Raw genomic sequence first — 126,847 nt, 5'->3', positions numbered from 1 at the left:
GCATTGCATTCTTTTGCAGATCTTTCTCTAACTATAGCAATTATGGATATGAAACTTACATCAATGGATCGATGATCTTGTGCCCTTTCAGATGAGACCAAGATTGCCAGATATGGAGAATATTGAGCTCTTTTACTCCCCAAAGCAAGGAGTCAAGTATGGGCGGGAAGACGTGGTAGCACAGGAAGAATTGCATTAAACTAGCCAGCAGTTGGAAAAGAACTCCTGCCTTCTTTTGCACATCTTTCCCCTTACTGTAGTATATATGGATTTGAAACTTACATCAATGGATCGATGATCTTGTGCTCTTTCAGATGAGCCCAAGATTGCCAGATATGGAGAATATTGAGCTCTTTTATGCCCCAAAGCAAGGAGTCAAGTATAGGCGGGAAGACGAGCTGAAACGTGTAAACAAAGAAAGAATTACACACAACTAGCAAGCAGTAACACAGGAACTCTTGCATTCTTTTGCAGATCTTTCTCTAACTATAGCAAATATGGATATGAAACTTATATAAATGGACCGAGGATCTTGTGCCCTTTCAGATGAGACCAAGATTGCCAAATAAGGCCAATTTTGAGCTCTTTTCTGCCCCGAAGCAAGGAGTCAAGTATGGGCGGAAAAAGGCGAACTGAAACGTGTAGACAAAGGCAGAATTACGCAAAACTAGCAAGCAGTAACACAGGAACTCTTGCATTCTTTTGCAGATCTTTCTCTAACTATAGCAAATATGGATATGAAACTCACATAAATGGACCGAGGATCTTGTGCCCTTTCAGATGAGACCAAGATTGCCAGATATGGACAATTTGGAGCTCTTTTATACCCCAATACAAGGAGTCAAGTATGCTCGGGAAGACGAAATGTAACGTGCTAACACAGGAAGAATTGCATTAAACTAGCCAGTACTTGGAAAAGAACTCCTGCATTCTTTTGCAGATCTCTCCCTCACTATAGTAAATATGGTAATGAAACTTACGTCAATGGATCGAGGATCTTGTGCCCTTTCAGATGAGCCCAAGATTGCCAGATATGGAGAATACTGAGCTATTTTATGCCCCAAAGCAAGGAGTCCAGTATGTGCGGAAAAAGGCGAACTGAAACGTGTCGACAAAGGCAGAATTACGCAAAACTAGCAAGCAGTAACACAGGAACTCTTGCATTCTTTTGCAGATCTTTCTCTAACTATAGCAAATATGGATATGAAACTCACATAAATGGACCGAGGATCTTGTGCCCTTTCAGATGAGACCAAGATTGCCAGATATGGACAATTTGGAGCTCTTTTATGCCCCAATACAAGGAGTCAAGTATGCGCGGGAAGACGAAATGTAACGTGCTAACACAGGAAGAATTGCATTAAACTAGCCAGCAGTTGGAAAAGAACTCCTGCATTCTTTTGCAGATCTCTCCCTAACTGTAGTAAATATGGTAATGAAACTTACGTCAATGGATCGAGGATCTTGTGCCCTTTCAGATGAGCCCAAGATTGCCAGATATGGAGAATATTGAGCTCTTTTATGCCTTAAAGCAAGGAGTCAAGTATGGGCGGGAAGACGAGCTGAAACGTGTAAACAAAGGCAGAATTACGCAAAACTAGCAAGCAGTAACACAGGAACTCTTGCATTCTTTTGCAGATCTTTCTCTAACTATAGCAAATATGGTAATGAAACTTACATAAATGGACCGGGGATCTTGTGCTCATTCAGATGAGACCTCTTGCATTCTTTTGCAGATCCTTCTCTAACTATAGCAAATATGGTAATGAAATTTACATCAATGGATTGAGGATCTTTTGCCCTTTCAGATGAGCCCAAGATTGCCAGATATGGAGAATATTGAGCTCTTTTATGCCAGAAAGCAAGGAGTCAAGTGTTGGCAGAAAGACGGCATGTACGTGCTAACACAGGACGAATTGCCTTAAACTAGCAAGCAGTTGCAAAAGGACTTCTGCCTTCTTTTGCAGGTCTCTCCCTAACTGTAGTAAATATGGATATGAAACTTACATAAATGGATCGAGGATCTTGTGCCCTTTCAGATGAGCCCAAGATTGCCAGATATGGAGAATATTGAGATCTTTTATGCCCCAAAGCAAGGAGTCAAGTATGGGCGGGAAGACGAAATGTAACGTGCTAACACAGGAAGAATTGCATTAAACTAGCCAGCAGTTGGAAAAGAACTCCTGCATTCTTTTGCAGATCTCTCCCTAACTGTAGTAAATATGGATATGAAACTTACATCAATTGATCGAGGATCTTGTGCCCTTTCAGATGAGCCCAAGATTGCCAGCTATGGAGAATATTGACCTCTTTTACGCCCCAACGCAAGGAGTCAAGTGTGGGCGGGAAGACGTGGTGGCACAGGAAGAATTGCATTAAACTAGCAAGCAGTTGCAAAAGAACTCCTGCCTTCTTTTGCACATCGTTCCCCTTACTGTAGTATATATGGATTTGAAACTTACATCAATGGATTGATGATCTTGTGCTCTTTCAGATGAGCCCATGATTGCCAAATATGGAGAATATTGAGCTCTTTTATGCCCCAAAGCAAGGAGTCAAGTGTGGGCGGAAAAAGGCGAACTGAAACGTGTAACAAAGAAAGAATTACACACAACTAGCAAGCAGTAACACAGGAACTCTAGCATTCTTTTGCATATCTTTCTCTAACTATAGCAAATATGGATATGAAACTTATATAAATGGACCGAGGATCTTGTGCCCTTTCAGATGACACGAAGATTCCCAGATAAGGCCAATTTTGAGCTCTTTTATGCCCCAAAGCAAGGAGTCAAGTATGGGCGGAAAAAGGCGAACTGAAACGTGTAGACAAAGGCAGAATTACGCAAAACTAGCAAGCAGTAACACAGGAACTCTTGCATTCTTTTGCAGATCTTTCTCTAACTATAGCAAATATGGATATGAAACTTACATCAATTGATCGAGGATCTTGTGCCCTTTCAGATGAGCCCAAGATTGCCAGATATGGAGAATATTGAGCTCTTTTATGCCCCAAAACAAGGAGTCAAGTGCTGGCGGGAAGACGAGCTGTAACGTTGTAAAACAGGAAGAATTGCATTAAACTAGTAAGCAGTTGCAAAAGAAATCCTGCCTTCTTTTGCAGATCTCTCCCTAACTGTAGTACATACGGATATGAAACTTCCATCAATTGATCGAGGATCTTGTGCCCTTTTAGATGAGCCCAAGATTGCCAGATATGGAGAATATTGAGCTCTTTTATGCCCTAATACAAGGGGTGAAGTGTTGGTGGGAAGACGAAATGTAACGTGCTAACACAGGAAGAATTGCATTAAACTAGCCAGCTCTTGGAAAAGAACTCCTGCATTGCATTCTTTTGCAAATCTTTCTCTAACTATAGTAAATAGGGTAATAGAACTTACATCAATGGATCGAGGATCTTTAGCCCTTTCAGATGAGCCCAAGATTGCCAGATATGGAGAATATTGAGCTCTTTTACTCCCCAAAGCAAGGAGTCAAGTATGGGCGGGAAGACGTGGTAGCACAGGAAGAATTGTATTAAACTAGCAAGCAGTTGCAAATGAACTCCTGCCTTCTTTTGCACATCATTCCCCTTACTGTAGTATATATGGATTTGAAACTTACATCAATGGATCGATGATCTTGTGCTCTTTCAGATGAGCCCAAGATTGCCAGATATGGAGAATATTGAGCTCTTTTATGCCCCAAAGCATGGAGTCAAGTGTAGGCGGGAAGACTAGCTGAAACGTGTAAACAAAGAAAGAATTACACACAACTAGCAAGCAGTAACACAGGAACTCTAGCATTCTTTTGCAGATCTTTCTCTAACTATAGCAAATATGGATATGAAACTTATATAAATGGACCGAGGATCTTGTGCCCTTTCAGATGACACCAAGATTCCCAGATAAGGCCAATTTGGAGCTCTTTTATGCCCCAAAGCAAGGAGTCAAGTATGGGCGGAAAAAGGCGAACTGAAACGTGTAGACAAAGGCAGAATTACGCAAAACTAGCAAGCAGTAACACAGGAACTCTTGCATTCTTTTGCAGATCTTTTTTTAACTATAGCAAATATGGATATGAAACTCACATAAATGGACCGAGGATCTTGTGCCCTTTCAGATGAGACCAAGATTGCCAGATATGGACAATTTGGAGCTCTTTTATACCCCAATACAAGGAGTCAAGTATGCTCGGGAAGACGAAATGTAACGTGCTAACACAGGAAGAATTGCATTAAACTAGCCAGTACTTGGAAAAGAACTCCTGCATTCTTTTGCAGATCTCTCCCTCACTATAGTAAATATGGTAATGAAACTTACGTCAATGGATCGAGGATCTTGTGCCCTTTCAGATGAGCCCAAGATTGCCAGATATGGAGAATACTGAGCTATTTTATGCCCCAAAGCAAGGAGTCCAGTATGTGCGGAAAAAGGCGAACTGAAACGTGTCGACAAAGGCAGAATTACGCAAAAACTAGCAAGCAGTAAACACAGGAACTCTTGCATTCTTTTGCAGATCTTTTTCTAACTATAGCAAATATGGGATATGAAACTCACATAAATTGACCGAGGATCTTGTGCCCTTTCAGATGAGACCAAGATTGCCAGATATGGGCAGTAACACAGGAACTCTTGCATTCTTTTGCAGATCTTTCTCTAACTATAGCAAATATGGATATGAAACTCACATAAATGGACCGAGGATCTTGTGCCCTTTCAGATGAGACCAAGATTGCCAGATATGGACAATTTGGAGCTCTTTTATACCCCAATACAAGGAGTCAAGTATGCTCGGGAAGACGAAATGTAACGTGCTAACACAGGAAGAATTGCATTAAACTAGCCAGCACTTGGAAAAGAACTCCTGCATTCTTTTGCAGATCTCTCCGTAACTATAGTAAATATGGATATGAAACTTACATAAATGGACCGAGGATCTTGTGCCCTTTCAGATGAGCCCAAGATTGCCAGATATGGAGAATATTGAGCTCTTTTATGCCCCAAAGCAAGGAGTCAAGTATAGGCGGGAAGACGAGCTGAAACGTGTAAACAAAGGCAGAATTACGCAAAACTAGCAAGCAGTAACACAGGAACTCTTGCCTTCTTTTGCAGATCTTTCTCTAACTATAGCAAATATGGTAATGAAACTTACATAAATGGACCGGGGATCTTGTGCTCATTCAGATGAGACCAAGATTGCCAGATATGGAGAATATTGAGCTCTTTTATGCCCCAAAGCAAGGAGTCAAGTGTGGGCGGCAAGACGTGGTAGCACAGGAAGAATTGCACTAAACTAGCAAGCAGTTTCAAAAGAACTCCTGCCTTCTTTTGCAGGTCTCTCCCTAACTGTAGTAAATATGGATATGAAACTTACATCAATGGATCGAGGATCTTGTGCCCTTTCAGATGAGCCCAAGATTGCCAGATATGGAGAATATTGAGCTCTTTTATGCCCCAAAGCAAGGAGTCAAGTGCTGGCGGGAAGACGAGCTGTAACGTTGTAAAACAGGAAGAATTGCATTAAACTAGTAAGCAGTTGCAAAAGAAATCCTGCCTTCTTTTGCAGATCTCTCCCTAACTGTAGTACATACGGATATGAAACTTCCATCAATTGATCGAGGATCTTGTGCCCTTTTAGATGAGCCCAAGATTGCCAGATATGGAGAATATTGAGCTCTTTTATGCCCTAATACAAGGGGTGAAGTGTTGGTGGGAAGACGAAATGTAACGTGCTAACACAGGAAGAATTGCATTAAACTAGCCAGCTCTTGGAAAAGAACTCCTGCATTGCATTCTTTTGCAGATCTTTCTCTAACTATAGTAAATATGGTAATAGAACTTACATCAATGGATCGAGGATCTTTAGCCCTTTCAGATGAGCCCAAGATTGCCAGATATGGAGAATATTGAGCTCTTTTACTCCCCAAAGCAAGGAGTCAAGTATGGGCGGGAAGACGTGGTAGCACAGGAAGAATTGCATTAAACTAGCAAGCAGTTGCAAAAGAACTCCTGCCTTCTTTTGCACATCTTTCCCCTTACTGTAGTATATATGGATTTGAAACTTACATCAATGGATCGATGATCTTGTGCTCTTTCAGATGAGCCCAAGATTGCCAGATATGGAGAATATTGAGCTCTTTTATGCCCCAAAGCATGGAGTCAAGTGTAGGCGGGAAGACTAGCTGAAACGAGTAAACAAAGAAAGAATTACACACAACTAGCAAGCAGAAACACAGGAACTATTGCATTCTTTTGCATATCTTTCTCTAACTATAGCAAATATGGATATGAAACTTATATAAATGGACCGATGATCTTGTGCCCTTTCAGATGACACGAAGATTCCCAGATAAGGCCAATTTTGAGCTCTTTTATGCCCCAAAGCAAGGAGTCAAGTATGGGCGGAAAAAGGCGAACTGAAACGTGTAGACAAAGGCAGAATTACGCAAAACTAGCAAGCAGTAACACAGGAACTCTTGCATTCTTTTGCAGATCTTTCTCTAACTATAGCAAATATGGATATGAAACTTACATCAATGCATCGAGGATCTTGTCCCCTTTCAGATGAGCCCAAGATTGCCAGATATGGAGAATATTGAGCTCTTTTATGCCCCAAAACAAGGAGTCAAGTGCTGGCGGGAAGACGAGCTGTAACGTTGTAAAACAGGAAGAATTGCATTAAACTAGTAAGCAGTTGCAAAAGAAATCCTGCCTTCTTTTGCAGATCTCTCCCTAACTGTAGTACATACGGATATGAAACTTCCATCAATTGATCGAGGATCTTGTGCCCTTTTAGATGAGCCCAAGATTGCCAGATATGGAGAATATTGAGCTCTTTTATGCCCTAATACAAGGGGTGAAGTGTTGGTGGGAAGACGAAATGTAACGTGCTAACACAGGAAGAATTGCATTAAACTAGCCAGCTCTTGGAAAAGAACTCCTGCATTCTTTTGCAGATCTTTCTCTAACTATAGTAAATATGGTAATGAAACTTACATCAATGGATCGAGGATCTTTAGCCCTTTCAGATGAGCCCAAGATTGCCAGATATGGAGAATATTGAGCTCTTTTACTCCCCAAAGCAAGGAGTCAAGTATGGGCGGGAAGACGTGGTAGCACAGGAAGAATTGCATTAAACTAGCAAGCAGTTGCAAAAGAACTCCTGCCTTCTTTTGCACATCTTTCCCCTTACTGTAGTATATATGGATTTGAAACTTACATCAATGGATCGATGATCTTGTGCTCTTTCAGATGAGCCCAAGATTGCCAGATATGGAGAATATTGAGCTCTTTTATGCCCCAAAGCAAGGAGTCAAGTATAGGCGGGAAGACGAGCTGAAACGTGTAAACAAAGAAAGAATTACACACAACTAGCAAGCAGTAACACAGGAACTCTAGCATTCTTTTGCAGATCTTTCTCTAACTATAGCAAATATGGATATGAAACTTATATAAATGGACCGAGGATCTTGTGCCCTTTCAGATGACACCAAGATTCCCAGATAAGGCCAATTTGGAGCTCTTTTATGCCCCAAAGCAAGGAGTCAAGTATGGGCGGAAAAAGGCGAACTGAAACGTGTAGACAAAGGCAGAATTACGCAAAACTAGCAAGCGGTAACACAGGAACTCTTGCATTCTTTTGCAGATCTTTTTCTAACTATAGCAAATATGGATATGAAACTCACATAAATGGACCGAGGATCTTGTGCCGTTTCAGATGAGACCAAGATTGCCAGATATGGACAATTTGGAGCTCTTTTATACCCCAATACAAGGAGTCAAGTATGCTCGGGAAGACGAAATGTAACGTGCTAACACAGGAAGAATTGCATTAAACTAGCCAGCACTTGGAAAAGAACTCCTGCATTCTTTTGCAGATCTCTCCCTCACTATAGTAAATATGGTAATGAAACTTACGTCAATGGATCGAGGATCTTGTGCCCTTTCAGATGAGCCCAAGATTGCCAGATATGGAGAATATTGAGCTCTTTTATGCCCCAAAGCAAGGAGTCAAGTATAGGCGGGAAGACGAGCTGAAACGTGTAAACAAAGGCAGAATTACGCAAAACTAGCAAACAGTAACACAGGAACTCTTGCCTTCTTTTGCAGATCTTTCTCTAACTATAGCAAATATGGTAATGAAACTTACATAAATGGACCGGGGATCTTGTGCTCATTCAGATGAGACCAAGATTGCCAGATATGGAGAATATTGAGCTCTTTTATGCCCCAAAGCAAGGAGTCAAGTGTGGGCGGCAAGACGTGGTAGCACAGGAAGAATTGCATTATACTAGCAAGCAGTTGCACAAGAACTCCTGCCTTCTTTTGCAGATCTTTCTCTAACTATAGCAAATATGGATATGAAACTTACATCAATGGATCGAGGATCTTGTCCCCTTTCAGATGAGCCCAAGATTGCCAGATATGGAGAATATTGAGCTCTTTTATGCCCCAAAACAAGGAGTCAAGTGCTGGCGGGAAGACGAGCTGTAACGTGGTAAAACAGGAAGAATTGCATTAAACTAGTAAGCAGTTGCAAAAGAAATCCTGCCTTCTTTTGCAGATCTCTCCCTAACTGTAGTACATACGGATATGAAACTTCCATCAATTGATCGAGGATCTTGTGCCCTTTCAGATGAGCCCAAGATTGCCAGATATGGAGAATATTGAGCCCTTTTATGCCCTAATACAAGGGGTGAAGTGTTGGTGGGAAGACGAAATGTAACGTGGTAGCACAGGAAGAATTGCATTAAACTAGCAAGCAGTTGCAAAAAAATCCTGCCTATTTTTGCAAATCTCTCCCTAACTGTAGTATATACGGATGTGAAACTTACATCAATGGATTGAGAATCTTGTCTCCTTTCAGATGAGCCCAATATTGCCAGATATGGAGAATATTGAGCTTTTTTATGCCCCAAAACAAGGAGTCAAGTGCTGGCGGGAAGACGAAATGTAACGTGTAAACAAAGGCAGAATTACGCTAAAATAACAAGCAGGTAACACAGGAATTCTTGCCTTCTTTTGCAGATCTTTCTCTAACTATAGCAAATATGGATATGAAACTTACATAAATGGATCGAGGATCTTATGCCCTTTCAGATGAGACCAAGATTGCCAGATGTGGAGAATACTGAGTTCAATTATGCCCCAAAGCAAGGAGAAAACTATGCACGGGAAGACGAAATGTAACGTGGTAGCACAGGAGGAATTGCATTAAACTAGCAAGCAGTTGCAAAAATACTCCTGCCTTCTTTTGCAAATCTCTCCCTAACTGTAGTATATATGCATATGAAACTTACATCAATGGATCGAGGACCTTGTGCCCTTTCAGATGCCCCAAAGCAAGGAGTCAGGTATGGGCGGGAAGACGAGCTGAAACGTGTAACAAAGGCAGAATTACGCAAAACTAGCAAGAAGTAACAGAGGAACTCTTACCTTCTTTTGCAGATCTTTCTCTTACTATAGCAAATATGGATGTGAAACTTACATAAATGGATCGAGGATCTTGTGCCCTTTCAGATGAGCGTAAGATTGCCAGGTATGGACAATTTTGAGCTCTTTTATGCCCCAATACAAGGAGTCAATATGCGCGGGAGGACAAAATGTAATGTGGTAAAATAGGATGACTTGCATAAAACTAACAAGCAGTTGCAAAAGAACTCATGCCTTCTTTTAAAGATGTATCCCTACCTACAGCAAATATGGATATTAAACATTCCTTAAAGAAAGGAGGATCTTGTGCCCTTTCAGTTGAGACCAAGATTGCCAGATATGGACAATTTTGAGCTCTTTTATGCCCCAATACAAGGAGTCAAGTATGGGCGGGAAGACGAGCTGAAACGTGTAACAAAGGCAGAATTACGCACAACTAGCAAGCAGTAACACAGGAACTCTTACCTTCTTCCGCAGATCTTTCTCTCACTATAGCAAATATGGATATGAAACTTACATAAATGGACCGAGGATCTTGTGCCCTTTCAGATGAGACCAAGATTGCCAGATAAGGCCCATTTTGAGCTATTTTATGCACCAAAGCAAGGAATCAAATAGGGTCTGGAAGAGGAGCTAAAACGTGTAAACAAAGGCAGAATTACGCAAAACTAGCAAGCAGTAACACAGGAACTGTTCTTGTGCAGATCTTTCTCTCACTATAGCAAATATGGATATGAAACTAACATAAATGGATCGAGGATCTTGTGCCCTCTCAGGTGAGAGACCAAGATTGCCAGATATGGAGAATATTGAGCTCTTTTAAGCCCCAAAGCAAGGAGTCAAGTGTGGGCGGGAAGACGAAATGTAACGTGGTAACACAGGAGGAATTGCATTAAACTAGCAAGCAGTTGCAAAAGAACTCCTGCCTTCTTTTGCAGGTCTTCCCCTAAATATAGCAAATAAGGATATGAAACTTACATCAATGGATCGAGGATCTTGTGCCCTTTCAGATGAGCCCAAGATTGCCAGGTATGGAGAATATTGAGCTCTTTTATGCCCCAAAGCAAGGAGTCAACTATGCAAGCGAAGACGACCTGAAACGTGTAAACAAAGGCAGAATTACAAAAAAACTAGCAAGCAGTAGCACAAGAACTCCTACGTTCTTTTAACGATGTACCCCTAAGGAGTCATCTCAAATCTTGTCCGGGATAAGTTGTGGGAAAATTGTGGGGAAACTGAATCCTTTCCCCACAATTTCCCCGCAAGTAGCTGTGCATTTATTGTGGGGAACTTGTGGAGGAATTTTGCATTAGTAGGTCACTTACTGTGAAGGACTGTTTACATTACCAGTGGGCTTGTAACAGGTGGTCAGTAGTTAAGTGGTTTGCGGTTTCTAGAAACTGACCTTGGATCACTGAACACACTGACTTTCTCTGCAGTCATGTCTTCAGTGTTGAAGACTGAGTCAGATAGTTTTTTGGGGAAAATTACAGACTTTGATATTTCCTATTATTATAATAATTTGTTACACTAACTCAGCAAATGAATAAGTGTGTTATCTCTGCCCCTTGTTATACCTCCGTGATTATACCCATTCAGTTCTGAAGTCATTTGTTGATCAAAAATGCAAGGTGTCAAAATTTGTGGGAACTTATATCACACAGTTGATTTAATTCACCAGCACAAAATAAATTGAGCATTAAAAGATGTGGTCAAGAAGTAACTAATATCTATTATCCTGAAGACGAAATCAAACCACGGTTGAGTGAATTCATGTTCTTTACAGATTTGAATTTATCGAACTGGCGTACATCATTTACACGTACTCAAACTTTCCTCGTTCTATGAATTAATTGCCTCATTTCATGAATCAAAAATTTAACTCAACAAGTAACATTGAAAAAAAGCACAGTTAAATTAACAGTGACCTGGACAAAATTATTTCGATTGTAAATCCAAGAAACAAATCAAATCAAAACATTCACTTCTTCATTAGACTGGTTGCAAATTGAAACTGTGCATTTCTCATTTTTGCTAATACATGATGTGACATTCTACTTTCAAAAGTGTACCACCAACAATTTTACTACACTGCTGAAAAGGTTAGGGCATGTCTCAGTTTTTTATACACTCTACTGGTCACTGAACTGGATCTTTTATTGCTGCTTTCCAATCTTGCACAAAGTTTAATTGAAATTAATAACATTCTCGTTGGACAATCATGGATCTATCGAGAAACAAGAGAGAGGAGTCAGGTATGTTCCTTTATGTTTGGCATTTTACGCAGTATCTGTTTATACCATAAAATTATCTGTGCTTATGCAATAAAAGTGAAACCTCGCGAAAGTATATTATACAATGTGTCAGTGTTTTGAAGAAAAATATTGGCTGAATATGTGTTCAATGTGCATGAATGCTTCGCCAGCAATTTGAGATAAATGTTTTGAAAATGAAGTATGGTATTTTTTATCATTATCACACAGACCAATCATGCAGTGATGATGAGAATCTCTCCACTGTGCAGCAAAGACTTCGAAAAAATGAAATTGAGCAACATTTACAAATTTCCCCTGATGATCTGTTACCATTACTTGGTGAGCCGATGTCTCAGGAGGAATCAGAATATGACCTTGTAAATAGTCCGCCATCTGCACAGTCGAGTCTAGAGACGCCATCACAGCCAAATTGGCATGCACCCACTCCCTCACTGATATCACATATGGAAGGATCTCCCTCTGCTGACAGCCACACAGACAGCAAAGGCCCAACCGTTCAACTCCTTAATGATGCATGCAAACACATTCGCCAGAAAATGACCAACACCACAAAATAATGGGCGAATGCATAAATTTACTGTACATTGACTGAAACACCATGGTATGAGATTTTGGAGTGTGCAAGTTACGCATTTTTGTGGTAATCTTTAATTTGTCACATTTATGTAATACTTAATAATTTTATGCTTCTAAAATCTCAGGAAACCTGAATATTTTAGAAGATTGTTAAAATCTTAGGTAACAATGTGAATTATTTAAACCAGTTATTTTCCTTGTCTAATACATGTACCTCTTTTATTAAGGTAGCATATTAAGCTTGACCTAACTGGTTTCCATAATTCTGTCCAAGATCATTATGCACTATTCACTTTAACTTTTTGAAAGGTTCCAGAATTGTCTGATCAGCATTTGACATCAACATTTTCTACCCAACCTTCCTTATATTATGCCAAGATTTCTTTTCCTAATAAAAAGATATCGAGATTGTTTGAGATACAAATTACAGGGCATATTGTTCATGGCCTTTTGTCCAGTAATATCGCCAGATTGAATGCATATAAAGTTATAAGAGCCTGAAGAAGTACCAAAGCTTTTCAGCCAGATAAAAAATTAAGCTTTGAATTCTTTAAAAGGGTCAAAATATATTTATTTCAAGTGATACAGATAGAGCAGTTTCATGAAACTGTGTAGGGAGGAAATTCTTAGACTTGCAGTCTTTGCCTGTGGCTCGTCCGTTAACAGAACCACAGGTGTCCTTGAGTGGCCTGCCTGGCCAAAACCGCAGAGGGGGGGGGGAGGAATGTGTATACAAATACTGATAGCTTCATTGCGGGGAGATTGTAGAGAAAATCTCTGCAGCCTTCAACATTCCACCGCAACACTCTACCGCAGTTTTCCCCCAACTTATCCCGGACGAGATTTGAGATGACTCCTAACTACAGCAAATATGGATTTTAAACTTTCTTTAAAGAAAAGCGGATTTGTGCCCTTTCAGATGAGACCAAGATTGCCAGATATGGAGAATACTGAGTTCCAATATGCCCCAAAGCAAGGAGTCAAGTGTGGGCGGCAAGACGTGGTAGCACAGGAAGAATTGCACTAAACTAGCAAGCAGTTGCAAAAGAACTCCTGTCTTCTTTTGCAGGTCTCTCCCTAACTGTAGTAAATGTGGATATGAAACTTACATAAATTGATCAATGATCTTGTGACCTTTCAGGTGAGACCAGGATTGCCAAATATGGACAATTTCGAGCTCTTTTATGCCCCAATACAAGGAGTCAATTATGTGCGGGAAGACGAAATTTAACTCGGTAACACAGGAAGAATTACATTAAATTAGTAAGCAGTTGCAAAAGAACTCATCCCTTCTCTTGCAGATCTTCCCCTAACTATAGTAAATATGGATATGAAACTTACATAAATGGACCAAGGATCTTGTGCCCTTTCAGATGAGACCACGATTGCCAGATAAGGACAATATTGAGCTCTTTTATGCACCAAAGCAAGGAATCAAGTAGGGTCTGGAAGAGGAGCTAAAACGTGTAAACAAAGGCAGAATTACGCAAAACTAGCAAGCAGTAACACAGGAACTGTTGCATTCTTTTGCAGATCTTTCTCTCACTATAGCAAATATATATAAAAATAACATAAATGGATTGAGGATCTTGTGCCCTTTCAGGTGAGACCAAGATTGCCAGATATGGACAATTTTGAGCTCTTTTTATGCCCCAATACAAGGAGCCAAGTATTTGCGGGAAGACGAAATGTAACGTGGTAGCACAGGAAAAATTGCACTAAACTAGCAAGCAGTTGCAAAAGAACTCTTGCCTTCTTTTAACGATGTATCCCTAACTACACCAAATATGGATATTAAACTTTCCTTAAAGAAAAGAGGATCTTGTGCCATTTCAGATGAGACCTAGATTGCCAGATATGGAGAATATTGAGCTCTTTTATGCCCCAAGACAATGAGTCAAGTGTGGGCGGGAAGACGAAATGTAACGTGGTAACACAGGAAGAATTGCATTAAACTAGCAAGCAGTTGCAAAAGAACTCTTGCCTTCTTTTGCAGATCTCTCCCTAACTGTAGCAAATATAGATATGAAACTTAAATCAATGGGTCGAGGATCTTTTGCCCTTTCCAATGAGCCCAAGATTGCCAGATATGGAGAATACTGAGCTCTTTTATGCCCCAAAGCAAGGAGTCACGTATGCGCAGGAAGACGAAATGTAACGTGTAAACAAAGGCAGAATTATACAAAACTAGCAAGCAGTAGCACAAGAACTCCTGCCTTCTTTTAACGATATATCCCTAACTACAGCAAATATGGATATTAAACTTTCCTTAAAGAAAATAGGATCTTCTGCCCTTTCAGATGAGACCAAGATTGCCAGATATGGAGAATATTGAGTTCAAATATGCCCCAAAGCAAGGAGTCAACTATGCACGGGAAGAAATGTAACGTGGTAACACAGGAAGAATTGCATTAAACTAGCAAGCAGTTGCAAAAGAACTCATGCCTTCTTTTGCAGATCTCTCCCTAACTGTTGTTTATATGCATATGAAACTTACATCAATGGATCGAGAATCTTGTGCCCTTTCCAATGAGCTCATAATTGCCAGATATGGAAAATATTGAACTCTTTTATGCCCCAAAACAAGGAGTCATTTATGCTTCGGAAGACGAAATGTAACGTGTAAACAAAGGCAGAATTACGCATAACTAGGAATTAGTAACACAAGAACTCTTGCCTTCTTTTGCAGATCTTTCTCTCACCATAGCAAATATGGATAACACACTTACATTAAAGGATCGAGGATCTTGTGCCCTTTAAGGTGAGACCATGATTGCCAGATATGGACAATTTTCAGCTCTTTTATGCCCCATTGCAAGAAGTCAAGTGTGGGCGGGAAGACGAAATGTAACGTGGTAACACAGGAAGAAATGCATTAAACTAGCAAGCAGTTGCCCTTTCCGGTGAGACCGAAATTGCCCGATATGGACAATTTTGAGCACTTTTTTGGCCCAATGCAAGGAGTTAGGTATGCGCGGGAAGACGAAATGTAACTTGGTGAATCAGGAAGATGTGCATTAAATTAGCCAGCAGTTGCAAAAGAACTCCTGCCTTCTTTTAACGATGTATCCCTAACTGTAGTAAATATGGATAAGAAACTTAAATCAATGGATCGAGGATTATTTGCCCTTTCAGATGAGCCCAAGATTGCCAGATATGGAAAATATTGAGCTCTTTTATGCCCCAATACAAGGAGTCAAGTGTGGGCGGGAAGACGAAATGTAACGTGGTAACACAGGAAGAATTGCATTAAACTAGCAAGCAGTTGCAAAAATACTCCTGCCTTCTTTTGCAGATCTCTCCCTAACTGTAGTATATACGGATATGAAACTTACATCAATGGATCGAGGATCTTATGTCCTTTCCGATGAGCCCAAGATTGCCAGATATGGAGAATATTGAGCTCTTTTATGCCCCATTTTAAGGAGTCAAGTGTGGGCGGGAAGACGAAATGTAACGTGTAAACAAAGGCAGAATTACGCTAAAATAGCAAGCAGTAACACAGGAACTCTAGCCATTTTTTGCAGATCTTTCTCTAACTATAGCAACTATGGATATGAAACTTACATAAATGGATCGAGGATCTTATGCCCTTTCAGATGAGACCAAGATTGCCAGATATGGACAATTTTCAGCTCTTTTATGCCCCAATGCAAGGAGTCAAGTGTGGGCGGAAAGACGAAATGTAACGTGGTAACACAGGAAGAATTGCATTAAATTAGCCAGCAGTTGCAAAAATACTCCTGCCTTCTTTTGCAGATCTCTCCCTAACTGTAGTATATATACATATGAAACTTACATCAATGGATCGACGATCTTGTGCCCTTTCAGATGAGCCCCAGATTGCCAGATATAGAGAAGATTGAGCTCTTTTATGCCCCAATACAAGGAGTCAAGTGTGGGCGGGAAGACGAAATGTAACGTGGTAACACAGGAAGAATTGCATTTAACTAGCAAGCAGTGGCAAAAGAACTCCTGCCTTCTTTTAACGATGTATCCGTAACTGTAGTAAATATGGATATGAAACTTAAATCAATGGATCAAGAATTATTTGCCTTTTCAGATGAGCCCAAGATTACCAGATATGGAGAATATTGAGCTCTTTTATGCCCCAAAGCAAGGAGTCAAGTGTGGGCGGGAAGACAAAATGTAACGTGGTAACACAGGAAGAATTGCCTTAAACTAGTAAGCAGTTGCAAAAAAAGTCCTGCCTTCTTTTGCAGATCTCTCCCTAACTATAGTATATAGGGATATGAAACTTACATCAATGGATCGAAGATCTTGTGCCCTTTCAGATGAGCCCATAATTGCCAGATATGGAGAATATTGAGCTCTTTTATGACCCAAAGCAAGAAGTCAAGTATGGGTGGGAAGACGAGCTGAAACGTGTAAACAAAGGCAGAATTACGCAAAACTGGCAAGCAGTAGGACAGGAACTCTTGCATTCTTTTGCAGATCTTACTCTAACTATAGCAAATATGGATATGAAACTTACATGAATGGATCGAGGATCTTGTGACCTTTCAGGTGAGACCATGATTGCCAGACATGGGCAATTCTGAGCTCTTTTATGCCCCAATACAAGGAGTCAAGTATGGGCGGGAATACGAAATGTTATGTGGTAAGACAGGAAGAATTGCCTTAAACTAGAAAACAGTTGCAAAAGAACTCTTGCCTTCTTTTTCAGATCTTCCGCTAACTATAGCAAATGTGGATATGAAACTTACATCAATGGATCGAGGATCTTGTGCCCTTTCAGATGAGCCCATAATTGCCAGATATAGACAATTTTGAGCACTTTTATGCCCCAATACAAGGAGTCAGGTATGCCCAGGAAGACGAAATGAAACGTGGTAACACAGGAAGAATTGCATTAAATTAGCCAGCAGTTGCAAAAGAACTCCTGCCTTCTTTTTAACGATGTATCCCTAACTACACAAAATATGGATATTAAACTTTCCTTGAAGAAAAGAAGATCTTGTGCCCTTTCAGATGAGACCTAGATTGCCATATATGGAGAATATTGAGCTCTTTTATGCCCCAAGACAATGAGTCAAGTGTGGGCGGGAAGACGAAATGTAACGTGGTAACACAGGAAGAATTGCATTAAACTAGCAAGCAGTTGCAAAAGAACTACTGCCTTCTTTTGCAGATCTCTCCCTAACTGTAGCAAATATGGATATGAAACTTAAATCAATGGATCGAGGATCTTGTGCCCTTTCAGATGAGCCAAAGATTGCAAGATATGGAGAATATTGAGCTCTTTTATGCCCCAATACAAGAAGTCAAGTATGAAGGGGAAGACGAAATGTAACTAGTAAAAAAAGGCAGAATTACACAAAAATAGCAAGCAGTAACACACGAACTCTTGCCTTCCTTTGCAGATCTTTCTCTCACTATAGCAAATATGGATATGAAACTTACATAAATGGATCGAGGATCTTTAGCCCTTTTAGGTGAGACCAAGATTGCCAGATATGGACAATTTTGAGCTCTTTTATGCCAAAAAAGCAAGGAGTAAAGTGTGAGCGGGAAGACGAAATGTAAGTAACGTGGTAACACAGGAAGAATTGCATTAAACTAGCAAGCGGTTGCAAAAGAACTCCTGCTTTCTTTTCTTTTGCATGTCTCTCCCTAACTGTAGTATATATGCATATGACTTACATCAATGGATCCAGGATCTTGTGCCCTTTCAGATGAGCCCAAGTTTGCCAGATATGGAGAATATTGAGCTCTTTTATGCCCCAATAAAAGGAGTCAAGTATGCGCGGGAAGACAAAAGGTAAAGTGTAACAAAGGCAGAATTACACAAAACTAGCAAGCAGTAGCACAAGAACTCATGCCTTCTTTTAACGATGTATCCCTAACTACGGAAAATATGGATATTAAACATTCCTTAAAGAAAAGAGGATCTTGTGCCCTTTCAGGTGAGACCAAGATTGCCAGATATGGACAATTTTGAGCTCTTTTGTGCCCCAATACAAGGAGTCAAGTAGGGTCTGGAAGAGGAACTAAAACGTGTAAACAAAGGCAGAATTACGCAAAACTAGCAAGCAGTAACACAGGAACTCTTGCATTCTTTTGCAGATCTTTCTCTCACTATAGCAAATATGGATATGAAACTAACATAAATGGATCGAGGATCTTGTGCCCTTTCAGGTGAGAGACCAAGATTGCCATATATGGACAATTATGAGCTCTTTTATGCCCCAATACAAGGAGTCAAGTATGGGTGGGAAGACGAAATGTAACGTGGTAGCACAGGAAGAATTGCATTAAACTAGCAAGCAGTTGCAAAAGAACTCTTGCCTTCTTTTAACGATATATCCCTAACTACACCAAATTTGGATATTAAACATTCCTTAAAGAAAAGAAGATCTTGTGCCCTTTCAGATGAGACCACAATTGCCAGATATGGAGAATAGTGAGTTCAAATATGCCCCAAAGCAAGGAGTCAACTATGGACGGGAAGAAGAAATGTAACGTGGTAACACAGGAAGAATTGCATTAAACTAGCAAGCAGTTGCAAAAGAACTCCTGCTTTCTTTTGCAGGTCTTCCCCTAACTATAGCAAATATGGATATGAAACTTACATCAATGGATCGAGGATCTTGTGCCCTTTCAGATGAGCCCAAGATTGCCAAATGTAAGGAATATTGAGCTCTTTTATGCCAGAAAGCAAGGAGTCAAGTGGGGCCGGAAGACGAAATGTAACGTGCTAACAGAGGAAGAATTGCCTTAAACTAGTAAGCAGTTGCAAAAGAACTCCTGCCTTCTTTTGCAGATTTCTCGCTTACTTTAGTAAATATGGAAATAAAATTTACCTCAATGGATTGACGTTCTTTTGCCCTTTCAGATGAGCCCAAGATTGCCAGATACGGAGAATATTGAGCTCTTTTATGCCCCAAAGCAAGGAGTCAACTAGGCGAACGAAGACGACCTAAGACGTGTAAACAAAGGCAGAATTACAAAAAACTAGCAAGCAGTAGCACAAGAACTCCTACCTTCTTTTAACGATGTATCCCTAACTACAGCAAATATGGATTTTAAACTTTCTTTAAAGAAAAGCGGATCTTGTGCCCTGTCAGATGAGACCAAGATTGTCAGATATGGAGAATACTGAGTTCCATTATGCCCCAAAGCAAGGCGTCAACTATGCACGGGAAGACGAAATGTAACGTGGTAACACAGGAAGAATTGCATTAAACTAGCAAGCAGTTGCAAAAGAACTCCTGCCTTCTTTTGCAGATCTTTCTCTAACAATAGCAAATATGGATATGAAACTTACATAAATGGATCAAAGATCTTGTGACCTTTCAGGTGAGCCCAGGATTGCCAAATATGGACAAGTTTGAGCTCTTTTATGCCCCAATACAAGGAGTCAAGTATGCGCGGGAAGACGAAATGTAACGTGGTAACACAGGAAGAATTGCATTAAACTAGCAAGCAGTAGCACAAGAACTCCTGCCTTCTCTTGCAGATCTTCCCCTAACTATAGCAAATATGGATATGAAACTTACATAAATGGACCGAGGATCTTGTGCCCTTTAAGATGAGACCACGATTGCCAGATAAGGAGAATTTTGAGCTCTTTTATGCCCAAAAGCAAGGAGTCAAGTATGTGCGGGAAGACAAGCTGAAACATGTAAACAAAGGCAGAATTACGCAAAACTACCAAGTAGTAACACAGGAACTCTTGCATTCTTTTGCAGATCTTTCTCTAACTATAGCAAATATGAATATCAATCTCACATCAATGGACCGAGGATCTTGTCCCCTTTCAGATGAGACCAAGATTGAAAGATACGGAGAACATTGAGCTCTTTTATGCCCCAAAGCAAGGAGTCAACTAGGCGAACGAAGACGACCTGAAACGTGTAAACAAAGGCAGAATTACAAAAAACTAGAAAGCAGTAGCACAAGAACTCCTACCTTCTTTTAACGATGTATCCCTAACTACAGCAAATATGGATTTTAAACTTTCTTTAAAGCAAAGAGGATCTTGTGCCCTTTCAGATGAGACCAAGATTGCCAGATATGGAGAATATTGAGTTCCATTATGCCCCAATACAAGGAGTCAAGTGTGGGCGGGAAGACGAAATGTAACGTGGTAACACGGTAAGAATTGCATTAAACTAGCCAGCAGTTGCAAAAGAACTCCTGCTTTCTTTTAACGATGTATCCCTAACTGTAGTAAAAATGACTATGAAACTTAAATCAATGGATGGAACATTATTTACCCGTTCAGATGAGCCCAAGATTGTCGGATATGGAGAATATTTAGCTGTTTTATGCCCCAATACAAGGAGTCAAGTGTGGGCGGGAAGACAAAATGTAACATGGTAACACAAGAAGAATTGCATTAAACTAGCAAGCAGTTGCAAAAAAAAGTCCTGCCTTCTTTTGCAGATCTCTCCCTAACTGTAATATATACGGATATGAAACTTACATCAATTGATCGAGGATCTTGTGCCCTTTCATATGAGCCCATAATTGCCAGATATGGAGAATATTGAGCTCTTTTATGACCCAAAGCAAGGAGTCAAGTATAGGCGGAAAGACGAGCTGAAACGTGTAAACAAAAGCAGAATTACGCAAAACTAGCAAGCAGTAGGACAGGAACTCTTGCATTCTTTTGCATATCTTACTCTAACTATAGCAAATATGGACATGAAACTTACATAAATGGATCGAGGATCTTGTGCCCTTTCAGGTGAGACCATGATTGCCAGACATGGCCAATTCTGAGCTCTTTTATGCCCCAATACAAGGAGTCAAGTATGGGCGGGAATACGAAATGTAATGTGGTAAGACAGGAAGAATTGCCTTAAACTAGCAAGCAGTTGCAAAAGAACTCCTGCCTTCTTTTTCAGATCTTCCGCTAACTATAGCAAATGTGGATATGAAACTTACATCAATGGATCGAGGATCTTGTGCCCTTTCAGATGAGCCCATAATTGCCAGATATAGACAATTTTGAGCACTTTTAAACCCCAATACAAGGAGGCAAGTATGCGCTGGAAGACGAAATGTAACGTCTAAACAAAGGCAGAATTACGCTAAAATAGCAAGCAGTTACACAGGAACTCTTGCCTTCTTTTGCAGATCTTTCTCTAACTATAGCAAATATGGATATGAAACTTACATAAATGGATCGAGGATCTTGTGCCCTTTCAGATGAGCCCAAGATTGCCAGATATGGAGAATATTGAGCTCTTTTATGCCCCAAAGCAAGGAGTCAAGTATAGGCGGGAAGACGAGCTGAAACGTGTAAACAAAGAAAGAATTACACACAACTAGCAAGCAGTAACACAGGAACTCTAGCATTCTTTTGCAGATCTTTCTCTAACTATAGCAAATATGGTAATGAAACTTACATCAATGGATCGAAGATATTGTGCCCATTCAGATGAGACCAAGATTGCCAGATATGGAGAATATTGAGCTCTTTTATGCCCCAAAGCAAGGAGTCAAGTGTGGGCGGGAAGACGAGCTGAAACGTGTAAACAAAGGCAGAATTACGCAAAATTAGCACGCAGTAGCACAAGAACTCCAGCCTTCTTTTAACGATGTATCCCTAATTGTAGCAGATATGGATATGAAACTTACATCAATGGATCGAGGATTTTGTGCCCTTTCAGATTAGCCCAAGATTGCCAGATATGGAGAATATTGAGCTCTTTTCTGCCCCTAAGCAAGGAGGCAAATATGGGCGGGAAGACGAGCTGAAACGTGTAAACAAAGGCAGAATTACGCAAAATTAGCAAGCAGTAGCAAAAGAACTCCAGCCTTCTTTTAACGATGTATCCCTAACTGTAGCAGATATGGATATGAAACTTACATCAATGGATCGAGGATTTTGTGCCCTTTCAGATGAGCCCAAGATTGCAAGATATGGAGAATATTGAGTTTTTTATGCCCCAAAGCAAGGAGTCAAGTATGGGCGGGAATACCAGCTAAAACGTGTAAACAAAGGCAGAATTACGCAAAACTAGCAAGCAGTAGCACAAGAACTCCTGCCTTCTTTTAACGATGTATCCCTAACTACAGCAAATATGGATATTAAACTTTCCTTAAAGAAAAGAGGATCTTGTGCCCTTTCAGATGAGACCATGATTGCCAGACATTGGCAATTCTGAGCTCTTTTATGCCCCAATACAAGGAGTCAAGTATGGGCGGGAATACGAAATGTAATGTGGTAAGACAGGAAGAATTGCCTTAAACTAGCAAGCAGTTGCAAAAGAACTCCTGCCTTCTTTTTCAGATCTTCCGCTAACTATAGCAAATGTGGATATGAAACTTACATCAATGGATCGAGGATCTTGTGCCCTTTCAGATGAGCCCATAATTGCCAGATATAGACAATTTTGAGCACTTTTAAACCCCAATACAAGGAGGCAAGTATGCGCTGGAAGACGAAATGTAACGTCTAAACAAATGCAGAATTACGCTAAACTAACAAGCAGTTACACAAGAACTCTTGCCTTCTTTTGCAGATCTTTCTCTCACTATAGCAAATATGGATATGAAAGTTACATAAATGGATCGAGGATCTTGTGCCCTTTGAGGTGAGACCAAGATTGCCAGATATGGACAATTTTGAGCTCGTTTATGCCCCAATACAAGGAGTCAGGTATGCGCGGGAAGACGAAATGTAACGTGGTAAGACAGGAAGAATTGCCTTAAACTAGCAAGCAGTTGCAAAAAACTCCTGCCTTCTTTTGCAGATCTCTCCCTAACTGTAGTGTATACGGATATGAAACTTACATCAACGAATCGAGGATCTTGTGCCCTTTCATATGAGCCCATAATTGCCAGATATGGAGAATATTGAGCTCTTTTATGCCACAAAGCAAGGAGTCAAGTATGCACGGGAAGACGAAATGTAACTTGTAAACAAAGGCAGAATTACGCAAAACTAGCAAGCAGTAGGAGAGGAACTCTGGCATTCTTTTTCAGATCTTTCTCTAACTATAGCAAATATGGATATGAAACTTACATAAATGGATCGAGGATCTTGTGCCCTTTCAGGTGAGACCATGATTGCCAGACATGGGCAATTCTGAGCTCTTTTATGCCCCAATACAAGGAGTCAGGTATGCGCGGGAAGACGAAATGTAACGTGGTAACACAGGAAGAATTGCATTAAATTAGCCAGCAGTTGCAAAAGAACTCCTACCTTCTTTTAACAATGTATCCCTAACTGTAGTAAATATGGATAAGAAACTTACATCAATGGATCGAGGATCGTATGCCCTTTCAGATGAGACCAAGATTGCCAGATATGGAGAATATAAAGTTCAATTATGCCCCAAAGCAAGGAGTCAACTATGCACGGGAAGACGAAATGTAACGTGGTAGCAAGGGAAGAATTGCATTAAACTAGCAAGCAGTTGCAAAAGAACTCCTGCTTTCTTTTAACGATGTATCCCTACCTGTAGTAAAAATGGATATGAAACTTAAATCAATGGATCGAAGATTATTTGCCCTTTCAGATGAGCCCAAGATTGCCAGATATTAAGAATATTGAGCTCTTTTATGCCCCAATACAAGGAGGCAAGTATGCGCTGGAAGACGAAATGTAACGTCTAAACAAAGGCAGAATTACGCTAAACTAGCAAGCAGTTACACAGGAACTCTTGCCTTCTTTTGCAGATCTTTCTCTCACTATAGCAAATATGGATATGAAACTTACATAAATGGATCGAGGATCTTGTGCCCTTTTAGGTGAGACCAAGATTGCCAGATATGGACAATTTTGAGCTCGTTTATGCCCCAATACAAGGAGTCAAGTATGCGCGGGAAGACGAAATGTAACGTGGTAAGACAGGAAGAATTGCCTAAAACTAGCAAGCAGTTGCAAAAAAGTCCTGTCTTCTTTTGCAGATCTCTCCCTAACTGTAGTGTATACGGATATGAAACTTACATCAACGAATCGAGGATCTTGTGCCCTTTCATATGAGCCCATAATTGCCAGATATGGAGAATATTGAGCTCTTTTATGCCCCACCACAAGGAGTCAAGTATGCACGGGAAGACGAAATGTAACTTGTAAACAAAGGCAGAATTACGCTAAACTAGCAACCAGTAACACAGGAACTCTTGCCTTCTTTTGCAGATCTTTCTCTAACTATAGCAAATATGGATATGAAACTTATATAAATGGATCGAGGATCTTGTGCCCTTTCAGGTGAGACCAAGATTGCGAGATGTGGACAATTTTGAGCTCTTTTATGCCCCAATACAAGGAGTCAGGTATGCGCAGAAAGACGAAATGTAACGTGGTAACACAGGAAGAATTGCATTAAACTAGCCAGCAGTTGCAAAAGAACTCCTGCTTTCTTTTAACGATGTATCCTTAACTGTAGTAAAAATGGATATGAAACTTAAATCAATGGATCGAAGATTATTTGCCCTTTCAGATGAGCCCAAGATTGCCACATATGGAGAATATTGAGCTCTTTTATGCCCGAATACAAGGAGTCAAGTGTGGGCGTAAAGACGAAATGTAACGTGGTAACGCAGGAAGAATTGCATTAAACTAGCAAGCAGTTGCAAAAAAAGTCCTGCCTTCTTTTGTAGATCTCTCCCTAACTATAGTATATACGGATATGAAATTTACATTAATGGATCAAGGATCTTGTGCCCTTTCAGATGAGCCCATAATTGCCAGATATGGAGAATATTGAGCTCTTTTATGCCCCAAAGCAAGGAGTCAAATATGGGCGGGAAGACGAGCTGAAACGTGTAAACAAAGGCAGAAATACGCAAAAACTAGCAAGCAGTAACACAGGAACTGTTGCCTTCTTTTGCAGATCTTTCTATACCTATAGCAAATATGGATATGAAACTTACATCAATGGATCCAGGATCTTGTGCCCTTTCAGATGAGCCCAAGATTGCCAGATATGGAGAATATTGAGCTCTTTTCTGCCCTTAAGCAAGGAGTTAAATATGGGCGGGAAGACAAGCTGAAACGTGTAAACAAAGGCAGAATTACGCAAAACTAGCAAGCAGTAGCAAAAGAACTCCTGCCTTCTTTTAACAATGTATCCCTAACTTTAGTAAATATGGATAAGAAACTTAAATCAATGGATCGATGATTATTTGCCCTTTCAGATGAGCCCATGATTGCCAGACATGGGCAATTCTGAGCTCTTTTATGCCCCAATACAAGGAGTCAGGTATGCGCGGGAAGACGAAATGTAACGTGGTAACACAGGAAGAATTGCATTAAATTAGCCAGCAGTTGCAAAAGAACTCCTGCCTTCTTTTAACGATGTATCCCTAACTGTAGTAAATATTCATATGAAACTTACATCAATGGATCGAGGATCTTATGCCCTTTCAGATGAGACCAAGATTGCCAGATATGGAGAATATTGATTTCTTTTATGCCCCAAAGCAAGGAGTCAAGTATGGGCGGGAATACCAGCTAAAACGTGTAAACAAAGGCAGAATTACGCAAAACTAGCAAGCAGTAACACACAAACTCTTGCCTTCTTTTGAAGATCTTTCTCTCACTATAGCAAATATGGATATGAAACTTACATAAATGGATCGAGGATCTTGTGCCCTTTCAGATGAGCCCAAGATTGCCAGATATGGAGAATATTGAGCTCTTTTATGCCCCAAAGCAAGGAGTCAAGTATAGGCGGGAAGACGAGCTGAAACGTGTAAACAAAGAAAGAATTACACACAACTAGCAAGCAGTAACACAGGAACTCTAGCATTCTTTTGCAGATCTTTCTCTAACTGTAGTTTACATGCATATGAAACTTACATCAATTGATCGAAGATCTTGTGCCCTTTGAGATGAGCCCAAGATTGCCAGATATGGAGAATATTGAGCTCTTTTCTGCCCCTAAGCAAGGAGTCAAAAATGGGCGGGAGGACGAGCTGAAACGTGTAAACAAAGGCAGAATTACGCAAAATTAGCACGCAGTAGCACAAGAACTCCAGCCTTCTTTTAACGATGTATCCCTAATTGTAGCAGATATGGATATGAAACTTACATCAATGGATCGAGGATTTTGTGCCCTTTCAGATGAGCCCAAGATTGCCAGATATGGAGAATATTGAGCTCTTTTCTGCCCCTAAGCAAGGAGTCAAATATGGGCGGGAAGACGAGCTGAAACGTGTAAACAAAGGCAGAATTACGCAAAATTAGCAAGCAGTAGCAAAAGAACTCCAGCCTTCTTTTAACGATGTATCCCTAACTGTAGCAGATATGGATATGAAACTTACATCAATGGATCGAGGATCTTTTTCCCTTTTCAGATGAGCCCAAGATTGCCAGATATGGAGATTATTGAGATCTTTTATGCCCCAAAGAGAGGAGTCAAGTATGGGCGGGAAGACAAGCTAAAACGTGTAAACAAAGGCAGAATTACGCAAAACTAGCAAGCAGTAGCACAAGAACTCCTGCCTTTTTTAACGATGTATCCCTAACTACAGCAAATATGGATATTAAACTTTCCTTAAAGAAAAGAGGATCTTGTGCCCTTTCAGATGAGACCAAGATTGCCAGATATGGAGAATATTCAGTTCAATTATGCCCCAAAGCAAGGAGTCAACTATGCACGGGAAGAAGAAATGTAACGTGGTAACACAGGAAGAATTGCATTAAACTAGCAAGCAGTTGCAAAAGAACTCCTGCCTTCTTTTGCAGATCTATCCCTAACTGTAGTTTATATGGATATGCAACTAACATCAATGGATCGAGGATCTTGTGCCCTTTCAGATGAGCCCAAGATTGCCAGATATGGAGAATATTGAGTTCTTTTATGCCCCAATACAAGGAGTCAAGTGTGCGCGGGAAGACAAAATGTAAAGGGTAACAAAGGCAGATTTACACAAAACTAGCAAGCAGTAGCACAAGAACTCCAGCCTTCTTTTAACGATGTATCCCTAACTACAGCAAATATGGATAATAAACTTTCCTTAAAGAAAAGAAGATCTTGTGCCCGTTCAGGTGAGACCACGATTGTAAGATATGGACAATTTTTAGCTCTTTTATGCCCCAATACAAGGAGTCAAGTATGCACGGGAAGACGAGCTGAAACGTGTAACAAAGGCAGAATTAAGCAAAACTAGCAAGCAGTAACACAGGAACTCTTGCCTTCTTTTGCAGATCTCTCCCTAACTGTAGTAAATATGGATATGAAACTTACATCAATGGATCGAGGATCTTGTGCCCTTTTAGGGGAGACCAAAATTGCCAAATATGGACAATTTTGAGCTCTTTTATGCCCCAAAGCAAGGAGTAAAGTGTGGGCAGGAAGACAAAATGTAACGTGGTAACACAGGAAGAATTGCATTAAATTAGCCAGCAGTTGCAAAAGAACTCCTACCTTCTTTTAACGATGTATCCCTAACTGTAGTAAATATGGATATGAACCTTACATCAATGGATCGAGGATCTTATGCCCTTTCAGATGAGACCAAGATTGCCAGATATGGAGAATATTGAGCTCTTTTATGCCCCAATACAAGGAGTCAAGTATGGGCGGGAATACCAGCTAAAACGTGTAAACAAAGGCAGAATTACGCAAAACTAGCAAGCAGTAACACACAAACTCTTGCCTTCTTTTGAAGATCTTTCTCTCACTATAGCAAATATGGATATGAAACTTACATAAATGGATCGAGGATCTTGTGCCCTTTTAGGGGAGACCAAGATTGCCAGATATGGACAATATTCAGCTCTTTTATGCCCCAAAGCAAGGAGTAAAGTGTGGGCGGGAAGACGAAATGTAATTTGGTAAGACAGGAAGAATTGCATTAAATTAGCCAGCAGTTGCAAAAGAACTCCTGCCTTCTTTTGCAGATCTCCTCCTAACTGTAGTTTATATGCATATGAAACTTACATCAATGGATCGACGATCTTGTGCCCTTTCAGATGAGCCCAAGATTGCCAGATATGGAGAATATTGAGCTCTTTTCTGCCCCTAAGCAAGGAGTCAAATATGGGCGGGAGGACGAGCTGAAACGTGTAAACAAAGGCAGAATTACGCAAAATTAGCACGCAGTAGCACAAGAACTCCAGCCTTCTTTTAACGATGTATCCCTAATTGTAGCAGATATGGATATGAAACTTACATCAATGGATCGAGGATTTTGTGCCCTTTCAGATGAGCCCAAGATTGCAAGATATGGAGAATATTGAGTTTTTTATGTCCCAAAGCAAGGAGTCAAGTATGGGCGGGAATACCAGCTAAAACGTGTAAACAAAGGCAGAATTACGCAAAACTAGCAAGCAGTAGGAGAGGAACTCTTGCCTTCTTTTGCAGATCTTTCTCTCACTATAGCAAATATGGATATGAAACTTACATAAATGGATCGAGGATCTTATGCCCTTTTGGATGAGACCGAGATTGCCAGATATGGATAATTTTGAGTACTTTTATGCCCCAATACAAGAAGTCAAGTATGCGCAGAAAGACAAAATGTAACGTGGTAGCACAGGAAGAAATGCATTAAACTAGCAAGCAGCTCCAAAAGAACTCCTGTCTTCTTTTGCAGATCTTCCCCTAACTATAGCAAATATGGATATGAAACTTACATAAATGGATCGAGGATCTTGTGCCCTTTCAGATGAGCCCAAGATTGCCAGATGTGGAGAATGTTGAACTCTTTTATGCCACAATACAAGGAGTCAAGTGTGCACAGGAAGACGAAATGCAACTTGTAAACAAAGGCAGAATTACGGTAAAATAGCAAGCAGTAACACAGGAACTCTTGCCTTCTTTTGCAGATCTCTCTCTAATTATAGCAAATATGGATATGAAACTTACATCAATGGATCGAGGATCTTGTGCCCTTTTAGGGGAGACCAAAATTGCCAAATATGGACAATTTTGAGCTCTTTTATGCCCCAAAGCAAGGAGTAAAGTGTGGGCAGGAAGACGAAATATAATTTGGTTACACAGGAAGAATTGCATTAAACTAGCAAGCAGTTGCAAAAGAACTCCTGCCTTCTTTTGCAGATCTCCCCCTAACTGTGGTTTATATGCATATGAAACTTACATCAATGGATTGAGGATCTTGTGCCCTTTCAGATGAGCCCAAGACTGCCAAATATGGAGAATATTGAGCTCTTTTATGCCCCAAAGCAAGGAGTCAAGTATGGGCGGGAAGACGAGCTGAAACGTGTAAACAAAGGCAGAATTACGCAAAACTAGCAAGCAGTAGCACAAGAACTCCTACCTTCTTTTAACAATGTATCCCTTACTACAGCAAATATGGATATTAAACTTTCCTTAAAGAAAAGAGGATCTTGTGCCCTTTCAGATGAGGCCAAGATTGCCAGATATTGAGAATATTCAGTTCAATTATGCCCCAAAGCAAGAAGTCAACTATGCACGGGAAGAAGAAATGTAACGTGGTAACACAGGAAGAATTGCATTAAACTAGCAAGCAGTTGCAAAAGAACTCTTGCCTTCTTTTGCAGATCTTCCCCTAACTGTAGTTTATATGGATATGAAACTTACATCAATGGATCGAGGATCTTGTGCCCTTTTAGGGGAGACCAAAATTGCCATATATGGACAATTTTGAGCTCTTTTATACCCCAAAGCAAGGAGTAAAGTGTGGGCAGGAAGACGAAATATAATTTGGTAACACAGGAAGAAATGCATTAAACTAGCAAGCAGTTGCGAAAGAACTCCTGCCTTCTTTTGCAGATCTATCCCTAACTGTAGTTTATATGGATATGAAACTTACATCAATGGATTGAGGATCTTGTGCCCTTTCAGATGAGCCCAAGATTGCCAGATATGGAGAATATTGAGCTCTCTTATCCCCAATACAAGGAGTCAAATATATGCGGGAAGACAAAATGTAAAGTGTAACAAAGGCAGAATTAAACAAAATTAGCAAGCAGTAGCACAAGAACTCCTACCTTCTTTTAACAATGTATCCCTTACTACAGCAAATATGGATATTAAACTTTCCTTAAAGAAAAGAGGATCTTGTGCCCTTTCAGATGAGGCCAAGATTGCCAGATATTGAGAATATTCAGTTCAATTATGCCCCAAAGCAAGAAGTCAACTATGCACGGGAAGAAGAAATGTAACGTGGTAACACAGGAAGAATTGCATTAAACTAGCAAGCAGTTGCAAAAGAACTCTTGCATTCTTTTGCAGATCTCTCCCTAACTGTAATATATACGGATATGAAACTTACATCAATTGATCGAGGATCTTGTGCCCTTTCAGATGAGCCCAAGATTGCCAGATATGGAGAATATTGAGCTCTTTTATGCCACAATACAAGGAGTCAAGTATGCACGGGAAGACGAAATGCAACTTGTAAACAAAGGCAGAATTACGCTAAAATAGCAAGCAGTAACACAGGAACTCTTGCCTTCTTTTGCAGATCTCTCTCTAATTATAGCAAATATGGATATGAAACTTACATAAATGGATCGAGGATCTTGCGCCCTTTCAGGTGAGACCAAGATTGCCAGATATGGAGAATATTGAGCTCTTTTATGCCACAAAGCAAGGAGTCAAGTATGGGCGGGAAGACAAGCTGAAACGTGTAAACAAAGGCAGAATTACGCAAAACTAGCAAGCAGTAGGAGAGGAACTCTGGCATTCTTTTGCAGATCTTTCTCTAACTATAGCAAATATGGATATGAAACTTACATAAATGGATCGAGGATCTTATGCCCTTTTGGATGAGACCGAGATTGCCAGATATGGACAATTTTGAGTACTTTTATGCCCCAATACAAGAAGTCAAGTATGCGCAGAAAGACGAAATGTAACGTGGTAGCACAGGAAGAAATGCATTAAACTAGCAAGCAGCTCCAAAAGAACTCCTGTCTTCTTTTGCAGATCTTCCCCTAACTATAGCAAATATGGATATGAAACTTACATAAATGGATCGAGGATCTTGTGCCTTTTCAGATCAGACCAAAGTTGCCAGATATGGAGAATATTGAGCTCTTTTATGCCCCACAGCAAGGAGTCAACTATCCACGGAAAGACGAAATGTAACGTGGTAACACAGGAAGAATTGCATTAAACTAGCAAGCAGTTGCAAAAAAGTCCTGCCTTCTTTTGCAGATCTCTCCCTAAATGTAGTAAAAATGGATATGTAACTTACATCAATGGATCGAGGATCTTGTACCTTTTCAAATCAGACCAAAGTTGCCAGATATGGAGAATATTGAGCTCTTTTATGCCCCAATACAAGGAGTCAAGTATGTGCGGGAAGACGAGCTGAAACGTGTAACAAAGGCAGAATTACGCAAAACTAGCAAGCAGTAGGACAGGAACTCTTGCATTCTTTTTCAGATCTTTCTCTAACTGTAGCAAATATGGATATGAAACTTACATAAATGGATCGAGGATCTTATGCCCTTTCAGATGAGACCATGATTGCCAGACACGTGTACACAAAGGCAGAATTACACAAAACTAGCAAGCAGTTACAAAAGAAATTCTGCCGTCTTTTGCAGATCTTCCCCTAACTATAGCAAATATGGACATGAAACTTACATAAATGGATCCACGATCTTGTGCCCTTTCAGATGAGCCCAAGATTGCCAGATGTGGAGAATGTTGAACTCTTTTATGCCACAATACAAGGAGTCAAGTATGCACGGGAAGACGAAATGCAACTTGTAAACAAAGGCAGAATTACGCAAAACTAGCAAGCAGTAACACAGGAACTCTTGCCTTCTTTTGCAGCTCTTTCTCTAACTATAGCAAATATCGATATGAAACTTACATCAATGGATCGAGGATCCTATGCCCTTTCAGATGAGACCAAGATTGCCAGATATTGAGAATATTGAGCTCTTTTATGCCGCAAAGCAAGGAGTCAACTATGCGTGGGAAGACAAGCTGAAACGTGTAAACAAAGGCAGAATTCAGCAAAACTAGCAAGCAGTAGCACAAGAACTCTTGCCTTTTTTTCCAGCTCTTTCTCTAAATATAGCAAATATGGATATGAAACTTACGTCAATGGATTGCGGATCTTGTGCCCTTTCAGATCAGACCAAGATTGCCAGATATGGACAATTTCCAGCTCTTTTATGCCCTAATACAAGAAGTCAAGTATGCGCAGAAAGACAAATGTAATGTGGTAGCACAGGAAGAAATGCATTAAACTAGCAAGCAGCTCCAAAAGAACTCCTGTCTTCTTTTGCAGATCTTCCCCTAACTATAGCAAATATGGATATGAAACTTACATAAATGGATCGAGGATCTTGTGCCTTTTCAGATCAGACCAAAGTTGCAAAATATATGGAGAATATTGAGCTCTTTTATGCCCAAAAGAAAGGAGTCACCTATCCACGGAAAGACGAAATGTAACGTGGTAACACAGGAAGAATTGCATTAAACTAGCAAGCAGTTGCAAAAAAGTCCTGCCTTCTTTTGCAGATCTCTCCCTAAATGTAGTAAAAATGGATATGTAACTTACATCAATGGATCGAGGATCTTGTGCCTTTTCAGATCAGACCAAAGTTGCCAGATATGGAGAATATTGAGCTCTTTTATGCCCCAATACAAGGAGTCAAGTATGTGCGGGAAGACGAGCTGAAACGTGTAACAAAGGCAGAATTACGCAAAACTAGCAAGCAGTAGGACAGGAACTCTTGCATTCTTTTGCAGATCTTTCTCTAACTATAGCAAATATGGATATGAAACTTACATAAATGGATCGAGGATTTTATGCCCTTTCAGATGAGACCATGATTTCCAGACATGGACAATTTTGAGCTCTTTTATGCCCCGATACAAGTAGTCAAGTATGGACGGGAAGTAAACCAGACACGTGTACACAAAGGCAGAATTACACAAAACTAGCAAGCAGTTACAAAAGAACTTCTGCAGTCTTTTGCAGATCTTCCCCTAACTATAGCAAATATGGACATGAAACTTACATAAATGGATCCAGGATCTTGTGCCCTTTCAGATGAGCCCAAGATTGCCAGATATGGAGAATATTGAGCTCTTTTATGCCCCAAAGCAAGGAGTCAACTATGCGTGAGAAGACAACCTGAAACGTGTAAACAAAGGCAGAATTCAGCAAAACTAGCAAGCAGTAGCACAAGAACTCTTGCCTTTTTTGCAGCTCTTTCTCTAAATATAGCAAATATGGATATGAAACTTACATCAATGGATCGTGGATCATGTGCCCTTTCAGATGAGACCAAGATTGCCAGATATGGAGAATATTGAGCTCTTTTATGCCCCAAAGCAAGGAGTCAACTATGCGTGGGAAGACAACCTGAAACGTGTAAACAAAGGCAGAATTCAGCAAAACTAGCAAGCAGTAGCACAAGAACTCTTGCCTTTTTTTGCAGCTCTTTCTCTAAATATAGCAAATATGGATATGAAACTTACATCAATGGATCGTGGATCATGTGCCCTTTCAGATGAAACCACGATTGCCAGATATGGACAATTTCGAGCTCTTTTACGCACCAATACAAGAAGTCAAGTATGCACGGGAAGACGAAATGTAACGTGGTAATACAGGAAGAATTGCTTTAAACTAGCAAGCAGTTGCAAAAGAACTCCTGCCTGCCTGCTCGGTCCACTTTCCCGCCCTATTCACCTAAAAATTTTCAGCTATGAACTGCTAATGTTCTTCAGGTTACACGCCCTAAATGAACTACATGTATGTGTATTCTGATTACGTAAATACCTTGATTGCCCATTCTTTCACATTATCCAGCCAACTCGGCAATAACCCTTTTAGTAGTCAAGGTACGCATGGCATGCCGGATACTATTACATGCATGTGGACGGTGGAAACACGAAAAAAAAAGACTAGCACTTTGCACACGATGCACGTGGCCACAGAATTATTCTTTATGTTGCTCCGGTGGCACCACGCTCACACGTGCGTTCCGTTGAGCTCTACGAGCACTTGCAAATTTTAGCTAGTTACAGCATCCTATTGGCCAAAAAGGCATGTGACGTGCTTGTATAGAGTACCGAAGCGACACAAAACGCTGCAAAATCAGACCGAAATAGCGCCGCCTGTTGACTCTTTTTTTTTATTGGAAATTCAAGATTATGGCCAGAAGATCACTTTTCGCTTGAATTTTACGGGGGGGGTAGCCACGTGGATTTCTTTTTATTCGCCTTTCCCCGGAGACACCACCCAAATATTAGCAAACCTATGTGCTCCGTTCTGAATGTAGCCTCCCGCCTTTATACAAATAGGCCTGCATTTTGGGGCTTTTTGTTGAAAGAAATACCCTGAGCTGGAAACTACCAGTCCCAAATTCGGGATTTATAGAAATATTTCTATAATGATCCGTCCTGATTATGGCATGCCTTATTATTAAAAAAAAAAACTGGGATAAAAATATCAATAAGCTCTCTACTTTCTGGTTCAAAATGATGTCACACTTCGGTACCGAAGTGAATACGTGTATACCATAACGCGCGATATAATGTATGCTATCGAGTTCTGCCGTCTTGGCCCACGGCTATAGAACGTATTGTACATAAACGTATGTTCACTCGATCACATGCCCTTGTGCATCGCTTAGTTGAGAGTCAGCGCATGCGTACTCGATCACTTTACTGTGGATTTCGAGGCAGGCAACGAACGTCGGACGTCGTTCCGACACTCCTTTCCACGGATGGAGACCATAATTTATTTTCAAAAAATATAAACAAATAAAGTTCACGGAGATAACCTGATAACTAAAAATTAATCAGACAGCATTAACCCACCGCATTATGCACAAAAAATAAAACAAATTCTAAAAGAGTGATTTTTACAAAAAAAATCAACACGATCAGATTTGAAAGAAAATACCTGCACAGTGACCTCAAAGTAATGGAGTAAACCAGAAAGTGCAGTGCAAACAAATGGAGTACGCGCGCGTTGTTCATGCGCTGGTTCTCGCCATAATGCCTTGAACACGCATAATTCTACAGTGTACAGTACCGTTACATAGGTCAGGTGTTGAAGGTCATCGATCCATATTCATCACATAGTGATTCAACAGGAATTTCCCAGACACTGATTGGTTCCTCCTGAAATCCGGAGGAAAACTAAAAAGAAAATTAAACAGTTTGTAGGAGATTCCTAAGGGTGCATTCCACCGAATGGTTGTATTTTTGCGCGCGAGCTCATTAATATTTTTTGATCCCACAGGATTTTTACAAAATCACAGACCATCAGGAGGCATCGTAGAAATATTTCTATAAATCCCGATTTGGGGACTGATAATCTCCAGTCTTGGGTATTTCTTTCACAAAAAGCCCCAAATAGCGGACCTATTTTGGATAGAGGCGGGCGACTATAAAAAAATTTCGTGGCTAACCCCCCCCAATGAAATTGAAACGAAAAATGATCTTCTGTCCATAATCTTGAATTTCCGGTGAAAAAAACAGAGGCCAACCTCTTCACAAGAGTCAACAGGCGGCGCTCGTTCCGTCCGATTTTGCACTGTTTTGTATGGGCGCGTTTTTGGTGTAGTGCAACCCTAAGACGGTAGAACGAGCCGTCGATTGTAGAAATGAAGTCACGAGATGGCGCAATAGAAATCTGTGCACGCGGCACGCGCATAATGGTCGATCGAGTCCGCTATAGGGTCCGAAGTGTGACGTCACTGTAAACCAGAAAGTGCAGTGCAAACGAATGGAGTACGCGCGCGTGTTGGTTCACACGCTGGTTCTCGCACTAATGCGTTTTACACACTAATTGTGCGCGTGACGTATTCACTGCGGTACTCTATAGAGGGTGCAGTGTCCACAGTTCAAGGAAAATTCTCCGCCAGGCGGAGGCGCACACAAAAAGTTTCCCTACAGATTCTTTCGAAAAGAGGGGTCGACATGTTTTGGCCAAGAAATACGTTGTGGGGTAGTGCCAGTATGGCCCGGGATCATCTCTGTAGAGTCAGGGGCACCCATCTGGGGGCAAAGCAGACAAAAATGTGATTGAAAATTTGTCAGAAGAGTCCGCGCAAGTGATGAGGGATGTCATTTGAGAAATGGCCGCTGAGAAGACTTGGGAACATTGACTTTTGGGGGGGGGTGTTTTTGCGGATAATTAAAAAATTCATTGGTTAACCAACTAAAAATTGAAAAGCAAAAGAAATCTGAAGGACCAAACAACACACTGTTTTTTTTTTTTAATCTGCGGGGGGGAGGGGTAAGTTGCCCTCCTGCCACCCGCTGGATTGTCACTTGGTGTATTGAAGTCATATTCGCAGCCCAAACGTTTTATAGAGATGACAGTAAATTAAAATATTTTTTAAGAGAGTAGAAAATCAATATACCTGAAACAACATCATTTAACACAGTTTAGGCCCTATTGATAAATTACGAAAAGAAAATGGACAATTATGATAACTTCAACGGTAAAAGTATTGAAGCTGCAAGAAGAAGAATTTTTTTTCAAATACAGTCATCACAGTGAATTTTAAAGAAATAAGGCTATGTGACTTTTGGGAAAGGACACGGGAGGGAATTCTCCCTCCTTTTTTATAGCTCCACGCTCCATCCAACGACGCGATTCGTGTATGGGTGTACCGACTGCCCACGGATGCCCACCCCTCTGGCGTAATGGTATGGTCCTAGTTGCCACTAGAGCTAGAGTAACATGGCTGCTGATTCCTGAGCCCGGAGCCGGTTTGAAGGAGGCGATTTCGGCAAAATTTAAACGGCGATTTTCCAAGAGTCTAACCTTTTGGGGTTTAGCCAAAATAACCTTTCGGCAAACGCTGTACGGTCAAGTACCGCTCTTTTTTTTTCTTTTTTTTTACGTTTGGAAGTGTTGACGCGCTACACTGTACAGATGTACATGTACATGTATGCCCAGACCGTGTGCAGTAATGTAACGCCCCAACTATAGCGTCTGTCCCAACTATAGTTGGGACAATCCCAACTGTAGCGCTGCAGTTGGGCTGGCCCAACTATTGTTGACCAATTTCTATAGAAAAATTCTCAACCTTATCCAGGTTTACAAATCTCGTGCTTGACACAGTTCATCTAAAATATGGCAATTCAGTGTGATATGACATTGTACATAATAATGATTTTGGAGCATGCTGGGCACATGCACAATGGACCTCTGTGCTGTAGTTGGGCCAGCCGAACTATACTCTAGTTGGGATAGGACTGATGCTATAGTTGGGGCGTAACGTATATAATACCACGAATGTTACTGTTGATCGTTGACGGTCCGTTGCATGTTGACACCAATGACGGTAGGCCTACGCCTCACTTGGCTACAGAGCTGAAGTTGTAAAATGTCACTCACTCACTGTCAGGCTATTCAAGTGTCATGCGCTTGTCAGTGTCATGTTTGTCGCCAGCTGTGAACCCGACTTGATTCTTGTTCTGACTATAAATTGGTATAATAAACTTGCACTGTGCAGTTCATCATCAGATCCTTCATGACTGATGTAGCTATGTGTAGGCCTTGGCCTAAAGTCTTAACACCATCACCTCCTCAGGCATGTCAAGTGGCACCTGATGAACCATCATGTCTGTAGCCAAGATGATCATGTTGGATAATAATATTGTCATGAATGAACATGATGAATGTTTAGGCCTAATTCTCCTTTCTTTAGATTGGATGCCAGTCTGCATTACATGTACATGTATGTATGTGTGTGTCTTGCTACATGGAGATGGTCTCTAATTTCTTGCAACATGTACATGATCTCTAATGTTAGGCCCTAACATCATATACATGTACAATTTGTGTAGTTGGTTTCTTTTTAATCAGTTAATGAACTTTAATTCTGTATCACAGGTATGGTTTCTAGCCCTGCTGTAACCTTGCGAATCCATACCGCTAGAGACGAGTGGTGCTGTGAGTGTGCCAGACAATGTCAATAAATAATCCTCCACCCATCTATGATGCACTTTGGGAAGATCGGGATGTCAGGTTTGACATCAGCACAGCGTAAGTTTATGCATGTCATGTGACCATGAAGTGACTGAGGCATACTTAAATACTGTGGTGGAAAGGAACACATGTAGGCCCACATGAATCTCAATGTGGCTTCGTAAAATCAGATGCTACACTACTTGATTAGCAATGGAGACAGTCAAAGACATTAGTTTAAGTTAAATTGGTTTCTATAGCAATAAAAATCTGGCATGTATTGTTATAAATCGTTGTGATAATGAACCATTGAAACTGAAAAACAGCAGCATTTGGCAGGGATGTGATTTCTCTGAATTTTTCTGCATTTCAGGGTTTTTACCCCAAAAGTGTAGGATTTTAGAGGTTTAGTCATCAGGGATTTGCTACTTTCAGGACTGAGTCCTTCCCCCCCCCCAAAAAAACACACGTGCAGGGTTTACATAGTCATAGCCATATGGCTATGACTTACAACAGAAGTCATCATGCTTTGGTTGCTGTGAAAATCCCTGAAAATTTGTCACAATATTTCACACTTTTAACAACCTCTCTACTTAGTACAAACATGTATATTGCAGTTTATTTTAGCCATGACCCAATTTCACCTGGAGTTTCACTGCAGAATTTCAGCAGCCATCTGTCTGTTCTATATTGATTCAATTGAAAAGAGTACAATTTTTAATTGGGGCAAGGTGTTTGCTGTGTTTGAAACCCGACAGCCAGATGAATATGCGGCCAGGAGAGAAGCTGATTGACCTGTTAGACTCTGTGGAAGACACCAAAGGAAATAACGGAGACAGAGGTATGTGCAGAATGTACTAATATTCAAAACGAGTATCTTGAAATGAGAGTACACACCCTTTTGTTCTAAGCACCCCCAAGTTTCCTGCAACAGGTTTATACACTTATTTTTTCAGATTTGCTCGAACAGAAATTAGAACAAAAGCCTAGTAAATGTCACTAGTGATATGTTATTGTAATTTCCATTTTGGAGGAGATTTATATGTAAATTTTGCTCTTGATTTTAAAAGTTTCCCCATGAAAATCAATTCAGCTTTCTCTCTGGTGCCAGGCTCACCGGCATTGTCGTAGGAACTGCGAAATCATGTTGGAGTCAACCCACCTCCAACATTGTCCAAAAAAAAATCTGACGTAAATTTTAGCAAACTGGAAATGGTCATAATACACCTCTGAAGGGTGGAGTAGATTCCATTGCTGAGTATGGAAACCATTCTGCTTACATGTAGTTCTGGTCCAGTTCGTCGAGCCTAAGTCCAACTTCGCATACTAGGTGTCCAGTGGTCTGACTTCATTTCAAATGCCACCATCTCTCATCGCCCAACCTCAGTAACATCGTTTCAGAGGTTGCAGGGAGGCGACACACTTTGTTTGGTCACGTCCGGTACCTCCAATCCCTGGTTCCTGCTCATCTTGCCCTCAACCCAGCTTTCCAATTCCATCTTGATCAGCGACCTGTCACCTGGAAGAGGCCCCACAGCCATCCCCATCTCACTTGGCTTAAGCAGGTTGCCAACACTGTGTAACTGTCTCCAAATGAGTGCTGGTCACTTGCTCTTTACTGGGGTGTCAGGAGGTCACTACAACCCTCTTGATGGTCATGTGCAGAATGATGATGGTGATTAAAGTCCAGCAGTTTATTACTTTTAATGGTCCATTTTTTTGTCATTACAGGTCGTTTGATTGTTACCAACTTGCGACTAATTTGGCATTCACACAGCTTGCCAAGGGTCAACTTATGTAAGTATTAAAACGGTGTGGATAAAATAACACAAAATGTTGTCGCAGTGAACATCTAGATAGTAAAGAGTTTGTGGTGGCACTGTAATTTTGTCCATTGTTTGGAACTAGGGCTGAGTCAGTTCAAATAATTCACTATTCGAATATTCAAACTTCAGTTTGATCAAATATCTGAATATTCAGTTGTACCGATCGGTAGATTGTTGATGAATAAATCACATATAAAATCAGTTGCGATAATACTCTCAATTGTACATTATAATCACTATAATAGCTTCTCATGTCTAGGAGTATCTCCAGCCATGATTCAGCAAGATTTAATAGATGAAGAATACTTCTTGCCCTGTTGAAAATTTTTTAATGAACAATTTACTTTTTGAATTGTTGTAAGATATATTGTTCTGTCACTTTTCCTTTGAATCTGCTTGGAACAAGCCTCCATAGTTTAATTTTCTCATTTAATTAAACAATAGAAAATTCTCCCTTCCTTTTCATGAATTTTGCATTTGAATATTTAAATTTAGAAAAAAATATTAGTATATTTGATAAGCAATCGAATATTTAGATACTTGGCACTGCCCTATTTGGAGCTTTATACCAGTAACAATGTTTTAAGCATTCAAAAGCTGGTTGGAAGGTTTATGGTCGAAAATGTCAATGAAAAACATGTAGTAGTTCTTTCTGATATAAGTGATGGGCCCCACAGTATGAGGTCCAGAGATGAAGGTTTACAAGCATGTTCGTTATTTTGTTATTTTGATTAACAGCTGTTGGCTATACTTGTATCATCAACATCACCGTGAGAACGGCTCACTCGGTATGTATTTTTTCCAAGTTTTAGTTCATCTGGTGAGAAGTACAAGATCCTGGCTTTCAATAAATTTGCGTCAGTTTAAAAATTGATCCTCGAAGTTGTTATAAGGGGTTGATAAATGAATATATTGCCAAATTTTCACATGCATTTTCTCTTGCTTTCTCTGTCAACAGAAACTGAGAGGTCAGACGGAAGCCCTGTACATCTTAACACGATGTAACAACACTCGCTTTGAGTTTATCTTCACTAGCCTGGTTCCTGGCTCGCCCAGGCTGTTCACCACTATCATCTCAGTTCACAGGTGAGTTTAGTCTGGTAGCTTTGATTTTTGTCATTGTAGGATTTCAACATGCTTTAGCAATGACAGATTCTACATGTATATTAACCACTACCAGCCGGGGACTCCGAAATCAGAGCCGTATGGTTTATATGTGTGGCCGGGGTCTCCGACCCCGGACAAAGGAAACAGGGCCCTGTAACAAAAGACCGTACTCCGAACAAAAGATCAGGCTGCTGGGCATTACCGGCATTTTTCACTCTCAAAAGTGGTGATAATCCAGCGTTATTTTGAAACCGTATACCAGGGTTTGGGGCATTTAGAGCAAGCGGATTACCACCGGGGACAAAAGCTCTCCACCACCGCAGGGATGAGCCACACAGCACCGCTGCATGCTAATCTGGCCCCTATTGAAAAGAGGTCAGCAGTGCACTGAGCCAGGTTTGTGAACAAAAGACAGTTGTATAACACCACACAATCTGGGCTCTGTTTACAAGGCTGCAGGCCTGGCTGAAATATTCGGGCGTCAATGAAGGTCACCTGTCAACTTAGAGTAGTGCCTAAAGATTACTCCGTGCGGCTATAAACGTCTGTTAAATGGAATGATGAATTGTTGAAGGATTTTGAAAACGGAAAAAATGATAGTCATGCCGGCCCAGCATCCCCAACGTTGAAAAATGCCCCAGCACGAAGTGGTTAAGAGTTTTATTGGGTGTGATCATTCGATCAGCACAATCGTGTGATCGCATTGTGCTTGAACCTGTATGAAATTGCTGACTTTTACTTTCCTCTTTCAAAACAGTCTTTCAAAGCTGTGAATTAGAATTGAAAGGCAACTGGCTGATGGTAGAAATATTGGCAAATCCTGCTTTAAGTCTGACAGCTCTTGCAAAGATGGAGCAATCATGCAGATTGACTGATCACGCCCAACATTTGCATTTCTGAATCAAAAAAGTTATCAGGTATTCAGCAGAAATTTGCAGCGTGCAAGGTTATTATCTACAAAACATGATCTGCAGATTTCAGTATTCTTTAAAAATATTTGTGTGGTCACACTGGCTCTAAAGGTTCCTTTTTTTTCAAACTGACTGAGAGACTGGTTAGAAATGACAGTAAGTTGGCATGAAAGTTCAGATGCATTCACCTATAATAGGTTTTTCGATATTTTGTATAGCAACCATTGGAAGTTACCAATTTTCATCCTATGCAAGTTCAGTTACGTTAAATGAAACTTAATGTCATCAACACCAGCGATAATATCGTGGATTTTTTGTCCTTCTCTGAAGAGCCTATGAGACATCCAAGCTGTATCGCGATCTGAAGTTGAGAGGTGCCATTGTTCACAACAAGAACCTCCGCTTACTGCCCCTGGAGCAAGTGTACGACAAAGTCAATGGCGTGTGGAATCTCTCCAGTGACCAGGTAGGCAGCAAGAGCTGCGCTGTATCATGTGCAGCGATGCAGCGATGTGTTGTGTGCCATTTTGGGGTCCTACGTAGCTGGAGGATGTAAGGGGATGCAGGAGTATTCCTAGCAAAAGTGCATCACAGAAGTGCAGCCCCTCACTGGCAAAGACGAGACAGGACGGTGGGAAATTTATCAACTGAGCTTGTGAATGCTCCCTGATCAATGTGCGAAGACCTGTATGTTCAAACAGAAATTGGTTGCATGTTCAGCATGGCCAGTGCCAACTGCCCATGAACCCATGTGCACACAAAGTGAGTTCACCCAATATTTTCATAAGTTACAACAACTTCAGTGTATATGTAAGTGAGTTTCCCGTTTCTCATTGAGAAAACCTTGGAATGAGTCGTACGCATTTTAAGATTTTGCTTCTTTTTTTTTTAAGGGTAACTTAGGCACATTCTACATCACCAATGTACGGTTAGTTTGGCATGCCAACATGAACGAGTCATTCAACGTCAGTGTGCCGTATCTTCAAATGGTGAGTCGGACATTAGGGTATGGTATTTGAAAGCAGAAATGAAATATTCAGTGTCAAAGTCTTTAACTTAATAATTTAAAAGTTGCAGATTACAAGTGTACATAATAAAGCACATCTATATTTATACCAAGTTTCAATAAAAATTGCTCTTGCAGTTCATTACATTTGACTTCCGATTGAATTATCACTTTTGTTGCAGAAAAGTGTGAAGATCCGAGATTCTAAGTTTGGGGTAGCGCTCGTTCTGGAATCTTCTGTGCAAGTAAGTTGGACGTCAGTCCCTGAGCAACCCCGAGAACCTTAAGGACACAGCGACAGTGTGGTAGAGCCAAAGGAATATGTAAAAGTGCCTTAGAGGCAGCTGCCAAACAAACCATATCTTAGCATGGAGTACTGGCAGAGATCAATAATGTTAGTTTTCTTTGGCCACCCTTGCCTCAATGTTGCTTTCATGTCCTAAATTCAGCAGAATCTAGCAATGCTTCATGTTTGTTTCACCGACAGAGCGGAAACTACGTGCTGGGTTTCCGCATCGATCCCCTGGAGAAGCTGCACGAGGTCGTCAAGGAGATCCAGAGCCTGCACCGTGTCTACAGCGCAAGCCCCATCTTTGGGGTGGAGTTCGAGACTGAGGACCGTCCTCAGTCCCTGGATGAGCTGACCATCGAGAACCAGACAGATGACGTGGACATTGTCACTGAGGATGAGCAGTCGGATGCGTTTGCAGTGAGTTTGACCAATGATGACCACTTTAGTAATCCCTGTTCCATTGCAACATAGCACATCACTGTGTTGTATATGTGCATTAGCCAAAGACAGGTTTTTTGTATCCAACCAGTGTCCCCCAAAGTAATTCATTTCGGGTGTCAATTCATAAACATTGACAGAGGGCCCAACATTTTTATCAATCTTTTGCCTTGGAGAAAGAGCTTACAATAATTGAAACTTTAGACCCTTTAACTTTCAAGCATATGAGTCAGGTCTCTCTAGTCCATTTACATTAGCTTTTTTGTTATCATTTTGAATCCATAGGCATACTTTGCCGATGGTAACAAGCAGAAGGACAGGCCACCAGTCTACTGTGAGGAACTTGGCCTAGCCATTGAGAAGCTCAAAGACGGATTCACGCTTTCTAACCTGTGGGAGGTCGTGGAACAAAAATAGCTAGGAAGTCTTTTCAAAGAAGACAGGGCACTTTTGGCTCCAGCATCTCGGTGTGCATTTAAATGTTCAAGGAGAAACCTTTTGAGTAGGTTTTTCAACTCCATGGAGTAGATGACTTTGAAAATGAGACTCTAATGAGTCTCTAGTCTGAGACACCACAGATATGGGGGGCTTGCGTCTGAACAAGCAAGGGCAGTGTTTTACCAAGCAGCGACCTTCCCTGGTGTGGCACATGACAGGAGCGTGTGCGTATTTGTGCATGTCTGGCACACTGAATGCTTCTCTATTTGTCACCGGTAACCGAAACCCTTGATGCAAGGCTTAGTCGAAAGTACACCCATACCTGCACTTCCTCTGTTGGTGTTTGTTTCATAGACAGGTTGCACTACATGTATTTAGCTGATTACTCTAAACTTGTGTTTTGAAGTATCTGAACATCACAAGGATGATGTTACAGCGGAAAGAATATATTTTTTATCAGTGTTTATATTAAAATGTATATATTTGAAGATTGGTTTGTAAAATGGTAGAGTGAGATGCCCTCAGAGTGTATTGTGGAACAGGCGTGAATGGCTTGTGTGTAGTTCATTGTTCGAGAGAAAAAGTTTTTTTTTGTTTCACCTTCCATTCCATGGTTTGCCACATGTAACCCAAACAAGTGTCATAGGTTGGTAGTTGCTGTACGTACATCTACCCGAGCTCCAGATCTTGAAATGGATTGATGCACAATATTGAGCAGGAATTTCTTTTCACACCTGTGAGCACAAACTCCTACTGAGTGAAGAAAGTGTAGCAGAGACTCACTTTCTCAGATTGAGTCATACATGTAGATACACTTTGCTAGCATTGTCTTGTGGGGAGTTGAGTCACAGTCTGCATGGTTTTTGAAGAAAAACATTTCGGCTTATACTGCCCAGAAGGTTTTTGTTTCAAAATCTAAGTGGGTCATTGCTAAAGTGGGAATGCTGGTGTGTTCTTAGAATTATTTTTCTTTTTGCATTATCGTATGTATTCCTTTGCACACTTGTCTTATTCGGCATAATCATAATCTACATGATTCAGTCAAAAAGGCAGCAATTTTAGATAATTTTTATCTTTTGTTTTTCTTTTGTTGTATCTCATGTAAAAGAGTCTTTCGCACAACACAGAAGAAGTCAAAAGCTGCATCATTAGCAAAGCTGTATATGTACTTAAAGCAAACTGTGAATTTACATGAAGTTCTGTAATAAACACTTTGCACTGAATATTTCAATCATGACTGTTCCCTTTGAGGTGTTTTATTACTCAATCACAAGGTTATTACAAGTACAATACAGAATGGCAGAATCTTGTACAAAAATACAACGTGTTATATCTGGATAATAGAAGCATATTCTGGATAATTTATCATGGCAAATTTTTTGAATGATTAAAAAATAAAGTACAAAAATACTCAATCATTCATGATTTACCGGTGATTGTCACACACTTTGAAGTGAATCTGACAAAGGCTTTGTTTCAACATGTTAGGAGTTACCTTTTCAAGGTACAAAAACATAAAAAGTCACATAGCTGAATAGAAATTTAGGAGAAATAATACCTGTTTGTTCCAGTTACCTGACACATTCGCATAAAAAAATAGAGCTCTGGAACACTTGACCAGAAGAATCGCCTTTGTACACACCCTGACATGCAAAACAAACCACTCTGAAAACAGCATATGTACATTGGGTGTGATCTGTGGTTTTAATACATCTGGAGGACTGTATCATGCCTTCAAAGGATTGATGCTTATGATAGGCACAAATACTGGTTGATCAGAAAAGCAGATCTCTATCATTAAATCAATCAAACGTAACGCAACTTGACTGATTTGTCAGTCTTACACAGCTTCAGTCAGCCATGCAGGAACAAGTCATTTTTCTCTGAAACCAAGTACTAAACATTTCTCTGATGGGGATGCGGCCTCAACATAATGGTTACAAACCTCTCTTGTTAAAAACATATCTACCAAAGCCCTGTGATTCTGAAAAAAAAAATTATGACACTGCACAGTTTCAACCGTCAATGAGCAAAGCATAATTGACCATGCGCAACTGGCCATTAATTTGACATCTATGACACATCATATGACGACCTCAAAAACCTCAAAACACAACCTCCTGAGAGCCATCAAATGCACCCAAGAAATGTACTTAAAAACTGGATGACATCTGAGCGAATTTCCTTTGTAAATAAAGTAAACCCCTTAATCCAATACACAGCATATGTACAAGCTGCATAATGTCCCGTAGACTTACTTCTGAAATAAAGGCTAAGAAAACTGAAGAATAGAAAATGGCAGATAGGAGCTGTTTCAATGTTGTAAATTTCAGTGTGATAAACTTCCACTTCAATAAAATACAAAAGGACTGATGCCACATCCGTTGAATACATGTACATGCTGTATGGTGTACGGGGAATGCAACTGGGTGTGTACACAAAATACGATGAATACTGCTTAGCTTTTTATGCAGGGGGGGGATGTTGAAAGATACAAGAAATCATATTTCTAAAACAAGCAATCAATCTTACACAATGAACTTAGTTCTCTTTTCACAATTCAAACATTTCGGAATTTCATTCCTGGCTCTTTTTTTTCATTGTAATTTTCAAAAATAATCTGATCTCACATTTCTAGAAGTATGGCAACGTTCAAGCAAGTATTGGCAGTGATGTGTCCACCAACGATATTGACAGCAATGTACAGTCTAAACCCACTCCATGAATAAATAACTTACACAGCGTTGAGCTCTCATTATCTCTAACGGCACGCCATCTTTCAGCATTCCTATCCCTGTTCTTCCTCATGGACAACTCTAGTCAGGGACACCACACTCTCAGATCTAACATACTCCTCTACCCTGAAATCCTCCCCTTTGCCAGTGAACCCCTGCGCCCGTTGCCGTGTAAGCCCCTCCCCTCTCTCATCTTCACCAGCACACTCCTTCTTGTTGGTGGCCCTGTCTCCGCCATATTTCTCGCTCTCTTTTCCTCCAGGAAGACCGCCGCTCTTTGTCTTACGACTGCCCCTCTTTTGCATCACTTTTGTTTCACTTGGGCCTTTCTGTCCATTTCCTTGCTGGCTTTTGTGACCGACACACTTGCTCTGTTCACTCACATAGGACTTCTCACATGGAGAAGAATCATTTGGAACTTTAATTTCCCTTTTGCTCTTTTCTCTCTTTTTCCTAACAGCATCATTTTCATTTTCAATACATGTATTTTCATCACCTTTTTTCTCTCCTACAAACTCCTTTTTAAGAGTTTCACTTTTTTCACTATCACTTATTCTTTCATCTCTGTCCGCTCCTTTCTGTACACTTTTGTCTTTGGATTTGCTCTTATCCATTTCATCATCATCCTTCCTTACATCCTTCCCCTTAGCAATGCTATCCCCGACCTTCCTTTCCTTCCAGGTCTCTTCTCCAGCCATTCCTTGATGGTCAGCCAACAAATTTTGGTCTTCAGTCTCTGCTCTTGCCTTCAATTTCCATGACGATTCCTCCATCTCTTGACTGACAGCCAACAAACTTTGGTCTTCACTCTCCTCTCCTGTCCTTGGTTTCCATGGCGACACCTCTTCCCTCCTCATCCCTGCATCCCCATCTTCTTGTGCTGTCTTGAGACATACATCCAATGTATGGTCGTCTTCAGTCTCCTCCCCGGTCTTTGCCTTGTGTGATGCTTCCCTCTCTAATTCTGCTTCTTTACGCACTCGTTCCATCTCTAATCTAAAATTTGGGACGCAAATTACACTAAGCATGTTACAGAAAAATTGGAAAGTATGTTTGGACTTGTTAACAGTCTTGTGTCTGAACTTATGACTGATGATGTTGTGTTCATCTGGTGTTTATCATACAGCCTCCATCCACAACACTACAATAGATACAATGATATGATAAAGCAGGCTTTACCTGAGCCATAGTGGTGTGTGTTTTCTCTTGCCTCCAGAATCCTCTGTAACATCTGGCTCCTTTCTACGAACACTCTCCTTTCTAATAGGTTGCTAGCATGAAGATGGGTGCAATGACAGTGATGATGATAGACATGAATATTTTTTATATGCATATATATGAATTGTTCAAGCAACCCTCTTATTGCTGGTAAATGTGCAATGAATAATTAGAACTGCATCGGAGGATACATGATGTGCAAGAGACCATGTGCCTTAACAAATGAAATGAGATGTTGAAGCCATGTATACTGTATGACCTTATTTTCTGATAGGAAAGAAAATTTGAGATTATTTTGTCAATCACACATGTAGGTAAATAACACAAAAGTTGTCTAAATTTGTGTCACAAAAGCAACCATCCAGGATTGTGGCTAAATTTTGATAATGCAAATCTGTTTCCACACTTCAGCAATGGCATCAATATTTCACATAAAAAAAAGCAGAAAGGTGTTTGACACGTTAAACTACACTGTATGTGTTATAGCCCAATGTCTCTCTCTTATTTTGTATAGCTCTATGATATGTGAATGGCATGAATAGTGAACACTCCACAAAAACTCACTTCATTTTTCTCTTCAACAAATTTTCTTGCTGCTTCACGATCATCTGCAAATTGAACACAAGACAGAGTGGGTTCCTATTATGTCTCTTTTAATACTTTTTTCTCATTATTAGTAGAGATATATTACATATGACTGGCCTCAACTATTTGAAGAGTGAGCATGTTCCTTTTAAGCAAGTTGATGTTCATGATATTTAATTTTTCTGAGGCGATTTTCTTACCATTTTCTTCAGCACAATCCCAGGCATGCTGTGTGTTCAATATGGCATCCACGTGGTGGGAAACATGGGCTACTTTGCTCTGCCGAATGAGGGTCAAAACGCAGAAACGTTAGATGGTGCAACTTTTGCATCAGTTTTGAGATAAATGGCTAAAGTGCTCACATAGGAGGATACATAAGCCGTATACTTCGCAATTCTCCAGCAGTCTTTCAAGTCAACATAATCCTCAATTACTTACATTGGGCAACTTGCTTTGAGAAAGATTCCGCTGTGTTCAAACCCTCATGCCTTCTGAATTTTAGAATTTTGTTTTTCCTTTTGTGATTTTGTTCATATTTGCTCAGTGCTCTGAAATGTATTCATGACACAAAGCTAAAATCAAAAGTGAAAATGTATGACTTACATGTAATTGTAATGACCCCAGAGTTGATGATACAGTATGGAAAACCCCAGTTATTCTTCACAAAATTCATTCGAAAAATTGAATAACAGTGCGTGTATATGAATTGCAGAAAACTTACTATGTCAAGGCGTTCACTTAGAATGAGATGTGGGCGGTAGCGATGCACACTGTGAATCTTGTCCACTGAAATTTGATTCTTAAATTATTGGCATGCAGCGGAGACAAAAATTGTTGAAAAATGTTACTATATGATGGCATACATATACATGTAGATATTCCAAAGCACACATTGGTGATGGTTAAAATAATAGCAGGCAAATGGGTTTTGCCGACAAGAACCTTGTGAAGTGATTTCACAATAATGAGAATCAGTCCTGTAGTTTCAGTCCATTTAATCCTCATAGAGTTAATTGTTTCCTGACCATCTCACAGTTGAGGGGGGCAGAAATTCTCGTGGCAAAATAGGTTGTGAGAGCAGCATATCTGATTTTCAAAGTTGATGTCATAATACTGGAAAAAATAGTAGGCTTGGATTGAAGAAAAAAATCACACTGTGATGATGTTGGAGAAAATATCTCAGGGAGTGACGCTCCTGTCTACCCTAGGTAAATTTGGGGTTATTAAACACATCACATATCAATAAGCCCCTCCCCTCCCATTACCCCACCAACAGCAGACCACACGATATACTGACCAGTGTTGTCTGAGCATTCTTTGTGATGCGATCAATCTCAGAGCCTTTGACCCTCGACTTGATCCGGCTGTTCCGGGTCACCCCTGGCGACACCTCAGGCGTCATTTCCTTGCTGTCACTGGGTGAGGCTCCTGGCCCCATCTGATCCTCTGTGCCCTCACCTGCTTGCTCGTCATCAACTGACTTCTGTTTGGCATTCTTCTTCTTCTTGTTTGCTTTCCACTGCTGTTCCGCTGCTTGAAGATAACTCAGTTCTAATTGCACCTTGATTTCAAATGGCAACATTTATATGAGAAAAGTGTGAAGTCAATCTGGCACAAACAAATGATCCACGCATCTACCTCTTCTCTCCAGTCATACACACACAACTATTTGCTGAAACCATTCAAGCTCACTTGCTGACGAAACTGACACAGTTTTCCAAAAGCTGATTTTGATCACACTGTAAAACATGCATTTTGAAAAAACAGTCTCATTAAAATAGAAAACCTATATTTATACACATCCCTTTCTACATGTGAATCTATCTGCAAGCTTTTCAACCCAATCGGACATATACTGTACATTTATTTCAAAGATATGGTGATTTAAAGGGTGGACCTATAAATATAGACGAAGACGCATTCTGTCCTTATTAAAAGCACGACGGTTTGCAAAGAGCTGTTGACAGTCCAAAACTGAGACACAAAGCTTGGAACCTTGAGAGTAAGTGGCTGACTTGATCACACTGGCAGGTTCTGTTTTTTCCAAAACAGATTTTCTTCAACCTTTCAATTCAAGGTACATGTAGATTTATAAATAAAAAAATGTTACCGTTAGTATTATTATTAGAAAAACAAACATCTTATACCAGTCTGTCAATTAACAAGCATCCTCACAAGCAAAGAAGAGACATGCTGCTACTGGGAAGTTGTCTAACCAAACTTGTACATGCATACATCAAACAGAAAGGCGTTGCACATTGTCAGTGTGTCATGCGGCAACTGCTCATGAACTTGCACCGGCACATGATGAGTTCCCACTAAACACTAGAGGCGCACATCACAACTGGGAGACTCTCCTTAAATTTGGAGAAGTCCCTTTATTTAGAGACAAAACCAGTTGATCCCCTAAAAGAGAGAATGTCTGAGGGGGCTTTTTTGAAATGGGATTGGAAACAAAAATGTACACGCTATTACCAATTTTTCTCCAATATTTCTGATCAAAAAAGGGGAAGAATTCCATACATGAAGTTCACTGTAATATCGCGTAATTACTACAAAAGTATCCTTACTTCGATCGCTGAATGAAGACGATTCCAATAGGCATTGAAGAGCTGAACATCATAGGACAGAAATGTGGAGTTTTGGGCACACTTTTGGAGCTACACATGGACCAGGTTTACATCGACAGGCGGCCATCTTTGCTTCTGAAGAACATGGCGAATGCGAATCATATCCGGAAAGAACCATTATGTAACAGGGGTTGGGCTGCCACAAGCATTGAGGTAATTTTATGCATGAATCCGCAACACGAGGAGTGCAGAGGGCCGTCATCTGTCTGGATGGATCTACACAGTTCACGAAATACTGCGCAATGTGCCCTACTGTACATGTACAATTTTTACTTGGGGGAAAATAGTGCGTGTTTTGCGACAATTTTTAAGTTGGAGGATTTGGTTAGAAGGAAAAAATGGTCCCTATTTCTTTTACAGACAGTTTGTAAGTCGGACAATTTGTTTAGAAGGAAAAAAAGGGCAAATTTCTTTTAGAGAGTGCTTGTCAGTTGGAGTTTTTTTTCTATATTTATACAGAGGGAGGGGGAAAAGGGAGCTGAAACCCGTCTTTAGATTATTGTGTGGCTATCTGCGCTCTAAAATGTGAGGGGAGGCTTGTACAGGAGAAGAACATCCTTAAGGATTTGATTGAAGTGGTCTACTCCTGCATGTCAGCAGCACCACATGTATTCGGCCAGGTAGAACCCAAACTGGTCGCTTCCACTGGTGTGGATAGTCACCTCTCTCACCAATTGCGCGTAAGACTCCAATTCTCGCTCATAGTGCATGTACATGTATTGCTAATGGATGAAGCAAGACTCCACCTGAGTTCTTATACAGCATTGGACTGAAATTCCTTCTTTCGTACGGCCGACTGCATTTCTACTTGTTCTTTCTCTCTTGGTTTACATAATACGATGGAGATAACTCACGTCATATAGTCAATTGTGCTCAGACATGTACCTTACCTAGTTGATTTCCTTTGGCACAACCTACTTATATTAACAACGGATAGCCACATTTATTTATATTTAAATATTCTAATTTATACAAATATTCGTGAATAATTACATATTCAGTTTCATAAATATTTAATTTTTTAAATATTCATCTTGACCTCATCGTGACCTCTCCTTAATTCAACCGTAACTTTATATGGAACATATCGACCTCCTCCGGCAACAAGCGCTCGTGTGGCATGGTCAGTTAGACTGCTGTATTTCTATACCTAACAGTTCTCTTCATTGCAGGTTTGATTCCCCTTTACGACAAAATTTGGATTAAATGTATTAAATGTGCATGTATACTAACTGTAATAATCCTCGTACTAATGACAGGAAAACTGTGGAGAAATAAAAGGACGGGATAGTGAAGGAAAAAGGAAACGGTAGAGGATAAAGTAGGGGAAAAAAAGAACGGCAAAAGGACTCACTTTTTTGCCGTTTTTATTGCGTGGGGCCCCTTCTTTTTAAACCTGTCCCCCTAAGTTACTGAACCCCCTTTCACATCTCTATCCCCCAAAAATAAATGTCGCCCCTTTTTAAATCTGTCCTGGAGCAAAAATTTCTCCTAAAAAGTGAACTTCATATATGGAATTCTTTCCCAAAAAAGTTTTTGAAGTTGTTTTCTGAACTTTGTATAATTTCACTAGATTTACATGTACATGCGAAGGATTGACATTCAGAAAAATACATGGTCTTTTTACCTTTTTTTATGTCCCATTGCAGACTCCAGTAATCCCAGAAGTAAAAAGGAATTTTTTTTAACAACAGCCTAGAGGAGTTTTCTTCCTCAGAGTCCAATTACATGTATGGCATAAGAAAATGGGCAAGAGTTCAATGGGATGCCAGTACTTATTCACTCCAGTGATCTATTTGCCATCAGAAAGCAAAACCATGTCCAGAAAAGTTCAATTTAGAAGGAAAATATCAAGTCGTTTACTGAGAAAACACTTAGAATTTTTTAAACCAGTCTCAGTGGATTTGTACACCTGGAACTCTTTCCAGAAAAGGATCGCCAGGGCAAAAGTAGGCTCCCCAAGCCCACTTAGAAAAAAAGTCTCTGCTTTAGGAGACATTCTCTCTTTTCAGGGACTGATTTTGTCCCGGCCTGAATAAAGAGAAATCCTGTCTCCAAGTTGTGATGTGGCACCCCTACTCAGGCTACTGCTAAAGGACGATTTTTATTGCAATGTAAACATATCCTCTCCTTTATACAGCTGAAGCCACTCCGAGCAGATTGAATTCCCACCAAGTACAGCAGCCTATATGCTAGCAAATTGGCCTCATTTGCTAAAGTTAGCATGGTTAAGGTCTGGCACTGACATTCACTGACCGTGCTGACATCACATCCTTACCACTGTTGGAGTTGTTGTGTGTATACCCTTGCCGGATGGATCAAATTCCCTCTCAACTCTCTGTCGATTGAAGTAGTCCTCTCTACAATTGTTGCAAAGGAAATGAATTACAAGTTTGATCAAAATTCTTGTCATTTGGTCACATGGTTGAAACTGTGCAAATTTAACGTTGGCTGCCAGAGTTAAATACTTAGGCCTAATAATAGGCCAACAACATGGTACACTACAAATTACAATTATAGGCCGAGGCCTGCGTAGCTCTGTTTTTTACTACAGCCTTACAGGTAGGACCTATATTTTGATCTTAAAACAGCTTGTCAAAACACGACTCACAATTTCAGTTGAACAAGTTTTGCGACTTTCGCAGTGCTATCGGCCATGTCGACGGTGAATTATTAAAAATTAAATTTAAAACCGGGCACAACTTTTAGTATTTTAATGCGCTTCCGCGTTCCATTGTCAAGTGTTGTCAAGTGGTAAATGTGTGCTGATGACCAACCGTCGCACGTGTTCACTTCAAGTGCGCAAGTGAAGAGCGGGTACCAGCTGCATTTAACCAATGACAAAACAAATTACAGGCAAAACAAATTACAGGCACGAAGTTTAAAAATGGCGACCTCGACGATGAGAGTAAGTCCTGATAATGATAGACCTAAATTGTGGAGATTTGAAACAAAAATTCTCCTAGATATACCATTTTAGTTAGGTTAGATCATAGTTGTTAAAGTTTGCTTATGGGTTCTACCACCCTGCGTAGACGTCCCAGTAAAATTCATGGAAAGAAATCCTGACCCTAGAGCAAGGCCTCGCCAATTAACAGTCCGCATTATCAGTCAGACTGGTGACCACGGTCAGACAGTTTGGACACAACATCTGAACATGGAGGAAGTTTGTGTCCTTCTTCCGTGATCTGAACATGCACCTGATGCAGAGCACTTCGCCCATGTGCCAATTCACTGTGTTCACCCACGCGCCACTTTAATTAAATAGGACTTAAATAGAGGAGCTAGAGCCTGCGGAAAAACACACTAGGCCAAGTTGAAGAACATGAGTTCCCAAATAAACAGTGCCCTGGCTCATTTGTGCACGTCCCTAGTATCAGCCATGGATGATGATGAAGGACAATATACATGTAGACCGCTGCCAGGTTGGAAACGGGTCAAGTCGTCCCCAGGTCAAATCGTCCCCGGGTCAAGTCGTCCCCCAAGTGTTATTTATGAATTTTCCTTTTCTTTTTAGGTACATCAACACGTAGAAGAGAAAGAAAACAAGACAGAAACTCATAGTTGTACATGTACTGTACATATATATGTACTCGTTCATTCATAATTTTCATTCGTTCTACGTAGCTAGCTTTTGAAATCTATGGTGGCAAAGACGTGCCACACAAGATATTTATTAAAACGGCAACTCCTGGTGTGTGCCAATGTAACAGTACATCCATAGGCCTATTCTTTGAATTGTCAAAGCAATTTGAACATCTTTTAATTTCAAATCTGCCAGTAGTCATTTCCAGTTTATTTTAATGACTTTCTGAAATTAGTAATGTGGAAATTTTGAATAACTAGGAAAATCAGGTTGTTTCAAGAGGTTTAAGTTGGTTTTGTTCATGTAGGGGAGACTTTTTCTGCTGTGGGAGCGCTACCAAGCAGGTGAGCTGAGCACGTCCAGTCTCCTTGCCAAATGCACTCATCTCACTGGATCATCACTGTAGACATGCTGTAGGCAAACCAGGCCTGAGTCGTCAAACCAACTAGCTGTTTCAGAAATTACTCAGTCTTGTCTGATATATTGATTATTAATATATGATTATTGAATGAAATAAAAATAAATAACTTCAAAAAAATATATAAAAAATATCCCAAGTAAAAACTTGAAAAAAATTTTTAATAAACTCCCCCCAAAAAATAATCTACCCCAGTGAAAACTTGATAAGTAAAAAACAAGATAAATAAATTATCCCCCCCAAAAAACAATTAATTACTGCAGTAAAATTACAATTATTATGTAATTATTTGAACGGGGGACGACTTGACTCAGGTCTGTACATGATTACATGTATACCTGTACATGTAAACATGTACTTGTACACATGTACATGTATGGTGTAAACCTTATTTGTAACGTGACATGCGTGAACATACATGTACCGTACATGAAATTGCAAATATTTTTCAGGGAAGTTTGCCTTTTACTTTAGGGGCCTAAGTTTATTTTTTGGGACTCAAGTCTTACACATGTACCTACATGCATGTACATGTACGAGCACATGTATGTAGCTTTTACTCGAGTTGAGTCTTCTGTCAAGGGACTCTCGGCGAGTTGAGTCATTTTCCTACAGTGTCTCAAGTCATTTCTCCACTTAGTCGAGTCACTGCAACTCTGACTTTTGCTACACGCATGTGCATTGTCAGTGATTGTGTATGTACATATACCAGTATTTTTAGCATCAAGGGCAATTACTGTACAAGGAAATTGTCCCTGTCATTATTGTACACTGTACATTTTCTTTTTTGTACCAGTGGCTAGCATACACGTAGCAACTGATAACCTGCAGTGACTTTTTAGGGGCATGTATCTGGTTCCATGCAAACATCAAACACATACACTGTACATGTATAGTAGGCCTACCGGTACATGTACATGTGCATTGTCAATGTGGACATGCAAAGTACATGTACATGTATTTGAACCAATGGAAATCAGAAGTGGTGCAATTTGGATCTTTCTTTGCACTTTAAGTCCTCTAGAGCCAAATATAATAAAAAAAGAAGACTTTGAAATATTCTGCACTTTAATGTTGTAGTATAATAAGATTTGATATAAATTTTTTTATCAAAGGATAATTGTGTCATTTTTGGTGGAAAACACTAAATCATTTCCAGACAGGGAGTTGAATCCAGCATGTCATATTGGGAGTCCTACATGTAGGTGTTACTGCGAGGCCTGCTACACAAAACATATACATTGGCATAATATGCAACATGTTGAAAAAACTGGCCCTACAGCATGGCTTGTTTATTTTGTGGGACGACTGAACTACCTCTGGTATCTTCTTTTTCTTTTCAAGGATGACAACTACAGAAAAGACAAGGACACGATGTCACAAAGCAAGGGCAATACCAGCTTTGAGCTCATCAAAGAGAAGATGAAGGAGAAGAGACGAAAGAAAGCTCTGAATGACGGCAACACCTCTTGGTCGAGGTCGTTTTCCAAAAAAAAAGGTACCGCAACGGGGACTAACTAAATCCTGTTTTCAGAGCAAGTCATAACTTTGTCGTTGTTCACCCTCTTTAAGCAGGTTCACCAACTGTTAGCAGGTGGGGAAAATACTTCAGCTGTGATAGTGTTTATGATGACTAATGGAAAATACTTGTGAAGTACAGTCAACTACATGTATCATTACAGTCATTTGCAAAAGTTTAAGACCACCTAGAATTTTATTGGTACTTCTGTCACTGGGCCTGCATTACATTGTCTCATTGAATGATTGTATGTACTTAACATGATTTTAAAGTGGTGCATAGTATCAATTTAGTGCTACATACCCATTTGAATGAAGTTTTTGCAAAGGCAGGTCTTTTATGACATTTTGTCTGTAAGGCAGCATACAGTAGGTGAAGAAAGCCAGTCTAAGTAATCAGAAATAAAGGAGGGCACTCTAAATATTAGACTGTTGACATTTCAAATCATGGAAATGTAGTCAAATAGACGTTTAACCAAGATGCTAAGGTTATACATTGAAAGAAAATATAAGTTGCTATGATTGATTGGTTTAAGCTTGGCTTTCTTCAGGTTAATGCATTTTGTATGGGTGGTCCCAAGTTTAATCTTGCAAATGAATGTAAACATTGTTCCTTTGTAATAACAGGTTTGGGTAAACAACATAAAAATTCATGAGACTTTGGACTTCATAATTTGCTCATAAGAGCAGTATTTTGTCAAAAGAGTAATCCTCACAACAACAGCAAGCTTCCCTTTTATCCATGACACCTCAGGGACATCGGCGTCATTTGTCCTTAAGGCCAGCCTACGCTCCAACAACCAGTCTCTGGCCAAAGCCCTGGCCGCCTCCAGGCACGAGGCACAGCAGGCCCACCACAGCGTCCTGGAGCTGCAGCGAGAAAGGCAGTATCTACTGCAGCAGGCCAACTCCACCAGGCAGGCTGAGAAGGAATGCATGGTGAGTACATTTAATCCATACTGCGATCGATCCCCCACCCCCATCCACCCCCTCGAACTGGCCAAGAAGGGTAAGTTTGAGTGGCAACTATTATTAACTATGGTTCGACAAAAGTTGCCCCTTAAAATGGATTGTCTGAACCCTAGTGGACCATTTGAAACCAGACCCAAGGGCTGGTGCAGACCACAATTAACCACTTGCTGCCAGGGAACCCCGTTTTGAACACCATGGGTTTATACGTAGAGTCGGGGTGCCCGAAATAGGACAAAAGAGCTGGTCTGTCTGGTGGCCATTCTAGTCTGACAGGCAAAATCTATTGATGCCCGACTATTTCAGCCGGGCCTGCAGCCTTGTAAAAAGAGCCCAGATTGTGTGGTGTTATGTAAGTTTCTTTTCACGAACCTGGCACAGTGCGCTGCTAACCTCTTTTCAATGGGGGCCAAATTAGCAAGCAGCAGTGCTGTGTGGCTCATCGCTGCGGTGGTGGAGCACTTTTGTCCCGAGTGGTAATCCGCTTGCACTAAATGCCCCAAACCGTGGTATACTGTTTCAAAACAAGGCTGGATTATCTCTACTATTGAGAGTGACAAAATGTCTGTAATGCCCAGCAACCTGGTCTTTTGTTCCAAAAACGGTCTTTTATTACAAGGCCCAGTTCCTTTGTCCGATTTCGGAGACCTCGGCCACGCATATAAACACACGGTGCCCGAAACCGGAGTCCCCTGCGGCAAGTGCTTAAAAGCACCTGCCAATAAGTGGTTAAGGCAACTTGGCAAAGCACATTGCAACCAATATGTGCAATACACGTATGATACTATTTTCGAATTCATAAACCATAAAATTACATTAAATTTGAGGTCAAGGATTAAACAAAGTGTGAAAAGTTTTTGCCTCTGTCTGCTTCATAGATTTGCCTTCCCATTTACATACATGTACAGGTACACTTTATCACCATGATCACTTAAGCTCAGCATGCACACAATGTAGCTTGGTGTCGGATATATTTATAATGGAAATTTGAGTTAAATTGAATTCTCATATCATTTCCTGGCAGCAACGCTTTGGCAACATCAAGCAAGTCCTGACCAAAGTCACCCACAGTCTGCTAGATGCTGTGAGCTCCCTGGGCCAGGCCCTGGACCTGTGCTCCTCCCTGCCCCTCAGAGACAGCAGCTTGGGGATCCTGCCTCGGGCGTCCATGACGTCCGACGACGACTCCTTCGGAATTGCACAGAAAGCCAGTCAAGGGTAAGCGTCAATCTGCTCCATGCAGGAGCAAGAGATGGTGCGTTTTGACATATTGTGACATGTGCAAACCGGTTTTGCACGGCCTGTGCTCAGCATGATGCCCAGGTGACACAATTACCATTATCCTGTATCTTCTTTACCAGGAAATGGTGAATCAAGTCAGGACAGGTGGGCACTTGTTTGAACATATCATTTCATTTTTATCATTTCATACTTTTATTTATTGTAGGCTCTCCACATATAGCAGACAAACTCGGCTTGTATCTAAAGCCATTGAGAGTGCAGCATCTAATATAATGGATGCCTCCAAGACCATGGCAACTGCTACCATCCACCAATCAGAGTCGCCTTCAAGAAACAGCCAATCAAAGCCAGCCCCTGGTTCCAGCCGGTCGGAAGGACCCACCAAAGTCAGCCAATCCGAATCCACAGTTAACACGGTCGACCAGTCAGAGCCAGTCCTTGAGGGAGTTGGCCAATCAAAGGAAATGAAGGATTTGGCTGATGAGGAGTTCGAGTTGGACTTCCCATCACTAGATGATGCTGACTTCCATCTGATGTTCACGGAAGAAACTCCTGACAATCAAGGTACAGTAGCAACTGCAATAGATGTGTATGTATGACCAAATCCTACAAAACGAGTCTTCAGGCTTTTACATGTACATGTAAATAAGTCTTACTTCTTGTTCCGGTACTTTCCTTTCAGTTTTGTTTTAGGAAGGGCAAAGTGAGGTTTCATGTTTGACACATTAGTCATTTTGGCTTTAATACTGATTGAGACACACTACATGGGTAAAGAGTGTTGAAGTTTCCTTTTGATTTCCAGTGTGCAAGATCCATTTAAAGGTCTGTTACTCGAGAGTGACCCTGCCAATTCACCAACTCTTTTTGTTCGGTTGGATCTCATATTAGGTCATCATTTACATGTACAATGGATCTCATTTGATACAGAGATGCATAGTGTAAACTGTTGCATTACTTTAAGTTAGAATGAATAACTGCTCATTTCATTTCAATATTCTTCTCAGGTGTTGGTAGTTGTGATTCCAGGCACCAGTCCCATTGCCTGGAAGCACCAGTGAAGCGTTCCCGCACAGCAACCATCTTGGATCCCATTGCCATCAAGAAGGCCCTGGCTGACGATGGAGACTACGCGACGCACACTAAGGATCCTGGTGAGGACGCCACAACCATCTTGAGCCCACATCCTGAACCACCATTCCAACAGCCCCCGGGTGAGAAGACCCAAGCCAGCAGCCCCTTGACCCACCAAAAAAAACACTTGATAAAAAGCCCGGACAAGCAACCTGCAATCACATCAAGACGCATGACCTACAATGTTACCCTGGACAATTCTGATTCAGCCAGCAACAAAACCTTTGAGGTACAAGCCTCTCCTTTCATCCCATTAGTCCCCAATCAGCAAGCAGGTGCAGTCAAGGAAAGATATGTCTTCGTCCATTCGCCACCGTGTAATGCTTCCAAGTACAAGTCCCTTGATACAGAACCAAGGGATGCCACAAGTCATTCGGTACCCACGCAAGATGAGCACAGCATAAGCCAGGCTGACAAGACCCGCTTCAATCATGACGAGCAGGTCATCCGACCATGGGGCAACATCCAGGTGGACAAACCTTGCAGCTCTTCCTCAGCCATCAAGCCCAAGCTGAAATCGAAGCCATCTGCGAACACCTCCAGGAGCCTGCTTCCAAAACCTCCCAAGAAGAAGACTTCCAAGGATCCTGCCAAAATTTGTCAGACAAAACACACCAAGACCGGTCTCAAGAAACTCAGCAAGAAGACTGCACTGATGTCAGAGTCCTTCAGGAACGACCTAGCCATCTTTGATCTCTCAGCGGGCGACAGCTTCTCCTTAGCTCCACCAGTTCTTAAACGAGTCAAACCAAAACCCACCAGTTCCCTGGCTGAGTTCTCCAAGACAAACAATGACCAAGATGGTGCTCCTTGCTTAAAGAAAGAGGTGCTTACATGTACAAACTTTAGTTCTTTCCCTGTACATTTTATCACTCGGTTGAATTCAGGTCAAAATGTTTTTGAGGAAAAAATTTGCCATTTAGCTTCCATTGAAAGCAACATTTTCTTCTCTGGGAAATTTATCGCTGCACAGATGAAAATTCACATTATTGTGTATCATTTGAACTGCAGCCTTGTACACATTTGCTGAGTAGTGATTTGTTTCATCCTGTTCACGATTACTTTTTATACTTGCAGAAACCAACAGAAGTGCACAGCCCCCATGATGGCAAACAAGGGCCTCCTGCTGATCTAGTTGTGCCAGGCAAGGCTCTAGAACCCGTGCACCAAGAGGAACTTCTAAACCCCATGCCCCAGAGAGAGGAATCACACGTTGCATACAATAAACATATTAAGCAGGCAGAGCCCACAAAACCAACAGAGGCTGTGAATTCGGAGAGAGGGGGCAAGATCAAGCGCAAAAGCAAGAAGGCCAAATCAGTGGTGTCTCCCACAATCAGTAAGATGGCTGCAACAGCCAACTGGAAGACAGAGCTGAACCTTGCCGCTGTCAAGTCTGAAAGCAAAGCCAGTGACATCTTTGATGGCATCTGCCTTGGAGAGCCATCCCGACAAACTGGCAAGGCTAAGCTGGCTCCCAGTTGGAAGCCTGCAGAAGATGTTGATGACGCCATCCTATCAGTGGCTTCTGCTCAACCTACCAAACACCACCCAACTAAGAGAGTCAAGGCCAAGGCTTTACATGTTCCCCAGACCGAGGGTATCATTGACAGTGCAGACACAGCATCTACCATGCTAGATAATGTTGGCAAATACTCTACACTGCATCGGGGTAAGACTTCCACGAACAAAGCTAAGCCATCCGTCACTTTTGAACAGACCGACCCAGTACAGGCAAACCACAGAGAAGCCAATGAGTTCCTGTTTGACATCAGCGACCCCCACGGCTTACAAAAAACTCCTCCCAGCAAGAAGTCAGCTTCGCCCCATTTAAGGAGCCCCTCCCCTTCAACAGTTGCTGAGCCCATCGCACCGTCAAAAGTGGGTTCGAATAGCGAACGTGGTCCTTCAGTTGTCGCCATGGAGACAAACTCTCAGACTGTCACCAACAACAGCCACCCCCATCAAGCCCAGCAGGGCAGGAAGAGAACAGCAGATGCCCTAGTGGGAGTGCAGCTGGCATCAGAGAGAGGAGAGGAGGAGAGCGAGGCACAGGAGACGGGTAGGCGGAGTCGGAGAGCTGTGCCCATCAGCTACAAGGAGCCATCATTGAGAGAGTAAGAAAATACCCATGTATCTGTTATAACAGATCCGTTGGTCACAGTAATTAAAGAAAGCAACAGTTGATAATCAGTAACCTAATTATTTCAGCTTTGCTCTCAGGAAACTGCTCGGTAGTCCTATGTACTGATGATGCAACTAGTGTTTACCACAATGAATTGGTGATAGAATGGGGGTCATCGTTGTATGTACATTTGTACACTACCATCTTTTGCCTACGAATACCATTTTCTCCATCTCCAAAAGGCAGTTGTGTTGTGTAACCATCATTTTGGATCTTTCACAGAAATTATCCCTCACGACCAGAAACAGTAAAGACTGCGCCTTTCACATGGTTGTGATCAAATGTAACTCGTACCATACGTGGACTACTTATCTTACGCTATACAATGACCCTCATTCTAACCCATCACACAATGCAGTAAACAAAGTGATAGGGCTGTTCCCACAACATCCACTGGGTATACCACATATTTTGACAAAGTACTTTCGTACCAAAACAAATTGAGAGGTCTCTGTCAGTCTGATTGATGGATTCTGGTTGTTGAGATCGTCTGTGAAATACTGTACACACTTTTCCATACAATTTGAAGCTTTGCATGATGGAGAACAGACTAAGGAAAGGGTTTGCGGTAACACCGTGTGGATAGATCGTTTTTAGAAGAGGTGTGGGTTCTGATAAGAACCGGTGTGTGTGTGTACTCGGCATTTTGACCAGTGTGCTCTGGTCATCCTCAGGAGTCGAGTGTCGGACATCATTGGAGCACTGGTACATGTACATGTATATCAAAACGTTGAGTGAACACTCACTCTGAACCACATCTCTTCTAAAGAGATCTGTCCACATGGTGTTACCGCAAGCCCCCTTCTTGGTTTACACTTTACCATATTTCATGTCAGTAGGTTTTAAATAGAAAGATTATCACATTTTTGTTCATCCACAAGGCATACACGGTGAAGTGAAATTTGTTGAAAGACAGTGTTTTTACCAAAATGCTGACTTTGTGCTCGTCTTTTCCACAGCAAATTGCGACGTGATCATTCCCCGACCAAGAAAAAAACCAAAACTAAAAAGGTGAGTGTCGTCACAAACTGAAACAGCCCCGAGACATGTAAGATTTTTCATGTAGGCAAACTGGACACCAAATTGGTATTGTAATATAAGTATTTTGAATGAACAAAGTTCTTCAGAAGTTGAGAACAGGGCAGTGGCTAAAAAAACCATTTTGAAAGGCATCATTGCAAGTCTTGAAACCCTTGACATGTTTTATGAGACCAGCACAAGTTCAAATTGAGGACACTCCCTGTTGTTACAAAGCAAGCTTTCCTCAAAAATTCTCTAAACCAAGGAGTACTCTTGTAAGAGAACAGAACTATTTGTAGCTTTTTTTTAGCTGCTACAGATAGCTCTCCCTGGACGCCATCTTCGTAGTCAGATTACAACTGCATATACAATGCGATCAGGTGTGTGCGCTGTGTGATGTTTTATACTGCGTGCATGTTAATCCAAATCCTTTGTAGAAAGGCACAGCCATTGTGCGTCATAAAATTTTGAAGTCCAACCTGCAGATGCACGTGGCAATCTGTGGCAAGTGACGTCAGTTGAGAGAGACCTATTACTTTATTCAAATGTTACTGATAAGTCATAAAAGCAACTTATCAGCTTTTTTGATACTATCAAGACATGTATTTTATGTGAAAGCTGATGTTGTGCTGTTCATGGATAGAAATACATGTTTCTGTACCGTGCCTTTCCTGTAGGTCAAGAGCAAACCTACAGCCCTTGCAACAGTTACCAACGTGTTGTAAGTGTGCTTGTCCACACAGCCAGCAAGGGATGAGGATTTGTCATGCATGTTGTGACTGCACCAGACTCTTCAGAATCACATCATAATTTTTCTGGCACCACGGCATTGTGTGATACACAAACGAAGCAAAACTTCACACTGACGGTAAGCCCGTTTCAAAGGGTTAGCAGGGATGGGCTCGTGCACATGCACACATCCTGTAAGCAGCGATTCTGGATTTCACTTGGTAAGCCCAAAATGTCTGCGCTAGTGCATTCAGCACAGCCTGGTCATCATAGAGAAGTCTGTGATTCACAGGCTGTTCCAATTTCTGTGTTCCCACACTGAAAAAGTGATACTTCCCGTAAATGTTGTAAACCAGTCAGAGTTTTAAAATGCTCATTAATTACCAAAAGTCAGTATTACTGTTGTTGCACTATAAGGTGTTTTGAAGCTTTTTTTTGGTAAGACACTAAATGATTTTCAGAATTTTCCATTCTATATTGTACCTTTAGACTTAAAAAGCAAACAGTTATTTGACTTAAGTTATTCGTAAAGCAAGCCAAGAATATTTCATTTGCAAATCAGAAGCGCTGCAGATGGCGTGGGAAACTATGGAAAAAAAATCTTTACAGGTTAGTTCGACGGTATGTCAAGATTTATGTTACTAAGTGTAAATAAGCGTTAATTTTATCTGCTTGGACTTTTTTATTTTATGTGTTAACACCTTATGTTTCTTTCATAACTTAAACAGAGAAAGTTCAATGTTTGTAGCATATCACAGATACAAGTGCAGGCAAGCATCTTTATGTTGAAGAGCATTTTGTTCGTGCTTCACTTTATAATACCAGTACCATGCCAATATTCTTTGTTAGGCTCTTGTTTTAGTTCCATAATTTGTACAGACATGCCTTTGACACCAAAGGTATTAAGTACATGTATTACAGCAAAAGGTTGTTTTTATTATTACCAAAGTGAAGACAAGACGTCCCAGTAGTAAAAAGTTAAGAAGAATGGACTTTTGTTTCGGCAAATTTCCATCAAGCAGAATCTAGTCACTTGCTAGTCACACTTCAATAGAGAAGTAGCGCAATGACGTTACGCTTTGTATACATGTGCACTTTCCAACTGCTGTGATAGTGAGTTACATGTAGGATGTGATCCATCAAGCTCCAATAGGCAAACATACATGTATGTAAACAAGCAGGATGCCGTTATGTTTTTAAGTCTAGCTTCATTTCCCACTTAGGGCAAAAAGTGTTTGAAAGCGGTCCAAACAGGGTGATATGTACATGTTGTACTTCTTTTAAATACATGTAGCTTGTCATTTCAGACTGGATGACTTGAGTTCTGCTTGCAATTTGGTTAAGTACAATGCATCAGCTACGGTACTGTGAGCATTCAGTGTATATGTACATTTGCATACATACATTTACATTATGCATAATGTACAGTCTTTTCCAGTTTTACATACTGTACGTGTAGCACTCATTTTGAGGACATAAAACATTGTGAGGCCATACATGTGCCACAGTTCTCGCAATTTGAGGGCACATTCTTGTTTCAAACATTTAGGGACAACTCATGATGCATGGCAGTTGTCGTGAGAACCTTAACACATTGTGGGGACATACATGACATACCTGTGTCAAAGTCCCCTCACTTTTGGCCACCAAAGGAAATCTTTCCCAACATGGTCGCAGGAGGGCACATTCTTGTTCCCTGCGTGTACATGTACCAGTACAAATGGGGACCACGTGTTGTACAGTAGATTTTGTGGGGATATACCAAAGTCCCCAATGTGGTCTAAACATTCCAACAAAACAAAAATTCTATCACTCAATGTAAGTTAAGTTTGAAGTTCTTACACCAAGAAAAGACAGGATTTGAAAGGTGCTTTGAGGTATATTAATTTAATATTTATTCACCGGAAAACAAATCAGTGGAAAAGTTGACATTAAATATCATTTGACTGTAATGTAGCTTTTAGAGTGCATAATCCTTTGAAATACAACATCTGCTCTCCAGCTGGGTCACTGCCCTAATACAATGTATGGATAGAGAGAGGGGGACTCAATTTGGAGTTAATCCATTTTGATGCCTACTACATGAACGTAAAAAACAAGGTTACAAAGAACCGAGATATACAGAAGAAGTGTAAGAAAACCGAAATCCATTCAAGGTGTTCCATTGGCCAGGGCCCCCACAAATAGATGAAACCTGGACTATATGAAGTACATGAAGTACTTGGCACTTCACTCTCTCCAAACATTCTGGCTTCTGTTACTTCTGTAGGTCGCACACACATTCACACGGACATCTGCAAACTGACAACCACGAGAGCATGTTAATGTCAAAAGAAAAAAATTGACAACAGTTTAAAAAACGCCCATAATTCCATAGCATTAGAGAAGTTATTTTGAACATGTAGCACCCTGGTACAGTCACAGAGGCCTAGACAGCTCTGGAAGCCCAAGCCCCAGTGACACACATTCAGAAGCGGCCAATCCTGTTGTAGCACAGTGCCTTAGCAGCAAGCCGTCTGGCTACGATACTGTCCACCCTGCCAACGGCTAGGGCTAGGTCCAATAGAAACTGTCCACTGGATGTGTTCAGCATCTGGGACATCTGCAACATGAAAACATCAGGGTCCATCAGAATACAAATGCATGTACTAGGAATTCTCATGAAAAGAGCTGGACAGCACACAAGTGGTGAAACGTTGCATTAGGCTCATAGCATTTTGTTACCCTTGACAACGGAAGTTGGTCCCATCAAACATGTTAAAGCTGTGTTTGCCACAGATTTCTGGCACTCAGTAAAACTTTAATACCCAACATGTAAAAATCTCTTTAAAAAAATAGGACAGTGTGCATTTAATTTTATATCGGAAGAGTTTTGGCCCAAACTCATCAAGCAAACAAAATTATCCACAAAACCTGAAACAAATTATTGGTCACTAGCATCCTCCGAGAGTGCAGTGGGTACAGGCAAAATATGGCATTATTGTTATTCAAACCATCCAACACCAAGTGACGCACCATCGTGATTGGAGCAAACTGCAGCACTCCTGAGGCGATGTGCTCGCTGCAGTGAATGATCTCAGTGATGACGGAAACCACAAACTCAGTCCTTGGTCCAATCATGCTGCTGGACATCAGGGATGACAGCAGCTGGAACAGGGACACTGATCAAATAAAAACAAATGAAAGCTGTCAAAGTATATTGGATGTAGCATTTGGCATGAGGTGCCATAGGCTGCCGCAAGTGGATGAATGACTGATGTGAGCCACTTTCAGTTGAAAACCTGCAACTCGTCAACTCTTGATGCAAATATGCAAAGTGTATCTGTCACTATAAAATTGAGCCAATTTGGAATGATTTCAATCAGGGTGTCCTCAAAATCTACTAGTATTCAAACAGGTAGTCACTTTTACAGCAGAAACAAAGTTGGAAAGACAGCCTCAACTAATCTCAATGGTAGCAGATCTTGGTGCCTATGTTTTCTCACCAAGTGCCTTGGGGAACGGTTCGTTCAACTGCTGCTGGGTCTGGGCAACAAGAAATCCAGTGCTGTAACTGACGGAGCCTGTAAGGAACAAAATGCAATGCTCTAAACTCTGGGAAATACTGACCCAAACTACCCTAAAGTCTGCCGATATCAAACTCGGTCACCGTGGAGGTCAGAAAGTAAGCAAAAGTGGCAATTTTTGCCAAACGTAAGCAACCCAAATGAGAGGAAAGACTGAGTAAAAAAAAGATGATTTTGATCCCAACTCTGTGACCAGTGACTCAAGCGACTTTTAACTAACATACATGCCTCTTTATTTATTTATACCATCAGCCTTTTATTTGCAAATTGTCAAATTCTTTATTGGTAAGCTGATAACAAATTTTGGGTTTTTAAAATCGTTTTATATACGGGCTAGTAAAACTCTAAAGAGGCTAGTAAAATATCCAGTTAACTAGCCCAGTGGGCTAGGCAGGAAAAAAAATTAGCATAAGGCCTGCAACTATGGTTCATTCATTATTTGCTTGTTCCCAGAAATTCTTACGCTTTTCATTTCTTCCAATGTTTCTGAAACCTTAGAAGGAAATTCCAGACAGGGTCAGTGGCATAAAAAAGTTGTTTTTTTCCCCCTTGGTTTGAGCAGAAAAATGAAGGTTGGTCAGAAATAACAATAGACACCCTTACATTGTAATCACAATTACTACACGAGGTATGCTGTCACAGTTTTGTTAATCATAAATGATGTTTGTTTGCACAGTGTTCAACAAAGGTGGGAAACTTCAACAATGTCCAGCAAAAAGTTGAAACAACTAGCTAGGACGACTTCGGTAATTCTGGGATTTTTTCTCCATTTCTACAATGCCTTTAAAAATTCATCACTTCACAACTCACACTAACCTCCTCATAATCTCATGCACAACTGTACATGTACCATTTAACACTTGAAGCATACTAGCAAATATCAAAGTGTGAAGCGTTCAATCCTATTTACTGCAAGGACCCAATTCAAGGAGCTCCCAAGGGAACCAATTTGTTAACACAGAGCATAATTTGCTTAATGAGTTACATGCCAAAACATTCTGTATTGCGCATTACTCTCAACTGCTTGTTGGCTGACCTTTGCTTAGCCAAAAATTAGCTAATCAAGACTGGAGTGGTCCATGGCACTCTTTACACATGCCAGGGTGATGGCACCCTTGGTTTTGCCTTGGTTGACATGTGCCCCTCTGGTGTACAAAACCCAATGGACCACTCCACTGCCTACGGGTGCGTACTACTGACTGACCTGTCAGTGTGGTTGTTGCATTGTCTTCGTCCCCAACACTCAGCAATCGCCTGATCTTAGACGGTCGTGTCTCATCTTTCAAAACACTGGAGTCCTGTAGCGGATTTGTAAAACATTATACCGGTACTTCTAAAATCCCTTTTGTAACACACTTTACAGATTTCTCTACTTTTTCAAAGACCTAGCAGGAACTAGAACAACCGTTCTAAATACCAAAACGAGAGCTCTTTTCATAAATGTGCTTTCTGGTCTTTGACATGATGTACATGTACATGTTACAAATTCAAAAATAAAGTCCAAAAAGCAGTTGTTTTAGTTTCTTTTTGGTTGCATTGATGCCTTTGCCCCGGCAATTCAATTTAACAATAACCCCCTAGGGTATGTAAAATCGGAGGATTAAGGACAGTGAGGGTTAATGTTGCAAAATGTACATTGTCTCTTATCAAAACTGCATCATGATCAGGTACACTCCTCTCATACCAATAAACTACAAATATACAGTACAGATTCAGTTGGAAATTGGCAGCAGTTCGAAAGTGACCTCTTCACCCACAGTAGAGCACTCTGTCACAGATGCACTCCTCTAAAGCCAACACACTACAGGTTTTTGTGCAGATTCAGTTGAAAAGTCGCAAGGCACACACTGTGCTATTTGACAGCATCCTCTGTGTACGCACTGCAGTATGTTTGTCACTATCCCACCCCAGTTCAAGTGTACTCCTCTAGTGCACATTACTATGGGTTCCTGTGTACATTCAGTCAGTTGTGCGTACTCCATACAAGTATACTGTCACCACTCCTCAGCACTATCGTGTGGTCTTCCTGGGCTCTTGTATTAAAAGTCAGATGTACAAATCATACTTACCTCCCTGTCCAAGTCCATCCGAGATCTCTTGCGCCCTCTCAGAAGGCGGAAAGGGCTCTCCTTACACTTAGAATCTATGAAAAAAATTAAACCAAGAATTAGTTTATTAGTATACAGACAGAGGGTTTCACTAGTACACCTACTCAAAAGGCACAGGTTCACCCATGCAGCAAGAGCCACCCTATTATCTCTGTTTCATCAAAATCCACCTCGCTAAGTTCCATCAAAAACTGAGTCAGGTTTTCAACAAATATAGAGTTCATAGACAAATTCGATGGCCATGGTTATGCAATTGATGGACAACCCTGATGGCTCCCTTCTTTGGCGAAAGGCACTGTACGCAGTGAGCACTGCATTACAGTTCTCAACAAAACCTGACAAGATACTTTCCACCATTGAAGGGGGCAATCAAGAATGTCAACAATGAATCGTGGGATTCATCTACACCGTATCAATACTCAAAAAAGAGTTGTATACAACACAAAACCCACGACTACACTGGCTACAATATTCTGCGCAGCTACCACAAGAAGAAACAACAGTTTTTCACTTCCACAAGTTCAAAGGTCACTGGCTATTAAAAATAAATGAAACCCATATTTAAACAATCTACCATCTGTTGGATACCTCTTGAGCTGGTGTGGTTGGTCAGTGTTGCCGCGATACACCACACTGTGAGCCTGGCCAGAGCGTGGCCTCGCGGGTTGCTCAGCTTCTCAAAGTTCAATGGATCAGCCAGGATTCGCGGCAGGACCTTCCTGGTCAAGGTCAGGGTTAACTGCTCAATGTCCACTTGGAATAGGGCAAAAGCCACCTCAACTACAGGAACAAACAAAGAAAAAATATCTCCACATACTGAAATCTTCGGAATTATTAGCCACCCAAAATTTAGCAGAGTAAAATGTTCAGAAAAATAAGCTACGAGCAAATTCAATTTGCTCCTATCCTTATATTCTACACCTTCCAGATCCTTAAAACCCCATAAGCTTTGTAATGTTGCTTTTTAAAATCCAACCAAGCCACCTGAAACATTGACTGCCAAAATGAATTTATAAATTCTTGATTTGAATAGAGCAGCCCCATTTAGTTATTTCCGTTTTGGGATACGAGTCAGACATGGCAACGTTTCTTCACTGCTGTAGAATTCAGACAGTAAATTAATTTCCCCCCGGCTCTACAGAAATTGTATGGTTTTGTTAAATTATTATTAATAGTTCTTTGAGGAGTTCATTTAGTTTAGTTAAACTATGGGCATTTTGAAGCTTTCTTTAGGATAGCTTTGATGATATTTAAGATGGCATAATATCAGACATCATCGTATCACTGTGTTTTGTGTACAGGGTACCAGTTTTGGGGATCGGATCTCTGGATAACCACATATTGGTGTTTCTTTTCAAATACTTAAAGCGCTTGTGCATGTTGCAACAACCCTGCTTGGATTCCATCAGTGGGGAGAATAAAAAGAACAGGTTAGAAAGAAGCTTAGACAATCTAAATTCAGAAATAGTTTTATTAACCAAGTAGTATTACAGTACATACCGTCTGTTGTTCACAGAGCTCATTAAGTATTGCCAAATTTTTATGTATGAGAGCCTTACCAGCCATAGTAAGCTCATTTTTGCAGTGCAAGGAGCAGATCTCTAGCACCACCCCACGGCAGAACCACAGCACCCCTCCACAGGCGATCAGCTGGTCGGCCAGGGCCAGCGTTCGCCTATCCACGCAGCCCTGCTCCATGACCTGGGCAAAGACGGAGGACAGTACCTGGGTGGCAGGGATGGCCGGGGGCATGGAAGGGGTAGCATCGCGGCCGGCCTTGGCCAGCTGGGAAGTGATGGGGCTGCTGCTGCACATCTTACGGATGATGATCTGCATCATGGAGTTTCTGTACAAAGAAACATGAATCTTGTAATGCGATATATTCTATAGATGTTGTTTGGGGAGTCGGGTTGGTGAAGAAGTTCTTTCCTCGCCTTTCACATCTGCAGCCCGGGTTCGATTCCCAGCTCGGTCCACATGTGGATTGGGTTTTCAGTCCCTACCTGATTGAATTTACCCAGAAATTTCTTCTCTGGGGTTTTTCTCTAAAACTCTCTATAGTTGTAGGTGGATGTGGGTCATTTGGCGGCTGCCTTAGGTGCCCTTGTACGCTATTGGCTCAACAACGTCTTCATCATTACAGTGCATTTGAACATATCTGTATAGAATTTGCACTTTATAAATGAACAAATTATTAAATTGTTATTAAATTATTTTGGATGCAAGTTGTTTTTTTTTACAGCTTATCACAAACAACCAAAACCTATTGACCACTTCATGCCGTGATGATGTGAAAACATGCAGCAATTTTCTGTGTTGTAGCAAGCAAGACATTTAAACGCGTTCCGGGAATCATGAGTGCGGTGCTGGGTGACGTGATGTCTATCTTCGTCTTCACGCCTGAGTGACACCCGCTGTGTCTGTGCACACACATAGAGATTTGAACTAGTCTGTGGAGGTTAAGCATGTATGGAATCCTCAAAGGATCTACACTATGGCGAGTGAATATCACTCTGTGACATTGTTGCAGAGGTTTAAAAAGCAACAAAGTCAGACATTTCACACAAATCTTGAACGAAGGACCATCGTGGGTCAGCACTGGTGAAGTCCAACTTTGTAAAGGTCAATGATTGTGGCATCTTGTTATGTTCAACCGATATCGCATTGGATGCTATTTTACCCTGCATCATACGATTGCATGTATTTTACAAACATCTACATTTTTTATAGACACTGATGAAATATGATTTAAGGCTTGTACCTCTCATTGTCATAGATCTGCAAGGGTACGCCCAACTGGCTGGGCGCCTGGTGGGTACAGACGATCTGTAGAAGGCGGAGAGGTCTGCTGCGCTCGGTGGAGGCCAGCACCGCAATGTGGCTGCACAGCCAGGCCGCACAGCAGACTGGCAGGCAGCAGAGCTTGCTAGTGATGTTGTCAATCAGCTTCTACCGACCCAAAAAAATGGGCATATTGCTGCTTAAAATGACAAATATCTGCTTAGCAGAAATGGGTCACCGGCCAGAACTTCACGCTATGTATCATTCCCCCAGCCCCTGATGACTGGTTCCCTGCTAATCTATGCTAAGTGATAATTCCTGCGAGGGCTGTGTCCAAAACGGGCTTTAAGTGCTACAGCTATTGTCAGTGTGTCCCTGTGTATTTTCAACGGGCTCAGACCTACACTTACCCGGTACATGTAGCTCTAGACAACAGTTTCAAATGCAGCCTACACAGATCCATGAACCAGCCTTATTCTAATGCCGGCCATCTTGAATTTAAACAAGGCAATACCTGTTTAAATTTCTGCAAAGGTTAATGTGTGTGGGAATGAAGATAATGGAATAGATTGCAGATTACCTTCCTTGCCCTGGAGGGTAATTCCAAATTGCTGAGAAAAATGTCAAGAGACCTTTATTTTCCAACCAAAAATAAAAGCAATGCTATACCTAAACCTATAACAATATAGTCAGGCTCCTTCCCATTTCAGAATGTTAAAAATAAGGTAGCAACAGCACTCAGCCATAACTTACTTGTATCTGCTCCACATTTGTAGCTCCATTCTCCCACGCAAACAGAACCTCCTGCATGATGTAGGGCATGGTGTCAATAACTTCATTCCAACGGGCTTGCCTGCAGGCAGTAAACAAGAAAAGCCTTAAATAAAAACTACTACACTGTTTTTTTAGAATGTCGCTTACTTAAATCAATATAGTACTCAATGTGATTCCAAAGCTTTCTATAGACTAGTCTCATGTCAAGACTGCAAGTTTGAAAAACATTTATATGAGGCAGGTACATCAAACTAATTTGTTTCCAGTTTACAAAGTCAAATAAATATTAACCTCCACAATTGAACCTACATGTATGTCTGTACATGTCAATTAATGTATGTGTCAGCAAGACAGCCCTCATAAATTGGATCATTGTTATACTACATGTATATTATTTACACAGACTTACCAAAATTTCAAGAAGAAACAAATGAAATTAAACTTGCAAATAAACAATCTTTAGCACCATTACTATTTAGCTATTCTGTAAAAACACTCTAGTGGGCAAGGCTTGCCAGTGTAGACTCGCTATAGACTTGAACATGCAAAGGTCCAGATTGAGAACAACTGTGACCAAAACATCAATAATGGTCATAGTTAACTGTCACTGTCTCCTCACATAGTCTTGATGTCCATTCCTGAGTGGTACTGGCTGAGAAGTACATCTCCCTTGGACGGTTCGACAGCTGGAAAGGAGCCCAGGGGCTTGGCACCGTTATCGTCAGGCAGACACTGCTGGACCCAAGACTCAAAGAATGAATCACCACCATTGGACGTTACCATCTTGGGAAAATAAACCATGAAAGAAACATATCTCAGATAAGTGGCTTTTCGTTAACCCCATGACCCCGTAAGGAACCACGAGAGGGCGCAATTTTTTATGTAACAGTGCCTCCTTTGGTGGGAACTGCACTTCATTGGTTCATAAAATAACTCTGAAATCACAGTCTCATCACTATCAACAAAATTAACATTCCCCACCAGCATGGCTCCTTTCAATCAATGAGGGGGTGCTTCTGTTCAAGGCAGAAAAAAGAGCAATGTTTTTCAGACACCTCAATGCCAAGGAGAGAGTCAACCCCCCCCCCGATTCACAGCTATCCCCCCATTTTTCTCCAATTTGCAATGCATGTAGAAAAATTCAGTATGAGTACATCTGTCAAGTGTTGATTATTCGTGACGTACCTCTGTGCCGTAGAGTTGAGCGATGTGACACAGCATAAGGAAGGAGATGTCAAAGAGTGCAGCCCTGACCTGTGACCCCTTGCTGACCTCGGCCTGGGTCTGCTTGCACGCTTGTTCATTGAACCTGAGCAGAAATCCAAACCACAGGATGTGCTATTTCTGAATACAGCCAGTGAAATAACTAAAGGTATAAGAGTTGCAATAATTCGTTTTGACGTCTCCTTGGTGCAGACATTTTTAATTCATGCAAATATTTACAGACCACAACGAAACAAATTCTCAATGATGTTCTTTAACTGCAATGTGCAAGTACAGCATATGCAACTATCATACAGTGCTTTCGTATTAATTTAACATCAAAAGGTTGCAACAGAAAGACCATTTGTTGAAGCACATTTTTGGAAATGGTTGACAAATTTAATTTGCCATATGTGTACGGGGAACTTGAATCATGCCCAGACGGTTCCATCAGGGCTTACTTGATGAGTTTGGCGGTGAACTTCTTCAGTTTCCCCGTGGTGGCCAGCGCAGCGATAATCAGCTCAAAGCTCTTGCCGGACATCATGTGACCCAGCACCCCCAGCAGCTCGTCGGGATTCTTGGAATAGTCCATGTCCATATTCTGTGTGTGTTTGTGTGAGGATGGATCAGAGTCCCAGGGAAGTGAAAGCCTTAGCCATGTCCAAATTACATGGTTGTGGCTGAAGTAACGCATGAATCTATGGAGTGAGCCAGCTAGTGGCTTTCTGCATCTCCCATCGGTTCATGGGTTATTCCAGCCAATATTAAACGTAAGAGCACTCATCTGCAAAGTACTCCTGTAACATCAGTGTCAAAGTGGCTCTAATGAAATAACACAGGGAATTTGTAACAGTACATGAATATTCATAACAGGGTTTGAAGGTGGATAGTCGATGTTATAGTTCCCTTGGTATTGGAAGTTTACAAACTAGTTCCTGAGGGAGACACATGAAATAAACCATTTTATATTTGTTCTACCATACTTCTGACATTGCCATTAACATTTCAGGCGCAAAGGAAAGGCAGCCTTGTACATGCGCCACCGTCTGTTCTTACGTTGTGTACTTGTAACGTAGCTAGGGCTATGCTCACGTGCGTGTACTCCATCTCTGCAATAGTTCCGTGCAATAATTCCTGGGAAACATTCTCTGCAATAGTTCCTGAGAAACCGTTCACTACTAGCACCTATGACTTAGATGTGGATCTTCACGCAGAAAGTAGCCAATGCCGTGTGATGATAAATAGAGCAGTGTTTGGTTCATGAGTGTGTACGAGGTATGGTGACTTCGCACGGATGCCAAAGTTGCAAGTCCAAACCAGGCAACAATGTGTGGGTAAGGTGCATTATATACGGGTGATTTTGGGCTCACCTTGAGTATGCTTGTTGAGGTGAGCTCTGCCCTGATGACCAGAGTGGCGTTGGGCAACTGTTGGGGTGAATCATGGGATCCATGGCTGCTGCCTCGACTCTGCACAGGTGCCCGGCGCGTCGCCGATCTGCATTCACAATCGTACAAATTTTGTTCAGAAAGTAGTGGGTAAAATAGACCGAAACAAGTCCTGACAAACAAGACAAGCAGTACTGCAGAGGTACAAATTTCAAATATGTTGACTCATTAAGCCATTAAAGTTGGGAATTACTCAGCATGTGGGTTGGAGAAAAGACACACTGTGGCTTAGCAGACGAATTTTTAGACCTGAAATTTCAGTGTATCATGAGCAGGAAAGAGATGATTGTACAGGATATGAACTGCATAGCATCATGTAGCCAGGCAGTTGTCGCTTATTGGCAATCTGAAATATGTTATATAGGTTCCATGGTTGTGGGCAATAGTCAAATATTTACCTTGCTGCGAGTAGTTCTCGGAGCTGGTTTTCCGTGATCAGTCCCAGCTTGCTGCACTGCTGTAGCAACTGCTGCATGCAATCACAGCTGTACAAGACAACATGAGAAAAACACAAATGTCTTTACCATTGCACACTTTCCTTCAAGCATTACACGAAATATATAAATGTTTCAAATTGACACGGTGGGTATTCTACGCATCAACAGGCCCAGGGAGAATATGACCCGTGTCTCTACCCGGCTTTAGAGCATGCAACAAAGGTTCTGGACTTTGCGCAAGAGCCGACCTACTTGTGTTTGGTGTCGGCCTGGTCGATCAGCACATTGAACCGCAGCAGCTGCTCAAAGCAGCTCATGAAGTGCAAGGCATTGTCTGTGGAGTCTCTGGGTGAGGGGGTCTGCTTCAGGCGGGCAAGGATTTGAGGCAACTATTGAAGACAGGAATGAAAGAGGGAGTCAATCCGTGGCATGTGCAAACGTGTGACACACTGCAAAAAACAGCTGATACATGTGTATCAGTTAGTCACAGAGTGCCTGTCAGTGCCACTGGCCCACTCAAAGTTGAGAGGGTGAAGTTTCTGAAGTATTAACATCTTTGACCTTTAAACTGTCATATCTTGGAACAAAAGTGTAACCCCAGGTGCCAACAATAAATTCCATGTGAGTAATTTACGAGGAAAAGGGTTAAATGCAGACATTTATTTCAAGTTTCTATGCTTGCATAAAGAAACAGACCGCTACAAAGTGTTACCGTGACTACAGGAAAGAATTCAGTGAGCACAGAATTCTGTGATGTGGATTCACGAATGTGGAGCACCTGTCATACCTTAATGAAAGTGAATGCCAGCCACTTGAGCTCTTCGGAGGAATCCGGCAGGTCGATCAGGCCCAAGAGGCTGGCGTGGCACAGCTCCAGATACACGCTCGTTCTGGCGAGGTTCTAGCGACAAGAAAATGCAATGCAAGCAATCAACTCCATTGCATCCCTCACAAAATTAAATGTGTTTCTCAACGTCACAATCAGAGGTACAAATTCCAAACCTGACGTGGATTACAATCACAGTTTTCTGAAACGGGATACTGCAATTAAAGTACAAACTAAAAGTCTTAAAATGAAATTGTGCAGACTGGCAGACCATGTTCACACTTGAAATAGCAAACCAAGATCACGCCACACTTTAATTTGACAGTAAAGTTTAAATAACAATTCCTGAGAAAGACTAGCTCAACTGAACTTTGTATGACATGTATACTTTATAGTAAGCGAGAGCCTTAAATTAAAAAAACTATTGTGGAAATCTCTTGAAGACCATGTAACCTGAAACCCAGAGAAATAGTATGCATGTAGTAAGAGTTAATCATTCATTGTTGTACAATGTCGCCTGATATATTTTTTTCATCAATGATTTCATCAAGAATTTAAGAAGATTAAAATTCCATTTAAGTCTCACCTGTAGCTGCTCCACTAGCAGCAGCTGGTCAACAAACGGCTGGAGGTCACCCGTCACATTGAGGGCAGCCTCCATGAAGGTCATGACCCCTATGCAGCTGCTCATAGCCTTTAGCTCCAAGCTGTTACTGCAAGGGCTGGGGCTGCTCTCCATCCGGGCCAGCCTGGGGAGACGGTGACAAGACCAGGGCCCAATTTCAGCACTCAGTTCAACAGCCAAATTTGTGCTTACAGAGCCTCTGAGTATTTCATAAAGGCTGTTAAGCAGTAAGCGCAGCTTAAGCAACTAATGCTTAATATCAACAAGCAACATTTTCTGCTTGGACCCAAAGGTGAATTCCAAAGAACTGCTAATAAAGATAGAGTTTATCACAGGTGGCGAAAAAAATCGTCCTTAACCACTTCCTGCCGGGGACTCCGGAATCGGAGAGGTATGGTTTATATGCGTGGCCAGGGTCTCCGAACTCGCACAAAGGAAACAGGGCCCTCTAACAAAAGACCATACTCCAAACAAAAGACCAGGCTGCTGGGCATTACCAACATTTTTCACTCTCAAAAGTGGTGATAATCCAGCCTTGTTTTGAAACCGTATATCAGACTTTGGGGCAATGAGAGCGAGCGGATTACCACCGGGGACAAAAGCGCTCCACCACTGCAGCGATGAGCCACACAGCACCGCTGCACACTAATCTGGCCCCAATTGAAAAGAGGTCAGCAGTGCACCAAGCCAGGTTCGTGAACAAAAGAAAGTTACAAAACACCGCACAATCTGGGCTCTTTTTACAAGGCTGCAGGCTTGGCTGAAATACTCGGGCGTCAATGAAGGTCACCTGTCAACTTAGAGTAATGCCTAAAGATTACTTTGTGCGGCTATAAACCACCGTTAAATGAAATTATGAATTTTTGAAGGATTTTGAAAACTCAAAAAATGACAGTCATGCCGGCCCAGCATCATCAACATTGAAAAATGCCCCGGCATGAAGTGGTCAACAAAATATTCACCTCAGGACTTCTCTAAGACTCCTTTCCAGCCGCTCTCTCAGGGACTCTGTGGTGCGGTCGCCTTTGTCCTTCTTGTTAGCACCCTGGGAAGCATGCATGGTCCTGGGTGTATTCAGCAGCTGATCCAATTGAGAACTACCACCTGCCCAAACAACAACCAATTACCAACTTCCCATAAAATCTGTTTGTTCTAAATTTCTCAAGTTAGGTTATAATGGTACGGCCGTTACACTGATTCATTTAAAATGACAGTTTGTCGTATGTCACTTTGAGGAATCTGGCTTCATTTTGGCAATATATATGTACATATAAAGCTGTATATTACCAAGTATGCCATTTGAGAGACTTGAAAGCTTATAATGTACATATTACACATTGAGGAGATATTTAAGGGTTTCAGTAAAATTAATGGTTCCAAAAGGAGTCACGTTTTTCCATTTGTGTTGGACAGTTTGATAGTTTATAGGGTCATATAAACAACTTTCAAAAGTTTGGTGGGTCAGGTTTTGCCAGTTTAGACTTAAAGGGCACAAAAGTTTGTACAGACATGTATGTCTGTGGGAATGTCTCCCACAGGTATAACTTAGGAACATTTGATATTAAACCCTCCTATCCTGAAGTCACTTTTTGGGTCAGTTGGTAAGCTGCATAACAATGCACAGCTGTGTTGTGTTGTGCACTGCACCAACTATCCCTCACAGGAATATCAGATTACACTTTTGTGCTGTCCAACAACTGTGCCTCACTGTTTCATGTGCATGATTGTGCAATAAACCAACTGCACTGGAGAGGACTGCACAAAAGAGCCTGTGTCATTGTGCGCCGTCAACCAACTGTATATTCATTCGCTCTTTGCACGCTGCTGCCATAGGCATGCAGAGCTTTGAACTGGCAACTTGCACAATCACGTCAGAATCATTTTGTCCATTCGCATGGTATAAGAACTTACCCAGCACGCGCATAATTACATAAGCAACGCACGGGAATCACTGAACCGGCTATGTTGATTATGTAAAGCTGCCAGGTCAAGGCTCTGCATGCCTATGGTGGCAGCATGCTAAGAGGGGATTGAACCTGTGCATATCATGTTGTGTTTCATATAGAAAACACATGCACAAGAGTGACTGTAGACATTGGTGCATGTCTGGGCTTTAAACAATAGGAAGGTTTTAACACAATCCTTCTCATTCCTGAATTTAACATTTCTGATCACAGACATCATCAAACAACGTGGGTCAAACTAGGAACGTGAATCAATTCCGAGGTATTTTCAACCAAATTAGTTATTTTTATCTCCTTGACTCCTTTCCATTTTTCTTTCTTCATTTGTTTCCTTCTTTTCCTTGTAATACCTCTGCTCTGCTGGCCTTGGGAAGTCTGCGTCTGGATTGCACTCAACATGCTCCTGATACCTGACACTGCGTCCTCGATATCTGTCCATGTGGCTAACAAACAAAAACAACAGGAAGAACAAGTACTACACGTCATCCATAATTCCCAAAGACATGGCTTTTAATACACCTTGACTTTTAAATTTGATGATTCAAAGGTCTGCATGGTGGACGCGGTGATGTGACCAAGGTTTGAGGACGTCACACCATGTCAAATTGTCAAATTGGGAATCTCACATTAAAGTACAGATTGGAATAGAGAGTTTGCATGGCTTCCATCTTGCAGGCCAGTTCTTCCCTGCAAGGTCTCCCTGTGCAACAAAAGAAATGCCCTGCAGGATGGCTACCGTGCAAAGCCTCTACAGAACAGATGGACTCAACATTTCTGACAACATACTTTGTCCATCGTAAAAGGACTTTGTCCATCTCCTAACGGACAGAGCATACTGTAAATGTACATGTCTTCAGAGGTAAGACAGAGCAGTGTCCCAAACATGGAGTCCATAAGTTCTTTTCAGAACCTGACTCATTCATAAAAAAGATTTGTAAAATTTTGGTTACACTTTCAGGGCTCCAAATTGGGCTAACCATCACGGGAGCAAGAACTTGCTCCCTATACAGCTGAATTTGTCAGTTTACAGGAGAGAGTAGCTTCCATACACCATACATGTTCTAGAAAATTAAACAACTTAAGGCCAAACAAAATAACAGTTTTGCTTTCTATAACCATGATTACATTGAAAAAAATAGGTTGGGTAGGTGGGTAGTATCTTTTTTCTTCTAAAGTTTTTGGGTCAAAAATTTCAGGGTAGGGAATTTTTTTGTTAAATTAAAAAGTATTTTTGACGGTCAACAGTGTATTTCATTCACTGTTTTTTTCCGCGGATTTGTAACTTAAGGATTGGTCTTGTCAAAGATTGTATCCAGGTCAGAGTCTCTTTGGATGAATATACATTTGTGTTCCATTGACATATCGACAAGTTAATGTCCAAAATTTATTTGAAGCTCGTACAAAATATCTGTGCGATGATGCATGATACCGTAACTTTGAGTGCCCTGCACCAGTTGTAACAAAACCCTCTATTGGCGAAAGCGAAAATGTACTAACCTTAATGTCAAGCCGTAAATTCACAGTGAAATGTGTGTTACCGCGAGTTATAGTGGCGATTGTTAGTCACAACTTCCGCCCACACAGGAACAGGTGTAATGAGTTTAACTGACACATGTGTGAATACTGATGTTTCATTGGCAGCCAATCACGACACAATGACCAAATGATCCCAAGAATGCTGTTTATACTCAAGGCTTGTGCTTCAAACTGGCCGGTCACACAGCAGATACACGTACATATCACTGTATGCAAGTACATGTACAATGTACAGTAGAGTCAGTCGAGTGCATTACAGAGCTCCAATACCGTTGGTCCTGGCCGCGTGTGTGAGCCTGCCACAGTAGCGCTCGGTAACATCGTAAAAAATTGTACTATACGTTGTGGTTTCATGACAAGGGTGATCTAAAGTTAAAAAGTTCAGGTATTTTTCACGGACAGAATAGAAATGAATGGGCGTTAGTACTTGTGCCTTTCTTTATAATTTAGGGGCATATTCATGAGATAGACAGGCACTTTTCAGCCATTTGCGCCTGCTAATTTCGAGCCCTGACTTTACAGTTTTCAAATATCATAGCCAATTCTGAAAAATGAGATGTCAAATCATGATAACATTGTTTGCTTAGCCTAATTTTAGGAGATGTTTGAATTATCACATGCACCCAATTCAAGCTTAAGGCTCAGACTTTTGACCTTAACCCTCCTTGGTAAACACCTCAAAGAAGCATAGCTGTGTCGCATTGTGCACTGCACCAACGTGCAAGAGAGTGACCTTGGGCACTTGTGCATATTTGTGCTGTAAAACTAAAGGAGGGTTAAGGAAGTTAAGGCAAGGGCATAATGAACTGGTACCAAAAGAATGTGAGTTTGACATAACAAGGCTTCTGTGATTTAACTCATTACTCAACTGATGGGTACAACTTCTTCAAATATGCACTATGGATATTTCCCATGATGCTGCAACTTCCAATTTACTTGGTTCAAGCCAGTCCTGACCACTTGTTGACAGTATTTATAGCTATTTTATATTCTATATTTCCACCTTTTCATACGCACCCAAATGCCACAAATACTTAATCACTTGCTGACAGTCTTAACCACTTTCTCAGAGAATTACATGTACCATTGGCCAAAAATTGGACTATTAAAAAAAGGCAAGATATAGTAGCCACCTTCTGATAGACATCCAAAAGGCACAAACACGCAAAGGTCAGTTCAAGCAGTGTTTGTACGCTATTACTTTCCGCAACTAATGTTTCTTTAACACTTTAGATGTACCTATAAAGTGATATTCGCCGCCACACTAGGCTGCACGCAAAGGTCAACTTCAAGTTCAACACACAGTCTTCTTGCCTCCACAGACTTTTTCAGACTTTGTGTTCATATGTGTACAAACGGAATGGGCTTTTAGAGTGTTTACAAATCAGCAGAGGGTGAGTTGAGGGACGCATGATGCTTTGACCCAGCCACAGCTGCGTGCACAGATAGTCAGATTGTGTTTACATGTCCTGCGGGGAGTTGTGGTTCATTCACTGTGGAATCAAGGAAATTTCAGAGCCCTCAGATGCTCACCTTTGTCCTCCAGTTTGGCGATGAAGAGCAGCAGCCGGTTGACCCGGCCCGTGCAGATGATGCGCAGGATCTCACTGACGATGTCCAAGTTGGAGGCCATGACCTGCAGGTCCCGCAGGTCAGGCATCTTGTCCAGCATCAGGGAGACAGAGTGGAGGAGCCAGAGGATCACGCGGAGGAAGGACTGGCAGAGAGTCAGGCACTCCTCCATAGAACCCTGGCAGCTGGGCAAAAAGACATGTACAGGGTTAGTGTTGACATCAAGTACTTCACAAATACTCCATGAGAATTTAATGAAACAGCCAGTGGAGGATGACACGGAGGAAGGACTGGCAGAGAGTCAGGCACTCCTCAATGGAGCCCTGGCAGCTGGGCAAAATAAGGCATGTACATGTAGGCTGTTAGTGTTGAAGTCGAGTACTTACGAGTACTCCACAAGAGCTTAGCATGAAACAGCATTAGCAGGACTGGCAGAGTCGGGAATTCCCCCACAGAACCCTGGCAGCTGGGCAAAAAAAAGACGCGCACACCGTCAGTGTTGAGGTCGAGTACTTCACAAGTACTTTCTCTTCTTGGCACATGTACCTGATTCTGTTGATGCAACCAGATAGAATCTCCAGAAGGCTCCTCATGCAGTAAGGCCTGGTGATGCACACCGTGTCGTATTCGACGATGGTGGACAGCACTGCAGTATGTGAAACGACCTGTGGATAAGACAGGGCAAGAATATACTAGTCAGGGATACATCCGTGTTGTAAGGACAGTAACACACAAAGGCAAAATTATGTTTTGTTGGGTTGTTTTGGTGGGGTATCAGCCCTGATAATATCAGTCGACTTGTCAACTGAACATCTCACTGATATTACTTACCTACACAACACTAAACGAGCACTGAAAGGCTATCAAATATGGTGAAGGCTTTGGATGGATGAAACATTTCTTACCTGAGACACGATGATATGCTTCAGATAGGACAGCATCAGGCTGTTTGGGTTAGGCCCAACAAAAGCTTGCGTCAAGATAATATCTGGAGAGGGAAAGAAAAGACAACAAAGTTTTCATTCTCAACTTGAAACATTCATTGAAAGTTTACAAGTTCCCCCTCAGCAGGGAACCTCCCAGAATCCCTCCAATATCTACATTCTTGCAAGTGGGCACGTGAAAACCAAATCATTCTATAACTCGACTACTGCTTCATGTTTCCTGCTCCTCAGAGATACCAGTGCAAAGGAATGCACCTCTGTTGATTCTGGTAGAGTAAAGGGCTGAATTAAAGTCGAAGGTTTTAAACTTACAGTTGTTACTGCATATTCAGTTGGAAACAAGTTCCAAGTTCACCAAACCTGGATGAGAAACTGTTTTGTGGTTTTTTATTCGGCACGGTCAACTACAGTCCAGACCGCTGACCTGTGAGTTTGAAGGCGTCACCGGACACCCCTGGCGGCAGGATCTGCTTCATCTGGGTGCTCCACTGGACGTCTGACCAGCGCTCCCTCCATGCCTTCAGCAGTAGCTCCTTCAGGGCGTGACTCCTCTGCTGTATGGTCTCCATGATGCCACAGGTACCCCACTCAAGGAGCTCCCCAGCTGAGGAAACAAAAATGAGCCAGGTGGCCTTAAGATTACTACATGATTGACAGGCCCATTCTAGGCAATTTAGAATTAAGTTTTAGATTTACATCACTTCCACTCGTGAATTTCACATCCAACCCAATGTTTCTACTTCTACATGTATGTTTCTATTTCTCTATTTATATTTCTAGAATTTTGAGTATTTCTCCTCCAAAAATGTACTCTCCAGACACAATTCTCACCAAATCAACAGGTACAGTTGCCCTTTTTACTCAACAATAAAACAGCAAACCAACCTTAGTGAAAGGTTGAGTGTGCAGAGCTATAAACTAGCAACAGATATGTGATGCATGCCCACAATGTGTTATGCTACAGCTGAGCCGACCTAAACAGTAGCACCATCCAAAAATAGTTTAGGCAGATGCCATTTTGGGGCACATGAGCTTTTCTTTATCTAACTAAGCCCTAAGGCCATGAGAATAGAAGTTGTAGATTTGTGTCCACTGCCTGCATGTCCTCACCTGATGACATCACTCCCAAAAATCATTATTTGCAAAAATTTTATTATTTGCAAGAAAAAGACAAAAATTACAATACACAGGTCCGAACCTTTTAGCAGATGCATACATGTAAAACACCATATTTATGCATTTTATCTATTCTTTGCTCAGTTTAGATGGATTTCGTATGTTTCGATGTCTGTTTGAGCTATGACATGGCCGACCCACTTGTATCAGATCGGCTTGCACGTTTTACCATGGAGCTATAAATAGCTCTATGGTTTTACTGTTGGACCCGGCTACATGTACAGCATATCTGGTGGAATACTGAAAAAAAATGTATGTCTGAAGCTATAAAACACAAACAATGAAAGTAAATGATACAATACTCACGCAAGCATAAAAAAATTGAAGATCTCAACAATGTTTTAAGGCCTGGGACCTATCATCAATTCAGCATCGCATCTGCATGAGCACACAAGGGTGCAGTGTCCCAATTCAAGGAAAATTCTCCGCCGGGCCGAGGCGCAGAAAAAGTACCCCCAGAGATTGTTTCGAAAAGAGGGGTCTGTTTGGGCCAGGAAATGGTGGAATTGTGTCAGTATGGCCCAGGATCATCTCTGTAGATTCAGGGGCACCCATCTGGGGGCAAAGCAGACAAAAATGGGATTGAAAATTAGTCAGAAGAGCCCCAGGAAGGTGAGGGATGTCATTTGAAAAATGGCCGCTGGGAGGGCTTGGCAACATTCACTTTTTGGGGGGTGAGTTTGTTTTGGGCGGATAATTAAAAAATTCATTGGTTAACCTACTAAAAATTGAAAATCAAATGAAATCTGAAGGACCAAACAGCACATTGATTTTTGTTTGAGAGGCCTCAGGGACTTCAGTTGCCTGCCATGGGGCTCCAAACTTGGTTGATTTTACACTATTTTCAATGGAGCTTGAATTAGTTCAGTGCACCCACAAACAACTGAACGCCGCCATAATGCAAACAGCGCCACCAATCGTCAGTTTCGCGCGATGCTCTTCATCAAGATAAAAACTATCCTTGTTTAGTTAACTGCGTAGAGTCACTGACGATGTCAGTTGTGTACGTCGGTTGTTAATCGATTGGTAAAAGTAGAAATGCCAAACAACATGGTTTAGTCACTGTAGACGTGGGAGCATTCCCTCAACCGGGAAAAAACTCCAGCCGGAGTCTGGCCAATTCCCATAGGAATGTTACAAACATCTTCCAGATGGCAGACATCAAGGATTGTACACACCAACGGCTGCCTGGCTTTCCTAGGCCCTGCTTGTGACCCATAAACGACCTTCTGAAGGCTGTTGGGCCTCTAATCCTATATAGTAAAGCCAAAGGCTATTTTATGTTGCGTGTAACCCTTCGGGGCAGCCACGCCCACAAACTAACACCGTTGCTTCATGTGGTGATTTATGTCTCCAGGTCAGTTCCCGGTCATGCCTGAACCTTTTCGACTGTTTTATGGTAGCTAAAACACCCCTCGGGTCTGTTCTAACTGATTTCGTAATCTGATTATGCTGTTGTGGAAGTAGCCACATTCCTAAAATAACTCTGAGCAGCGAGGCGGATGTTTTTTACTACCAGGTCATTTCCCGGTTATAGTTGCTGAAAGAGAACTGCAGTAGGGTCAAAGTTCACTACCTTTTCCGTTTTCAGATTTAATGGTTTGAGGGTGCAGAGGGTCCAAGTAGGAACTTCAAAAATTTAGAACAAAATTTATGTTCAAAAATTAATAATAATGGGATTATAAGACTGGCGTCCACAAAATCCCCACATAAAGACTTAATAAGAAAAACAACACATATGAAGCGCAATTAAAGGCATGGAAAACGGTGCTCTTAATTAAGCAACACAAAATCGCCAAAGAAGAGAAGAATGAGTCCAGGAAAATCCACAAACAATCAGAGGCGTTTTTGCGCACAAACCTTGTCCTTTCTCTGTGTTCTTACTGGGACAGCACCACTGTCTGTGTATGAGCAACGAATGATGAATATTTATTAGAATAGAAATTAATAGGCAGTGAACATCCTTGATTTGACAATTGAGCATAACTGAGAGAGAAAAACGCATTTTTAAGGTTTGTGCATTTAAAACTTATGTTGGAGTTATCGTGGGCTTTACTAATAGCGCCGCAATAGGGATTAATCAACCCCTACCCGCGATGTCCCCAGACTAGCTGTCCCGGGACCCGTCTGTGGGCCATAAACAAAGCACTTCGTATAAAATTTATTTTACCCGACCGTTCATTATTCCAGTTGCCGTTACTTAGTGCCAATTATATTCAATAAGCAAGGTGGTAAGCAATAATCCTGGTCCTATCCCGGGAGCATTTTTTTTTCGACGGTCAAGTGGAACTTAATAGCTCCCTAGCGCTTGTTAACGCCAGCATCCTAGCACGCACTGGCCGATGCTAAAAATGAGCAAGCCTTATAGTTTGAAGCTTTCCCTGTAAATCCAGAATTCAGAGAGGATGAAATTGTTGTTTTGGTAGTGCATGACTGTTTTTGTCCGGAGTCTTTAACTTCAGTTATGGTAATCGCTGGAAGTGTTTTGAAAATAATGATAATTAATGCTGTCAGTTATCAATCGACAGAGGTACACTTAAAATGCCATGGATAGAATTATTGACTAAGTACGATTATGCAAGGAGACTGTCGCCATTAAACGAGCGATACAAATTAAGTACTTTATTCATAATCACTACAACCAATCAGACACAAATAACAATATATGCTGACTTTATAAGAAGCATTATCATTAAGGCAAAAATGGAGGATGTTCTGTCATTTTTGCCACTCAAAAACATTTACAGTTTTTTTCGGATGCTGAAGTCAAGACTATGCAGCCGAAGAAGGGAATATTCCCAATTGAACTTGATGGTCCTGTGGAAAGAATGGTTACTGAAGACGTCGAGACTGTCGTCGTTGCTGTGGTGCGGGTGAACTATATCTAAGCCAATTTCCCGTTCCTTCACCATGTTGAGTTTACGGCCCCCGCCCGAGTAAGTGGACAAAGCTAAAGGGGGACAAAATCGTCTACAATAATTATTAACGCGAGCATCCAATCGCCAAACGTTACGCGACGTTGTTATCATGAATTTTGTTCCCTTCTTTTCAATCTTCTGTGTATCATGCGCATGAAACGCGAAAAAGGCTTATGCACCTCCACTAACTGTTTTGTAGGGTTTAATTTTTTAGATGTAAAAATTGCGCTCAATTTTCATTCTGAAGTGGCATGGAGACATTTTTGATTTGCACGTAAATTGTGGATGATTACAGTTCCAATAAACACCACCTTTCACCGGAAACCGTTGTTGATCCTCAGGGGATCCGAGAGCCTTATCATGGACTGACCGGTTGGGTACAGCGACTATCAAACGAGGGGCTGTATTTAATCACCTTTACTTATGTAAACTCAACCATGCACCGCATACCGTACAGTATACGTACACACCCGTTTTATGATTGCGTGCAACTGTTCAGTACTTGGTTCACGCATGAGTAGCTTTTTACAACGTTGTCGCGTACCTGCTCTTCAAGGCCTGTGAGTATGGTCTCTATTTTGTATGGTAGACACAATCGGTGGAACATTTTAAATTTGTTATGGATTCCAAATCGTTCATATGTTCCATTTTCCTAACGCTCTTCGCATTTGTGGTGCTGGCCGCCACCCAGCCCACGGTCACAGTCGAGCAAGGAGTCGTGGTGGGCATGTCTGAGAGTTTCCAGGAGTCCCAGTTCATCGGCGTCAACAAGACCATTGATGTGTTCAAGGGGGTGCCGTTCGCCGAGCCGCCCGTGGGACCGCTGCGCTTCCAGCCCCCGCAGGCGAAAGGCTCGTGGAACGGTACATACAACGCCACGTACTTCAGGGATGCCTGCCCACAGACCAATTATGTGACCCAGTACAGCGAGGACTGCTTATATTTGAACATCTATGCACCTAGACCTGCTATAGTAAGTTAATATTCATCAAAGCTTGATCCATTGTCTTACAAAGACAAGTTACGGAGTCCTATAATAATGGAAGTAGGCTAACCCTGTCGGATATGGGACGTGGAGATTTTCTTGAACAATTCCAGCTTCGATGGGACGCCTAGTACACGTATGCGTACATGTAGGCCCTACACGTAGTTACCTAGAGGAGTTCCTTATAAGGATATGAAATTTTCTTCTCCAATGGTTTATTGGCCATCATAAAACAATAACATGTTCTCAAACGTCAACTTTATTGTGGAAAATATGGAAATATTTATGTAGAAAACACCTGGAATTTTCTGACAAATTGTAATACTCAGGGTAAGCATAATTACTATTAATAACTGGCGTTTATGACATTCGTATACTATGTTCATTGGGCGGATATCCAGCGGGGAGGATGGGGATATACCCCCTCCCCCCACACACACACTTTGGGGGCGGGCGGGGGATTACCAGTATCATCACCCCCACACTTTTCCGTGGTCTGCACCTCCGACTCTGCACTTGCCTGGCGTCATGATCTCACTGGAGATGGAGGATGTACATGTACTGAGCTTTGAGAATTCGTCCCCCCCCCACATGTGACAAGAAATCTCAGCCCGTGGTCATTGCAGTGTAGAAGCATCAACTGCTTATATACATGTAACTGCAATGGAATAACCGTATTGTTAGAGGAATTGGTTGATCATAATTATACACCACAGGGTTGGTTTAATGGTCGAGGAAGGAAATTATGGTCTTTCCTCCATGGGTAGATTGTATGCCGCAACAAGTTCTTAAACTCTACATCGGTGCTGACACGATGCACCTGACTAAACCAAAGAGGGACATGTGAAAACGCCATTCATGCAAAATTGTAATTAGCACAAGACTTGAGGGTACCATCAATTGTGCTCACACTGTCGTCTCACATTCTTACTACTAGAAACACATTTGCTTGCATAGTTTTTACAACTTATATCCTTTCGCACAGTGCATCTTGCATTAGCAACAAACGTTTGTGCCTCGTAATACGCACCAGCCGGTGCCTTATCAACCAATGGGCCACATTATGGGCTCTCGACCAATAGGAATAGCTAAGACGTTTTAGGTATCTATTAATAACACAAGACCCCTCCTTTTCGACTTCACAGTCGCAGTGTGGTAGTCGAGTATGTTGTTTTGTTTTATACCTGTAAATGGCGCTTTCTGCTACTCAGGCTACTTTAAACTATACGTTTAATCAGCGTCATATTGCGGAGTTAGGCAGAAGGTCCAGTTTTAGAGGCAGGACGAAATCGGAGCACCCGGAGAAAACCTGTGAGAGCGAGTATGGACTGGAAACCAAATGCACTTGAAGCCTGGGCCCAGCCGGGACTCGAACCCGGGCCTCATTGGTGCAAAGCGAGGAAAGAACCGCTACGCTAACACACTAACCCGCTCCCCCGATAGTGGAGTACTTTGGGGGTATGCTATACTTTTGGTTGATTCGTTCAGTGTGAGCAAACCTGGATTCCAGATGCACTGGATGCTAAATGCACAAAAAGACCACAAAAACGACAACTTTAAACTTATAGCAGGTGTGGAAACATTACATTTGGACAAAAGTACTCGAAAAGCACTAGGCCGAGAGGAGGATTTGCAAACTAGGGCCGCCCTTGCATGCGATATAACTGAAAAAGGTGATAAAACAAGAGTCCACAGTAACTATTGGATACGAGCAGGCAATGGTGGGGGTTGCAGATAAGCAAAATCTTAAGCCCTCGCACTTAACTTGGGCATCATCAGCGTCCATTCTTCTGATCCGGTCCTTCTAACCGGCTAAGCACATTGCTCATTCTCTTATTAATGCGGACGCGCTGTTCATAAACATAATACATGTATTATATGCAACACGCTCGCGTTCTAGAACTCTGCGTAGTCCTCAATTAGACACGTATGCACACACACTCCAGAAATGTACCAGGACAGTCGACTTTTTATTTCTATTGATTATAACGTGTGAAAGGAACATAAAGATCATTTATGTACTGTTGTAATGTTTGACTTCATGGCTTGGGCAAAAGTCAGAAATTATGTTTATTAGTCTTGAGCCAGGATGATGTTGTATTTTTTGGTAATTGTGCATATTAAACCGTAGCAGGACGCAATTTACAAGCAACCTAATTGTGGTCTCTGAGTTCTAACTGTCGAATAGAAATCCGAAGGGATCGATGCTTTGTGGTAGAATATTGATCCCTCAGAGAATCGAGGGCTTTGTGGAATCTATTAAATTTGGTGTCCGCAGAAACGGTTGAGGTTATACACATTGTTTTTCTTGGAGAAGAAGAGATGTGAAGTAAAAAAGCGGTCTTCAAACCAATTCGGGGCATGGTGCGCATCATTTTTTACAATCACCATATCACTTATGTTTAAGCTAGTTGCCTGACGTCATTAGGATTAAGCATAGATCTTATGCTGGTAGTGTTCCTCTTTTCCCTCGCAGTCTGGTGGTGCAGCCGTGATGGTTTGGATCCACGGGGGTGCGTTTGCCGTTGGGAGCGCCTCTGAGCCCAGCTACAACGGAATCCCACTGGTGGCTACAGGTGACGTCATCCTCGTCTCCATCAACTACCGCCTCGGCGTCTTTGGGTTCCTTAGTACAGGTAGACTCATAATTTACATGTATAACCTGCCGTGGAAATCGGCACAGTTTTTCATCACACTGTACGTGCAAGTGTCCATCTTGTGTCCACCCCACCCTCGCGACTTCAGGTTATGGGCTGGTACTTTAACTGTACTTTGCAAAGACCTAACGCGCAGCAGATGGAAAGTTTCGGTACTCCGTGCCAAAAGCCTTTCCACAAATCGCTGGCGTCGTTAAAACAGACATGCAGCGTATCGGCCTGCAGCAGGAGCACCCCCTCATCGGTTGAAAAGAGCCGTGTTTATGGATACTGTTCATTTTGTTGGTACAGACGCGACCGTAACGCGTGCTGTTCATAGTTGTTTGCGAGCCAGCGAAGTTTAGTGCCCACCAAAGGAGCCTCCGTTGCTTGGAAAACTGCGCGTGCGCCCTCTTTTGGGACGGTGCAGCTTGGGGCTCATACCCACAGGCCCTTCACCGTCAGTCCTTTGCGCCATACCGGTAGTTGGGGTAAATTTTCCGTTCCTAATGGGCGCATAAAAGTTGTATCATTAATCTGCTAAAACGTGCTTATTTTCGTGTCGTGTTTATTCCTCTATTCTCAAACTTCAAAACTGATATCCCCTAGAAAGCGGTAATAATGTTATCAGACCGTCGGCCATGAAAATGTGTAAAATCGATAAAACCATGTACATAACTAAATCTGACAGTATTTAACCTGTATCAGGTAAACTTTTGTATGATTGATTGTCGTATCTAATATAGGTGACGACGCCTTGCCAGGAAATTTGGGCCTTTTGGACCAAGTTTTGGCCTTACAGTGGATCAAGCAGAACATAGCAGGTTAGACAAAATCTTGCGATTTGGATATTGTATGAAAGCTTTTCTTTATCTCGTATTTTGCTCTTTTTTTTAGTAGAAATATTCACTTTATCTTCCTTTCCAAAGCAACTTGAGTGGAAAGAAATGTGCGGCACATCAGAAGCATTTTATGTACGAGGTCGTCTGTTTGATCATTTAACACGGAACGTGCAGTTGCAAAATTCATTAATTAAAAATAGAACGTTCAGGTAGACCTCATTACAGTAGATATTCTTCTTTCCATCACTGAGCATTGATTTCACCTTGACTGCCACGTGTCTGGTATGCAAATTTATGGTAATGACTTTCAGACGCCTGGTGGCGGCAGACACAACGGTCTTTTGGTTGATGTGGGCATGCGCGGCGTGCAATTCTACGCATGTGCGTTAGTTCTGAGCACACGCAAAACCGCGGAAAAGGACCCGTTTGTCTGCGTCACCATGCGCGACCATGCGTCTCAAAGTCTCCCATTTCTTTTATTTGTGATCAGTGATGCTTCTTTGCTAAAACACAGCCTTTGGCGGTGACACGGATCGTATCACGATCTTCGGCGAGAGCGCCGGATCAGCTAGCGTCAGTTGGCTGGTGCTGTCCCAGCTGACTGCCGGACTGTTCAACCGGGCAGTAATGCAGGTGAGAACGGAGGGAATGTGCTGGGGGTAGGTGACAAGAACGATTGTGCTTACTACCAACAGACCTTCATGCTTGCTGATCGGCCGGCTGACCGACCGACCACACCCTCTACCGGCAAATCGACCGGCTGGCGTGCTGGCCTCCCAATCGGCTAATGAGCAACAGCTTGACAAAGCAGCTGACCTGCTAGTAATAGGCCTACACATGTAAAAACTGATGACGTCACTCTGTGTTAACACGTGCACTTTCCTATGGAACCCGTAGGGTTCCACGGGCCACTGAGCCCAGTAGGAAAGTACACGTGTAAACGAAGTTTAGCGTCATCAATACCGAGGTCTATTCGACCGGTTGATGAGTCAACCGACCAAATGGCCGTTTGACCGACCAGACGTCCAATGGACTCAGACCTTCCATCTACTAGTGTAGAGCAATACCAAATCTATGATTTGGCCGACAGAGAGGAATATCTCCACTCACCGCAAAAACTCGCCATTTCTTCAACGTGATCGTAACGAGCCACAAAACCCGCAGTGAACATTAAACACAACTTAGAACTGTTCGCCCTCCTAAAACGAGAAGAGTTTTGAAATATTTCTAGCATGTATTAGCGAGTCAATCGTGTCAATTTTTTTTCTGACATAATGTTTGTATTTTTTGCTAGAGCGGCACCGCCTTTTCGCCTTGGGCTCTAAAGAAAGATGCCGATGCAAATCGAAACACGGCCTTTCAGCTCGGTCGAAACCTCGGCTGTGATTCCTCAGACAGCACGGCTCTGGTGTCATGCCTTCGGACCAAGAACATGTTGGACGTAAAATCGGCTGCAGATAATGTAATTACATTTAATCTGTCAAGAATCATTAAAGTTGACATAGAATTTACATTGCATATACACAGGGTAGCGAGCAAAATCCAGCACTTTAGCCAGTTGAAGTTACAATGTACATGTATGTCTTGATTTTGACGGTCACCCCCCCCCCTTGATTGGCTTGGATAGGAATGAGCTAGCTTTTTACGTATATATAGATACCAGGATATTGAGAACTCGCTACCAAAAAGGATTCAAAAAGGTCAACTATAGAGTACATGTACGTGTTTTCGAGTCATCCCGCGGAGTCAACTGAATAGTCAGATAAACATAGTAAATCAAGGACTGCACTCTTCTTGTTCAAAGCTGATACTGTTGAACCTTTGTTGAGATCGGAATGAACAAATGCTTACCTTTAATTGTCCACGTTTCTCTCGACACCTCCAAGCTCTTTTTTCTCGGCGCGCCAGTTATTGACGGAGCTTTCGTGGACGACACGCCGGACGACCTTTACACGGCTGGCCGCTACAGCCCTGCAGATATTCTGGTTGGCTCCATGGCAGACGAGGGAACGTTTTACATCGCCCTCAACCCTCTATACGCAGAGTACTTTTATTCCGAGGACCCACCCTTCATGAATCGGGATACCTGCCGCGAACTTATCAGCTACGAATTGACCTCCACCTTTGGTAAGCATAGACTTGATGCATATTGTGCTTTAAAAATGGTTGTTCAAATGACACACATCATGCCAATGAAGGGCACTTCTTCAGAATACAATTAAATACCCAAGTGCCAAGTATTTATCGAATGACCCAACCTGATTCTGTTTCTAGCCTTATCCATGGTCACTTAACATACTGCACTCGTGCACAGAGATGGATAACGAGAGTAGAATAACATATCACGTGGTAGAAGGACAACGTTTACCCATAGAGGTAGAAATGGTGTACCCGGCCGGTTGGGTTTTGAAATCGAGGCAAGAAATAAAGCAATACGGTTCTTGGTATTATTGGACAAAGATCAGCTTTAACTTATGATGGCTTTAACTTATGATGGCATAGCCCAGTACTATTCCTTGGCATAACCGATTATAATATTTTCTCCTACCCCTCTGTACATATAGGTGGTTCCAATCAGCAGATAGTCGACGACATCATGGCGCTATACAGTGATTCACAGACGTCGGACTATTTCCGTTCCTTCGTCAACTTCTACACGGATTACGCCTTCGCTTGCGGGGCGAACCGGGCAGCCAGCGTGCACGCCCAGGCAGGCGACGCAGTGTTTCTGTACCAGGTCACCCAGACGCCGAGTGTGTCAGTGTTTGACGACGACAACGGGAACGGTCCCGGGTGGCTAGGGGCAACCCATGGTGAGGACATCACGTTCGTCTTCGGTACGGCGTTCTCACGTGGGCTGCAATTGACAGACGAGGAGAAGGAGCTCTCAGTCAAATTCATGAAGTATTGGACCAATTTTGCCAAGACTGGGTGAGTTGAGCACACAGCGTTTTGGTGGGAACGGGAGACTTTGCTGAGACGCTGGTGGCAGCTGACATACCGGACATCCCTGTTCGCAGTCTTGCGCATATTCAGAACTACGCAGGCAGTGCAACGCCGGCATGCACAGAACTGGTAAAATTGACCGGTTTGTTTGCTTCCACCAAGTGTCTCAAAGTTTCCCACTAGAATAAAGTATTTTGCTCGTAGAATTCCATAATGGTCCTCAAATCATGTTGTGTGCCGGCCTTAGGCGTACTTTATCGCAGTTGTAGGACTAATTTCATACCGAAAACCGTTTATACAGTTTGGGCCCTATGGGGTGTAATTCACCGACCAAAAATAAGTCATTAATGCGGTGGCACCAAACTAGTGGTACACGTGCGTTGCATTATGCTTCTTGGACCAATAGGGTGTCGTGATTTGCCAAAGGCAAAGAATGTGCATGTGAGTGCGGTACCACCTGTGGCATAGCGTGAGACGTTACGTGAGACAATATGACCGGCTGCATTCGAATCTGTTGTCTGAAGTTTGGTCTATCGCGCCACCGTAGCCGTAGCCGTTGCCGTGGAAGCCCGGTGTGGACACGGCTACATTTTGTAGTGCTGGAATGCACATAGTGATCAATTAACCTACCCGAGTTCGGGCGGCTTATTCTCGTATGTTCAGGAACAGCTTGATTTGTTGTTCGTGGGTCGGCCGCTCGAACGCCGGGAACGTACAACCGGTTTATCGTGCAAGCAACATGCACCATGGCGACGTCCTTGTGCATTCTTCGATAGTTATTGTTTGCATAACTGGGCTAACTTCTTTTCCATTAAACAAAATCATATTTTTCATGGAAAATTATTATGTCAATTTCGCAAAACTTTCCATTGCATTCAGCTTTGTAAGCCATCTCGATAGTTTTTGCAGCTTTTCAAAAAGCAAATCTCACGAATTTTTCCGTGTGTTCGTGTAAAACTCAGACGAGGAGGTGGTGTGTGAACCTGTTCCGAGGAAAGTGTTCTTGGGTCATGTTCTCGCCATTCGAGCGCAAGAACATGAAACCCGTGTCAAGAACAGGCCGCCCGAGCTCGACTTTAATAATTTAGAGTAGTAGGCCTATTCTCAGAATTACACCAACGTGGATGGTTTATAAGTAGTAAAAAACACCATGGACATGTTTTTCATTTGAAAAAGGAACCCTGGTCTGAACACCAACGCTTCCCAGCCGGAATCGGGCAGCGACTTCTGGCCACTTTTCAACACCACATCCTTAGACTATAAGATTCTCAACGTGAACCTGGCCACGGGTAGCGCCCTCAAGAGAGACGTTTGCAAAACTTGGAACAACGATCTGTTCCCACGCCTGGGTAAGGCCCTCGAAGTAGCGTGACTGGGTGCCGTTTTACTTAATTCTGGGTTCTTGTTTATTGAACGTAGACGCTCCCATGTCTTCATGCCAGTTTCGAAGCAACCCTTACACCTGTATTATTTTATGTCTTGGACACATATACATATACATGTATACTGTTTTAGTGGCGGGTTTTGTATTTTGATGTTTTTAGAATCGGGGGATTTTCAACTTTTCATTAATTGCTTTTTCGGTTGAACTGACGGCCAGCCATAATTTTACCAGTTTTGTTAGTAAACATTGCCACTATGATGTAGAAAGTGCGTATCCAATTACATGTGCTCACTTTGCACTAGTTGCTGAAGGTATTAAGCACTCTGCTGCATACGGGTTTTGGGGTGAAGAGGGTGCCAATTAGAGTTAGACAGCAAGATACTGAAGAGGGGAAAAGCCATAATCATTGTTCCCTTACAATATACATGTAGACCTATTGGGGAACATGCTTCTCCGGCCCTAGCCTAAAATGTTCGTCTACATGTGTGTCTGTTGGAGAGAGTAATGGTGTATACGTACGGCAATATCTGTTAGCAAAGTATAAGAAATCGAAACGTTTGCATAATAGGCCACTGTTTTGTTGTCTAGAACTTGTATGTGGGCGGCCTTAGTTTACAGAAATGTCCCCATTTGGATGGTTTTCGATTTTTCCTTTGAATTCGTTTAAACTGGGCATTGTCCCATTAAGGTTAAAAAGAATAGGACTTCCCTGTAGTATTAATAGTGCGTGTGTTAATAACTGGCGTTTTGATTGTTGCATGGGATTTTCAACATTTTGTGAATTATGTTCTTTAGTTTGCCGACTGCCAATTGTAGTCTTAGCAGCCATTCGAACTTAAAACACGACTGTGATGTCAAGAGAGCAGACCCTCTCAGTGCTTATATCCGTAACAGAGTTAACAGACTATACTGCAGTCCATTAATCAGTATAATTGATCTTTGTGTAATCGATAATTTTTATCCTCTCCGCAGATGAATTGGATACGGACAACGGCGCGGCTGGAGTTTATGACAGTGTCGGAAAATTCCTGGTACTGACGATTACGTTAGTATCATCGTTTGTGTTCCTCGGGTAAAGTTCGGCTCTGCGGATTCCCACATCGGAAGCATCACAATAATGGGTCTTCAACTGTTCGATGTGAAAAGTGTGAACAACGCACGACGGCGTACATAGCGCACCGTGCGTATTGGCCTAGGTAAAGGCGCCTGTCCATAATGCTCGTCAACACTTGCGCGAAGCATTGCGTATCCTTCGAACTCGCTCCCGGCGCGCACACCTGTGTTATGTTAATGGGGTCGATTTTTGTGTCCGTGAAAGTGTAACAACACTTCGTGTATGCAAAGCACCCAAGAACGTACATATGGAAAGGCGCATTAAGGCTGCATCTGAATCTTCATCTGTTGAATATACGCAGGTACACGCTATACACAATATCAGGTTTTGTTGTCGCTCTGGAAACCCGTTTCGAACACGGTTTATCATAGTCGCCTCGACTTTGTCCCTTAATGTGGTGCGCGTTTCCCTTGATTTATAAACACAGTGAACCCCTTTAAAAGGCTTCACGATATCTTGAATCGCTTTTACTCTTTAGCAAGCAAATGTTCCAGTGATAGTTTTTTCTTTCTTAATTTCCCCATAATACCTTGTAATATAAGACGTAAGAGAGGTATGCCTACTGGTGTATGGTTGATTTGGAGACCATTTGTAAAAACAAATCCAAACCAAAAAGACCCCGTAATTTTATGTTCTTGGAATACTAATGTTGAACCCTGCGTTACTCATAAAGTCCACTTTAGGAGACCGCGCCTTCACCTCAGCAGCACCTAGGTTGTGGAAGCCTTGCCCTCGGACATGAGATTTGACCACTCATTGTGTTCTTTTAAAACTAAACTTAAAAACTTTCAAGCATTTGGTAATTCTAAATCCTTGTATCGCTCTTAACTTTTGGGGAGGGACCTAATGCTGTATGGCGTATAGTATAGAATTTCATTCGCTCATTTTGTGTGTGTTTTTAAGTTATACTGTGTAGGTTACATGTATTTACAAGTTTAGATATGGGTTCTTTTTAGTTAGAACATTTATATACAGCTAATGATACTTTAGTTGTTTCATTTCAGTTATAATTTTCTTTTTTGGATTGTCGTGTGTTGGTCTTTTTTATATTAATCTTGGTTACTACTTAGTTACTATTTTTAACTATGTAATGAATTACGAACAGGTGTGTCCTGGAGAAAGCACAGCATAAATTCAATTATTATTGGTGGTAGTATTATTAAAGTGGCCTTTGACTGATGCGAATCACTGCTGGCCTAGGAGTTCTGATTGCCTCATATTACTGTAATTAAAAAGAATGTATTTCGGTAGTCTTACATGCCGTTTACGTTGTTTAGCTTTTAGACACTTATTTAAAATTTGCACATCCGATCAGAAAGTTTTTTCTTTCCAAAGGTTTTTGCATTATTATGAAAAGTGACATCATGAATTTCGCTTAAATAATTGGTCTTATCTCACTCGAGTACATGTAACTTTTGTTGCTGTACTTGGGTTTGCAATTTGAACTTGAAAAAAAAGTTGAATAATTTGGATAATGTGAAAAAAGGTGTCACTTTGAAATATTTGATTAACCTGAGTTGTCTGTGCGCGCCTTATACGTAGTTTTGTAATGTTAGACACATAAAATAGCGTATAAACCCCCAAAGTAATGAGTACGTGTATAGTTATGCCGTCTTTAGTAGGTCAGCGCATAATGGAGTCAAGTATTACCAACTCTGCAAAATTCTATTGACAAGTTGACATTATTAAGCCACTTGGTGTCAATTTTCAGTCCATCACCCCAGCTCCATAAACGTTCACAGCATGTATTGTTTTATAAAAGGTTAAGAGGTTTCAAAATGTATATAAACAACTTCAGGGAATTACTGTCAATTTACACTTGTAAATTAAGTCATTTCTTCTTGCCGGCAATGTTAAATTTTGGGTAAGAATGGCTTTAAAAACACATATAGAAATGAAGAATGCCTGCTTAAATTAGGGGCGGATTTTAAGGATATACCTAAACCAGGAAATTGCGGTGCCGTAGACACTTTTGGGACGCCGAGCAGATGTGGATTTTGAGGCAAGCCTAGGGTACACTTTCTGGCAAGAGGGGCTCGATGCAGCTTGTAATTAAAAAAGGACCAGCTTGTCACTGGACACTTCCGATGGCCCCTTTCAATGGCAGACACCAACTGAGTGTTATTTTGTATGGAGTTCACGCCACAACGCTCACCTCCATTGGCGGGAGCCACTGCACAATGGCCGGCGGGAGCGTTACCATGGTTACCAGATTCCTCAGCATGCAGCACCTTGTGCACGTATTCCCCTACCCTCTGCCACATAATAATGAGCAAGTAACACCCCACCATCTGAAGTCTTCTTAAGATTCTTCCCCTCCTTGAAAATGATGAATAGGCCTATCGGCATATTCCTTTAAAGCGTTCTCCGCTTCGCCCCTCTGAAAAGTATTGGCTTTGACAGCTGTCTCAGTTTTTTCACAAAACAACTCGTTCGGGAAAAATACAGCACTGACAAATATACAGAATAAAAAATTGGTTGCAGATGGTTGAGGACATCTGCTCAATAACTGCTAAAAATAGCGTGCAGATATTCATGATGAAACATAGTCAGCGCTGTAAACGACGGATCGTGAACGATTGTCGAGTGATTCGAGTTCAAGGCTTTTGAGGCTGTTTCGCGGCCCGCATTAGGCAGTTCGCGGTCAGTCCAAAGAAAGGGTAGGACGGAGATTTTCGCAACTTGACAACTGTGCTTGCAAGAGAAAGCCCAGCCAGAAATGAACTTAACACGATGAGCCGCTTGTGACGGCAATTTTTTTTTTGTTTTGTTTTGTCATGTTTTTATTTGCCTTTTTCGTTAACGGCGTGACCTACGAGGAGTGCAGAAAAACAGTGCCGGTTGATGGGTGGGTGACAAAGACGGATCGGGGGAGGGATGGGGGGGAGCAGCGGGCGCATGCTCTTTCCCCCGAGGAACCCCAAATTGACAATGAGAAAAGGTGATTTTTGGAGTCTATTTCATTCCCCGTCCAACAACGAAGTCTGTAGTGCCCTCCTTAAGACGTTTCTAATCAAAACTTGGCAGCCAGCCGAACTCCAATCACTGACAAAATGGGAGTCAAGATGACATAGCTCTGTATGTGGGTCCGGCGCTTTCATATTTGGTCACACTGGATGACGATGTCATTGACATGAAGAAAAACTGCATAACAAAACAAGAAAACACTAAGAGCTGCGAATAAGTGCACTATTACTACACAACAAAAACACATGCATGAGTTCTCTCCCCTCTTTCGAGCGTGAGAACAAGAAACCCGCGTCAAGAACAGGCCGCCTTATCTCGACCCATGAGTGTGAAGCATGGTTCTCAGATTACCTGTCGAGAGAGGGCGCTATTAAGAAATACAGTTGGAGCAATGTGAACATAACAAAGGCCGTGTCCGAAATGGGCTTCCAGAGCTACGGCTATAGGTCTATTGTCTACGCATCTTCACGCATTTCCAAAGGAGCAAAGACCTAGACCTAGCTCTAGACTAGAGGTTCGGATGCAGCCAAAGTTACAGCCCCAAAATGTAACCTGCCCTCCCCCCGTCCGCTAAACTTTTCATATTTTCGAAGTTTTCTCTTTATCCCTCTCTCAGAAATGTTTTCAAGAAGTAAATTCTGGGTGCACAACTTACAAAAAATTGTGCACAATCATGAACTATGTCTTCCCTCGATGACATCACAGTAAAAGCGCCCTGGATTGTTGACGAAAGCACAGATAAATCTAAGTGCGTGTTTTTGCATGCGCTTTACTAAATGGGAGTGTAAGATAGTTTTCACACATTTAAGAAGAGTACAAAGTTGAAGAAAAACTGTGCCTAAGAAAACGCGCTGATGTGAAATCCCTCTATTGCGCACACCAACAAAAGCACAGGTTTTGCCGACCTAACTCGGAGAATTGGGCGTTTCGCAAGAATGGTATGTCAGTTTTTCGCAAAACTGTTGTCAAAATAACCAAAAGATGTTAAAAAAAAACAACAGAAAACCAGTGACTATATCGAAGAGTTGGCGTTCCAGCCGGGTCCTTTTCGGGTTCGAAAAATAGTTGCGAGCGTATTGCAAGCACTTGGAGTTTAATACTCCTGTAGGAAATATTCTCAGTGTTTTTAGTAACTTATTAATCTCGCCGTAGATGATCTAAAGGCAGTCAGAATGTTTATTTGCATGCCTCTAACAAAATGCTTTAAACTAGAATGCCTTATATTTGTCTTATTATGTTAACAAAACCCAACGAGCTCTCACACTGCAAAAACTGGGGTGTTATATTTAACACCTCCGGTGTTATCAGAGGACTGCACCAACACTTTTCACTGTTGTTAAAGTTTGGGTGTTATTTTGTGTCACTTTAGCACACTCCAGTGTTTTGTAACATTTATAAGTGTGCGAAGTAACACCAACAGTGTTAAAGTAACACCGTATAATGTCGTCATCTGATAACACCAAAAAGTGTCGATTTTAACACCACCATTTTTGTAGTGTAGTATCTGCTTACAGGCTGTTCATTACGTTACATTGGAGCTTTTACCTATAAGATATTAGGCAACATATGTAAAAAAAAAAGTATGCTGAGTAATTACTTGTTTGCAAGTGATGCGAAATCGGTTGGTGCCGTCTTTCATACATCAAAAATGCCGCTTCTACTATCCCTTCTACTCAACCTGCATCCTACTTGGCTTACTCTGCAGCTACCCGCAGAAATGCATAGTTCCATAATTCCATTACCTTTTATTTTCCAAACTCGTAACTAAATTGAAAGTGAGATAAAATTTTGAGAGTTAGAATCTGAAAAACTCACTGCGTATGACATCAACTTAATTGAACTCTGTTACAGATGAATAGGTGTGTGTGCTCTGATGAATAATTTGTGACTAAGCTTAGCTTCATGTGGTGGGCCACATTAAAACAAGAAGTAATGACTGGCAGGGTGAACGGCATGCAATGCAACCATAAAATAGTCGGGGACAATTCCCTTTAACAGTCTACCGTATATATAAAATAGATTCAGGAAACATGATCAAGCGCTGCGCCCCTCATACGAATGAGGCCCATCCCATCCATGTCCTTGTCCTGTGCATTTCCGCGCAGGGAAGATATATCCACTCGGATCAGGGATGATTTCGTGGCGAGCATACCATGCACCATTCAGTGCCGGCACAAATGGACAGCTGGCGTTGGTGAGGCGAGCAACAGTCTAAATTATTCCAACAGTTGCTAAATTATTCCAACAGCCATGTACAGACGTTAAATCATCCCACTCCCGTCCAGACTTCATTGATAAATCGATTGCAGAAGCTGTTAGCACACATGTACATCGTCACCATAAAACACAAGTGGAGATGTTAATAATATTAATGCCATCTGGAAGCTGGAGACGCTTACTCACAGGAAAACGGTTTGCTTATTGGCAAAATGGAAATGCGTGACCACAAAAGCGTAAACTCAACCATCAAAATAAAAAGCCAAAGTAAAAATAAAAACAAGAACACGCAACCAACACCACAAAGAAACGACAAAAACGTCCCAAAGTCAAGATACAGTCTCAAATCCAAATCTTCATTCTCCTGAGCATAATCCTAAAATCCCCCCCCAAACAAAAAACAGAAAAATGCAGTGTGTTATTTCTTCAGCGTGTTTTTCTGATTATGTCTCGCATAAAAAGGCAAAATACAGATATCACACATGAAGAAGCATTTACGAAAATTCACTCCAATATTTGATTGAAAAGACAGTAATGAAAGCTATGAACATAATCTTATAAATGAATACACCTGAACTCTAATGTTTGAAGCTGTTTTAAACCTTTTAGGGAGACTGGAAAACGCTCCAGTCACTCTCCTACTCAATATGTCACCATTTATAAAGCAGCTTCGGGGAAGCCAGTCAATACAATTGCTCAGTTAGGAAAATTTGAGTTTGATCAGGTGTTTAATAGATTAGGTGATCTGGAGTTTGTAAGGTGTGTTGAACAGAAAAGCCAGTTTTGAAGCAACCCTTACACCTGTATTATTTTATGTCTTGGATTTTTCTTTACTTACTACTTCGTTGCATTTTTTAGTCGTTTGGAGAACCACAGATTAACAAAGATAAAGATGGAGATTGGCAAAAAGCAAGGGCGTTAAAAGACAAACTAAACTGAATAAAACCAAAACAAAAGTAGCCATTTGCTAAAAGCTTTTCGCTTTGATCACATCAATGAACTGCCAGTGTATACCCTTTGCAAAATCCCTAAATGGAGAGCGTTGTAGAAATAATGCACCGCAGACAAAAACCTTCATTTGCCTTAAGGGCGCCATGTTTACATTATTGTAAAACGCTTGTACCTTTTTCGCAATTCGGTTGGTTGAGAAGGGTCCCCCTCCCCCGATAAAAAAATGGCGACACCACGTCTCACATGAATCGTTTGTTCGTAAGTGCACAGGTTGCTTGCATGCTGGTTGGCCTTCACGTGAAACGTGGGCAAATGTGCCCTTTATAATAGAACAAATTGTGTCCACTTACCATTCAGGCTGATGTAATTGTACTTTGACATTTTCACTCTCCAGCTTAACATAATTTTTTCAGATGCTATTATTTAATTAAAAGAAATGATTATACGCGGATTCAAAGTTCACATCTGTTTCGAAATGCCCGGAGCCCGAACCTTGGATAAACAAGCGCGCACGTATACGGCCCAGATTGACTTCATTAATTCACGAACACGGTGTGCATCAACATTGAGACTGTTTTCTTAATCAAGATAGTACCGACAGTTATTTTTTCATAGACAATAGATTAATTAGTTCTTCCTGAACAACCGTGAAAGGCCAGTTTGATGGTTCTACTTATCGTCACAAGACTCAGCTACAACTAATATAGGAGCCTCCGTCTATGGAATACAGAATCTTATAGCGTAGCGACAAAAACTAAATAAAGAATTAAAAAAACAAAGCACTTTGAATTGTAAAAATATTTTGATTGTTTCATGTTTTGCAGTCATTTTACACTTTTGTGCGACTGACATCACTTGTTTTTGGCTGAATAAAAGCACACAGCTGGTATGTTTTCAGAATGGTACTCATAACCTACAAACATTTTCCACCCTCGATCTCGAAATCGTTCAATTTTTTAATTATGCGTATTATATGCTATTGGTACATATGGAATCAGAAATCAGCACAAAACCTGCTTAATTGGGTTCAGGAAACTGTCTATTTATGACTGAATTCCGGGTCAACACCCTTACAAATTTGCAAACAGTGCCAAGTTTTAAAGTGATTTTGAAATTTACGTGAAATCGTTTTAGAAGAGCTTATAAAGTACATAATGTACTCAATATATTATAAGCACGCATCACTTATTTTCGTTGGGATGTTGGTCGAGAAGAACGAATTTTATTTTATATACATAAGCAGCCCGATGTTTTAACATAATAAATGCCGCAAGTGTAAGGGGTCAGCAAAAACAATGAAAGAACATTACACCGTCGACAGTCAAATTACGTAGGCAGAAAAGAGAGCCGTATAGTTTATTGCATACGTTCATGACCTGGACTGGTTATATTTGTTTTTTACCATCGCTTTCAATTATTATTGTTATTGTTTAAATTGGGCTCGAAATGCAAACGCCAACAAATTCATACAACCCAAAGTAGAGCATATTCTCTAACATTAGTATATCCATGAATCAGCGAAACAGGAAGAAATTCAATTGCACAAATAACTTTGATCAATTTCGAGACGTTTGAAAATTAGTTTTGGACACGGGAACGCAGTGTCGGAAACGGTATACCACCATAAGTACACTAGGCAAGCTTTAGCAACAAATACGGTATTTTTCCAATGCTGAAAACTGTTTGTAAGCCACAATATCGGAATACATTCCTGATTTTCGAGCCACGTAACAGATTCGTCAAAATGTGTTGAATGGTTCCACGCATTTCGGAAAAAATTCTAGCTATAGGCCTAAATCTGCCATTACAATTTACCGTTTTATTTTGAAACCGAAAATAATGACAAATTTGACTCAGGACATGACTTTGACATGGCATATGGCGGCCGCACAGAGTAATTCTTGGGTCGACGTTTTAGTATTAAAAAATGAGAATTTGTTCATGCTTTCGCCGCGAACCCTAGATGAGAGAATCTACGACTGGAACAACCGCAGCAATAGCTATATTTTTTTTATCTTAAAACAACTGCATAATATTATATTTCGCAAAGTGGTTAGCACGCATTGCACTGCTGTACGTTGTAAATATAAATATTTAACCCTTAATGAGCCAGACCAGAATTTCCCCTTCAACTGCTGCACTGCTGTACGTTGTAAATATAAATATTTAACCCTTAATGAGCCAGGCCAGAATTCCCGCTTCAACTTTCTCTCCAATACCATTGCAATGTATGTGTCTCTTGCGCCAAGCCTTTCTTGTGGTCATTTTAAACATCAATTGTGTAACAATCAGACATACCATTCTCGGGAAAATCCTATTTAATCAAGAAGAGTAAGGCAAAAATGAATACTTTTTCCGATTTAGCGTGTTTAATGTACGTAAACTGGCACACGTGAAGCAACGGCCAAATTGCTACAACGACAAAATCATTATCTTGAATTGAAATGAAACATAGATATAAGTAGTGGAAAATTATCTGGATTCAAAAAGAATGGACACGGTGGTACCGGTACAGCCAAGTTCTTAAATTAAGGATTCCGCCCCGGAAGTGGGATGTAACAGCATCATTTACTTTTGAAACTCAGTGAATTAAAACAAAAATAAGATTTCGTGTAGTTTGCACAAAGGATACAGAAGAATCAGATTTGGTTCACAGCTACGGAGGCCGGCAAGAGTCACATTTGTAAAGGTTGGTAACAATGGGTTCCATACTTCTGTCCTCCATGGTCATTTCCAGCACTTCCTGCGTGTCTTCGCCCCAGTTCTGAAGCCGCGCACCCCAGTAGTGGTTCATTCGCAGATCAGTTTCAGGCAAAATCTTTCTGGTCCCGTACTTCAGTGAATTGTGGTGTATATCAGGCCATCTCACGGCGGCTGGCCTGTACACAGGCTTGACCAAGTGATTTGCGGGCTCTTTGGTCCGCCTCCAAATCCTGTCAATTAGGATCGGGTGTTTGGCGACGTCAAGCGGTTTGCCAAGGTAGAGAAAGTTCTGCATGCTGAGCTCGGAGATGCTGGCCGCTGTGGGCGAAGAGGTGTCGAACTCCCGCAAGTACCGGGCGAGAAACCCGGGCTCGCGGTCGGCCGGCAGGAACGGGTACTCATCCATGTCGACCCCGAGCTGCCAAGAGCTGAGGTTCCCCCAGCGCTCGAGGCAATCAAGGTAGGCGCCGGCCTGGGTCCAGCCTAGAGAGAACGGTGTGGCTCGGTGGTGCCAGTCCGTGTACGTCAGGAAGCCGCTGGCGATGAAATCCTTCAGGCCTGCTTTCTGTGACTCGTTCTGGTATACGTAAGCGTCGTACAGATACACATGGTCTCCACCGGCGTAGCTGATGTACCGCAGCCACTGGATGAGCTCGCGGGTGCTGAGCTTCGCTTTATCCTTCCAGTCGTAAATTCGGACAGATAGCACGGCCGTGAGAAAGTACGGCTTGGAGTTTTTTTTGCCGCTGTCGTCGGTCGGCACCTCGGCGTGCGTCGTTCGCTTAATAATACCGCGAAAGGGGAACCCGTGGCACCAGTGCGGGCAAGGAGCAGCAATGCTGTTAGACGGCCTTGGCCTGTCTTGTCCCAAAACGGGCTCGTCCCGGTTCACAGCTCGGTCATCGCTCTTGTCTGGGTCCGCATAGACCCTGGTACCTGCGAGCCTTACTGCAAGCCAGAAATTCACCAGAGCTACAGACAGGAGAAGAGGAAGAAGGCACCTTTTCGGGGTCTTCTTCAAGCTGAGGAAAAGAATGACCATATCTGGTTTTCAAGCAGTGTCCGAAGCTTTTGGTGACCTGATGGCTCTGTGCAAGACCATACTATTCTTTTCAAAAAATCGACAGGCTTTTCTTCTTCAACGTAGAGTTTTCCTTTATGGTTGACAAATGGTGTAAGGCGCTATCAAGCAGAGTCATTACAAGTCGGAAATTGATGATTTACTCATGGTTTCAACTGCCGACATTAACGCTATTCGAAGGCTTCAACATTCCAGCGATACTGACAGAATAGCTGAATGCCTGTGTAAGAAAATACGCAGCTACTGCATGCTATTTTGGTTTGAACCCAGCAGAGTGTTCCAGTTCCTATAATGCTGGCAGTTCACAGCAGTCGACAAGAAACGTCAAGTGCAAAGTGCAATGGAGTATTTATTTTTTTGGTATTAAACGATCTGTTTATGGTGCGACATGTACATGTAAGTTCACCCACTGTAAAAGTAAACAAACTAGTTAACTGTGGTGTTCAACTGCAGTTAAGTTGCACGTTGCAATCACAGGCAATAGTGTATACGGCATCCTTCATCGCGCCGTGTACGCTGGTGAAGTGTCTCTTTGTAGATGTTGTACGTCCGCAAGCAGCAGCCGCAATGAAGGCATTATGCTATAGCGCCACGCCAGTTACACTTTAACCCGATGTTCCGTGCTTTCAGTAACCAACAGCGACTTCGCCTTCGACAGCAGAGACGAATTTGCGGCGGGAATGGGCGATTGTTTGAATCATCGCAAAATTAATTTTGACGCCTTTCGTGTGAAGTAGGAGAATGCTGTGGATGCAGTAAGACAGTCAGTCACCTGTCCGCAACTTAGCAGGAAAAATATGTTGCCTGGGTCAGCTGAATCGTTATCTAGGATTTCACAGACGGCGAAGTTTAAAGCGCACACCCGTGCGGCTCGTTCTTACACATATGCATGATATTTTTAAACAAGGGACAAAATGCAACACATCGCGGCGGAGCGAAACGGACCGTTTTCCGTTTCCGTCCGCCTGACAGTGGGAACGATAGATCCTTTATTTACATACACTGACGGCCATAAAATTTGCAAAACGCTCACCATTGGCTGGCAACAACATTTGCCTCAACACACACTTTCTGTTTCACGTGAGGCATTTTCACTTAATATTTAACAGACACATTTGCTATTTAGAGATTTGCAACTGTTGTGCCAGACTTTTTAAACATTGCGCAAAACATTATTTAGTTTTGTTCTCATCAGCCATGCATGGTCTTGGAAACAAGGTTAATTGTTAAATTGAAAAGGTTAATTATCAAAGTCTGCGCTTGACATGTAAAGTAGAAATTAAATGTTGAGGGCGATTGCTTTTCGTAAGAGACAATTTTGTGCAACTTCATAGTCTTAATATATAATTATATTAACCTAATTTATCTTTCTTTTTGGTGACGAGGTGTTTTGAAAGTTAATTGTATTAACGTTTAAAAATGAGCCCTTTGGTATTTCAACAGCGCATGGCTAAACCCAGGCGCGTCTGAAGTTATTTGGGAAGAGGAGCCCGCACGCATGACAGTCTGTCTATGAGGGTGGATATATGCACTTTATTATGACCTTGCCTTTTCGTAATACAGCGAACTGGCTCATAATAGAGGGATCCCAATACGACGCTTTTAGCGTCGATCTGCGTACTTCCGCGTTTGAAAACGAGGCTGTATGTGTCAACTTCAATTCTTAATACGATCAGACGATTGAAAGTAAGGAGTCAAGACACAAAACACATAAAGGTATGTTAAAGTCAGACTGTTCAGGCTGCAAATTTTTGTGAAAGAGTCTTTCAGGATGACTCGACACGAAAAATCAAAAGAAAAAATAACGGCAATTTACCGCGAACTAACGTACCTGCGATGGTCGTGTATCTGCATGTGCAGTGGGCGTGGTTTAAAGTGGAGTGGCGTCACACTTCGAAACAGATACTGCACGTACATGTACTGTGTCGACTCCGCTGGCGCGCGATCAAGTCCAACCATGGAGGAATAAAACATGGTACAGCACAGGGAGTGTCGGTTTCGATGCAGATATGCGCAGACGTAGACAGCGTTAATGTGAAATGAGAGGGCGCTGTTCTTGCGACGTCATCCACCAAGAAAATGATGCACTAAGCCCATGTAATCGGTTTACGGTTTTTTCTCGGCTCAAGATTTGGAAAACAATGTGCGCTCATTGAAAAGATTTATGACTGGGTTCATACACGTGTACTTACGTAATAATGAAGAGAATTACAAAATAATAATAAACAGAAGGCTTTGTGTTCACAAATCAATGCAACACTCCGGTTGTCTCCCTGGAATTACAATTTGCAAAAGTTATAAAACTTAAAAGGCATTAAGATACCCTTTTTTTCATCTGGAAACTTGAATATAGGTTTAATCGAAACTCAAGGATGCATTGTCTTCGGTGTCAAAGGGAGGTTCGCATTGCATAGACCTCGTAAAGGTAATTTGTCAGTTTCTTTTGTTGTTTGATTATATTTTTTAAAATTATAGATCGAGAACTTCTAAAATTATAGATCAGGGTTTGTAAACTAAGAAGGAATGGTGGAAGTTGTGAACAGAGTTGCAAGATTTCTATTAAAACTCACCAGTGCGTCAAGACCGATGGCTGAAAGTCACACTTCGCCGTCTTTGGACTGGCATTTATGTACTGAATAAAAGTCTCCGTCCGTGTCACCCACCAGCTAGGAAAGTCAAAATCTTGAATAGTTACAGTGGGCTTACGGTTGTCAGGACTCTGACAGGCCGTTTGTTAGAGACTTTACTTATTTATAAAAGATTATTGACGCCAGGGGCATTTAAATAAAACTATGTCTTCATTTCACGATTTATCTGGGTATGATCGCTCGCGATATTTTCTTGGGGATGGAGCAAACAATAAACCGACCTTTTTGACATTAGCACGTACATCATGGAATCGAATGACGGAATATTAACAAGAGAAATACCTTTTTGTTCAGAAAAAGAAGCCATTCTGAGAATCGAAGACGAATGAAACATTTAAACCCCTCTCATGTGTGCCCCCCCATCATTTGGAAACGACAGACCATCGTGAGCAGCCTAGTTATATGCACGCACTGTACTACGTACATGTACTGTACACTGTATGTCAGTATCTCCAGCTTTTTTTCCAGTTCCCCTGAACAAAGAGCACTGAGATCGCCTGGACAAGGCTATGATGGGTAACACGGAAAAAACGGGTTTTCCCTCAGTGTTTTTGTTTTACCAGTACGGGATGCTAGCAGAGTTTACCTCCGCCAGCAGAGATCGAGAGGGTTTATCTTTCTTCACTGAGTACCAACTACACGTTGAAATAAGTGTGCAGATTTAAAATACATAAACATGTATTTCGGTGACGCGTTACCTGCGTTACAACGGCTGTGATTGGTTGGATGCAGTACAAGTGACCAATCAAAGCAAACGTCTGGGAAATTCAATGTTATTGTACGGATCGGATCCATGCGCAGTGTGCATGCGTGAATGAGATGTGAAAAAGAAGTTGCTGCTGCAGTGCTGCTGTAGAAATTGTACATTTTTTTTTTATTTTTAATTGGATTAAAAAACACTTCATCAAAGTACATCATGCCAACTTCGGGTGAAGCTCGAATTCGTCCAACATCAACTTACAATCTCAGGTTTGTATAATTTAGCTACACAGCCACTTTTTTGAAGGGTGATTATGCAGGTTCCTTGATCAGTGATGATCATGTTCATGTCCTACTCCTGAGCCTAGCTGTATTACTATCATGACATCATGACTATAGCCGAAGGCCCTAACGTTACTTTTTGGATCAGATGATGGGTGTCAGAGTCAAACGCTACACATGTAGTACTAGTATAACCGTGTCCAGTATCCGGACGTGCAGACTGTGCAGACTGCATACAATTAAGACACCTCTGTCATGACATGTCCGAATGTTCAAGACATGAAAGAGGTGATTCTTAGAGAGAGTTAAGCACTACCCCCAGCCATGCCAGCATCGCCCAAAAAGGGGTCCGATGTCAGAGTGGCAGATGATGAGCCTCACCAAATCATGCACAGACATTACAGATCTGGCATTTCACAAACACGAACAGTCCATGGTCCCTGGTGCCTCGAAAACTTACTTTCGTGGAAAGGTTTTTGTCCAGAAATATCCGGTAATTATCCAGCCAGCCTACGTACATGTACATTGTAGACCTACATGTAGGTCTATGATACTCAACCTAACAATTTTGGTCAGTCGAATGCTGGTATAACAAGCTTTTTTGGTGGTAAGTCATGTCAGTAGTAGTTTAGCCAGTTCTACAAACCTTTGCCGGTTCCGTAAACCACACAGTGGTTACCCCCAGAACTGTGGGGTGTGACATCTGTCTGGGTTGAGTCAAGTCCCACAGTTCTGGGTATGCAAGGTACAGGTACACTGTAGGTCTTGTTTCTCCAACACAGGATGTGCGTCACACACACACTGAAAGCAGGTATTGCAACATACATGTATCTAAAACTCGTTTGCGGAACTGGTAGAAAATCTTGCAGTCACTTTTGTGTCCAAAACATACATTTGAAACTACACAGAGCTCATATTTCACAGTGAGATAACTGACAATTTCCGATAGCAGAAGGAATATTGGTTTGAAAAAAGTCACCGCGATGATCGTTTAAGGAGATCTTCCCTCTTATGGCTCTACTGGTAAATCTTCACATTAGCTAGGTTAATAAAACAGTCTCCAGTTTCTGGTCAGGGGCTGGCTCCAAAAGTGGTGCAGCAACACAACTATTTTTTTTTTGGTTCTCAATTTTTTTTCTATACGTATTACGCGGAATGTCCATCCTGACTGCATACGTACATGTACATACCGCCACTACCAACACTGAAATACATGTAGAGTGGCCCCCTCACATTTGCAGCTTGTATACACATGATATAAGACCACCTCGTCTGGTTCCCAGATATGTATACAGGAATAACTTCATCTGTAAAAGAATGCCTGACTAAATGCATAGGGACTCCTTTACTATACATATTACTCAACCGTACCCCATCTAAAACATGTTAAAATCATGCACTAGCAGGATTCCAGTCAATTAAGCAAGTTTTGCAACTTTTGGCCATAAAAAATAATTTTTTTTTTGCTGACACACAGGTCTATATACATGTACTTAGGTGACACGCATGCCGACCAGAAACTGGAGACTTTTTTGTTGCCTTATTCATTTTTTGTACATAAGAGACTTATATTTAAACTGTATCGTAGAAATTATTTGGGGGATGTTGTGATTTAGGGATTGTTAAAAACAAGATTCCATACAGTTGGTCAGCTCATCAGCCTAACGCATGCACAATGTGATGCACACAAAGAACAAGAGAGGGTTGGTTAAAATTCTGGGTTTTTTTTTGTTTTTTTCAAAAAGTAGTCAGTTACAGTCTTATGGTCTAAAAGCAGCTAAGAAAATTTCAATAGGTACATATATGTATATAACTTTACTTTAGTCCAATTAATTCAGTACATGTATGTAATTAGGACACTACAGTTGATTGTCCAGTTTCGCAATTTAGCCAGTTCTGCAATTTGGAAAATCAGGCTTCATTTTCAGATAAACACAATTGCTGGGGACTCGATTCATACCTCTCTGAAATAGTTGACTTGAAAATCTTGCAAAAAACAGTTTTGTTTTCAGAACCACCGATGTAAATTAAGAAGGTAGGGGACGATCGTTTTTCACCGATCGCAGTTCACAACAGCAGCACGTGTGCGTTCAGCAGGATGTTGCATTTGTCATTCTTTTAAAAGGAGGCTTGGATCCAAAAAACCCACATGCTGTAATAGTTCTTGGCAAACCAAACTGAGAAATTGAAAATGAAATTTTAGGATGCATTTTGCTCAGATTTCAGTGTGTCTAAAGTTTCTGTTTAAATGGGTCTGCCCTAGGTCTCGTCCACTTCCAAGGGCAAAAAAAGCGACAGCTGGTGTCCGGACAACTTCACGCAGCTTGTCCAAAAACAAGGAAAATGTCAAGCAGCCAGGTGGCAAAGACAAGCAAAGGTAATGTTCAAAATCGAATTTATCATTAATTGTGTTACCATGATGGCCGTATTTGCACTGAGCAATCAGTGGTACACTTTGGTTACAAAGACACCATTATGAACGACTGGGCATTGTGGAAACTTCAGGATTGCCAAACTTAAAGCATCCATTCTTAGCTGACACAAAGCTTGATGATTGATTTGTTAACCTCACCACATGCTAACATCATTGTTGTATGTAAAATGGTGTTCATATCATGGACAACATGTACGTATGTATTCCTGTGATTATGGGTTTGCACAGTAATTGTAAATATGCCACACCGTGCATTTACATGTACAAATCGTCACTTCGACAGTCGCATTCCAGTACCGGTTAAAATAACGCCCGCGGCCAAGGCGACCACCCCGGCAGACAGCAAGGCCAGCCCTGCCTGCAGATCCAAGAGAAGGGTGAGGCCGGTGCCAGACTTCGCCAAGCTGCACAAGTCCTGGCAGTCGTCCTTCAACAAGGTTAGACTGGTGAACAGACTCAAGGCTGGTTCATGCTTGTTGCAAAAGGAAACAAGAATGTGACATCAAATATATTCAATGTATATTATACAAATGTTTGACATATTACATAAAATCATATTCACTTAAGGTAGCTTTTTCATTTGCCTTAAGAATAGGCTATTACTTTTGAAATCTGAACATGTATCTATATTCAGCGACACTTTCAACCCTCTTCCCCTGAACCCCCCCACACAAAATATATGTGGAGGTTTATGGTATATTCTTTTAAAGCGTTTCTTTTTGTGCAATTGTTTTGTTTTCAGCTTTGTTTTATGTCTGTTTTGCTTTTCTTCATTTTGTGTTCTGTCTTCATTTGGAGTGTTTCTGCTTAATTGTTTTAGTTTTTTCGTACATGTAAATTTACTGTGAACATATTGCAATTCTCTATATTTTGTCTTTGTATTTCCTGTCTAGGGAAAAGCTTGCAGCAAGAAGCAGTGTACACAGGTACATGTAAAAGCCTTTGCCTTCTTCAACCTCCATCATCATTTCATTCAACTTCCATCATCCAAAGTGGTACTTTGCCATTGCAAACTGAAAAAGCACCAGAAAATTCAATTTTCAGTCTCAAAAGGTATATGTATTTGTTTCCAATCGAATTCAGTAACTCCCAATCAAAGATCTTAAGCTTCACAGAAAGAAGGGTTTTAAATAAGTGCTCGCTTAGTGGACAGAGCTCATGGAATCAGTCTTCTGTTTCCACTTTGAATCTGTTATTAAAGGTTCCAGGCAAGAAAGTTTTGTTCGACCCACTTTTATGCAACTTTATTCTCTTCTTCAGCTCATGAAAACAATGTGACATCCTTTCAGGGTTAAGTGTACCGGAAAGGGCCTCTGGACAACAGAGGCATTGTTGCACACACTGCCCATTTTAAATGATTTTTCTGTTCAGATTGTGAACCCAATGTTTACTCATAATTGAAAATATTGCTGAGAAAGGCTGAGCTCACAAGTACACTGTCATCTACTCAAGCAGCAGTGGAACACTGAAGCAGGGGAATTTTAGAACAAGAAATAAACATTCCATCAGCTTTTTTGTGTGTGCAAATCATGTATAAACATTGCAGTTTTCTCTGTGGAATGACACCACAGTTTTGCTCATGAATATCGAAATTGGATTAGCATACAAACTGAAAAGGTACATGTACCAAAATACATTCAAAAGTAGCGAAGTAAAAACTTGAGCACATAGGCACATTTTCGAGGATAGTTGTCAAACAAGAAATTGCATTGCATGAAACCCTTAATTCCTGTTGTTTGGTGCCACCCACTTTTATATTCCATTCACAGATCCGGGAGTTTGACCTGACAAAGCCAGGCACTGTTTTCCATGCCCGGTATCACGATGGCAAGCATGTGTCACCCACCATGGACGAATGGGACGAAGACGTCTTCCAGTCGGACGACGAAGCCTTGCAGAGCATTCTCAATGCCGGCCTGCCTGCTTCTGAATCCCAGCAGCAAGGCAGGCTGACTGTGGCTGGCTATGGTAGGCGCTAGGTTTAGGGGAACTTTGTATTATGAAAATGCATGCAGCGTCTATGTAGCAGTAGAATCAGTAGGTGACACTAGGGGCCCATCTGTTTTATACAGATCTTGATCTCGATCAGTGATCCCAAAACTAGTTCACTCTATCAGTTAGGTGGGTTCAGGTGTCAGTGAACCAATGTGGGATCACTTATCATGATCTGGATCAGTGTGAAAAAAACAGGCCCTGGGCTGTTACTGATGTGAGCTCCCGTGCAAAGAGCACAGCACAGTCATGCACTGGTTTGGGTTTGCATGACACCAACTGGTGTGATTTTGTCTGAATGTGCTCAAACTGATTGCATCTTGACATGAAAAACTCATGAAGGCAAAGCAAAAGTCCATACATGCCAAGTACATATATATATATAGTGTTGGATCTGTATTTTGCCACCCTTTCCTCTGTTGTAAAAACTGTTCTTCGTCAATTTCTGTATTTAGGTGGATCTGGATTTACCCAAGCCAAGCCAGGTCGGCAAACCCTGGGCGCCTTGCCGAGCACATTCCAGGGACGAGCTGACAATACCCAGAACATCAAAACCACAGGCAGCCGTCAGGTGGAAGGCCAGGCCAGCAAGCCAGCATTGCAGAATGACCCCCTGGAACAGGAACAACACAAAGGCAGGAACCCTTCATTGGCCGAGCAGCAGCAGGGTAAATGAGAAGAAACATGATGTGTTTATACAGTCCAGAGCTATACACGTACAGACATAATGAAAAGTTCCACACTTGGGTTGCAGTTGCTGTTCTTGGAAAGGTATTTAGAAAACTTCATGCTGAAAGGGTCGTAGGGTGGACGGATTCGCTCTCTCTTCAGATCCACTTTGTTAACTTTTCCTCCCACATCATGAGATTTTTTTCCATCCAGCTCAGCTATCACAGGTTTTTCTGCTGATGTCATGTGCATGTTTTGACGCCAGTTTTGTGGGAATCGGGTGCATTCTGGGTTGTTTGAGAGTGGGGGAAGTCAAAGATCTCAGCCATCCTGTGACCATTTTGAAGTGAACTTGCCAAATGAGGTGTCCAGTATGACTGCATCTGTGAGAAGGGCAAAGTTGTAGCACAATAGATTTTTTAATGAAAAAAAAAACTTTTTGGCCTGCCCTGTGCTAGGAAAATTGTCATTTTGCGGGAACCTAGAACTGGTGTTTAGATTTTCTAATGAAAAAAAAACTTTTGGGCCTGCCCTGTGCTAGGAAAGTTGTCATTTTGCGGGAACCTAGAACTGGTGTCAAAATGACAGCAAGACATTGGCAGAAATAATCTGAAATGTTCAGGGCCATCAAATACACATGTATGTGTTGAGATGATAATGGGAAAAAATGCACATGGGGGCATTTTTTTTTCATTATTTTTCCAGGGAATACAGACACAAAGTACAAAACTAAGAGACATACTAGACTTACACAACATTTGCTAACACCCCTAAAGGATAACCTAAAAGCGAACTCAATCACTGTCGAGAGAGTCTCCTAAAATCACATACAAAGATTTACACATACAAAACTCAAAATAATAAAAACCAGCTTGTCAGTATGACAAGGATACATATAATCAACTTTGCTGGTTTTGGCCACTTCAGCTCTTTAAGGGTAAAAACTTTGTAGATATACACCGAGCTTTGATATGTCTGTATGCATCCCAAGTCAAAGCATTTCTTTTATAAAAATAGCCTTGTGATACAGAATTTGCCACCAACAAGTACACTTCCTTGAGGAGAATTTCCTGGACATACCTTGTCAATTGTTTAAGTCAAACTTTGCATTAAATGAAATGCTATTGCATTTTACCTCTTGGTCTTGTTTCCTCTAGGAATGGACATCAATTTTGAGCCGGATGCTGGGGCCCTCGCGAGTATCCTCAACAACACTGGGGCCAAATTCCAACGCCAGGCACCAGCAGTGAGGCAGACAATTGGCACAGCCACAGGGGCAGGTAGAAACCACGAAAGCATGTATTGTGGCCGGCAGTCTCAGGTGAGGCCACAGGTTAAAAAAGTCTGTGTGCTTTTTTTTTTTAGCAGTCGCTATCTCAAGGAAATTCATGATTTTAAGTACATGTAGTTTATCCTACAAGATTGTCAATTATCTTCAGGGTGGTCAAAAAGTAATTCAGACAATCACTGAATTTTCCAGTTGTGATAGTTTCAGGGCCCAGGTGAAACCTTAGCCTCCGATCAGAAGCTCCACAATACTAACGTTTTCCAAGCTTTATGAATTGTACAGGTATCTAAATTAATATTGAGGAAGCATACACTGTACATGTATTTTTCTTCCTATGCTGTTGCAGGGCGATGTGTAAATGTTAATTTGAAGTCAGATTTGTACTGATGAGCCAGTTGTGCTTGTTACAAGGTCCCGTTGAAAATGTCATTTTCCAGTCAGATGCCCTGCAACATGTACGTGTATTCCGGCCTGACAGTGAACTCTGTGTGGTGTGTCCCATCCCATTCAAGTTGATGTACATGGATCATATTCCTGTTTCATGCTTGTTGCAGGGCCCCATGAGAACTTCAATCTACTACCAGAGGCCCCGCAACATGAACTTCAACCGGGTGTACACGGACTTTGCCAACCACATCTTGTCACGTTTGAGTCTGGCTGAAAACATGGTACCTTCAAGCAACAGCCAGCCGCTCGAACGGCTGACCAACACAAAAACAACAGGTCTGCACTGTAAAAATTTACGGACCTGTTTTTTCACATGGATCCGGATCATGATCAGTGTTCACTCATTGGTTCACTGACACCAGAGCCCACCCAATGGACGGAGCGAACCAGTTTGGTGATCACTGATCGAGATCCAGATCTGTGTGAAACAAACAGGCCCTGAATGAAGCTTTTACCTTTAATTTCAAATTGATAAACTGGCCTTGTGCTTTCTTCTGTAATTCTTAGGGTTTGTGGCATTGGCTTGAGTCAGCTTTTTTTTTCAGAGATTTGTGAATTTTTTTCTTCTCCATTCAACCTGCGCCTTGTTTTGTCCTCTTTAGTTGTCGCTCGGTCCACCTGCAAGGCTGTCAATAAGTCACATGTGATGATGTCAGCACCAAGAAGGATGAGAACTCCCGCAACAGTATGTTGCTTCTGCTTTTTTTTAAATATAAAAGAACCAACTTCCCCCACTGTACATTTCCCCTTTGTGTAGTCGCTCTGCATTTAAGTATCATGCTGAGCTTTTACAGATATTTCCAATGATGTCTTGAGGTCAGTTTGAAGCACCTTTGAAGAGAATCGGACATACATTGTACCATTCTCGCAAAATTTCCACTTTTTAATGCCACAAGATTTCTTTCAAAGATTAAGATCTGTCAGAATTTATCTGGATTTTGGAATAATTCATTATAAGGAGATGATTGTTGCTTTTGACACCCACTGCAGGCCAGCCGTATCCTGAACCCACGCCACCATGCTGCTCTGAGGGGGCAGGACACGTCTTGTTCCCCGGCCCTCGTGGCACCACCCTCAGCACTGAAGAAGCCGAATGCCAACAAGGTTTGTCCAAGTATGCATGTTTGTGAAGCAGGGTTCACCCGAAATGTGAGGCGGCCCACCTCATTCAAGCTCTTCAGCTGTTTTGCGCCATAGACCTTCATCGTGATGCTACCATGTTTGTCTTGTTCCCTGTAGACCCATTGGCACTAGTAATATAACTTCACTTGTTGATAAAAGGGACCAATTTTTCCTTCCAGCCTCACTTTTGTCACATGACTTTGAATGGTAGAATAAAGCAAGATGGCTACACCATGATAGAGGTCTATGCTGCCATCTCACATTACATGTCAGTAACACTGTTACAGGTGGCAACATTTGCATTTGCTGTGGGCCAGCTCGCCCTCCTCAGCCCCCCTCAAGAATCCCTGCCTTGACATTCAAGGGCAATGTAGGAAAATTGAAGAAAAGCGATAAGAGTTGTGGAAAATTTCGTACTCGGTTGCAGCTTTGTCATTTCCACTGAAACTGGACACAGTAAATGTATGCTGTAGCACAGCATAAAGCCAGAACTCTGAAGGCCAAAGTGCTGAATTTTCACCTGTACCCATGTATAAAGTCTCAAAGATTTACAATGTAATGCTGAAGTTTCTTTTTATAAAACAAATTATATAGGGAAACTGACTAGGTGCTTATAAGTGATTATAAAGATGAACTAAGAAATTAACTGGAACAGGATTGGAACCTGTGGCCTCCGGATTACTGTACCGGTGCGCTCCCAACTGAGCTATCCAGCCCTATGTTGGTGGCTCTTCCCATTTGTCAATATCATTTTGGGGGGTGCTAGCCAGAAGCCAGTAAACCTGAAACACCATGTAGCCAGGTATCACACCTCAATAACACAGTACAACCACAATCTTGTATACATGTACATATTTTCCAGCAACCAGAAACAATACTTTGCTGTACAAGAGAAGAAACCACACCCCATCATAATATTAAAAGTGTTCTCATTTTTTTATTCTGTACTGAATGTAAATAAGCTCAACGTGCACTTATTTCCCCTTTGATCCAACCGCATTTTGTTCATGTTGCAGTGAGTAGAACAACTATTACAGATATCTCGAATCAAAGTTTAATCATTCCAGAGTTAATATTGAAGTAAACTTAATTTGGAATTATTACGTGTACTTTCTTTAAATTTTTGGTTGTCACCAATCCAGGAGAGCAGAGCCCTGTCAGTGAAATGGGCAGATATACTCAGCCCCCCAGGTATAAGAACAGCTAGTGTACCTGGCAAGGTAGGTCCTGTTGAAAGTCAGTGTGCTTGCTTTTATATAATGTGAATATGTCTCATTGAAATTCAGTATGCTCACTTCTGTCATGTGAATTGGAGATACAAAGCTCATCTTGCTTGTACTTCTGTAGAAATTAAGGCTCATTGTATTCATAGCCTTGCATATCTGCTGATGTTGATTTACATTCAGGATGAAGTGGCAACTGCGCTTTTTGTGGATGAGGACACTCGGAGTCTGGACCTGTTCAGTGTGAACCAGCCAACCAATAACGAGGGGCAGCAACAGGGAGCCAACATCAAGGGCAAACAAGACCAGATTTTACAACTGCAGCAGCAGGTCGCTGTGCACTGCCAGGAGCTAAAGGTTGGCTGTCTTCCATGTCTCATATCCGTGGATGCTGGCTTGTAAAAAGGTTTAAGGCTTTGTCGTTAGTATTTAGTTGCAGCCAATGACAGCCAAGGCCAACAATTATAATAGCATCAAAGCATTTATAAGGTGCACAGTACATGTATCTCACAGATCTGTAATTCAAAGGCACTAATAAATGTCATCATTCCTGCTCATTGGTCTCACAACATCTGAAACTATTTCACCTCCCTGGGCAGTATACTAGCCTGATACAGCCATATTAGGCGCAAACGTCTGAACATAATTACCACATCTGCCTCACTGATACCCATTCACTTCTGAGTGGAAAGGGGCGCATGGGGGTAAAATGACGTGCCTACGATTATATCATGCTGCCACGAGCTGGATTCGACCCCCTCCCCCACCCTATGATCAGAAGCTACAAACACTAACCTCGAGGCCTAATGCACCCAAGGAGTTCCATTTATGAAATTTGAGGCTAACCTGATTAACAGAAGTAAATACACTGTAAGTCATTCCATATGGTTGGGGCACAATTTGTGATGGTGTCCTTTTTATATCGGTAACTTTTACCACCTGTTATGACGTTTTACTGTGGAAATTAACACACACCTCTGTATTTAGCCTTGCAAGATGTATAACAATGTCAATTTGGAATCCACATGCAGGGAAAAAGCTGTTCATTTTTACGGAACCCATGTAACAATTGACGCCGTCACAAATTGTGCCCCAACCTCATGGAATGACCGAAATACAGTCTAACCTTGTCAATATCACTGTTCATTCCAAATTCTGCATGTACATGTAACAAGCTTTTTACTCCCATTATTTTGTTTTTCATTGTTGTCATTGCTGATAAAACAAAGTATGAGGTTCATGTTATAACAAGGTAATTTGCAAATCCTGGAGGACCTCTTATTAATGAGGTTCGTCTGTATGCTGGTCATGTTAGTTGTCTAATATGCAGCCTTTTTGTTCAAAATGACCCGTTTGTTTGATTGCTCTCAAGCCTTCAGTAGCCTCGTTTCCCTCCACACACAACAATGTCTGCCAAGAGCGTGTGGCAAGTGAGAACAATTCTGTGGCCTTTCTGTAGTGGAAATGAGTAAAACAAGCATGATTGAAACTTTTCTTGAAAGAGTTTGCTGTAGCTACATGTATGTGGTCAGAACCTTCATTTTATATATAAATATAATTAGATAAATTTGTTGCAAACTTTAGGCTGTAAATGATAGTCATCTGTGTAGGCTACAGTTGTTTCAAGTCTGGTTGATTCTGGCTGCTCAGCAGTTAAAGAGTTCTTATCCATGAACACACCATCTAAAATTTGTCTTTGTCTCTTGTTTTTTTACTGTGGAAGGAGATGGATGAGATTGAGCAACAGCTTTTGTCAGAGATTCAGAGGCTCCAGCAAGATGACTGCCTTCTTTCACCACCAACAGCAGACCCTGAAGAAAGGAAGGAGCAAGAGGCTCGGCATGATAGGGCAGTTGATTCACCGCCTCTCCCAGTGGTACCTTTACAATGTGACCAACAGTCTCTGCCAGGGAAGGCCCTACTCCAAAGTTCCTCTCAGTCACAGCAGAAACAATTCTTCCAAATGCCAGAGCAAGACTCTGCTCCAACTCTGGGCGTGAGCACAGCTCCTGGGAAAGCCACAGAGAGCCTACAGAAGCCATCAACAAACCACACAGCCCAATTTGGAAAGAAACCATTTAATCACAGCCCGGGAAGTCCCTTCAAAAGAAGCCAACTTCCGAGAAATGTTACCTACATGTATGGGCTTTCGCAACCTTCAGCAACGCCAATGAAATTCCACTCTGAATCGAATTTTAAAATGTCCAATGAGAGTACCAGTTGTGATGCTTCTGAACTGTGGCATCAGAGTCTCCACAGGCCTCTTGAAACTTTGAACACTCCTGAGAAACCATTTGTTGAAATGGCTGAATGTGACTCTCCAAGCAAGCCAGAAAACAGGAGCAGAACTCCTGATCTCAGGATGCCTGAGATTAAGATGGAAACACCACAGGAAATGTTGAACAAGAATATGGCAGCAGAAAGAGTAGAATTCAACCATCATGGTTGTTCTGACGATGTTAACCCGCAGCGAACCAAAACAAGTCTCTCCCAAGCTGCCACCACAATGTCCTCTCGACATCTTGGCCAGAATGCAAGTGACGGTCTTCATACCTCGCGGAGACCTTTGGGCGCTGCTTCTCGACCTCAGCTGGCTACAGAAACTGATATTAGCACAGCCAGTCACTTCATTCCTAGTGGAACTGGAGAACCAATCAACAGTTTTTCACAAAAGTTGTCTATAGAGCACCCTTGCAGCAGACAAGAAAGCCTCCCAAACAGGATGTGGAATTCCCAGAAATTAATCGTGCCCTCTGGTTCTTCCCATGACCTCACAAATGGATATCCCCAACCAGATTCCTTTTGTCGCATAGCAACCAGTTCTTCCTTCCATTCAGTACCTACTAACAATCACGAGAGTCCAGTTCTCGCTGTCAACCAAGCCAGTATGGGTCTTCACGAGCATTCGTGTCAGCCAAATACTGACAGATCTGGTAATTCCAAGATGCCACAGGGATCTGTCTTCTCCAGCAGTACGACATCGCTGTTGTCCTCTGGGCAGCCACTCCTTCCAAATGCCAGGGAGTGGAATCCACAGCTCGCTGGTGAAAGAGTGTCTGCCCAGATGTCCTCCACCCCGGCCCACATCTGCACTCCCCAAGCTGTCAAACCCCATTCCATGATCAAGGAGCTGACCCTCAAACAGTTGCTGCCATCCGTGAGTGTCCTGGGCAACCAGCCCGCTCTGTACAGTCAAGATATCCCGCCCATTCACACTCCACTTGCAATGCGAAGCATGTCTGCCTTGAGTAGAAATCCGGACCTTGAGGTTTCTCCTGTGCAGTTTGTGTCTCCGATACCTATGCGACCTGGCCAAGTACCCCCGAGTGCTGAAGGAAAACCAACCTCGTTCAGTCCTGCCCAGCACCAAACAGCTTTGACAAGCGATCTGCCGTCTGTCAGCCTTACAGCCACAGTGTCAGAAACTGAGGCCAGGAATAGCAACCCCCTGCAGCAAGAATCAGGTCTTGACTATTATCCTGCTTCTGCAACCAGAGCAACAACAGAAACATCCAACTTTGAGGCAGTTGCAGCTGATGACAACCTGTCACAGCAGTGTTCAAGCAGAACTGGTAATCCCACTTCTGCGCCCACTTCAACCCAAACAAAAGCCACGTCCATGCCTCTAAAAGAGATAAACTTGCATAATACACTGCATGTTATTGATCAAGTTCTTGAAGCCACTACTGTGGGTGATGCAGGTAATGAGAAACCTAAGCCATACTCACATGGAGAGCCGCAGAGGCCTTGGAGCCATTTAAAGTTCAAAGGTCAAGGGTCATTGTCTCTCGGAGCAGAGCTTATGACAAACAGGGGAGCAGCTGCTTTTTTAAAGAGCAAAATGAAGCCTCTTTTGTCCGGTGAGTAATTTTTAGTTGGATTTGTGAAGTTGAGTGAACCTGTGCATCTTCATTTTAAGTAAATGATTTGTTCTATTTCCTTTGACCTGACGTGATACTGTTTCTTTGATACCTTGCGATGCTTTGATCCGAGAGTGTGAGGGTTAATGATGAAGTGTGACTTCAGTGTCTCATTCATTTGGAATTGATTTTTGTAATTCCAAGTATCTGTCTGTGTTCAACTTCTCCATTTGTAATTCCCCCTTTTTGTGATCCTCTCTGTGTGTTTGAATTTCCTGTCATTACAGCAACCACAAACCAGCTTTTCCACGAAGCACTCCTGGACGAGGAGTGTGCCCTCTACGCCTGTCGGCTGCCCAGCAAATTCAACCCCCGGAATGCCCCCGACCGTCTGTGCCTGGACCCTGTCGCCAAGATACTAATGGATGGGGATGACATGGTGAGAATGTTTGTGTGTTTCAGTGGTAAATTATAAGCAGACGAGCCAAGGTTGAACTGAATTTACAATGTGATCAATGATAATGTAAGTAGTTCTGTATGGTAGTCATCACAGTGTGGACCGCCATTGGTGGAGGCCACACAAACGACCAGTGGTAGCTTTACCATGATAAAGTCAAGAAAAGTGAGCATGCTCCAGTGTCATTGTTACAACGCTGCTGCTGGATGTGCATGTAATCTGGATTCAAGATGACCCCCGTGGTCAGAGCGCACCCGTCACAAGTCCCTTCACAAGTATAGACACAAGCCCTTTCACAAAGCCAGTAAAAAGTTAAAGATTGAGTTATGACGAAGGAATAGTTTTTGTCAGAGATCACTTGAATAGTGTATGACTTGGTTGAAGACTGAATGAATTGTGATGGACTTTTGATGAACTTGCCGGGACCAGTGATGGATTCGACCTCAACACTTCAAACCCCTACCTCAGACTAAACCCCCAACAACGTGTGAAGAATGAAATTGAACTTAGAAGGTTCAGGAACATTACGGTCAGGCTAAAACCTTCAGGATCTGTACAACAGAAAGCAGAAATGGATTTTTGTAAGCTGGTCAGGGAACGAACACCGACATGTTTGTTTTTCAGGAGGTCTTGGGTTTTCTTAGATTCCGTAGAATTCAGCAAAATATTAACTCTTCTTTTACTCCGAAATGTTCTCTTCAAGTTATACCAAAGAATGAACAGAGCATGAAATAACTTTTATATATCATTTAAAAGTTTTATCTATTAAACTTCTTGGCATTGTCCCCTTCGATGATCCTAATGAATCCCATGTAACAACTTGCCATCCACTTTGCCAACTTCGAGGCAAATTGCTCGTTGGCATGAAAGATGACAACTACACTCTTAATAAGAGAGAACACAATTTCTCTGAATTTATTGAGCCTTCCACATACATGTCACCAGCATTTGACACAAATTAACTAAATTTTGCTACAATGGCCGAGAATATATTATGGCTTATGTGTAACTAGTCCTGATTTCATCACTGTTTTCACAAAGAGCCACACATGTCAAAAGTAGCATTTTTTCAATTTCGATTTCATTCATGTTGTTAGATGTAGGGACCAAAATCTGGATAACTGCATTTTGCATTTTTTACAAAGAGACACAAGTCTTGCTGCAACTTGTACACATACAAAATGCATTGACTGAAAAGGACAAAAAGTACATGTAGGTCAACTTAAGAATTTTGTTTTCATGAAGAGCCACACATATTTCTTTCAATGTAACAGTTGTATGCACTTGAAAAAGTACGTTGCACAGAAAGGCCACAGTAGGAATACGTGGATTTTCAATTCCATGAACGGACACACATCTTTACTACATGTAAATGTAATTGATTTTGGCTAATGAACCACTGTGTTCAGTTTAAGTCCTTAGTTCAAGCAAAGTTTATCTGTCAAAGAATCATTTGAGGTTTTTTTACTGCATAAATTTGTTCCATATTGCTATTTTGCAGTTTTGAAATACACATACACTAGGAGAAGCTTCTCCGGCAATTTCTCGAAAGCCATTTTTTTCTTCAAAATCTAGCTGTGTGGCTCTACATGAAAACAGTGACGATATTAGTCATGGGATGGTACCGTAGTGACAAATGGCCCAAAGTTTCGTGGTGTTGCAGTCAAGTCCTTTTGAACTGGTTGGAAGGGAACAAAGCTAAAGAACAATGGATATTCAGTGGTCAGTGCACAAGGGTAAGATGACAAAATAATTTGAAGACTTCAGACACTCCCAGTTGTGTAAAAGTTAATTACGAAGAAAAGTGATCAAAACATAATTGGCTTTGCGCTTTCAAAGTACTTGTGGGTGTTGTCCCTTGAACTCGGTTTTTATTAAACAGTGATGGTCTGAAGTCACTTTACATGTATTTTGTAATCATTGCAATGCAGTTC

General features: G+C 41.6%; 7 protein-coding genes across 9 annotated transcripts in view; 4 read left to right on the top strand and 3 right to left on the bottom strand.

Moving 5' to 3' along the window:
- Nucleotides 1-36,831: 36,831 nt before the first annotated feature.
- Nucleotides 36,832-45,350, top strand: bbs5 (Bardet-Biedl syndrome 5). Its single transcript, XM_022224353.2, has 11 exons — nucleotides 36,832-36,991; nucleotides 38,027-38,179; nucleotides 38,860-38,942; nucleotides 39,833-39,898; nucleotides 40,666-40,715; nucleotides 40,886-41,013; nucleotides 42,276-42,411; nucleotides 42,839-42,934; nucleotides 43,134-43,196; nucleotides 43,439-43,660; nucleotides 43,967-45,350. Exons 2-11 carry the CDS (start codon nucleotides 38,103-38,105, stop codon nucleotides 44,096-44,098), a joined length of 1,053 nt encoding a protein of 350 aa, XP_022080045.1. The 5' UTR covers nucleotides 36,832-36,991; nucleotides 38,027-38,102; the 3' UTR covers nucleotides 44,099-45,350.
- Nucleotides 45,345-54,047, bottom strand: LOC110973491 (uncharacterized). The gene is made up of 8 exons (XM_022224352.2): nucleotides 53,899-54,047; nucleotides 53,566-53,647; nucleotides 49,955-50,218; nucleotides 49,379-49,456; nucleotides 48,858-48,936; nucleotides 48,637-48,680; nucleotides 48,034-48,125; nucleotides 45,345-47,850 (listed from the first exon to the last, which is right to left on the bottom strand). Exons 1-8 carry the CDS (start codon nucleotides 53,943-53,945, stop codon nucleotides 46,908-46,910), a joined length of 1,629 nt encoding a protein of 542 aa, XP_022080044.2. The 5' UTR covers nucleotides 53,946-54,047; the 3' UTR covers nucleotides 45,345-46,907.
- Nucleotides 54,048-54,113: 66 nt separating this feature from the next.
- LOC110973474 (uncharacterized) lies at nucleotides 54,114-66,037 on the top strand. The gene is made up of 9 exons (XM_022224319.2): nucleotides 54,114-54,195; nucleotides 56,636-56,789; nucleotides 57,564-57,748; nucleotides 58,803-58,996; nucleotides 59,226-59,584; nucleotides 60,025-60,977; nucleotides 61,229-62,268; nucleotides 63,296-63,347; nucleotides 64,034-66,037. Exons 1-9 carry the CDS (start codon nucleotides 54,175-54,177, stop codon nucleotides 64,079-64,081), a joined length of 3,006 nt encoding a protein of 1,001 aa, XP_022080011.2. The 5' UTR covers nucleotides 54,114-54,174; the 3' UTR covers nucleotides 64,082-66,037.
- On the bottom strand, nucleotides 65,957-85,991 carry LOC110973473 (mediator of RNA polymerase II transcription subunit 24-like). The gene is made up of 25 exons (XM_022224318.2): nucleotides 85,928-85,991; nucleotides 85,355-85,442; nucleotides 84,297-84,476; nucleotides 83,834-83,916; nucleotides 83,475-83,593; nucleotides 82,890-83,113; nucleotides 80,171-80,263; nucleotides 78,819-78,960; nucleotides 77,818-77,980; nucleotides 77,193-77,306; nucleotides 76,658-76,794; nucleotides 76,367-76,453; nucleotides 75,891-76,017; nucleotides 74,979-75,121; nucleotides 74,500-74,623; nucleotides 73,934-74,097; nucleotides 73,294-73,393; nucleotides 72,521-72,708; nucleotides 71,319-71,605; nucleotides 70,348-70,539; nucleotides 69,721-69,794; nucleotides 68,856-68,949; nucleotides 67,571-67,648; nucleotides 67,101-67,246; nucleotides 65,957-66,687 (listed from the first exon to the last, which is right to left on the bottom strand). Exons 3-25 carry the CDS (start codon nucleotides 84,439-84,441, stop codon nucleotides 66,553-66,555), a joined length of 3,159 nt encoding a protein of 1,052 aa, XP_022080010.2. The 5' UTR covers nucleotides 84,442-84,476; nucleotides 85,355-85,442; nucleotides 85,928-85,991; the 3' UTR covers nucleotides 65,957-66,552.
- A 2,485-nt stretch (nucleotides 85,992-88,476) lies between these two features.
- On the top strand, nucleotides 88,477-99,974 carry LOC110973520 (carboxylesterase 5A-like). The gene is made up of 9 exons (XM_022224399.2): nucleotides 88,477-88,939; nucleotides 91,428-91,587; nucleotides 92,334-92,411; nucleotides 92,944-93,062; nucleotides 93,724-93,891; nucleotides 94,316-94,556; nucleotides 94,994-95,360; nucleotides 96,552-96,724; nucleotides 97,732-99,974. Exons 1-9 carry the CDS (start codon nucleotides 88,586-88,588, stop codon nucleotides 97,833-97,835), a joined length of 1,764 nt encoding a protein of 587 aa, XP_022080091.2. The 5' UTR covers nucleotides 88,477-88,585; the 3' UTR covers nucleotides 97,836-99,974.
- Nucleotides 94,855-109,926, bottom strand: LOC110973325 (uncharacterized). 2 transcript variants are annotated; one of them, XR_015428110.1, is made up of 2 exons: nucleotides 109,624-109,926; nucleotides 94,855-95,286 (listed from the first exon to the last, which is right to left on the bottom strand). XR_015428110.1 is itself a non-coding variant. In XM_022224028.2 (2 exons), exons 1-2 carry the CDS (start codon nucleotides 109,764-109,766, stop codon nucleotides 106,665-106,667), a joined length of 1,212 nt encoding a protein of 403 aa, XP_022079720.2. In that variant the 5' UTR covers nucleotides 109,767-109,849; the 3' UTR covers nucleotides 104,564-106,664. The 2 variants fall into 2 exon arrangements, 1 of the variants encoding a protein (XP_022079720.2); XM_022224028.2 differs by lacking the exon at nucleotides 94,855-95,286 and adding an exon at nucleotides 104,564-107,733 and having other exon boundaries at nucleotides 109,624-109,849.
- Nucleotides 109,927-111,213: 1,287 nt separating this feature from the next.
- The window catches only part of LOC110973509 (uncharacterized), an 18,561-nt gene continuing 2,927 nt past the window's right edge, over nucleotides 111,214-126,847 (top strand). The window contains exons 1-15 of one of the 2 annotated variants that reach the window (XM_087148102.1): nucleotides 111,214-111,409; nucleotides 113,685-113,798; nucleotides 114,139-114,292; nucleotides 114,749-114,781; nucleotides 115,625-115,823; nucleotides 116,303-116,515; nucleotides 117,674-117,837; nucleotides 118,359-118,527; nucleotides 118,854-118,936; nucleotides 119,242-119,355; nucleotides 120,516-120,593; nucleotides 120,780-120,953; nucleotides 122,320-124,177; nucleotides 124,220-124,456; nucleotides 124,744-124,895. In XM_087148102.1, the coding sequence (XP_087004228.1) occupies nucleotides 111,357-111,409; nucleotides 113,685-113,798; nucleotides 114,139-114,292; nucleotides 114,749-114,781; nucleotides 115,625-115,823; nucleotides 116,303-116,515; nucleotides 117,674-117,837; nucleotides 118,359-118,527; nucleotides 118,854-118,936; nucleotides 119,242-119,355; nucleotides 120,516-120,593; nucleotides 120,780-120,953; nucleotides 122,320-124,177; nucleotides 124,220-124,456; nucleotides 124,744-124,895 (3,795 nt within the window). In that variant the 5' untranslated portion in view covers nucleotides 111,214-111,356. Of the gene's footprint in view, nucleotides 111,410-113,684; nucleotides 113,799-114,138; nucleotides 114,293-114,748; nucleotides 114,782-115,624; nucleotides 115,824-116,302; nucleotides 116,516-117,673; nucleotides 117,838-118,358; nucleotides 118,528-118,853; nucleotides 118,937-119,241; nucleotides 119,356-120,515; nucleotides 120,594-120,779; nucleotides 120,954-122,319; nucleotides 124,457-124,743; nucleotides 124,896-126,847 lie in introns of both variants that reach the window. The other variant, XM_022224384.2, reaches the window with a different exon arrangement.

Source organism: Acanthaster planci, linkage group LG17, assembly GCF_054643075.1.
Source record: "Acanthaster planci isolate LZ-2023a linkage group LG17, COTS_SCS, whole genome shotgun sequence".
NCBI classification, from domain to species: domain Eukaryota; kingdom Metazoa; phylum Echinodermata; class Asteroidea; order Valvatida; family Acanthasteridae; genus Acanthaster; species Acanthaster planci.
This window is presented reverse-complemented; position numbering and strand designations above follow the sequence as displayed.

What these genes read in the sequence shown, in the direction of transcription:
- bbs5 (XM_022224353.2), top strand. Translation starts at nt 38,103, where the DNA reads ATGTCAATAAATAATCCTCCACCCATCTATGATGCACTTTGGGAAGAT. An exon ending in CCGTGAGAACGGCTCACTCG is followed by an intron (nt 40,716 to 40,885) that starts GTATGTATTTTT and finishes CTCTGTCAACAG; the next exon opens with AAACTGAGAGGTCAGACGGA. An exon ending in GGAATCTCTCCAGTGACCAG is followed by an intron (nt 42,412 to 42,838) that starts GTAGGCAGCAAG and finishes TTTTTTTTTAAG; the next exon opens with GGTAACTTAGGCACATTCTA.
- LOC110973491 (XM_022224352.2), bottom strand. Translation starts at nt 53,945, where the DNA reads ATGGCCGATAGCACTGCGAAAGTCGCAAAACTTGTTCAACTGAAATT. An exon ending in ACACAACAACTCCAACAGTG is followed by an intron (nt 50,219 to 53,565) that starts GTAAGGATGTGA and finishes TTTGAAATCAAG; the next exon opens with GTGCAATTAGAACTGAGTTA. An exon ending in AGAATGCTCAGACAACACTG is followed by an intron (nt 49,457 to 49,954) that starts GTCAGTATATCG and finishes CAATAATTTAAG; the next exon opens with AATCAAATTTCAGTGGACAA.
- LOC110973474 (XM_022224319.2), top strand. Translation starts at nt 54,175, where the DNA reads ATGGCGACCTCGACGATGAGA. An exon ending in CTCCTTGCTTAAAGAAAGAG is followed by an intron (nt 60,978 to 61,228) that starts GTGCTTACATGT and finishes TTATACTTGCAG; the next exon opens with AAACCAACAGAAGTGCACAG. An exon ending in AAGGAGCCATCATTGAGAGA is followed by an intron (nt 62,269 to 63,295) that starts GTAAGAAAATAC and finishes TCTTTTCCACAG; the next exon opens with CAAATTGCGACGTGATCATT.
- LOC110973473 (XM_022224318.2), bottom strand. Translation starts at nt 84,441, where the DNA reads ATGGAGACCATACAGCAGAGGAGTCACGCCCTGAAGGAGCTACTGCTG. An exon ending in CAGGCCGACACCAAACACAA is followed by an intron (nt 76,454 to 76,657) that starts GTAGGTCGGCTC and finishes TGTCTTGTACAG; the next exon opens with CTGTGATTGCATGCAGCAGT. An exon ending in CAGATCTATGACAATGAGAG is followed by an intron (nt 71,606 to 72,520) that starts GTACAAGCCTTA and finishes TTCTTTGTACAG; the next exon opens with AAACTCCATGATGCAGATCA.
- LOC110973520 (XM_022224399.2), top strand. Translation starts at nt 88,586, where the DNA reads ATGGATTCCAAATCGTTCATATGTTCCATTTTCCTAACGCTCTTCGCA. An exon ending in TAAAATCGGCTGCAGATAAT is followed by an intron (nt 93,892 to 94,315) that starts GTAATTACATTT and finishes GACACCTCCAAG; the next exon opens with CTCTTTTTTCTCGGCGCGCC. An exon ending in CGAATTGACCTCCACCTTTG is followed by an intron (nt 94,557 to 94,993) that starts GTAAGCATAGAC and finishes CTGTACATATAG; the next exon opens with GTGGTTCCAATCAGCAGATA.
- LOC110973325 (XM_022224028.2), bottom strand. Translation starts at nt 109,766, where the DNA reads ATGTTTTATTCCTCCATGGTTGGACTTGATCGCGCGCCAGCGGAGTCG. An exon ending in CAGATACACGACCATCGCAG is followed by an intron (nt 107,734 to 109,623) that starts GTACGTTAGTTC and finishes TCTTTTCCTCAG; the next exon opens with CTTGAAGAAGACCCCGAAAA.